The sequence below is a fragment of the Lagenorhynchus albirostris genome, chromosome 13 (genome assembly GCF_949774975.1).
Source record: "Lagenorhynchus albirostris chromosome 13, mLagAlb1.1, whole genome shotgun sequence".
NCBI classification, from domain to species: domain Eukaryota; kingdom Metazoa; phylum Chordata; class Mammalia; order Artiodactyla; family Delphinidae; genus Lagenorhynchus; species Lagenorhynchus albirostris.
Genome location: NC_083107.1, coordinates 12,898,943 through 13,043,121, shown reverse-complemented (window position 1 = coordinate 13,043,121; position 144,179 = coordinate 12,898,943).

The window sequence follows — 144,179 nt, the reverse complement described above, 5'->3', positions numbered from 1 at the left end:
TGTGTGATCTGTAAAGCACAGATATTAACCAGGGAGGAATACCATTCCCAAAAGAATTGTTCATTGATATTAGAGGCAAAACACATTGATCACTTATTTTTGGAAGAGGCTTTGAGTTGAATTAGATATGCTTTATATTGCAATGGCCTAAAGAATAATAGTGCCTGTAGAAATAGATTTAATATTAAAAACATTTCAGCTTGTCTTTTTTTTTTTTTTAATGTGGGAAACATTTCTTATTTGAGACAATTGTGGATTCACAGGAGGTTGGGAAAAAAATGAATAGGGAGGTCTATGCACCCTTCACCCAGGTTTCCCCAAAGTGAACGTCTTGCAATTCCTCTAGTACAGTATCAAAACCAACAAATTGGGAATTCCCTGGTGGTCCAGTGGTTAGGACTCCACACTTCCACTGCAGGGGGCACAGGTTCAATCCCTAGTCAGGGAGCTAAGATCCCACAAGCTACACGGTACAGCCAAAAAAAAACCCAAAACAAAAAAACACCAGCAAATTGACATTGGTATAATGCACAGAGCTTGTTCAGATTTCACCAGTTTTACAAGCTCTCATTTGTATATTGTGTACATAGTTCTGTGCAATTTTATCCCCCATGTAGCTTTGTGTAACCACCGCCCCAATCAAGATGCAGAACTGTTCCATCACCACAGGGCTTCCCCATGCTGCAAGATTCACTCTCCCCTACCCAGTCCTTAACCCCTGGCAATCGCTAATCTGTTCTCTATCACTATAATTTTGATATTTCAAAAATGTTATATAAATGGAATCATACAGTATGTAACCTTTTGAAATTGGCTTTATTCACCCAGTTTAGTTCCCCTAAGGTCCCATGCAAGTTGTTATATGTATCAACAGTGTGTGCCGGGACTTCCCTGGTGGTCCCGTGACTAAGACTCTGCGCTCCCAATGCAGGAGTCCCGGGTTCGATCTCTGGTCAGGGAGCTAGATCCCACACGCCACAACTAAAAGATCCCGCGTGCTGCAACGAAGATCCCGAGTGCGGCAACTAAGACCTGATGCAGCCAAATAAATAAATATTTTTAAAAGAAAACCCGAAAAACAGTGTGTACCTTTTCTTTGCTGAGTAGTATTGATGGTGTGGATGTACCATGGTTGGTTTAAGCATTCACCCACTGAAGGGCATTTGCGTTGCAATTATTCCTGATGAGAGAAGGAATAAATATTTCCTTTATTGGTTCATTTAGTAAATATCTAGGGAGTTGCCCCACGTGCCAGGTTCTACGGTAAGTACTTGTGATGCAGCAGTAAATTAGAGAAAGATGATAAACCCGTAAATAAAGAGGATGATTGCAGAGGTGATAAAGGATGGGCAAGAAATAAACAGACTAACAGGCAGAGTGCACGTGCCTCCTTTAGAATGGAGGTTGGCGGTCGCCCCTCAGAGGAAACAGCATTTAAATCTAGACCTGAATGGGGGGAATCAATAATTCAAAAGCTCCAGTAAAGAGCCTATGAGGCAGCAGGCAGAGGGAACAGCAAGTGCAAATACCCTGAGGCGGGCAAGTGCGTGGTCGCTGGAGGAACAAAGAAGAAGCCAGGGAGGCTGCAGCAAAGGTGGAGGCCCGGGAAGGAGTGGTGGGAGAAGCAGGTAGAGCCTGTGCGCTGCAGGGACGAGTTTGGATTTTATTCTAAGCCTGTCAGGCAAGGGGAGGCATGATGCCCTTAACGTTTTAAAAGATCACTCTAGAGTCTACAGACAAATTCTCTTTTAAGCCCCCGGGAGGAATTTTGCTGAGTAACTACTCATTTATTATTCACAAACCCCTGAACAAGAATTGAACGCTAACAGCCTCTGCTGCCGCTTGCCACTGTGGGACTCTCCACCCCGCAGTCGAATGGAAAGGTAGACAGGGTAAAACATTCTTCTGCAGCTCCAAAGCCAGCGGCTCAGCAAGAACAGATTTATACAGAAGCAGAATCTGCAAATGCTTTCTTTATAGATACCCCTTTGGCCTTCACGTGACCTCCATGAGAACTTGCTGCACTGCTCCCCCATCCCACTGTGCACCTGGCTCCCACCCCCTACTCCCCAGTTAGTGGTGGAGGTGAGAGAAGGGAGCGTGTGCAGACAGAAGAGAGGGGAGATACTCTAGCAGGTCTCAGGGAGCTCCAGGTCGGCCTGAGGGATGGGTGGCTGGGTTGGGACAGAGAGAGAGAGACAACAAGAAAAGACCAGTGTGGGTTGATGTGAGAGACAGGCAGGAGAAGGACCGGGAGGTAGGGCACGGAGTATCCCATCGCAGCCTCGGTAGTGGGGAGCGGTCACTTTGTCCCTCTGGACCTGGGGTCCTCACCAGAGGCCTGTATGTTCTGGTCAAAGGGTACTTTCCAGCCTGGGGACAAATCAGTTCAGGACAAATAAGCATTTCTCCATGTCTGACTTGCCTGAGTGAAACTGAGGAGGGAATTGTGGTTCAACAAACGCAGGGACTATTTCCTTCCTTCAAAATAGTCTGGGAAAGAGTCTCTAAACTGAACTATCTCTAAAACTCAACAGCAGAAGTTGACCACATGCAGAGAGGCTGCCCGAAAGCCTCTGACTCTGGAGTAACTCACATTAAGAGAAGTTGATACGCTGGGAATTCCCTGGCGGTCCAGTGGTTAGGAGTCAATGCTTTCACTGCCTTGGGCCCGGTTCGATCACAAGTCGCACAACGCGGCCAAAAAAAACAAAAAAAAACTTGATATGCAAAACTTTAATTTTTCTAACTGATAAATGAGGACGAGTTTGGCAAAGTAGAGCTCACAGGCCAAATCTGGCCCACAGCCTGTTTTTATCTTTTTAATTAATTAATTAAATTTATTTATTTCTGGCTGCGTTGGGTCTTCATTGCTGCGCAAGGACTTTCTCTAGTTGCAGCGAGCGGGGGCTACTCTTCCTTGCAGTGCGCGGCCTTCTCTTGTTGTGGAGCACGAGCTCTAGGCGCATGGGCTTCAGTAGTTGTGGCACGCAGGCTCAGTAGTTGTGGCGCACGGGCTTAGTTGCTCTGCAGCTTTGGGACCTTCCCAGACCAGGGCTCGAACACTATTGTAAATAGTGTTGCAGTGAACATTGTGGTACATGTCTCTTTCTGAATTATGGTTTTCTCAGGGTATATGCTCAGTAGTGGGATTACTAGGTCATATGGTAGTTCTATTTTTAGTTTTTTAAGGAACCTCCATACTGTTTTCCATAGTGGTTGTATCAATTTACATTCCCACCAACAGTGCAAGAGGGTTCCCTTTTCACCACAGCCTTTCCAGCATTTATTGTTTCTATATTTTTTGTTAATGGCCATTCTGACTGGTGTGAGGTTATACCTCATTGTAGTTTTGATTTACACCTCTCTAATAATTAGTGATGTTGAGCATCTTTTCATGTGCCTCTTGTCCATCTGTATGTCTTCCTTGATGAAATGTCTATTTAGGCATTTTGGGATTGGGTTGTTTGTTTTTTTGGGATTGCCCATTTTGGGATTGGGTTGTTTGTTTTTTTGATATTGAGCTGCATGAGCTGCTTGTAAATTTGGGAGATTAATCCTTTGTCAGTTGCTTCGTTTGCAAATATTTTCTCCCATTCTGAGGGTTGTCTTTTCATCGTGCTTAGGTTTTCCTTTGCTGTGCAAAAGCTTTCAAGTTTCATTCGGTCCCATTTGTTTATTTTTTTTTATTACTATTATTTTTTTTGGCGGTACGCGGGCCTCTCACTGTTATGGCCTCTCCCGCTGCGGAGCACAGGCTCCGGACGTGCAGGCTCAGCGGCCATGGCTCACGGGCCCAGCCGCTCCGCGGCATGTGGGATCTTCCCGGACCGGGGCACGAACCCGTGTCCCCTGCATCGGCAGGCGGACTCTCAACCACTGTGCCACCAGGGAAGCCCCCATTTGTTTATTTTTGTTTTTATTTCCATTTCTCTAGGAGGTGGGTCAAAAAGAATCTTGCTGTGATTTATGTCATAGAGTGTTCTGCCTATGTTTTCCTCTAAGAGTTTGATAGTGTCTGGCCTTACATTTAGGTCTTTAATCCATTTTGAGTTTATTTTTGTGTATGGTGTTAGAGAGTGTTCTAATTTCATTCTTTTACATGTAGCTGTCCAGCTTTCCCAGCACCACTTATTGAAGAGGCTGTCTTTTCTCCATTATATATTCTTGCCTCCTTTATCAAAGATAAGGTGACCATATGTGCCTGGGTTTATCTCTGAGCATTCTATCCTGTACCATTGGTCTATATTTCTGTTTTTGTGCCAGTACCATACTGTTTTGATTACTGTAGCTTTGTGGTATAGTTTGAAGTCAGGGAGCCTGATTCCTCCAACTCTGTTTTTCTTTCTCAGGATTGCTTTGGCTACTCAGGGTCTTTTGTGTTTCCATACGAATTGTAAAAAAATTTTTTCTAATTCTGTGAAGAATGCGATTGGTAGTTTGATAGGGATTGCATTGAATCTGTAGATTGCTTTGAGTAATATAGTCATTTTCACAATATTGATTCTTCCAATCCAAGAACATGGTATATTTCTCTGTCTGTTTATGTCATCTTTGATTTCTTTCATCAGTGTTTTATAGTTTTCTGAGTACAAGTCTTTCACCTCCTTAGGCAGGTTTATTCCTAGGTATTTTATTCTTTTTGTTGAGATGGTAAATGGGATTGTTTCCTCAATTTCTCTTTCTGACTTTTTGTTGTTGATGTATAGGAATGCTAGAGATTTCTGTGCATTCATTTTGTATCCTGCAACTTTATCAAATTCATTGATTAGTTCTAGTAATTTTCTGGTGGCATCTTTAGGATTTTCTACATATACTATCATGTCATCTGCAAACAGTGACAGTTTTACTTCTTCTTTTCCAATTTGTATTCCTTTTATTTCTTTTTCTTCTCTGATTGCCGTGGCTAGGACTTCCAAAACTATGTTGAATAAGAGTGGCGAGAGTGGACATCCTTGTCTTTTTCCTGATCTTAGAGTAATTGCTTTCAGTTTTTCACCATTGAGAATGATGTTAGCTGTGGGTTTGTCATATATGGGCTTTATTATGTTGAGTAGTTTCCCTCTATGCCCATTTTATGGAGAGTTTTTATCATAAAAGGGTGTTGAGTTTTGTCAAAAGCTTTTTCTGCATCTATTGAGATGATCATATGGTTTTTATTCCTTAATTTGTTAATGTGGTGTATCACATTGATTGATTTGTATATATTGAAGAATCCTTGCATCCTTGGGATAAATCCCACTTGATCATGGTGTATGATCCTTTTAATGTGTTGTTGGATTCTATTTGCTAGTATTTTGTTCAGGATTTTTGCATCTATGTTCATCAGTGATATTGGTCTATAGTTTTCTTTTTTTTTTTTTGCGGTATGCGGGCCTCTCACTGTTGTGACCTCTCCCGTTGCAGAGCACAGGCTCCGGACGCGCAGGCTCAGCGGCCATGGCTCACAGGCCCAGCCACTCCACGGCATGTGGGATCTTCCCGGACCAGGGCACGAACCCGCGTCCCCTGCATCGGCAGGCGGACCCTCAACAACTGCACCACCAGGAAAGCCCTATAGTTTTCTTTTTTTGTGATATCTTTTTCTGGTTTTGGTATCAGGGTAATGGTGGCTTCGTAAGATGAATTTGGGAGTGTTTCTCTCTCTGTAATTTTTCAGAAGAGTTTGAGAAGGATTGGTGTTAGCTCTTCCCTAAATGTTTGATAGAATTCACCTGTGAAGCCATCTGGTCTGGACTTTTGTTTGTTGGAAGATTTTTGATAACGGTTTCAATCTCATTACTTGGGATAGGTCTGTTTATATTTTCTAATTCTTCCTGGTTCAGTCTTGGAAAATTGTACCTTTCCAAGAATTTGTCCATTTCTTCATGGTTGTCCATTTTATTGGCATATAGTTGTTTGTAGTGGTCTCTTATAATCCTTTGTATTTCTGCAGTGTCAGTTATGATTTCTCCATTTTCATTTCTAATTTTATTGATTTGCATCCTCTCCCTTTTTTTATTGATGAGTCTGGCTAAGGGTTTATCAATTTTGTTTATCTTCTCAAAGAACCAGCTTTTAGTTTTATTGATCTTTGCTATTGTGTCCTTCATTTCTATTTCATTTATTTCTGCTCTGATCTTTATGATTTCTTTCCTTCTACTGAGTTTGGGTTTTCTTTGTTCTTCTTTCTCTAGTTGTTTTAAGTATAAGGTTAGATTGTTTATTTGAGATTTTTCTTGTTTCTTGAGGTGAGATTGATATAAACTTCCCTCTTTGAACTGCTTTTGCTGCGTCCCATAGCTTTTGGTTCATCGTGTTTTTGTTGTCATTTGTTTCTATGTATTTTTAAATTTCTTCTTCGATTTCCTCAGTGATCTCTGGGTTATTTAGTAGCACACTGTTTAGCCTCCATGTATTTGTGTGTTTTACAGGTTTTTTTTCCTGTAATTGATTTCCAATCTCAGAGCACTGTGGTCAGAAAAGATTCTTGATGTGATTTCAATTTTCTTAAATTTTCTGAGGCTTGGTTTGTGACCCAAGATGTGATCCATCCTGGAGAATGTTCCATGTGCACTTGAGAAGAAAGTGTATTCTGCCACTCTTGGGTGGGATGTTCTATAAATATCAATTAAATCTATCTGGTCTATTGTGTCATTTAAAGCTTGTGTTTCCTTATTTATTTTCTGTTTGGCTGATCTGTCCATTGGTGTAAGTGGGGTGTTAAAGCCCCCTACTATTATTGTGTTACTGTACATTTCTCCTTTCATGGCTGTTAGCATTTGCCTTATGTATTGAGGTGCTCCTAAGTTGGGTGCATAAACATTTATAATTGTTATATCTTCTTCTTGGATTGATCCTTTGATCATTATGTAGTGTCCCTACTTATCTCTTGTAACAGTCTTTATTTTAAAGTCTATTTTATCTGATATGAGTATTGCTACTCCAGCTTCCTTTTGATTTCCATTTGCATGGAATATTTTTTTCCACCTGCATGAAATATCTTTTTCCATCCCTTCACTTTCAGTCTGTATGTGTCCCTAGGTCTGATGTGGATCTCTTGTAGATAGCATATATATGGGTCTTATTTTTTTATCCATTCAGCCAGTCTGTGTCTTTTGGTTGGGGCATTTAATCCAGTTACATTCATGGCTATTATCAGTATGTATGTTCCTGTTACCATTTTCTTAATTGTTTGGGGTTTGTTTTTGTGGGTCTTTTTCTTCTCTTTGTTTCCCGCCTAGAGAAGTTTATTTAGCATTTGTTGTAAAGCTGGTTTGGTGGTGCTGAATTCTCTTAGCTTTTGCTTGTCTGAAAAGCTTTTTGATTTCTCCATCAAGTCTGAATGAGATACTTGCTGGGGAGAGTAATCTTGGTCGTAGGTTTTTCTCTTTCATCACTTTAAGTATATCCTGCCACTCCCTTTTGGCCTGCAGAGTTTCTGCTGAAAAATCAGCTGATAATCTTATGGGGATTCCTTTGTATTTTTTGTTTGTTTTCTTTTTCTGTTGCTGCTTTTAATTTTTTTTCTTTGAATTTAATTTCTGTTAGTTTGATTAATATGTGTCTTGTTGTGTTTTTCTGAGGGTTTATCCTGTATGGGACCCTCTGTGCTTCCAGGACTTGGGGGACTATTTCCTTTCCTAAGTTAGGGAAGTTTTCGACTATAATCTCTTCAAATATTTTTCAAACCCTTTCTTTTTCTCTTCTGCTTCTGGGACCCCTATAATTCGAATGTTGGTACATTTAATGTTGTCCCAGAGGTCTCTGAGATTGTCTTCAATTCTTTTCATTCTTTTTTCTTTCTTTCTTTCTTTCTTTTGCAGTACGCAGGCCTCTCACTGTTGCAGCCTCTCCCGTTGTGGAGCACAGGCTCTGGACGTGCAGGCTCAGCGGCCATGGCTCACGGGCCTAGCCGCTCCACGGCATGTGGGATCTTCCCGGACCAGGGCACAAACACGTGTCCCCTGCATCGGCAGGCAGACTCTCAAACACTGCGCCACCAGGGAAGCCACATTCTTTTTTCTTTATTCTGTTCCTCAGCAGTTATTTCTGCCATTTTGTCTTCCAGCTCACTTATTCGTTCTTCTGCTTCAGTTATTCTGTTATTAATTCCTTCTAGTGTATTTTTCATTTCATTTATTGTGTTGTTCATCTCTGTTTGTTCTTTAGTCCTTCTAGATGTTTGTTAAACATTTCTTATATTTTCTCAGTTTGTGCCTCCATTCTATTTCCAAGATTCTGGATCATCTTTACTATCATTAGTCTGAAGTCTTTTTAAGGTAGATTGCCTATTTCCTCTTCATTTATTTGGTCTTGTAGGTTTTTACCTTGTTCCTTCATGTGTGACATATTTTTTTGCTGTCTCTCTCTCTCTCTTTTTTTTTTTTTAATGAGTGGGATTGTGTTCCTGTCTTACTGGTTGTTTGGCCTGAGGCTTCCAACACTGGAGTTTGTAGGCTATTGTGTTGAGCTGGGTCTTGCTGCTGAGATGAGGCCCTCCGTGGGACCTCACTCCAATGAATATTCCCTGGGGTCTGAGGTTCTCTGTTAGTCCAGTGGTTTGGATTCAGAGCTCCCACCGCAGAAGCTTCGGCCCAACCCCTGGCTAGTGAACGAAGATTCCGTAAGCCATGTAGCATGGCAAAAAAAAAAAAAAAAGAGAGGGAGAATAATAACAAAGTGAAAAAAAATTAGACTATGAAACTAACAATATGTTAGAAAGAATATAAAAATAAGAATATAGATGAATCAACAACTGGAAGGTACAACAGTACCACACTAGTAAAAAAGAGGAGGGAAAAGAAAGAAAAAAAGGGGGGGGAAAGGGCGTGGCTGTGGAGGGCGGGGCCTATGCAAGGGCAAGGTTTGGATGGTGGGCAGGGCCAATGCTCAGGACCCACAGGGCTGGAAAAGGCCCTGGGGGCTGTGGGGGGTGGGGCTTAGGCGCAACGGAACAGAAGGGGCCCAGGCATGCCCCCCACCCCTGGTCTCAGAGGGCGGGGGACTCACCTGGGAGCCCAGCAGGCTTCCTGGGCTCGAGTGGGTGGGGCAAACACCCTCGTCTCCTCGCCTGCTCTTCCAGTCCCAGAGGACCCTTCCCGCCTGCCTCTCCTGTTCTCCCCTGGCCTCCCTCCTATGCCCCCAGGACCCATGCGGCCTGCAGGGGGCTTTGGAGGGCAAGGTACCAGCCTGGGAACTCAGCAGTCTCCCCGGTCCAAGTGGGCAAGGCAAATGCCCTCCGTTCCTCTCCCGTTCCTCTGGGATGGCCCCTCCTACCTGCTTGTCCTGATCAACCCGGTCTCAGGGATGCCGATCCTGTCTGGCCTCCACTTCTCCCCCCCCCGTCAGCTCCCCCCACATCCCACTGGTTCACTTGGGGGTTCCTCCCATCTCCTTGGGCGTCAGGGTCTCCCACCAGCGGCCGGCAGTCTCCCTAGTTGTGGGGAGATGCTAACTTGGCATCTTCCCACACCACCATCTTGACGCCACCACCCCTCCCCTCAGCATTTTATAGAGGTTTGCTGATCCCTGTGGTGGGCAGACTCTAGGTGCCCCCATGCTGCTTGCTTCCTGGCATTCATGCCTCTGTGGAACACCTCCCTCTGAAGGAGGGTGAACCTGTGACTTACTTCTAACCAACAAATACAGCAAAGGCTGCCACTCCCATGATCACTTTACATAGCCCTGTAACTTCCATGTTGCCTTCAGACTCTCCCTTTTCTCCTTTGGTGTGGGCAGCTGCTGTGTTATGGCTTGTTCTGTGGAGAGACGCAAGTGACAAGAAACTGGGGGTGGGCCCTGGACAACAGCCAGGAAGATACTGAAGCCCTCAGTCCGACAGCCTGCAAGGAACTGAATCCTACCAACAACCACATGAGCTTGGAAGTGGGCCCTTCCCACCTGGAGCCTCAGGGAACCCAGCCCTTGCTGACACTTCGCCGACAGCTTCATGAGAGACCCCAAAGTAGAGGGCCCAGCTAAGCCATGTCCCGACTCCTGACTGAGGGAGACTGTGAAATAATAAATGTGTGTAGTTTTAATTGCTAAGTTTGTGGTACTGTTTTTTTGCAACTATCGATAACTAGGGAACTGGGATTTAGATTTCCTCCAACATGGTTGTCCAGTGGGATTCCCTTCAGACAGACAAGATTTCTACACAGCTCCTTGGGAGCAAAGCAGAGAAGCGAGGCTGTGACAGCATGGGGGTTGTTGGAGGACCAGGTAGATGAAGATTCTTCACCAAAGCCCCTAGGACAGACATCCCAAAGATGCCCCCATTTAAATGGATCACCGAAAAGCCTGTTACTTGGTAGACAAGACTGGAACAATGGGAATCCCCTAAATGTGCTTAGGGTCTGTGGCCCAGAGGCACACCGGCTGCTTGGCTTGGAATGGTGAGCTGGGCTGAGACTTGAGGACTCCCTGTGGCCCATTACTTTAGGTCTTAGGCTGGAGTCAGAACTGTGCAATCTACACCATGGCTGCTCACACCTGTTCCCCAGTGGTCACCCCCACCCCAGTCAAGAAGAATGCCCTCCCCACCCTACCCTTGATCAGACAATCCTACCACCTCAGAATCATCAAGGGCAACAGACCAGAGCCCAGAGAAACTGAGGGCAAGAAGTGGGGAGCTCTGGCCTCTACTTAGAAGTTAAAGAACGTCACCCAAACATCAGGATACAGAGAAGATTTGGTTATGGAAGTTAGGACAGTAAAATGAAAGCTGCAGTAAATGTTTTTAAAGGAAAAGTTCCAAACCTTCGTCAATCCCCAGCTTAGTAAACATCACCATGGGATTTCAGGAGAGAGCTGTGCAGGATGTTGGATGGGTGGCTAGGCTGCCAATGGGCTTCCCCTTCCAGATCACCCTCAAGGCCCTGCCATCTACCTGCTGTCCTCAGGAGAAATGAAAGCTCTGCCCGCTGGAAGCAGAATCAGAAGGACCAATCGGCAGGGTTTCTGACAACTAGAGGAAATCACGAATGGTCATTTTTGGCACACAAAGTGTCCTTTTGCTTAAAACTCCTGAGCCAGTGTCACCAGGGCAAACCATGTTTATGATGAATGTGACTTAGAACCTAAATAGAGTTTTCATTCATTTCTTCAACTGATACTTGCCAAAAATGTTCACTGAGCCTCTCTGCTGAGCTCCAGGCACCCTTAAATGCTGGAGCTACAGAAGCAGATAGTACGGGCTTGCTTGCAGCACCAGCTGGGGCAGCCTCAGGGAGTTTCAAGCCACACAACGGCAATAATAATAGCTTCTGTTATTAGGACTGTTACCAGCATTATATTATAGTGATGGTCTTCAATAACTGTCTTTTCTGTTCTCTCCTTAAAATTCAGCCACCTGTTAGAAAGAGTCCACCATGAGCACCATTAACCATCAGGCCTCGTGGGCTCCCACCAGCCACGTGGTAAGATTACTCATGGGTATAAGAGAGTCTTCTCTGTAAAGTGCAGTTGCTGAGGATGAGATAGATACTTCAGTGAAGACCAAGTTAGTATACACTTGACTGGAACTCTGAAGTTTTCCTATTTGAAATCAAATGAAACCATTTTCTGGTAATGCTTTGGGACGTGTGTGTGTATATATACATATATATATCAAACAAAAATGTGTCTTTATTACAAAACAAAAATCTGTAATGAAAAGAGTGATACTATGATACTTCTAACTTTCTGCATTCATTGTTAATAAAAATGAGAAGTCAGGAAAGTAGAGAGAGTAAACCTCCCTTTTACTCTTAACCCCCGACTTTCCCCCTCCCCACACACAAATAAAAGATCATCCCTGTTGGTAGCTGGTGTGTATCCTTTCAAGCTTTTATGTACATCTAAACATATATATATATATATATATATATATATATATATATCTGAAATAAAAATGGAATATTATACCCACTTTTAAAAAAATGTATTTCCTCCCAACTCAACACTGCTACATGGCTCAGCTAAACAGCATACACATTACTCAGATGAATATACATGAGTCACCTACTCTGTTTTAAAAGCTGTGTAGACAGACGTAGAGAACAGACTTGTGGTTGCCAAGGGGGAGGGGTTGTGGCAGAGGGATGGATTGGGAGTTTGGGATTAGCAGATGCAAACTATTATATATAGGATGGATAAACAACAAGGTCCCACTGTAGAGCACAGGGAACAATATTCGATATCCTGTGATAAACCATAATGGAAAAGAATTTTTAGAAGAATGTATGTATGTATAACCGAATCACTTTGCTGTACAGCAGAAACTAACACAACATTGTAAATCAACTATACTTCAATAAAGAATAAAACAAAATAAAAGCTGTGTAGAATTCCATTAATGGTTGTTCCACAGTTTTTAATTCTCCATCGCTGAACAATCAGATTGCAAAGAATCATTTGCCAACACTGTTGCAGTCATCACATTTGTACAGACGTGCGCATTCTTTTATGAATATTCCTGTAGGGTAAATACTTAGAAGTGGCTTGTTTTTGAACCTGGCAGTCATTGTGATAATGAGCTGTAGCAGAAAGAATGCTACCCGTGGGTCAGAAGTCCCCACGATAACAATTCCTACGACTCACTCATGGATAAGTCACTCAACATCTCTGAGCCTCAGTTTCCTCACCAGGAAATGAAGATAGTAATCCCCATTGGCCTACGTCATGGGATGCTGCAGAGATCAATTGAAATGAAAAGCGCAGGGATGTTTTGAAGGAAATGCGTTAAACAGATGCGGGCATGGGTGGGGGACGAGGTGTTATTATTCTTCCCCCTTAGGTGTGCAAGCATAGGAGAGGTTATGAAATTCCCTACTTGAATTTAATTAACTTTAATTTTTAAACTATGCCAGAGCATTTGGGGAGTAAGATACTTATAGGTGCCAGGGCTGTGGACTCAAAACAAACATGAGACTTTGCTGGCGGAGACTCCAGAGCTTGTCTGCAAAAGCCCAGAGGGCTCCTGGCCTAGACTTATGCTGGGGCCTTGGAGGCCGAGTGAGACCAAAGACTCCCGGTCCCTCGTGGCTGGATCTGATGTGCCCTATGGAAGAGTTTCGTAATAATCGGAGCCATCCGACTTGCAAGCGTTTATCCTAAGAGGGGAGCTCCCGTCACTGGAAGTATCCAAGGAAAGGCAGATGAACCCCTGTAGGGATCACGCAGAGAGGTTTTCCATGGGAAAATCGCCACCAGGAGTCCGTGAGGGATCCTCTTCTCTGAGAAGCCAACTGTCTTAGTCCAAAGGTGGCTGAGGGCTCTGCTACCAACCTGGGAGTCCTTTGCGATTTATCCCCTACTCTGTGGCTCTGTTCCTCAAAGACTTTGCCTACCACAAAATAAACCACTTGTACTATGAAACAGTGAGGGTCCATTCATTTTAATTTATCAAATCAGAGACAATCCGAGCTCCCTTTCTCTATAAAATAACCAGGGGTAGCCTCTCCCAGCTTACGTGGTTACAGCCTTGAACAACGACGTTTAATTCAGAGGAGTTGGTTGGTTTGTCGAAGGACACACAGCAGGAAAGTTGCCGAGTGGAGCCGAGCCAGGGCCACCTGAACCTGCAGGATCCCTAGTTCTAGGATAAAGCACACTACACGTGTCGTTAGAAGATGGGGGTTCAAATCCCAACCCCGCTGCTTTCTAGCTGTACAAGCATCTGGAAAACGGGAGCAATGACACTGCGCTCTCAGAGCTGCTTTGAGGAGCAAACGAGACAGAAAACTCTCTACAGTTACATAAACGGATGAGCGTGAAAGGAAGCAGAATGTGAGGGGGTAGAAAACTTCACGCACATTCGGGGTTAGCATAACTGCCTTTTCCTGGAGCAGGGGAACTGCTGTACGTGAGGGGTGGTCTCCGCTGTCGGAGGACCAGCTTCCCCACCCTGGAGCCGGATCTGTCCAGGAGGAAGTGATGCGGAGCCTGACACTTCCAGCTGCCTCACGAAAAACACTGGCTGCACAGGGAGAGCAAGTAAACCACCCAGCGCCAAGGAAGCTGCACTTCCTCACTTTGGAAATTCACATTTTAATGTCTCTGAAATGTTACAATCAACAAGGGCATTTGGTGTAGTCTTTCTTCTACGTTGTACTGTCTGTGGAATAATCTATCTCCATCAGTGCTCCCAACAGCTCTCGCAGCCCCTCTCCACATAGAGCCCAGGGAGTCCTCGAATCAAGTGGATAAACTCTGAGCACATCTCACCCCTTCTCTTTACAGGAAACCGAGGTCCAGAGAAGGTGAGTGATGAGTCCAGCATCGTGGATGCAGGAATGTGACTTGGCCAAGGTCACACCGCCAGGAAGTGGTGGCGTTGGGATTTGAACCCAGTGCTTGTCAGAAACAAGAGGGCATCAGAAACAAGAGGGCGATGATATGTGGTTGGTCTGAGGGTGAAGTAGTTGAGGTCAGGAGAGGTGCCTTGTGAATGAGGGCTGCATTGGGTCTTCGCTGCAGCGCGCGGGCTTCTCATCGCGGTGGCTTCTCTCGTTGCGGAGCACAGGCTCTAGGTACGCGGGATTCAGTCGTTGTGGCGCATGGGCTCAGTAGCTGTGGCTGGCGGGCTCTAGAGCGCAGGCACAGTAGTTGTGACGTACGGGCTTAGTTGCTCCGCGGCATGTGGGGTCTTCCCGGACCAGGGCTCGAACCTGTATCCCCTGCGTTGGCAGGTGGATTCTCAACCACGGAGCCACCAGGGAAGTCCCTGACTGTGTTCTTTAAAAATGAATCCTAAAGGCAGCATCAGCCTGATGAAGAGGGCTGCACTCCAGCAGCTGCTGCAATCCCAGGACCACACAGCCAGGGAAAGCAGGGAGGCAGCAGACAAAAAGGCAGAGGAGATGGGCTCAGGTGACAGAGGAGGGAAACTGCCTGGAGTGTAACCAATTAGTGACCCAGGGCAGTGCACCCTAATCCCTGACAGATGTAGGCTCCGGGCTCTGTCACGTGGGAGGAAGCATCTGGCTTCTGGGTCCCTACCTGTCACAGCAAGGCCGGGCTGCCTGGAGCACAGGTGTTAGGGCTGGAGGTTTTGATCTTACATGGAGTCTGGCAGCTTGCAGGTGGGGCTGCTGGCATCTGCTCAACGGACTGGGTGCATGCCTGGCCCCATCTGCTCTCCTCACCTCTGCCTATGTTCCTTCCTTCCTGGGGGCTGCTGCAGCGTCCCCAGTGGCAGACTAGCTCCCTCCCACCCAAGCTCAGAGAGAGATGCACGGGCGTGTCCCAAGGTGCCCTCATCCTTGGCCAGTGCTTGTCCTTGAATGCAACTGAGGTTTTTGGTCCTCCAGGGGCCACCCCATAGGCCTGTTCAAGAACCTCCCCTCCTATATGGGTCAGGCTTCAGTCAGAGAATCAGAACCCTGGGGTTCGTGACAGGAGGTGACAGTACGGAATTACAGGAGCTGGTTCAGCAGTCTCTGGGAGTCTTGTCTTCCCTGATGCTGGAGCTTGGGGCTGGCAGAGCAGACAGTTGGGAAAGAAAGATAGACACAAGGTAGGGAATGTCAAGGGCAGGCTGGATGCCACATATACGAGCTGGAACCCACATCGGGCCCTATATAGTTTACTACAGCTGCCCTCACAAAATACCACAGACTGGGTGACCTAAACAACAGAAATTAATTTTCTCACAGCTCTGGAGGCTGGAAGTCCAAGATCAAGATGTTGGAAGGTTTGGTTGCTCCTGAGGCCTCTCTCCATGGCTTGCAGACGGCCACCCCCGGCTGTGTCCTCACATGACCTTTCCTCCATGCACATGGATCCCTGGTGTTTCTTCCTCCTCTTATAAGGACACCAGTCATATGGGATTAGGGCTCCACTTTTAGGACCTCACACAGATTAGGATATTAATTACCTCTTTAAAGGCCCTGTGTCTAACCACAGTAACATTGGAAGTTAGGGCTTCAGCACATGAACTTGGGTGGGGACACAGTTCAGTCCATAACAAGCCCTCACTGTCCCCCATGGCCATGATGGTGGGTGTCCTGCAGGAGAAGCTGGTGCCCTTTATCATGAAGGTGAACACCACCCACTCTGGAGCTGGAGCATCTGCGGACCTGGCAGCTGGCCATGCCAACAAAGTCAGCCAGCAGGCACGTGACATGTGTGGGTCGCAGCTCACACACACCTCATGGCTGTTGCTTCACTTTCACCCTCCAAAAACCGTGCATAATCTTTCTTGGGGTCCACCCTAACTGAAAACACAGGAAAGGGAATTTGAGGAAACACAGTTCATCCCAGCCAAGCTGACGTACAGTAAGTCCCCTGCATATGAACCTTCAAGTTGCGAACCTTCAAAACTGCGAACGTGCGCACCAGCCCCTGGATGCCAGCTGTTGTACTGCACTACTGTACTTTTCAAGGTACGTACCGTAAGCTTAAAAATATTCTCCTTACGTTTTGTGTTTGATTTTTATGTACGTATTATTTGTGTGAAAAATATTATAAACCTCTTACAGTGTGGTACTATATAGCCAATTGTGTTAGTTGGGTACCTAGGCTAACTTTGTTGGATTTACGAACGAATTGGACTTACGAACGTGCCTCGGAACGGAACTCTTTTGTATGTAGGGGACTTATTGTATTACAAAGCCACCGTGGTCCACCCGTTGTCAACTTAGCACTCATCTATACCACTTTAAACCACACTTAGCAAATAATGGCGATAGCCAGGTCACTTTCACGGAGCACGATACCGCTATGCCACATAACTGATGACATGCTAAACTCTTTCCCCAAAGGAGGATACAGAGTCCCCTTCCTGTCTTTGGATGCTGTTCATTCTTCTAGCTCAATCACACGTCCCCTTTGATAGCCTGTAACAAATACTGAGCTATAAGGTTGACTGTTGTTAACACATCTCATGTTAGATGGTGGGGGATGGGAGAGGAGTAAAAAAAATTAGTTAATATATACACAGACATAGTTATATCCAAAAGGAGGAAGAAATACAAATATTAAAGTCCTTGTTTCTGCAACTGGTCTTGTGTCAGCTGGTATTTATAATTCTTTCCTTCCTCCGCCCTTTCCACACTCTCTGCCCTGGGCAAACACCTTGGCTGGACCAGGTTCCTTGCCTAGGGGGCTGACCCAAATCTTTCTTCTTGAAGGGCCTGGGCCAATAGCAGACCTGCCTGCATTGGGCTGTTGTAGTTTTCCACTGAATTTTATCACAGCCTTCGGGAGTCCTAAGAGGACCCCAGGGAAGCCCCTGCATTCCAGACATATTCCTCGTCATCTCTGTTATATGGCTGCAGCCCGGTTTTCTCTGGAGAGTCAGGATCAATCACCCCAAACAGTAGAGTGACCTCTTTGCCTGTTGATTCACTGGAGTGAAGAGGCAACGTGGCCAGATGGCCGTCCCAGCTTCCTCTTCAGTGGACCCCGTGCTGTGTCCCCTGTGGGAGATCCCCACCCCCTTGGGGACTGAGACCTCTTCACCAGCAGAGCTCGGAGTTGTGGAAGCGGGAAGCCAAATGCTGCCTGTGGATCAGCAAGGCTAACGGTGAGAGGGGCCACTCCCATCCCTGCCCTGTGGTCCCCTGCCTGCAGGTCCTGAGGACAGCAGCGTGTGTGGGTCACTGATTCACTGCACACAGCGCGCCCCGAGGACATCGCCACAGCTACAGGATTTGACAACCAGCCCATCCTCTGCCTTTCCTCTCCAGGCTATCTGGAAGGGGGAGCTCTCTCCTGTCTGCCTGTCTGTCCCTCTCTCTGGATGGGTATCTTCGTTACTCAAATACTGGGTGAGGCTCCAGGGGCACAGCGGCATCTCCTCACACCTGAGAATCACTTTCCAACCTCAGTTTACCATAATAGTCCCCCATGGTTAGGGGAAGGGAAGGAAACTCAGTCCTGTTTTCCCTTTTATTTTGTTTTTTTATTACTTTGTTTTATAAACAAAAGAGTAATCAAACAACAGGTTCACTGATGTGCCTCAGGTCACCTAGCCAGCTGGGGGAGGGGGTGGAATCTTGCCTGCAGGGCTTCTGACCCCTAACTTGGCAGTACCTTTCTGGACAGCAAAGAATTTCACTGCTTCTGGAACTTTCACCACCAATAATGATAATGACATTTGCTGACAATATGTGGTTCCGGACCCCATAAATTCTTGTCATGTGACTTTGCACTACCAGGCGTCTCCTCTTCCGGATGCCTCCCTCAGCTGATGAGTCATGAACTGGATTTCCTTTTTTAATATATTTATTTATTTAGTTTTGGCTGCGTTGGGTCTTCGTTGCGGTGTGCAGGCTTCTCTTTTGTGGAGCATGGGCTCTAGGAGCAAGAGCCTCAGTAGCTGTGGCGCTCGGGCTTCAGTAGTTGTGGCTCGCAGGCTCTAGAGTGCAGGCTCAGTCGTTGTGGCACACAGGCTTAGTTGCTCCGCGACATGTGGGATCTTCCCAGACCAGGGCTCGAACCCATGTCCCCTGCACTGGCAGGCGGATTCTTCACCACTGTGCCACCAGGGAAGCCCCATGAACTGGAGTTTGTTCCCAGCCTGGCCTGTGGTGTAGTTGGAGGAGCGAGGGATTTGGAACCAGGTCCCCCTCAACTTACCATGGGGAAACTTTGGGGGAACGCTTTGCTTCTCTGAGACTGGATTTTTGCCTATAGATAGGGCAGAGGTGATACCTTCTACATGAAAGGGATCTGGAAAAAATGAAGGGCTATGGTATATACGAGACGGTTTTGTAAAATTCTAAGTCTTTTGTTATCAGAATGACTGCTTATCATCAGCGTGAAATGCTTGTGTTGTGAGGAACAAGAATGTCTGTCCTGGGCTGGGTGGGGAGCGGGGTGGGGCGGGATTGCAGAACGGAGTGTTGGCTGGCAGCCTCCTGGAAAGGGGCCTCCTTGGTGACGTGATGGTCCAGTTGTTTGGGATCAATGGGCTACAAGTTCATATGTGCTGCTAACAATGGGAGGAAAGGGCAGAAGGAATATTTATGGAACACCCAAGGTGTACCAGGCCCTTTCTGTAGTTTCTAATATTTTTCTCATGACATCCCTCATTCAGCTGTTCCTTCAGCAAGATGTGGTTTTGTTGGGTACCTGTTCCAGGTGGGGGTCAGAGCCAGTTCAAATACATCACAGATGCTGGGAACAAAGTGACAAGCTCCACAGACACCATCCCAAGTCCCAAGGAATGTAGACCTTAATGAGGAAGATGGGCATTCCACAGAGCATGGCTGGCTTCGTTCAGGCCTCTCATGCTGCTTTCCATGGCCACCTATTGTAAAGGCACCTCAAGCCTTCCCCCTCACCTCCCCCTTCTCCAGGACCCGTCCTTCTCTTGCCCGTTACCTTCCTCCATGAACTTGTCATTATCCGAAATGATTTTATTTCTTTGATTAATGTGTTTAGAAGCTCTTGTTTGTCTCCCCTGACCCACTGGAACCCAAGCTCCCTGAAGGTAGGGGTATTGTTTGCCTTGTTCAGTGATGTATCCTGTGGGCCTAGAACAATGCTTGGCCAGAAACAGGTGATCAAAATTTAGTTTTGGAAAGAATGAATGGAAGAAGAAAGGAAGGTGTGTTCCCTGCCCTCACAAAGCCTCTTCTCTGTCTCCTGCGGAAGTGTCCCGCCTTGACTAGTGGAGGAGACAGATAGGTGAGTGCTGGGAGGAGGCATGCCCAGGTGGTATGTGGTTATGCTGGGCAAGGTGGTGCAGGGGAAGGCTTCCTGGGGGGAGTTGTGTGCTTAGCTCTGAAGGAAGAGGCGTATTAGTTTCCTGTGGTTGCTGTAACCAAGTACCACAAACTGGGTGGCTCAAAACAAGAGAACTACATTCTCTTACAGTTCCGGAGGCTAGAAGTTTGAAATCAAGGTTTCAGCAGGGCCCTGCTTTTGATTAAGGTTTGCATGGTATTTGGGGGGGTATCTTTTTTTTTTTTTTTTTTGGCCACGCTGTGTAGCTTATGGGATCTTTGTCCCCCGACCAGGGATTGAACCCGCACCCTTCACAGTGAAAGCACGGAGTCCTAACCCTGGACCACCAGGGAATTCCCAGGGTATCGTTTTATATTCAACCCATCTATATCATTATATTTTTGAACTGAGTTTCTTGTAGACAGCATACAGTTGGGTCATATATATTTTTTAATCCACTGGGCCAAATATCTCTTTTAACTGGTGTATTTAGACCACTTACATTTAATGTAATTATTGATATATTAGGGCTTACTAATCATTTTTATTTGTTTTTTGTTTATTCCCTCTGTTTTCCATTCTTCTGTTTCCTTTTTCCTGTCTCTCTGTGGATTATGTGAACATTTTTTAGAATTTTATTTTCATATATCAGTAGTGTTTTTGGATGTTTTTTTTTTTTTTTTTTGCAGTATGCGGGCCTCTCACTGTCGTGGCCTCTCCCGTTGAGGAGCACAGGCTCTGGACATGCAGGCTCAGCGGCCATGGCTCACCGGCCCAGCCGCTCCGTGGCATGTGGGATCTTCCCAGACCGGGACACGAACCTGTGTCCCCTGCATCGGCAGGCGGACTCTCAACCACTGCGCCACCAGGGAAGCCCCTAATTCCCTTTCTTTTTAAAGAACATCTTTTAGCTATTCTCATAGGGCAGGTCTGCTGGTGACAAATTCTCTTAGTTTTCCTTCATCTGAGAATGTCTTGATTTCCCTTTTATTTATTTATTTATTTAAAATATTTCTCTAGATTTCAATTTTTGTTATTTTTAAATTAAATTTTTTTTTTTCCCCTGGCTGCAAGGCTTGTGGGATCTTAGTTCCCCGACCAGGGTTTGAACCTGGATACCTGCAGTTAAAGCACTGAGTCCTAACCACTGGACTGCCAGGGAATTTCCCTCCCTTTTATTATTGAGTGACATTTTTGTGGACATAGAATTCTGAGTTGACAGTTCTTTTCTTTCAGCATTTGAAAAATGCTGTGTCACTTCCTTCTGGATTCCATGGTTTTGGATGAGAACTCTGCTGTCATTCACTTTTTCCCCTTGTAAGTAAGGTGTCATTTCTCACTTGATACTTTCAATATTTTTCTTTGATTTTAGTTTTCCAAAGTTTAATTATGATGGGTCTTGGCATAAACTTCTTTGGGTTTATACTGTTTGGGGTTTAATCAGTTTCTTGAATCTGTTTATGTCTTTTGCCAAACATGGGACAATTTCAGCCATTATTTTGTAGAATGTTTTTCAGCTCCAGATTCTTTCTCTTCTCTTTGTGGTACTCCAACGACATCAATGTTAAATATTTTGTTATTGGCTTAGAGATCCCTGAAACTCTGTTCTTTTTTGGTCTATTTTCTCTGTGTTGTTCACATTGGATCATTTATTTTGACTCACCTTCAAGTTTACTGATTCTTTCTTCTGTCACAGCATTATGCTATTGAGTCCACCTAGTGATTTTTTCTTTTAGTAATTATATTTTCAGTTTTTAAATTTCCATTTGGTTCTTCTTTATGTCTTCTATTTCTTTGCTGAGCTTTTTTCATTTGCTTCAAGTGTGCTTATTATTGCTTGTTAGAACATTTTTATGATAGCTGCTTTAAAATCTTCATCAGATTATTCCAACATCTGTGTTGTCTGTATTGGTGACTTTTGAGTTTTGTTTTTCAAATTGAGATATTCCTGATTCTTGGTATAAGATGTGTTCTTGTAGTGTATCCTAGATATGTAGGGTATTGTGTTATGAGACTCTGGATTTTTTTTTTTTTTTTATTCTTTGCAGGACGCGGGCCTCTCACTGCTGTGGCCTCTCCCGTTGTGGCCTCTCCCGTTGCGGAGCACAGGCTCCGGACGCGCAGGCTCAGTGGCCGTGGTTCACGGGCCCAGCTGCTCTGCAGCATGTGGGATCTTCCCGGATCGGGGCACGAACCCGTGTCCCCTGCATCGGCAGGCGGAGTCTCAACCACTGCGCCACCAGGGAAGCCCTGGATATTATTTAAATATTCTATTCTAGCAGGCCTCTACTGCAGGGGGAACGGGGTTGCCATATCCTTACTACCATGTAATGCAGAAATACAGAATTCCCATTTAGTCGCTGCTGACACTGCAGGTGGTGGGAAGAGGAAGAAGAGGAACCTGATTACGACTGGGCATAGATGAAAGCCTTGCCTACCACTTGATCTCAGCTGTAGACAGGTGTCTTGTTTTTTCCCATGATGTTTGGCTAGAATATTTCCAAAATGTGTTCGGTTTTCTAAGCTGCCCCTTTGCTAATTCTTTGGCTAGAGATTTTCTTGGAGATTATTTTTTCTATACTTTTTGGTGTTTCCAGATGAAGGGAAACCATAATAGATATAAGAGTAAATGAGAAAATCTCGGAACTCATTACTTTGTCCTCAAATCCTGAGATTCCTACTCATTTCTCCTTTTTTCCACATTTCAGAGTCTTGTTATATTTGTCTTATGTATTAAATCCAGGTTTTTTACCTGTTCTTAGAGAAAGAGGAAGAAATGTGTCTATTCCACCTTTTCTGGAACCAGAAATCTCTACCCCAGAATATTAAAGAATTATTGTTAGTTTTTTCCCAGTTTTATTGAGATACAGTTTACATATGCTAGTTTTTATTAAATGTAATAATGAGATTTTTTTTAAAAAATAGTCCTTTTACTGAAATATTTACATATGAAGTAATATGTTATTTGGAATTTATTGCTAAACAATTCAGTGGGAGTGGAGGTTGGTAGGGGTATAGAGGAAACAACAGTGTCCAGAAATTGGTAATTGTTGAAGCTGAGCGACTTATTCTACATCATCTTGATTCAACAGAAATTTAATGTGACCCATATACATAATTTAAAATATTTTAGCCACATTCAAAAAGGAATGAAACGTGTATTATTAGTTATAATAATGCTAGTTTATTTGCTCCACCACACCAAAACTAGTTAATATAAAAATTACTAATAAGATATTTTACATTTTTTTAATACTAAGCCTTTGAAGTTCGCGGGTATTTTACACTTTTAGCGCATCTCATTTCAGACTAGTCTTTTTTCAAGTGCTCAATAGTCGTGGAATTAAACAACACAGTTTTATATTCTTTTCTTTTGTTAATATTTGGAATTTTCATAATAAAACATACTTTAAAAAAATCTAGATCTGGACTTCCGTGGTGGCGCAGTGGTTAAGAATCTACCTGCCAATGCAGGGGACACGGGTTTGATCCCTGGTCTGGGAAGATCCCACATGCCATGGAGCAGCTAAGCCCGTGCACCACAACTACTGAGCCTGTGCTCTAGAGTCCATGAGCCACAACCACTGAAGCCTGCATGCCTAGAGCCCATGCTCTGCACCAAGAGAAGCCACCGCAATGAGAAGCCCACGCACCGCAACGAAGAGTAGCCCCCGCTCGCCACAACTAGAGAGAAAAACCTGCGCACAGCAGCAAAGACACAATGCAGCCAATAAATAAATAAATTTTTTAAAAAAAAAATCTAGGTCTGAATTCAAACCTCACGTTCTTAATACCTACTCTCTCCCATTCCTGACAGCCTAGTCCTATGATTTAGGGGTCTCAGGCACTACCTGGTAAAGGATGACACACATAGATCTTGGGGGAGGCATCTCCGTCCTCTAGTTTCTCTGTTGCTGCCCCTTGCATGATCCATCATCCAGCTCTATCCCCTGCTGTGTTTCTGAAGTTCAGATAAGGCAGATCCGGGTGCTGGCTCTCCCTCAGCACCTAACACAATACTCAGCACATAGTCCATGTTCCATATATATTTGCTAAGTAAATAAGTGTCAGGAGGTGATAAGAGATCCTACATATTGTAAAGTAAGTGACAGTAGAAGGATATTGAACACTTGGAATGTTTCAGGCACTGTCATATGTGTTGTCTTTCTGAACTCTTGCTAAAAATATGTGCCTCAAGTATTATCACCGCCCTGAAGATGAGGAGATAACTGAGCGTCTGAGTTACTAATCCTTAAGTGTTAAAGCCAGGCTTCTAATCCAGATCTGCCTGACACCAAAGCCACGTTAAACCAGCTCCCAGAAATTTGCCCAACAGCTAGAATGAAATGTAGAAACTGACCAATTTTCCATAATGATGGGCCCTCTTATGCCACACTTTTACTGGCTTGTGGTGGACAGAATAATGGTTCCCAAAGATATCTGTGTGTTAAGCCCCAGAACCTGTGAATATGTTAGGGTAGATGACAAAGCAGAATTAAGATTCCAGAATGAATTAAGGTTGCTAATCAGCTGACCTTGAAATAGGGAGATTATCCTGGATTATCCAAGTGTACCCAATGTAACCAAAAGGGTCCTTAGAAATGGAAGAAGGAATTGGAAGAGAGAACCAGAGCTATGGCAGCATAAGAAGGACCCAGCCTGGTACTGAAGGAGGCTGACGAGTGTGGGCGGCCTCTAGAAGCAGGAAAAGACAAGGAAATGGCTTCTCCCCTAGAGCCTCCGAAAGGAACAGGGCCTTGCTGTTGCCTGGATTTTAGCCTACTGAGACTCTGGAGGACCTCTGACCTCCAGAAGTGTAAGATAATATATGTTCATTGTTCAGACACTAAATTGGTTGCAACTGGTTGTAGCAACAATAGGGAACTAATACATAGCTCTTGCCCTGGACTTGCCCTGTCTCAGTGTTCAGAATGGGCTGCTGTTTCTGTTTCCTGCCCTGCTTCTCTTGAACCCTGATAGGATAGCTGGGCACTGAGTCAGGAACCATGGATGTCTTGGTATTTCTGATACCTGTTCGCTGTTTCCTGGCCCCTCCTGCCCAAACCCTTGGCAGTGTTCGGTTGGAATTCCTGGAATGATCTGACACGTATACCACAATTGTATATACACAATTGTATTGGCACAGCACAGAGCTCTCTGTCTCCTGGGACAGAACACATTCTTTCCCCTGCAGAGCTGTGTAGGGTGGGAGAAAGGATTTGGTGTCAGAAGGCTTGGGGCCATGTCCTAGAGTCACATGGGCCAGCCACCAATGTGCTATGCTTCCTCATGGGTAACATGGGGATGATAATAATGATATTCATCTCACAGGATTCCAAATTCAATTTAACTCACAGAGTTAATATAATAATGATTAATCGTTACTGAGTGCTTTATACTCCAGATATTGTGCTAAGCATTGATATATTGTTTAACTTAGTCCTCAGAACAAGTATGTTTTATAGTTAAGGAAACCAGATGAGTAGGAATTTTTTACCCTACCATCTTGAAGATAGGAATGCTAGGAGCTGGCTGTGCACATACGGCCTCTGCCTTTTTTGTCTGCTATACTTTGCTTCAATTAAAGGACCATGCAAAGAATCAATCTTTGTATAATTAACTTATGTTGATGATTACTGGTAGAATTTACCTGTAGAAATAATAATCAAGAAAGAAATCTGACATCAACTGAAATAGTACACGGTGAACTCTAAAAACTGAAGGATCACATCGAAACAAAAAGCTCCTCTGTTTTCCTTTACTGCAACACTCTTCACAGAATTTTTCATTCCTGTGGAAAAGTTTTCACTTCTGTGGAAAACCCACACACCAGATGTGTGGGGTTTCCACACCAAGCAATTCTGCAACTCCTACAGGATTGGGACCTGCAACACCTAGAGCTGGGTGTCCTACAATTCAATTCCATTTTGATACTGACCAGAATTTGTACATACCCCTCAGGTTAAGGGCTCAGTCCCACAAGCCTGGCCCCCTCCAACTTCAGACACCAATCACAAGTGGTGTGTCTCATGTTACCCATGACTCGTCAAAGTGGGCTATAAGTCAGAAGTTCCTATGACTCCCTCCCTGGGTTCAAGCATTTGCTAGAACAGCTTACAGAACTCAGGCAAACAGTTAATTTACTAGATTACTAGTTTATTACAAAGGATATTAAAGTATAAGAATGAACAGCCAGATGAAAAGATACGGCAAGGTCTGGAAGGGTCCTGAGCACGGAGCATCTTTCCACATGGAGTCAAGGTGCACCACCTTCCTGGCACATGGCTGTTCCTTATTCACCAACCCAGAAGCTCTCCAACTCTATTATTTGGATTTTTTTTGGAGGCTTCACTATGTAGGCATGGCTCCTTAAATCACTGGCCACTGATGATTAATTCAACCACCAGCCTCTTTTCTCTCCCAGAATGGGGGAGAGACTGAAATTCCAACCCTGTAACCACTTCGTTGGCTCCTCTGGCAACCAGCCCCCATCCTGTGCTTATCTAAGGGCTTTCTAAAAAATCACCTAAAAAATCATCATTAACATAAACTCAGGGGGAGACCTTCAAGATGGTAGAAGAGTAAGACGTGGAGATCACCCTCCTCCCCACAAATACATCAGAAATACATCTACACGTGGAACAACTCCTACAGAACACCTACTGAACGCTGGCAGAAGACCTCAGAGCTCCCAAAAGGCAAGAAACTCCCCACGTACCTGGGTAGGGCAAAAGAAGAAAGAATAAACAGAGACAAAAGAATAGGGATGGGACCTGCACCAGTGGGAGGGAGCTGTGAAGGAGGAAAGGTTTCCACACCCTAGGAAGCCCCTTCGCGGGTGGAGACTGTGGGTGGCGGAGGGGGAAAGCTTCGGAGCCGCGGAGAGCACAGCCACAGGGGTGCGGAGGGCAAAGCAGAGAGATTCCCGCACAGAGGATCGGTGCCGACCGGCACTCACCAGCCCGAGAGGCTTGTCTGCTCACCCGCCGGGACAGGTCAGGGCTGGGAGCTGAGGCTCGGGCTTCAGAGCTTAGATCGCAGGGAGAGGACTGGGGTTGGCTGTGTGGACACAGCCTAAAGGGGCTAGTGCGCCAGAGCTAGCCAGGAGGGAGTCTGGGAAAGAGTCTGGAACTGCCTAAAAGGCAAGAGACCATTGCTTCGGGGTACGTGAGGAGAGGGGATTCAGAGCACAGCCTAAACGAGCTCCAGAGATGGGTGCGAGCTGTGGCTATCAGCGTGGACTCCAGAGACGGGCATGAGACGCTAAGGCTGCTGCTGCCGCCACCAAGAAGCCTGTGTGCGAGCACAGGTCACTGTCCACAGCTCCCCTCCCAGGAGCCTGTGCAGCCCGCCACTGCCAGGGTCCCGTGATCCAGGGACAACTTCCCCGGGAGAACACACAGCATGCCTCAGGCTGATGCAACCTCACGCCGGCCTCTGCCACCGCAGGCTCACCCTGCATCCGTAGCCCTCCCACCCGCCCTCGGCCTGAGTTGAGCCACAGTCCCTTAATCAGCTGCTAGTTTAACCTCCTCCCATCTGAGCCAAGAACAGATGCCCTCAGGCAACCTACACGCAGAGGCGGGGGGTGGGGGTGGGGGTGGGGGGCTATCCAAAGCTGAACCCCAGGAGCTGTGCAAACAAAGAAGAGAAAGGGAAATCTCTCCCAGCAGCCTCAGGAGCAGCAGATTAAATCTCCACAATCAACTTTATGTACCCTGCATTTGTAGAACACCTGAATAGACAACAAATCATCCCAAAATTGAGGTGGTGGACTTTGGGAGCAACTGTAGACTTGGGGTTTGCTTCCTGCATCTAATTTGTTTCTGGTTTTATGTTTATCTTAGTTTAGTATTTAGAGTTTATGATCATTGGAAGATTTGTTTATTGATTTGGTTGCTCTCTTCCTTTTTTTATCTATAGATATATATATGTTTTCCTTCTCCTGTTTCTGTGAGTGTGTATGTGTTTGCTGCTTTGTGTGATTTTTGTCTGTACAGCTCTGCTTTTACCAATTGTCCTAGGGTTCTGTCTGTACTTTTTTTGTTTTTTGGGTTTTTTTTTTTTACTATAGTTTGTAGTGCTTTTTTATCATTGATGGATTTGTTTTTTGGTTTGGTTGCTCTCCTCTTTCTTTCTTTTTTTTATTACTTTTTAATTTTAATAACTTTCTTTCCTTCCTTCCTTCCTTCCTTCCTTCCTTCCTTCCTTCCTTCCTTCCTTCCTTCCTTCCTTCCTTTCTTTCTTTCTTTCTTTCTTTCTTTCTTTCTTTCTTTCTTTCTTTCTTTCTTTCTTTCTTTCTTTCTTTCTTTCTTTCTTTCTTTCTTTCTTTCTTTTTCTCCCTTTTCTTCTGAGCCATGTGGCTGACACAGTCTTGGTCCTCCAGCCAGGTGTCAGGCCTGTGCCTCTGAGGTGGGAGAGCCGAGTTCAGGACACTGGTCCACCAGAAACCTCCCGGCTCCACATAATATCAAACAGCAAAAGCTCTCCCAGAGATCTCCATCTCAACGCTAAGACCCAGCTCCACTCAATCACCAGAAAGCTACAGTGCTGGACACCCTATACCAAACAACTAGCAAGACGGGAACACAAACCCACCCATTAGCAGAGATGCTGCCTAAGATCATAAAAAGGTCACAAGCACCCCAAAACACACCACCGGATGCGGTCCTGCCCAACAGAAAGACGAGATCCAGCCTCATCCACTAGAACACAGGCACCAGTCCCCTCACCAGGAAGCCTACACAACCCATTGAACCAACCTTAACCACCGGTGGCAGACACCAAAAACAACGGGAACTACAAACCTGCAGTTTATCCCAGGAATGCAAGGATTCTTCAATATACACAAATCAATCAATGTGATAAACCATATTAACAAATTGAAGGAGAAAAACCATATGATCATCTCAGTAGATGCCAAAAAAGCTTTCGACAAAATTCAACACCCATTTATGATAAAAACCCTCCAGAAGGTAGGCATAGAGGGAACTTACCTCAACATAATAAAGGCCATATATGACAAACTCACAGCCAACATCATTCTCAATGGTGAAAAACTGAAACCATTATCTCTTCAATAAGTGGTGCTGGGAAAACTGGACAGCTACATGTAAAAGAATGTAATTAGAACACTCCCTAACACCATACACAAAAATAAACTCAAAATGGATGAAAGACCTAAATGTAAGGCCAGACACTATAAAACTCTTAGAGGAGAACATAGGCAGAACACTCTATGACATAAATCACAGCAAGATCCCTTTTGACCTATCTCCTAGAGAAATGGAAATAAAAACAAAAATAAACAAATGGGACCTAATGAAACTTAAAAGCTTTTGCACAGCAAAGGAAAACCTAAGCAAGATGAAAAGACAACCCTCAGAATGGGAGAAAATATTTGCAAATGAAGCAACTGACAAAGGATTAATCTCCCAAATTTACAAGCAGCTCATGCAGCTCAATATCAAAAACAAACAAACAACCCAATCCCAAAATGGGTAGAAGACCTAAATAGACATTTCTCCAAAGAAGATATACAGATTGCCAACACACACATGAAAGGTTGCTCAACATCACTAATCATTAGAGAAATGCAAATCAAAACTACAATGAGGTATCACCTCACACCAGTCAGAATGGCCATCATAAAAAATCTACAAACAATAAATGCTGGAGAGGGTGTGGAGAAAAGGGAACCCTCTTGCACTGTTGGTGGGAATGTAAATTGATACAGCCACTATGGAGAACAGTATGGAGGTTCCTTAAAAAACTAAAGATAGAACTACCCTATGACCCAGCAATCCCAGTACTGGGCATATACCCTGAGAAAACCATAATTCAAAAAGAGTCATGTACCACAATGTTCATTGCAGCTCTATTTACCATAGCCAGGACATGGAAGCAAGCTAAGTGTCCATCGACAGATGAACGTATAAAGAAGATGTGGCACATATATACAATGGAATATTACTCAGCCATAAAAAGAAACAAAATTGAGTTATTTGTTGTGAGGTGGATGGACCTAGAGTCTGTCACACAGAGTGGAGTAAGTCAGAAAGGGAAAAACAAATACCGCATGCTAACACATATATATGGAATCTAAAAAAAAAAAAAAAGTTTCTGAAGAACCTAGGGACAGGACAGGAATAAAGATACAGACGTAGAGAATGGACTTGAGGACACAGGAAGTGGGAAGGGTAAGCTGGGATGAAGTGAGAGAGTGGCATACACTACCAAATGTAAAATAGATAACTGGTGGGAAGCAGCCGCATAGCACAGGGAGATCAGCTCGGTGCTTTGTGACTACCTAGAGGGGTGGGATAGGGAGCGTGGGAGGGAGATGTAAGAGGGGGGAGATATGGGGATATATGTATGTGTATAGCTGATTCACTTTGTTATAAAGCAGAAACTAACACACCATTGTAAAGCAATTATACTCCAATAAAGATGTTAAAAAAAAATGTAGGACTTCCCTGGTGGCGCCGTGGTTGGGAGTCTGCCTGCCAATGCAGGGGACATGGGTTCAGTCCCTGGTCCGGGAGAATCCCACATGCCGCAGAGCGGCTAGGCCTGTGCGCCACAACTACTGAGCCTGCACTCTAGAGCCCGTGGGCCACAACTACTGAGCCTGTGTGCCACAACTACTGAAGCCCGCGCACCTGGAGCCTGTGCTCTGCAGCAAGGGAAGCCACCGCGATGAGAGGCTCGCGCACCGCGACGGAGAATGGCCCCCGCTAGCCGCAACTGGAGAGGGCCCGCGCGCAGCAAGGAAGACCTAACACAGCCAAAAATAAATAAACAAATTTATAAAAAAAAAATGTAAACACTGTGGGGGAAATACAATGACGTGATTATGCCTATAGTTCAGGGACCAGATAGAATCAGCTACCTCCAGGGCAGAGGCATTGCCTGAGAAAATTATTGACTTAGAAAATTATTCGCCAAAGCCTTAAAGGAATGTGTTAGTTATACTGGAAAGCAATGGCAAAATGTAGAACCCTGTATGCAGATGGTTTTCTATTATTTTGTTATTGTTGTTAAAGGTAAAGCATGTTTGTGTTTTCTTTTGCATTATTTTATGAGACAGGTGGGCTGAAGTAGAAAAGCCTTTAAAAAACAAACAAACAAAGAACACAAACTTAGGTATGGTTGAAAGGGGTTTGTTATGATTAATAAAAGACATCTATTTATCTTTAACTCTCTGAAGCTATTTCAGGAACTGAGGACAAAGCCCAAGTATTATAACAGAAGATGTTCTTAGATTTGGTAGGAATAAAACCACAAAACAAAAATGACAATGTTAGGAGATATGGTTTTATTTACTTTCAGGATTATTTATTTTTTATTATTTATTTACTTGAAGGATTTATTACTTGCAGCAAGTAAGGAGAACACCAGAGATCTTTCCCAAAGCAGTGTCTCCTTGAACAGCAAAATTGGGGAAGTTTTAAGCTAAGAGTACATGCGTATTCATGAGGGGACTGGAGCAGAGGAGAATTCAGCATAGAAATGGGGCAAAGGTTGACAGAGTCCAAGCTTTAGTTGATTGAAGTTCAAGGATCAGAAAATGCCAACATCATCATTCCATCCTCCACGTGGGTGGGGTTTACTGCAGAACTCAAAGATAAGTATCAGATTGTGATGTATATCCCTTGAGGAGGAACTAGGACTCTGTTTTTATTGCTGAACTATTGTTTCTTGACTGTTTTTCCTTTGTTCCTGTGTTCCTTTTTTCCCCTTAGATTGTTAATTACTGAGACCTGTTCAAGGGCAAGCACTGTGGCCAGGCTTAGATCACAGAATGCCTTAGGCCAAAATGGCTTCTCTTCTGTCAAGAAAGCCATGCCTGGCTCTCTTTCTCAGGGACCCCCTTATCCTAGCTGCTTACACTGCAGCTAGCACAGATGACATACAGAGGATGGGAATCTAGCAGTCACTGTAAAACTCACATCTGCAGAAGCTTATTCTCCTGTCCCTGGTGCTGGAGGGAGGATGCTTCTGCCTTGCTTCCAAATCTCTTGCAAGTTGATGGATTGCAGAACCTTAATGGTATCCTTGCTGGCAAAGGAGTCTGGGAAACATAGGTTTCAGGTTCTAGCCTCTGCAGTGCACTGGAGAGCATAGAAGGGCAAGGTAATGAATGTTGATGACATTTAGGCACTATCTAACACAGGGAGGTTGTGATGATTAATTTCATGTGTCAACTTGTCTGGGCCCCTTGGTGCCCATATATTTGGTCTAACATTATTGTGGGTGTTATTGTTATTTGGTCTAACATTATTGAAGGGTGTTTTTGCATAAGAGTAACATTTGAATTGCAAGACTGAGTAAAGCAGATTGCCCTTTCCAATGCGGGTGGGCCTCATCCATCAGTTGAAGGACTGAATAGCACAAAAAGCCAACCCTCTCTGAATAAGAGAAAAATTCCTGCCTGACAGTCTTGCAACTGAGACATCGGAAGACCTGATTGTACAGTAGCTTCCAGCCTTCACACTCAAAATGGGACACGACTCTGTGGATTTTGGACTTTGCCAGCCTCCATAACCATGTGAGCCAATTCCTTATAATAAATCCCTTCACATATATATGTAAAATGAATATCCTATTTGTTCTGTTTCTCTGGAGAACCCTGACTAACACAGAGGTCAAAACACCTCGTGCCCTGATAAGGGTCTTAGAGGGGTTAACCTGACCCCCACTGTGTGAGTCACCGGGGAATCAGAGCTGGCCTGGGACAGAGCTCACAGTGAATGGAGGGAACAGACCCAGAGACAGCCTCTTCTAAATTATGACCACAGGACTTCCCTGGTGGTCCAGTGGTTAAGACTCCATGCTTCCAATGCAGGGGGCATGGGTTCAATCCCTGGTTGGGGAATTGTGATCTCATATGCCTCACTAAGACCCCACATGCCGGTGTGGCCAAAAAAAAAAAAAAAAAGTATGACGACTTTTGCAAAGAGAGTTAAACTTACAGTGAAGTAGTAGGGAAGAAACAATTCACACTGCCTGGAGCAGGTGGAGTCAAGAAAAGTTTTGAGAATCAACGATCTTTATTTTGGTGTTGAAAGGTGGCTGCATTCATGCGGTGAGGAGAAGTAGGGCTTGTTCAGAAGAGGAAACAGCCTGAACAAGGCCTGGCAGTACCTTCTGCATTTGGACATACAATGTGGCCCTGAGTACAAGGGTACCTTGTTTTATTGAGCTTTGCAGATATGGAGTTTTTTTTTTTTTTTACAAATGGAAGGTTTTTGGCAATCGTTGAGTCCAGCAAGTCTATTGGCACCATTTTTCTTTTTCTTTTTTTTTTGTGGTACGCGGGCCTCTCACTGCTGTGGCCTCTCCCGTCGCGGAGCACAGGCTCCAGACGCGCAGGCCCAGCGGCCATGGCTCACGGGCCCAGTCGCTCCGCAGCATGTGGGATCTTCCCGGACCGGGGCACGAACCCGCGTCCCCTGCATCGGCAGGCGGACTCTCAACCACTGCGCCACCAGGGAAGCCCTGGCACCATTTTTCTAACAACATTTGCTCACCTCATGTTTGTGTCACATTTTGGTAATTCTCACAATGTTTCAAAATTTTCATTGTTATTCCATTTATTATGGAAATCTGTGATCAGTGATCTTTGATGTTACTATTGTAATTGTTTTGGCCCATGAACCAAGCCCAGATAAGACGGTGAACTTAATAGATGGATGTTGTGTGTGCTCCGACCGCTCCACCGACTGGTCATTGCCCCTCTCTCTCCCTATCCTTGGGCCTTCCTATTCCCTGAGACACAACAATATTGAAATTAGTCCGATTAATAACCCTACAGTGGTCTCTAAGTGTTCAAGTAAAAGGAAGTCACACATCTCTCACTTCAAATCAAAAGCTAGAAATGATTAAGCTTAGTGAGATAGGCACGTGGAAAGGCAAGATAGGCCAGAAGCTAGGTGTCTTGGGCCAAACAGTTAGCCAAGTTGTGAATGCAAAGGAAAAGTTCTTGAAAATGAAAAGTGCCACTGCAGTGAACACACAAATAATAAGAAAGGAAAACAGCCTTATTGCTGATTTGGAAAAAGGTTTAGTGGTCTGGACAGAAGATCAAACCAGCTACAACATTCCCTTAAGCCAAAGCCTAACCCAGAGAAGGGCTCTAACTCTCTTCAATTCTATAAAAGCTGAGAGGTGAGGAAGCTGCAGAAGAGAAGTGTGAAGCTAGCAGAGATTGGTCCATGAGGTTTAAGGAGATAAGCCGTCTCCATAATGTAAAAGTACAAGGCAAAGCAGCGAGTGCTGATGTAGAAGCTGCAGCAAGTTATCCAGAAGCTCTAGCTCAGATCATTAATGAAGGTGGCTCCACTAAACAACAGATTTTCAATGTAAATAAAACAGCCTTCTATTGGAAGAAGATGCCATCTAGGATTTTCATAGCCAGAGAGGAGAAGTCAATGCCTAGTTTCAATGCCTCAAAGGGGCTGACTCTCTTATTAGGGGCTAATGCAGCTGGTGACTTGAATTTGAAACCAATGCTCATTTATTGATTTCCCAAAATCCTAGGGCCCTTAATAATTATGCTAAATCTACTCTGCCTGTGCTCTATCAATGGAACAACAAAGCCTGATGACAGCACATCTGTTTACAACTTGGTTTACTGAATATTTTAAGCCCACTGTTGAGACCTACTGCTCAGAAAAAAAGATTCCTTTAAAAATATTCCTGCTCAATGACAATGTACCTGGTCACCCAAGAGCTCTGATGGAGATGTATAATACAATTAATTTTGTTTTCCTGCCTACTGTCACAACATCCGTTCTGCAAGGAGTAATTTCTACTCTCAAATCTTATTATTTAGGAAATACATTTCATAAGGCTGTGGCTGCCATATATACTGATTCCTCTGATGGCTCTGCGCAAAATCATTGGAAAACCTACTGGAAAGGTTTCACCATTCTCAATGCTATTAACATGTGTGATCCATGGGAAGAGGTCAAAATATCAACATGGACAGGAGTTTGGAAAAAGCTGCTTCCAATCCTCATGGATGACTTTGAGGGGTTCAAGACTTCAGTGGAGGAAGTAACTGCAGATGTGGTGGAAATAGAAAGAAAATTAGAAGTGGAGCCTGAAGATGTGACTGAATTGCTGCAATCTCATAATAAAACTTGAATCGATGAGGAGTTGCTTCTCATGGATGAGCAAAGGAAGTGGTTTCTTGAGATGGAATCTACTCCCAATGAAGATGCTGTGAAGATTGTTGAAATGACAACAAAAGATTTGGAATGTTACATAAACTTAGTTGATAAAGCGGCAGCAGGTTCTGAGAGGACCGACTCCAAGTCTGAAAGAAGTTCTCCTGTGGGTAAAATGCTGTCAGACAGCATTGCATGATCCAGAGAAATCATCGTGAAACTGTTGCAGCAAACTTTATTGTTGTCTTATTTTAAGAAATTGCCGCGACCACCCCAACCTTCAGCAACCACTACCCTGATCGGTCAGTGGCCACCAACATCAAGGCAAGACCCCCACCAGCAAAAATATTATGACTTGCTGAAGGGTCAGATAAGTAGCATTTTTGAGCAATAAAGCATTTTTCAATTAAGTTATGTACATTGATTTTTAGACGTAATGCCATTGCACTCATAATAGACAACAGTGTATTAACATAAATTTTATATGTACTGGGAAACCAAAAAATTTGTGTGACTTGCTTTATTACAATATTCGTTTTATTGCTGTGGTCTGGAACTAAACCCCAGTGTCTCAGAGGTGTGTCTGTGGTCAAGGCCTTAGGTGCTCAGTTGGTGTGTGGTTGGAAAAGGAGCAGCATGGTTGGCAGGCCAGGCTGTGACTGGTAGGTGTTGCTGTTGGCCACCAGCAGTGGAAGGGAGCAGTAGAGTGGCACCTGGGAGCCCCTTGGAACTCACCAACATAGGACTTGGGGAGCAGTGCTGGGCTCAGTAACCAGGCTGGATAGAACATTCTGGGCCAGGCTCCCCAGTGGAATGACATTGCAGGGCTGAGTCTAATATCTTCCTCTCCAAACAAATTCAGTCCTTTACTGTAGTTAACCCACTCCCAATACCACTTTCTGCTTATTGGCTCTAATATTCTAAAATTCTAACAAGTAAAAGATTTTTATAATCTTCCAGATTTTCCAAATCCATCTACCAAATTAGCAGTTCCTGGTGTGTAACCGCTTCAGCTGGTGGAGCACTGAAAGATGGGTTGGACTTTTTCCAGGCGTAACTTACAGCTCCCTGAGTGGACCCCACAGGTGGCGAGTCCCTGACACTGGCCCAAGGTTCCCACTGATTCCATGTGACCAGATGTTCAACAATCTTGGAGAAAAACTGGCTCAGTTGTAACTGAAAAATGAAGGTAAAATGGTTCATTCAAGGTGATGACTGCAGAGAACAGAGCCCACTAAGGCCATTTACCTTCAACAACCTTGTGAGGTGGGTATAATTATGCCCATTTTACAGATGAGATACCTGAGTCCTACTTAGGTAGAAAGCGGTATGGCTGAGACTTTAAGTTCTCTGCCTCCAAGTCTAATACTCTTCCCAATGGGTTACACGGCAAACCCAGCCTTTGGTGGCCCTTGTTTCCTGCCTTCTTTGATGCTTATCCTTGAAAGAATGTTCTATAGTTAACATCCAAATAGGGATGCTTTTGATGATGACAAATAGTAAACTGGATGGGGTGCCAGGACAGCAGATGCAAACCTGACTGTCCCAGTCACACTGGGCTGTAGGGTCACTCTATTTGTCGTGAGCAGAATTTGATGTGCAGGGGAGAAAAAAGATGCACACATGCCAATTTCCTAGAAAAAGGGTGGGCAGATTTGTCCTAGGAACAAACTGAGGACAGGATATAGACTAGCTCTAGGCACCCCTAGGAAGGGTCCCCTGTGTCCTATCCTGCTTCCAAACAAGTGCATCGAGATCATCTATGAAGGACCCCACCTGGGTGCCAAGTTTCTCTGCCAGGCAGCTCCCTACCTCCCCCGAATCTATTCTTCCCCCTGCTGTAATCTCCATTAATATTCTGGTCTGAACCGTGTCCTGTAAGGAGGCAACAGGAAGCTCTGCCTGGATTAACCAGACGGAGTGAGACTCTCAGAGGACAAAAGACATCCAAATCTTGCAGGTGTGGGCTGAATCCCAAGTCTACTTGGCAGGAGCAGAATGCCAGAGGTTTCCAGGAATATCTACATCCTCTTCCCCTCTCTCTCTCTCTCTCTCTCTCTCTCTCTCTCTCTCACACACACACACACACACACACACACACTCAAATGTAAAATTTCCCCTTTAAATTTGAGAAGTCAGTTGCACAAGAACATAATGGAGAATATCAAACCTCACTGGAACACACTTGGAGGTTCCTACCTCATCCCATGTGTAACCTGAGCCGGCTGGGTGACATGTTTGCTAAAAACATGCCCTCGAAGGAACCGTCCTAAGATTTGGCATCACGAGACCTAGGTTAGGTTCCTGTCTTTGACGCTTCTAGCTGTGCAAGCCTGAGAAAGTCACCTTAGTTCTCTGAGATTCAGTTTCATCATTTGTAAAGTCAGAATATTGAGTTCATTGAATTGTTAAAGGACCCAACAGCCACGCTTATGGGAATACATAATAAATTCTGGTATTAGTTCATGTGTGTGATGTGAAGATGAGGATGATAATGATAAAAGATGATGGTGTTGAGAAAGATGATGGTGAGGAGGCTGTTGGTGACGGTGATGATGAAAGGCGATGATGTTAACGGTTATGATGAAGATAATGAAGGGGAGGAAGGTGCTGAGGATGCTAAGGGCTGGGGGACTACCTGAGAGTTGTTCCCAGTTTTCAGTTGAAGAGCTGACAGAGGTCCAAAGAGTAGGTATAATTTGTTTTGCTCCAGGTTAACACAAGGGAGGAAAAGCCCACGTTTCTTGAGCACCTGCTGTGTTCCAGGGCTGCTAAGAGATTCCACAGCCTTCTCTTGCTTCACCCTCACAGTGACTCTGCAAAGTCTCCACATGAGTCTTAGCAAAGGCAAAGTGATTTGCCCGAAGTTGTATGGGCTAAAAAAAGTGGCAGAACCCCAAATGACCCAAACTGGTTTTGTAAACTTTTTTTTTTAAATAAGTTCACTTGTGGGGCTTCCCTGGTGGTGCAGTGGTTGAGAGTCCGCCTGCCGATGCAGGGGACGCGGGTTCATGCCCCGGTCCCGGAAGATCCCACATGTCACGGAGCGGCTGGGCCCGTGAGCCATGGCCGCTGAGCCTGTGCTTCCAGAGCCTGTGCTCTGCAACGGGAGAGGCCACAGCATTGAAAGGCCCGCCTACCGCAAAAAATAAAATAAAATAAGTTCACTTGTATTTTTACTTTTTAAATTAGATCCTACGTATGAGTTATATCAGATGATATTTGTCTTTCTCTGACTTACTTCACTTAGTACGGTAATCTCTAGGTCCATCCATGTTGCTGCAAATGGCATTATTTCATTCTTTTTTATGGCTGAATAATATTCTATTGCATATATGCACCACATCTTCTTTATTCCTCTGATGATGGACATTTAGGTTACTACCATGTCCTGGCTATTGTAAATAGTGCTGCAATGAACATTGGGGTGCATGTATCCTTTCAGATTATGGTTTTCTCCAGATATATGCCCAGGAGTGGGATTGCTGGATCATATGGTAGTTCTAGTTTTACTTTTTTAAGGAACATCCATACTGTCCCCCATAGTGATTTTACCAGTTTACATTCCCATCAACAGTGGAGGAGGGTTCCCTTTTCTCCACACCCTCTCCAGCATTTATTGTTTGTAGACTCAGAATGATGGCCATTCTGACAGGTATGAGGTGATACCTCGTTGTAGTTTTGATCTGCGTTTCTCTGATAATTAGTGATGTTGAGCATCCTTTCATGTGCTTTTTGGCCACCTGTATGTCTTCTTCGGAGAAACGTCTGGTTTTGTAAACTCTTAATCTTTATATTCATCACTTCCCCATATAAGGAAGGCTGTTTCCATGCCGACAGAATGAGGCATAAGGAAAACTTCACTGGAAGGTCCAGAAGCTATTCAAACATCTGCTTGTGAAGGCTATCATCTGTGATGCAGATGACCTCCTGACCCTGTCAGCTGTATGATTTCAGTCCATATATACATGCATACGTCGTGCCCTACTGACACCTGTACTCCCTGGAACGGCCGGTCACTTTCGTCTCTCTTCGCCGTATAAAACAGTGGTTTAGATCAAAGATTTTGGAGTCACACAGGCCTGGGTGCGGGTCCTGGCTTCCCATCGTATGGACAGGCATGGAAAGGCCCAGAGAGGGTAAGAGAGTTGCCCAAGGATGCACAGTGAGTCAGGCAGCAGCTCCAGACTCAGAACCCAGGTGTCCTGATTTGTCCTTTGCTTCCCTAAGAGACCAATCCCTCCTTCGTGGATGTCAGTAGATGTGTCTGCTCTGCCTCTCAAGGGGCACACTGACTCCCATTTACGCAGTTCCTCCCTATTTACCCAAACAGTGGGCGGGCTGTCAACGGGGGCCCAGAGGCTCTTATGGATTCCATCTGCTTCAGATAGTTCATCATTGGCCTGGCTCCTTCCTCTGAATCAACCAGAATCCTGGGAAACTGACAATGGTGCTCCTCTGAAGGCAGACAGTGGTGTGTGTGTGTGTTGCCGTGATTGTGACGGCAACTGGTCTACCCAGGTGATGTTATTGACATGTCAACCACAGCTGGGTGAAGCAGGTGGGGTGGAATAATTATGTCTTGTTGACAGATGAAGTAACTGAGGTTCGTCTGGGGTTACGTGCCAGTCCCTCCCCTCTGTGGGCCTCAGTTTCTTCCCCTGGGCTTAAGGTCTTTTTCAGTTCTAACAGTCGATGCCTCTATAATTTGTCCAAGTTCACACAACTATTTAGAAGCAAAGTCAAAACTAGGACAATAGTCTTGGGGGTCCTAGACCAGTGATCTTTTTAACGCTAATTGTATTAGTTTTCTAGGGCTGCTGGAACAAAGTCACAAAATGGTTGACTTAAAACAAGAGAAAGTTATTCTCTCATAGCTCTAGAGGCTAGAAGCTTGAAATCGAGGTGTTAGCAGGGCCATGCTCTTTCTGCAACCTCGAGGGGAAGGTCCTTCCTTGCCTCTTCCAGCTTCTGGTACCTCCAGGAGTTCCTTGGCTTGTGGCAGTGTCACTCCAACCTCTGTCTCTGTCTTCATATGGCCACCTTCCCTCTATGTCTGTGTCTTCAGTGTGTTCTCCACCCGGTGTACATCCGTGTCCAAATTGCCCTCTTCTTGTAAGGACACCCGTCATATTGAATTAGGGTCCATCCGAATAACCTCATTTTAGCTTGATTACATCTACAAAGACCCTATTTCCAAATAATGTCACATTCACAGGTACTGGGAGTTAAGACTTCAACATAACTTTTGGGGAGCTCAATTCAACCCAGAACACTAATAATAGCTAACCTTTAAAAAAAGACTTTCCTTTATGCCAGGCTTTTTTACATGGATTCTCTCACTTAACATGAAATAAGCATTATTATCTCCCTTTTCCATGTGAGAAGATTGAGCTGAGAAGCTGAGTGACTTACTCGAGGTCAAACAGATACTGAGGGACAGGGCTGGGGCCCGACCCTGCCTCAGCTGACTGCGGGTCTGCACCCTTCACCAGCGGGCCAGGCTGCCTCTCTGTTCCATGAGGCCCTGTGATCCCCGAGCTTGTGGCTTCACGTGAGGGTAGCTGGGAAGAAGGCTGCGTCTATGAGGTAGAGAGGACCAAACATGGCTGGTCTGGTAATTTTGTTTTCTCAGCAGAAACGCCAACACACAGTGAGTGGATATTGAGTCTGGCGTCTACCACACGGTCCCCTGAGTAGCTGTGGTTTCCCAGAGCAGCCGTGGCCCGGGGTGAAGTCCTACAGAGGGAGTGGGCATGACGTGAGTCCATGGGAGGCTGGAACTCTGGGAACTTCACCTCGACTTCGGGCTTGGGTGCTGGAGGGGATGCAAATGCAAGCCCAGCTGACCAGCCCAGGGAGGCCCAGCATGGGGTTGGGGCAGAGTGGGGGTGAGCAGGGCCTGTGGATTCAGACACCCCTGGGATGAGTTCCACACCTATGAGCTGTGTGACCTCAGGCAACTCACCTGCACTCTCTGAGCCTGACTTTCCTCAGCTGTTAAATGCACATCATAACCGTTTCTACTTCACAGAGTTGTGAAGACACATGAGAATAACCCACGTCCAGAGCTCAGCCCAGAGCCTGACGCAGAGGAAGTGCAGCCAACACCCACACGTGGTGGCTGATATGATAGATTTTGGGTGTGCCGGGAGGTGGGAAAGAAAGTGGAATATTGATCCTTTCAAGGAATTTACAGACAGGAGGTCCCACAAGAAACCGGCCTTAGTGCGTTGAAAACAAACTCAGATTAAATTAAAACTGAGACCTGGAGCTGACAGGGAGTCAACAGAGAGGGTGCCTGGAGAAACAGGATCCTGAGAAGGATTCTGAAGGAAGGCAGGAGGGAAGATTGGAGTAGGTGAGACCTACAGAGCCCAATGCCCTGAGGGTTCTAGAACCTTCTGCCAGCAGCACCAGCCCTGGGTGATGCTCATCTCCTCTGGGGACCTTGTCCCAGACATCTCCTGGGATACACAAGCTCCTCCTTCCCCTTCTTCTTTCCTGCAAATCACACAGTGCATCACCCCCAACACAAGCACACACACACACACACACACACACACACAGACACACAGACACAAACACACACACAGAGACACACAGACACAGACACACACACACAGACACACAGACACACACACACACACACACACACACACACACACACACACACACACCACCTCTCCACACCGCTTTTTGTTTGAAGAACCACCAAGCTTGGGTTTTCCCTGGGAAGGGCCTGTCAGTCAAGAATTGTGTGTCACCCAGAGCTATGAGTAACTCAAGAGAGATCAAATGATAGAAATGATGCCTTTTATTAAGCTCGCAGATTTATTATAAGTGAGTCGGCAGGACCACACAGGTCTCCCGTCCTAGTGCAAGAAAACTGAGTGTGTGTGTGGTCTGCAGCCGTCGAAGGCAGGGAGACGGCGGTGAGAGCCTAATAAAGGCTGTAATTGGCACCTCTTTTCCCTGAAAAAGCAACCGCCTTCTCCCATTGCCAGGCTCTCTCCTTGTGGGGAGGGGTGCACGTGGGGGGCTCAGCCCAGGGTAGGGGTGGGGGATGGGCAGGTGAGACTTTGGCTGGAGGGCCATGGCAACAGAGCAGGGGCAACTTCTTGCTGGGAGACTCTCCAACGGGCCATCAGGAGGTGGGTTTTCAAGGGCCCCCCTCACTCCCCCAAGGCTAATCACAGGCATTCAATTCATGCCCCTTTCTCGGAACAGAGGACAGGGAAGAAGGATCATTTCCACAAATTGGTGTCTGGTTCATTATTAGCATTAATATTTCATTATAATAAATACTGTAAATATTTGTTGCAATAGCAACCAAAATTTTTTAAAAGGCTCTAACAGTTGGCTTCAGCATTCACAAAGCCCGAATTCCAAAAGAAAGACGACAGTGAGTGAGTCTGTGTGTGTGCAGGACCCTCTCTGCCCAGGGGTGATGGACAAGTAGGCGATATTGCCTGGGACATTTACATGATGAGCTGAGCACTTTCTGGACGTCTATGTCTACTTTGGCCAGAACAGGACACTGGACTTCCCTTCTCTGAATGACCCCTAGGAAGCCAGCCACATATCTCTTCCTTCACAGAACATGCATGTCCCTGGGCAAGTCAGGACATGGCTGGGTCTCAGCTTCATCATCTGTACAGTGAGAGGGTAGAGCCCCCTGACGGTGAGCCTTTTCTAGCTTCGGTGTCTAAATCTGGGCCATACAGCAAGGCCGGTCTGTAACTCCAGTGCACAATGCCCGGCCCAGCATCCCTGCTACCCCCATCACGACCCCAGCGCATGTTTGCCACCATCCTTCCAATGCTCCCCTGCAGCAGCCCCACCCCCTCCCCGCCTCCTGCCTTGCTTTCAGGCATCTCCGCATCTGCACGGCGCCCACCACAGGCATCAGAGCCCGGCTAATTCTGCTTTGGCAAACCCACACCCCTGATAATTCCCCCCAGCATTCCTTGGCAGGCTCCTCTTCTCCTCCTCAGCAGAGACTTAAGAGCTAAGAGCAGCCGTGAGCTCACGTTCCGCTCCCGGGTTTATGACTTCTGAAAGCCGGCTTCATTGACTAATGTGCTATTAATTATTGCGACAATTGAAACTAACTTGAATATTCTGAGACAGCTTAAAAAAGAAAAAACGCCTTCGATCCAGGAGATTGACTTTGAATGCTTTTTTATTACTTGCTCTGCCTTCAGATAAAAAAATAGAAAGTTGTTGCTGATACTAAACAACGGTGCTCAGTAGACGGGGAGGGGATTGGGAGAGGCTCCAGAGATGGAGGAGATGAAGAACACTGACATGAAGTAGGACTTCATATGTGTAGCTCATTTAAACATCAGAACAATGGACTTTTATTATTTCCAGCTTCCAGGGGATGGGACTGAAGCTTCAAGAAGGTAAGTCCTACAACCAGTGGCAGAACTAGGTTTGGACCCAAGCCTGTCTCACTCCAGACACTGAGTTCTTCCCTGACGTCCATGACCTGTATTCACAGAGGCTGAAGTTTATGCAAATATAAGGACAAGGACATCAGCCCTCACTAAGTACGCGTAGTAAGACTTTTCCCTGCTTGAGAGCTTCAGTACTGACCATTTGTTTCATCCGAAAGTAAGAACGGCTGAACATTTTTAGACTTTAGAGAAAATCACTTAAAATTCTGAGCAGGTAAGAAAAATTAAAAATAAAATCTAAGCATTATAGTTAGTGAGAAATGATTTCTACTTTGTAATACAGCAATAGAGAAAAAAAGTGGGTGGGCCTATACTTTACAGAGTTGAATTTTGAGTCACTATCACTCCCATGGATTCTACCACCACTTATCTTATTTCTTAAGAATCTTACTCCCTGTGCTAGGCAGTAAGATTCTTAAGAAATAAGCGGTGGTAGAACCCATGGGAGCCTCATAGCACAGGGAGATCAGCTCGGTGGTTTGTGGCCACCTAGAGGGGTGGGATAGGGAGGGTGGGAGGGAGGGAGACGTAAGAGGGAAGAGATATGGGAACATATGTATATGTATAACTGATTCACTTTGTTATAAAGCAGAAACTAACACACCATTGTAAAGCAATTATACTCCAATAAAGATGTTAAAAAAAAAAAAGAATCTTACTCTATAGAAAGCTCTGGATGTTCCTTAATCTTTCAGCTACAGGAAAGTGAACGTGTGGTTGAGGACCAATTTCTTGAATGCTAACACAAGTATAAGTATTTGTTAGAGGACGGGCAAGGTAGAAGCCAAGAGAAACAGTTTGAATGTTTGTTACAGGATAAAATTTGAACGTCATGGAGTAAAAGGAGGGGTGGAGAGAGAAGAGAAGGCAAGAGGGAAGGAAAGCTAGAGACTTGCTTCTTTTTGGTAGTTTTAACTCCTTACTTTAGATCAGGCGTCAGCAAACTTCAGCCCATGAGCCATATCTGGCCCCCTACTCATGTTTGTATAGTGCATGAGCTGAGAATGGTTTTAAAATGTAATAGTTGAAAAAAAAAAATCAACCATTGAATATACAGCTCCAGGAGTGAACTATGTAAACTATGTACTCTGGGTGATAATGATGTGTCAATGTAGGTGCATCAATTGTAACACATGGACCACTCTTGAGGGGGATGTTGATGACGGAGGACACTGTGCCTGTGTGGGGCCATGGGGTATATGGGAACTCGCTAGACTTTCTACTCAGTTTTGCTGTGAACGTAAAACTGCTCTAAACAAAGTCTTTTAAAAAATCAAAAGAAGAAGAAAATTTTGTGACACATGAAAATCATTTGAAATTCAAATGTCAGTATCCATAAATAGTTATTGGAGCACGGCCAAGCTCATGGTTGTGCATTGTCTATGTTTATATATGTCTATGTTTATGCTACAACAGCAGAGGTGAGTAGTTTCAACAGAGACTGAAATAGTTACTATCTGGCCCTTTACAGAAAAAAGTTTGCTGACACCTGCTTTAGACAGTTCCTGCTCTAACCATGCCCCCATTCTCTTTCTCTCTCTGTTTCCTCCTCTTTCTGCTTCCCTACCATCCCCTTTACCATCAGGAAGGAAAAAGAAAGGAGCTACAGGTTGCATTCAAAGTGAGTGAGGTGTGTGTTGAACTTGATAATGCTTTATTTCTTTTTTTTACTTTTTGTTGCTCAAGCAGCAAATTCCAGTCATCTGGAAATTTCACCTTCTAGTAATATATATATATATATATATATATATATATATATATATATATATATATTTTGACCACACCACATGGCATGTGGGATCTTAGTTCCCCGACCAGGGATTGAACCCACATCCCCAGCATTGGAAGCACAGACTCTTAACCACTGGACCACCAGGGAAGTCCCTGGAAATTTAATCTCCTAACTCAAGCACTTCACTTAGATAGACACTGTGTTAATCAGATCCACATTCATCCTTCCCTCAGTTGGCGAGATAGATGATGTTTTAATGAACACATAGATTTCAGGCTGAGCTAGACGTATGAGCCAGGGGCTGAACAAAAGAGTCAAGGTAAAATAATTGTCAGAATAATTTGAGCCCCTCTCTCAGCAATTTTAAAAAAACAAAAAAGAGGAGGTGGGGCCTGAATTATCCACAGAGATGGTGGAGTGCACCATCATGTCATGACTCCTCTAGGGTTGGCCTAGCCTTCCCTAGGGGCACACTGATGGACACCGCAATTAGAATCTGTGCTGGGAGAAAATCCCTTTCCATGTACAAAATGCTGTGGTTGTCACTGCTTTCAAAGCACTATACTTCTACTGTCTGTCTTAGTCCCATGCTGTTGGTCAGGGGTACAGGGAGGGGTGTGAAGAGGGAGTGACCCATTCTGGTCCATTTGCTCCAGGAGAAAGAGTCACTAGTGTGTTCTTCTCAAGGCCTCACACTCTGAGCTGCTTTCCTGCAGCCCAGCTTGGTTTGTACCATGTTGGCACTCTGAGAGTCCCACACTTTGTCACCTCTCAAGGACTTGGAGTTCCTTCTGATGGTTAAATCACCTTGGCATTTTGGGCTTTCTCCCTCACCACCTGTGGAACTCCTCTCCTGAGGCTTCTTTCTTCTTCAGTCTCCATGGCCTGGAGATTCTGAAGTTTCATCTTTGCCCTCACATAGTTTTCCTGGGAGACTGCCTTCTCCCGGGAAATCAAATATCCCTTCTATACCGATGACTTCAAAATCTATCTACTTAGTCCTGGCCCTTCTCTTGGCCAACCAATGTATGTTTCCAATGCATTTGTTTACTCACTTATTAATTATTCATTGAGAACTTGCCCTGCTCCGGCACTGTGTTGAACACCGTGGTCCAATGGTACCAAGCAGCTATGAGCCCTGTCCTCAGGGAGAAAGGAGACAGAGGTACGCAAATAATTACACAAAGCATAATGACCACTGTGTAAAGGCCCGGAAAAAGGTACATAGTGCTATGAAGGTGCATAGCAAGGGGATATGATATAATTTGGAGGGGGGTTGGGGACTTCACCAAGAAATGGGATTACAAGCTAAAGTGTGAAAAACTAAAAAGAGTTAACAAGGTAAAGTGGAGAATGTTCTGGGTAGCAGGAACAAGATAAGTAAAAACCCAGAAAGCGGGAGGGAACATGGTGTGCTCATGGGATTAGAAGAAGGCCATGGTGGCTGGTGGCTGGAGTATTTTAGAGAAATGGGAAAGTGTTTTAAGATGCTGCCAGAGAGACAGGCTACAGAAAGATAATATGCAGTCTTCTTTTGATCAATTTAGTGTGCTTTCGGCTGCATGTAACAGAAACCTAACTTAAATAGGCTTAATAAATAAGAAAATGTATTGTCTCATATAACTGGAAGCCCTATGCACAAGGGCTGACTTCATCTAATGAGTGTGTTAGTTAACAGTTGCTGCAAAACAAATTATCCCCGAAACTAAGCAGCTGAAAACAACATTATCTCACAGTTTATCCAGTTAAGAGTCTAAGAATAGCTTAGTGGGAGGCTCTGGCTCAAGATCTCTCATGGGGTTGCAGCCAAGCTGTCAACCAGGGCTCCAATTATCCCAAGACGTGACTGGGGCCGAAAGATCAGCTTCTAAGATCAGTCGAGTGGCTGTTGGCAGTGGTTATTCAGTTCCTCCAGGCTGGTTAGACCGAGAAACTCAGTTCTTCACCAGGTGGGCCTCTCCCCAGGGATGTGCTCAGCATGGACGTTTGCTTCCCCCAGTGGAAGTGAGCTGAGACACAGAGAGAGACAGACAGACAGACAGAGAAGACCTAAGGTGGAAGCTGCAGTCTTTTTATCATCTAATCTCAGAAATGATACGCCACCACTTCTGCCCTTTTCTATGCATTCGAAGAGAGTCCCTAGATCTTGCCCACACGCAAGCGGAGGAGATTACACAATGGCATGAACCCAGGAGGCACGGACCACGGAGTTGCGGGGGTGGGGGGGGCAGGTGGAGCCCAGAGGCCGCCTACCACAGGCTCCATCTATGCTTTTATGATTTCTCTTGCCTCTGCCCCTCTTCTGTGCATCACTGCTTAACAGGCTAGAAACAACATGGCTATACGATTGAAGAGCTTTATTCCCATGCAAGGCTGCGTCCTAAGGAAGAAAACAAGATCTTTTACAGATGTTGTCCTAGAAAAGTAAAGAAATCACTTTCCCCAAAGTCCCGCCAAACCTCCCTCCATGTCCCAATGGCCCACTTGATGAATCATGATTGATTTAAGTCAGTCACGGTAATACCATTTCCCTTTGCCATATTTTCACTTTCCTAGGTTCTTCCGTCATTAGAAAGGGCCATGTGACACAGTAACGATATGTGAGATGTTAGAGGAAGTCTGCGGGGAGGCTTCTGGGCAATATTTATTTTGCTTATAAAAGGAGACTATCATTTGAGGCAATGCCCCATTTACCACCTTCCCCAGGCTTCCTGCTTTTAAATGCAGTTGTGAAACACGGTGCTACAGCAGCCTTCCTGTGCTCATGTGGTGACAGACGCGAGGGCCAACAGCCAACATGCTGAAGATGAGGGAGCAGAAAGGGTGTGGGTCTTTGACCACATTGTAGAGCAGCTACATTAAACACGGAACATGCACGAGATGATTAAAAGTCTTTATTGCTTAGGCTACCGCGAGTCAGGTACTCTAGTGCTTGCATCTCAACACAGTCTAGCTGACAACATGTCTCCTAGGAGGGAGGGAGAAGGCAATGATTGCTGAGAAACGAAGAATATCCTTTAGAGACCATATTAAGAATTTAGGTCTTTATTCTAAGAACAGTCAGATTCGCGTTTTTAAAAGATTGGAGAGGGGGCAATAGTGCATGTGCCGAGAACGGGTAGGAGGTGATTGCAGTATCAAGGAGAGAGGTTCTTTTCTAGGGTTTCGGGCAGTAGAAGGCAGGACTTGATGCCTTGGAGGCAGAAAAGCATGGGAGGTAAACAACTGGGACTGATTCGAAGCAACCATGTGGGAAACTCTTTGGGAAAGTCCTAACTTTGTTGTAATGATTCCGTGTCTGTTTCTCTTTCCTGCAAATGTTTGAGCTGGGTGGAAACATATATGTCCTATAACCCTTCGCTTTAAAGAAGTTCTGTTTAGAAGCTTTCCAACACCTTGTCTCATTGTTTTTGGCAAGTTCTATGTGTCTTCAAGGGGTTTCCCACACGAAGGTGGGAGTGAATGAATTGGGAGGTGAGATTGAGGATAAATTCTTCTTTATCATTTGATTTGTACCTCTGTTGTCCTGTGCAGGTAATAACTTATCATTTAGAAATAAAACACATCCCATGTTTAAAAAGGTCCTTTTGATTTTAAAAGTACTTGTAGAGCATGAGGTGCTTACTCCTAAATGGGATTATAAATAGCTCAACCTTTGAAGAAGCTCTGTCTTGCAGAATTGCTTAGATTTCTAGGAAAAAGCAATTAAACTGTAGAGGGCTCACATTGCACATTTTGCCTTATATAAAACAGGACAATGTGCTTGCCTGATTCATCCTTAAATTGTACGTAGAAGCAGGATAGCTCGGTGATGGAGGCCCTGGGGTTTGGGGTTAGCCAGTCCTGGTTTCCAATTCTGAATCTAACTGTTACTAGTTCCATGATTTTAAGAAAGTTTCTTAATGTTCCTGAACCTCAGGGAAGTTTCCCAGCTCTAACATTGGTGGTAGTGGAGGATGTGTGTGAGTCTGGGTGGTGGGGTCCTTCTGGGGGTTTCAGGGAGAAGAGTGCATGGCAAGGTGCCTGGAGCCCAGTGGCTGAGATGATACCAGGCACTCAAGAAATGGTAGTTGATTATTAAAATTTTTAATAAAATCCCCATGAGAACATCCTTTTATGAAATCTCCTCTGCTCCAGGCTACACACGTTAAATATTTCATGTGGGTAATTCAAAGAGCCCACCGTGTTTATACTAGGTTTTCTTTGACTTCAGAGCAGAAATGAGTTTGGCAATTTTTCCCTCTCCCCATGGGAGACTCAATGCCTTTGGTGCGTGGGTGGGGCTGGCAGGCCTCCCTGTGGCTGAGACCTGAGCCCACCGACCTGGCTGCCCTGCTCACCCACCAAGCACCACTGAGGGGTCCTGTGGCCCCTGGCAGCACCTCCCCCACACCCCCGCAACCAAGGCTAGAGCTGGAGAGGAGCTGGGGATTCTGACGGCAGAGACCCTCCTGGACGCTGCCCGCACAGCCCTGGCTGTCTTGCTTTCTCCTTCAACTCCCACCCTCACCCACCAGCTCCGGACCTGTCTTGTTCTCTCTTCCACCTGCAGCTTCTGATCGGTTTTCTCTCTTCCTGTTTTACTGCAGAACAGATGGCAGGGAGCTGTAGAGGAGGGTCCATGTATGACGTCCCGAAACAAAACCCTAGTCCTTTGAGAGTTTCCGAGGCTTGTGGTGGCCAGTAACAAAGATGGTAACCCTGTGGGCTGGAAAGGCTCAGCTCTTCCATTTTCTCTCCTCCCTTCTCTCCCCACTCCCTCCTGCTTTTTTTCCTTCTTTCCTCTCTCCCTCCTCTCCCCCTTCCTCTCTTTCATTCTTTCTTTCTCTCTCTCTCTCTTTTTTTTTTTTTGTCTCTCTTCTCCCCTCCTTCCCCCTCTGCCTCTGTGAGGAAAGGCAGATGTGTATCTTGGTGGTGATGATGAAGTTATGGGTGAGAGATTCTCTCGAGGAAAAAACAGATACATGCACCTCCCAAGATCTTTAGCCCAGGATCTGGGAAGGGAACCTGGGAGTGAGAATAAGGATGGGTGTCTCTAAAGGTGGGAAGCAAGAAGGGGCTGTGGATGTTGTCCATGGGGCCCCGTTGGCGGTGATGTGGCCATAAGAGAAGATGGGAGAATGACCCCACCTTCCTTCCTCTCTCTTCCATCCAGTCATTGGAGGCCCTCACAGCCCCCAGCTGCGCCGTGACCGTGTGAGAGAAGAGGGAGGAGGTTGTCCCCATCGTGGTGGGACTGCAGTTATGAGAGGAGGGGAGGGAAATGCCCAAGCTGGCGGGGGAAGGAGGACAGAGAGGGTGGTGTTGTCAGCCAGCTGGGTGGGCGGTTATGGGGTCCAGCGTGCACACACCAGGGGTGTCGGGGACCATGCCTACCGAACATCCTCATATACACATGCATTTACATATATGGGGCTGTGTACGCTGCATGCAAAACTGTATCTACGCACAGAACGAATGGGCCTGTTGAGATGTTGCAGCTGCCAGGTTGCAGTTGGCAACGAGAAAATCAATCCCACAACAAGTTTCTGCTTAAACATCACCTTTTCAAAGAGTTCTTCCCCTACAAACCTCGTTAAAATGGCCCCCCTCTCCCACCTTCTGACTCCCTGCCCACCTTCCCTCCTTAGCTGTTTTCCCACAGCCCTAATCAGTATCTACTTTGCTTCTTTGTCTCTCCCCGAGTTAGAACTTAAGGCCCTTGAGGACGGAGACATTGTTCTATTCACTGCTACATCCTCAGCTCTAAAAATAATGTCTGGTTTATAGTAGATGCTCAGTAAATACTTTTCGAAAGAAAGAAGGAAGAAGGGAGGGACGGGGTGGGGGAAGGAGAGAGAGAAGAGGAAGGGAATGAGGGGGGACAGGAGAGAGGGAGGAAAATAAATGCAGAGTGTGGCCCAAGCCCAGTAGTTGTCTGACTAGCCCCGAGCTATCTTTTATGATTCCCAGCCCAGAATTCTGCATTGAGGACAGCTCAGATTATCCCCCCAGCAGAGGCATGCAAGACCCTGGGGACTGGGCTTGGGCTGACAAGGAGCTCCCTGGAGGCAGACTGTTTTCTGATGCTTCCTGGTGACGCCTCCGCGGCCTGGTGGAAGAGGCTCTCCAGCCCTCCTGGGCGGGCTAGTTGCCAGCACTGAACATTTATTTCCTTTGGGAAAGATGGCATGTACGTTATTGAATTTAAGCTTTACAGCATCATTGTGAGAAGGGTGCTGTTAATACCCCAGTGTTACAAAAAAGGAAGGTCAATAAAGGTCAGGTGACTTATTTGCCCAAAGTCACAGAGGTGGTCAGTGGAGGCTCTGAGCTTTGACCCAGATTTAATGGATCCCAATGTTTCTCCCCTCCTGCCATGCCCGGCCCCGCCCCGTGGGTGCCCTCACTTGGCCTCCTGGGAAGCAGCCCATCTTGTGAAACTTTGCCTCTTCCCTTCCAAAATTTAGAAGGCATTCCGTTCTAAAATGCCCCAGCCTCTGGTTCCTGATAAATCCATACCAAAAACGGACCAGCCTCTGCTAAGGGCTGAGTTGTTACCCTCAGAGCACCGAATGAGACAACCCTGTAGAGTTATCTCTGACCTGCTCCAAGCACGAAATAGATAGAAGCTAATAATCACAGGACAGCGCCTAGTGTGTAGCAGGAGCCCAGGAAGTTTTTGAGGCTCTTGTAGTTGATTCTGAGTTGTGCAGGAAACCAGGATCCTATATTGTTTTTTTAATTTTAACTTCTTTACTGAAGTATAGTTGACTTACAATGCTTTGAGTGTACAGAAAATTGATTCAGTTATATATACATATCTATTGTTTTTCAGCTTCTTTTTCACCATACGTTATTACAAGATATTGATATAGTTCCCTGTGCTATACAGTAGGTCCTTGTTATTTATCTCTCAGGAGCCTATATTCTTCACCTCTTCTCTCTTTTTTCCCGATACATTCACTGCCTCCCAACTTTGAACAGTCTTTCGCAATTGAAGAAGTTCTCTTACGCACACGATCTCGTTTGGGTTTTGCGACAAAGCCCATCAGGTGGCTCAATAGCCCCATTTTTCAGATGAAGAAACTGAGGCTCCCAGGCTGGTGCTGTTCCTACCATTCATCGCAGCCCCACTTCCTTTCTCCTCTCTTCTTTTCTCAGTCCAAAAAGAGTCATCAAACACTCGTTTGGGTACAGAGAAGAGGAACAATGATATCTACCCCTGTCCTTTCTGTTTTCCTCTTTGATTCTGAGGTGCCAGGCGTGGTGTCCGGGTCGAGTATGACAAGAATCCCATTGTTTGCACAAAACGGGAAAATCCCTGCCAGGTAAGTCCGGCAAATTTCTAGCTTTCCCTCTGAAGACCTGTGTTTGAGGGCTTGGTTTGAAGTCCCATTTCTTCCAGGAAACCCTTCCAGGGGAGGGAGTGGGTGTGGGAGCAGAGGGTCAGAGAGCTGTGTTGGCATGACTCGGGGCTTTTTGATGTCTGTATTGTTTGAATTTTGACACACTTGTTTTTTATGATGTGATGGGTCATGGATCGTTATGTGCAACTCTTATTCTGTAGTGATTTGGGGACCCAAGAGCTCGCAGAGAAGTAGAGTAATTGCCTTCTACAATCACTCACAGTTAATGTGCCGTGGTAACTGAGAGGCGCGGGGCAGGGGGAGGCGGTGGGGACTGGTTATTAACTATACTTGGCGACTGAAGTTCACAGGTACGGAACCACGCAAAGCGAGGTCTGCCCACATGCAACTGGCTGCTAGACCACCCAGAAATCCAACAAGCACCTAGAATTGGTCATCTCTCCCTCAAAATCCTCTCTCCTTTCTGATTCCTGCTGCACCCTCCACCTAGGCACTCAGCCTAGGAACCTGGGAATCATTTCATCTCCCGATCATACTCACTACATCCAAGCCATTACCAAGCCCTGTAATTCCACCTCCTAAATCCACCCTAACCTCTCTCTACCACCCAAGTTCAGGCCCCTGCCCTGCTGTGGGTATAAGACGATATTCTCTCTTTTTTTGAATATATTTTTAATTGAAGAATAGCTGATTTACAATATCGTGTTAGTTTCAGATGTATAGCACAGCGATTCAGTTTTATATATATATATATGTATATATATGTATATATATATATATATATATGTACTTCAGATTCTCTTCCCTTATAGGTTATTACAAAATATTAAGTATAGTCCCCTGTGCTATACAGTTAAAGCAATATTCTTTTTTTTTTTTTTTGCGGTACGCGGGCCTCTCACTGTTGTGGCCTCTCCCGTTGCGGAGCACAGGCTCCGGACGCGCAGGCTCAGTGGCCATGGCTCACCGGCCCAGCCGCTCCGCGGCATGTGGGATCTTCCCGGACCGGGGCACGAACCCGTGTCCCCTGCATCGGCAGGCGGACTCTCAACCACTGCACCACCAGGGAAGCCCTACAGCAATATTCTTGTCTCACGACCTCTGCAGGTGCCCCTTCAGCCAATCTGTCACACAACTGCCAGTAACTAAAACCTAGAGCTGATGCTTTGACGTCCTTGCTCAAAGCCTTTTAATGTTTCCCTGCTGTTTAGAGAATATACCCCAACACATCACCATGGTAGACAAGGCCTTCCAGAAGCTCATTCCTGTAGACAGCTGTTCTTCCATCACTTCCTGTCAGTACTCAATGCCTGAGAACCATGGGACTGAGCTGTCATTGGTTTCCATTCTTCTGTTCTCAACACCTTTTTACCAAGCATGTCCCCCTCCCCTCCCACTCTCTTCATCTGGCTACCTCCAATGTGTCATTTAAGATTCAGCTCAAGTGTCCCATCATCCTCGTCACCCGAGGGTGGGGCTAGACCCCCTCCTCTACTCTCCCATGGTTCTCTTGGATGGCTTCATCGCTGCTTTCATCACACAGCTGTATAACCAACTGCTTTGTGTGTGTCTCCTCTACTGGAAGGCAGGGGCCATATCTTCTTCATCCTTGTATTCCAAATGCGGGGTACGTAGTAGGTGCTCAAGAAACGTTCCTTCCATAACCAAATAAAAAGTTTGAGTTGGCACGGTAGATCTGTACTGGACCAGTTGGCATGCAATGTTGCAGCATACAAAATGAGTTCACTTATTTCCCTTCATTTTATCATTGCAAGGACAGGGGATGAGCAGGCCATACAATGCCCATTATAGATGAGAAATTGAGGCTCGGGGAATCTAAGTGGTATATCTGGTGTCAGACGTCTTTTACATGGTAAAGCTCTCTCTCTCTCTCAGACCTGGATCTTCTGACTTGTGGTCCAAGTCTTTCTCTCTGACAGATTTCAGTCCTGACTTTTGCTGGTTGGCTAAGTGTTGGGGGTGAACTTCACGGAGAGCAGGTGTTTTGTTCATTTTGTCCACTGTTCTTCAAATGCCTAGAACCCATGGTAGGTACTGAATACACATTTGTTGAATTAATTAATTCATGAGTTAGTGAATGCCAGCCTGAAGTCAAGTTTTGTTGGTTGCAGTGGGGAAGCCAAGCATTTGAGAATTCAATAACAGTGTATAAAAGAGATATCAAACTATCCCTCAGTTCTAGAGACAGTAGGTAGAAAGAGAGCACTTTCTCTCCTGAACAAGATCATAGGATGTCTGTAGGGTCTCTCAGAGCTGAAGTCCATGACACTCCACTCTCCCTGAGCAGGTGAGAAGAAGCGTTAGCTGGCGGTCAGCTTCTACCACACCAGGAGTGGGGTTCTTGGAAAGGTATTATCCCTCCCAACTGTCAGGACTGGGGCTGGAGCTCATTGCCTTCCAAGAATGTGACTGATGGCAAATTCAAGTTCAAAAGAAGATTGGATTTCAAGGCAACTGGAAGCTATTCTGTCAAAGCCAAGTTTTACAGGGAGAGTTTCTTCCTGTCTCCTCTCTTCTCCTCCCCCCACCCCAGGGCTTGTGGAGACCTGAAAAAGAACACACAGTGCTCAACTGTTTCCCTAATTGAGAAAAGGAGAGACAGAAAACCAGGCTCCGGACTCATTCACGAGCCCAGGGAGGATCGAAGAAATGCATCTCCCTGGGTGCCTTGGTTACTTGCATTGAGTCCAACATGGTGACCAGTGGATGCCTAGGCCGGGCCTGAGCACTGTGTCCAGCACTCAGCATCCTCCCTCAGGAAAAGAGACCTTTACCACACTGTTGACTGTAATGGAAAAAGAAGGGGCCACTAAGAACAAATTGAAATCTTACGTGCGTGTGGAACTTTTCCAGTTTACTATCCCAACAATACCGCGAAGCAATTACACAGGTGCCACCAACATTTTGCAGATGAGACATCTGGGACCAAGAGAGGTGAAAGGTTATGGTCACACTGCCAGCCGATGGTAGTGCAGGCTTGAAGCACGCCCTTGATGGAAGACAGCCACCAATGCCTGAGTACCTCTTCCGTGCCTGGGACACGTCTAAGCACTTTCATGTATTAGGCATCTCATGTTCATAGCAACACTATGAAGTAGATGCTACTTTTATTTCCATTTCATAGAGGAGGAAACAGAAGCTCAGAAACATGAAGCAAATTGCCGTTAATAGTGGAGCCAGAATCCGTTTTTTTTTTTTTTTTTTTTTTTTTTTGCGGCACATGGGCCTCTCACTGTTGTGGCCTCTCCCGTTGCGGAGCACAGGCTCCGGACGCGCAGGCTCAGCGGCCATGGCTCACGGGCCCAGCCGCTCCGCGGCATGTGGGATCTTCCCGGACCGGGGCACGAACCCATGTCCCCTGCATCGGCAGGCGGACTCCCAACCACTGCGCCACCAGGGAAGCCCCAGAATCCGTTTTTTGAGCACAGGCAGTCTGGCTCTGGAGTCAGTTATATAACCACTACTTGATTGTAAATTTCTCAGAAGACAATCTCAGCCCTAGTTGTTGGGGGGATCCCCACGGTTGAATGTTGTCTGAAGACATGGTCACAGCTGCAGCCCTTTTGATCCTCAGCAAATCTGTCATACTTGCTGGGGGAGGACCCAACCAGAAGGCACCAAGCACACAAATGCAAAAGTCAGGGCGTGAAGGTCACAGGGCAAGTTCACAAATAGAAATCAAAGGAACAGAGTGACCGGAGGGCAGAACAAGGAGGGATATACCGAGCTCACACGGCCAGTCAACCACCAAGGAGTCTGGAGGAGGAAAGGACACAAAAAAAGAACAGTCTAAGGGACACACATATTCGATTGTCTCGTTGATTTCAGATGGACTTTATTGAATGTTTATTTTGTGCACCATCCTGTCACCCAACGTTATGTAAACCTCATAACAATGCTATGAAGAAACTGAGCTCTGAGAAGTTGAGTTACTACCCACTGGTTCTACTATAGTGTTAGCAGACTTCCTAGCTGTCAGCACAAAATGATCTAAATTCTAAACCATCATCATAACTTCCCAAGTTTTCCTCCATTCATGGCCCCCATGGGTCCAATCCATGAAGAATCATAGTGATTTAGCATTCAAGACTCTTTGCAAGGAGTCAGAGGAACGTAGCCTATGCAAACCTGTTTACCAGGAGCTGGCAAATTCATTGGGGAAAGACTCCTCTCAAGTTCATCTTTACATCTAGCTGTCAACAGTGGGGGAAATGGTGCTTTGTTTGAATAGCAAAGTAGTGTGTTCTAGGCATGGAAAACTCTAGATATGAAGCACAGAAAACAAAACAAAACATAACAAACAAACAAATGGGAGTCACTTTTCATTCCCTCATTAGCACTAACTTTAAAACATCTATTAATAGTAATAAAACAAGTTTACTTAAAATATATCCTTCATTATGAAATAAGGAAAAACATACACTGTTCAAAAGCCTGGTGCAGAGAAGTGGTGACCTACCTTTGCATAAAAGTGATACAATCCTCTAACCACTGAGTTAATTAAACTTAATTTTATTTATGGATTCCTCCTGGCCTTTCCCTTGTTTGGGTTCTCTTCCTGTCTAAACTCATCCAGTTCTCTCCAATCTCCCTGCTGGTCAGTTTTTCTTCTTTCTTAAAGCTCCTTTGGATCTTCTGGAGAGAACATTTTCTTATTCTTCTCAAGCCTAGCCCCAGAAGAAACTGAATAAACAAGCAAATGAAACACATCTTGATTCCCAAGATGCTACATGACGAGATAAAACAAGAATTCACGCAGTAAAGGCTACCCGTCCAATGAATGTTCTAGACCTGAGGTTCCTGAACTTTCTCTGTTCACGGAACCCTCAGTGTCTCTGTAATTTTTTCAAGGTGCCCCTAGGCCAGAAGAAATACCAACAATTCCATTTATTAAGTAATTAGATCCAAGCAACTTAAGTATTCATGGCTTAATAACTTAGTAGCCACTTGCAAAATTAATACTCAAAAGACAGAAAGAAAAAATATTTGTATTTCATTATAATCCTCTGCACAACCTTTCAGACCTTGGAATCAGGTCGAACACAATACTTTCACACTTATTTCCCATTCCGAATTGATTTTCACGTGGAACATTGTAAAAAAGGACAAAAATCACAGCAACTGTAAAAAATATGCCATCCAAAGGAATGCGGTGCAATTTAACATGGAAACTGCACTACCTTGAGCCAGTACTTTGCATGGTTTCGGACACATGGTTCTCTGAGAAAATCTAAAATATCTGCAGCACACTGTGAGCTTGCTGTGGTGCCCTGGGTCCCTCGGTACACAGTTTGGGGACAACAGTTCTGGACAATAAACGCCATGAGAGTTCAGAGGAGGAACAGAACATGTTCCACAAAAAATGGCTCACAGAAGTTTTCGTGGAGGAGGAGAAACAGGAGCTGGGCTTGCTGGCTTAGCTCGGTGATGGGATGGGATGGATGGGAGCTTGCCAGAAGGAGAGAGGGTCACGCAGAGAGAGTTAGGGAAGCTGGCAGACACCTGGCCTGACTGGAGGGAGACGCGGAGTGAGGATATGGGGGTGAGCAGTGGGGAAAGCAAGCGAACAGTCAAGGGCCCAGTCACAGCCCAAGGCTTGGGGCCTGGCTCACCCTCCCCGGGGACCATCCTTCATCTTCCACTGGCTGAAGTCTTACCAATTTAATCTCAACTAGAATGACAGCTCTGAGGGCAGGGGCTGTCTTTATTTTCATCTTCCATACCAAAGAGCACAGAGCTCTCTGTAGGGTGTTCTGTCCATAAGTATTGGCATGCTGACACGCCCGCTGGCTGGAAGGCTAATCTCTGGGCCTTTGCAGACCAATGGTACCACCAAAGTGGTAAAGGGAGTGACCAGGATTTCAGCACCAGGCCAGTGCTGGGTAAGGGCTTTCATTCCTGCTACACACTCCCAGACGGCTAGTTTGCGGGAAACGATAGGTGAGGGAACGCAGCCCTGTACTGTTTCAAAAACATCCTCCTGGAGAGCACCAAGAAGGTTCGCATCCTGATCTCTTATCGGCTGCATCTCCCAAGTTTAACCAGGAGGGCCGATCTCAGCAAAATGCGCCCACTGCCAGCCAAGCCGCTGGAACATGCCTCTGTTCCCACGAGGCAGCCCAGATGGGACAGTAGCTCCTCAGAGAACTGTTTATGTCTTTCTTATTTACAGTGTCAACAGCATTCAGGCTGCAGCTTTGGAAGGCCTTCATCTATTTGTTCAGGTAAATCCACGGCCCTGGATGTGGTCTCTGTGCAAGGGCTCAACCCATTAAGACACAGGAGGTTTTGCACAGAGGCTTCTGGACTGTTCCTCTTGGCCGGCCATTACAGGAAGCGGAAGAAATCCTCTGGCCTTCGTCGCTTTTGCCTCTACTCTCTTTATTTACGTTGCTCCGAAACATATTCTCCCAGGAAGAAAGACGGGGCTTGCTTTCTGTATCTTCTTGTACACAGCAATACTTCAAACAACAAATCTCTTGAAATATCGCTTTAGAACAAAGTTCATTGGATGAAAAGCAAAGTCGACAATAACAGATGAACTCTTCATAACCAAGGGCTGCAGAGCAGTCTATACGTGCAGCTAGGCAACCAAAACGTCCCTGTTCCTGATAAATAGATGTGTCATTGGAATTTACTGGCTTCAGTATAAATATCAGTAGGTTTGTAATTGGTGCTATCTTTTCCTTTGAGGAAGAGCTGAATTCTAGCAAAACTAACACATAAGGGATTCCGTTTCAAAAGAAGCCTATTGCTTTCCTGTTAATTCCCTTTATAACATTGAAAATGCTTTCTCTGCTTCTCACCATCTCTTAAAGTTCTGGGCTTAAAAAGTAGCAATCCAGAGACATTTCAATTCCTCCTACGTATTTTGTCCTCAATTAGAGCAAATTACCACCAGTGGGGTAGTAATGCTTTATGATTCAACCACCCAAGCTTCTCTCGGGGTCCTTTTCTTTTAAATGTACCTTTGAAAGTAAAAACTATAACACTGATTGTGACGAATAAGCAACAGTCCCAAAGAAGAAGTTAGTAAGAAAAGTGAGTCTAGGTAAAATTGGAAGTTTTCTCCAAATTCTTTTTACTATTAATCAACACAAGAGAATTCTGACTTTTGTTTTCCTCCAGGGTGGAGTAAGGGTCTCTTAACTCACACTGGATGTTAACATCTCCCTCAAGTCAAAGCTTTGTCTGGGACTGTTAGTGGTGATTGACATCTTCATCTGAGCATTAAAAACAAACAAGCAGGGCTTCCCTGGTGGCGCAGTGGTTGAGAGTCTGCCTGCCGATGCAGGGGATACGGGTTCGTGCCCCCGTCCGGGAAGATCCCACGTGCCGCGGAGCGGCTGGGCCCGTGAGCCGTGGCCGCTGAGCCTGCACGTCCGGAGCCTGTGCTCCGCAACGGGAGAGGCCACAACAGTGAGAGGCCCACATACCACACACACACAAAAAAAAACAAGCAAACAAAACTCTGGCTTTGTTGCATATTCCAGTTTTCTGCTTTCAGTGAACTCCTCCCTCCTCCCCACTGGAACATGGTCTCCAGAGGCAGAGATTTCACCTGTGTCCTTCTGGTTTATCCCCAGTGCCTCAGAGGAGGGCCCGGCACCCAGTCAGTGCTCCGGAGAGATTTCCTGACGAAAGAGAAAGGCAGGAAGCAGTAACTGGGAGCTGTGTTGTGAGGCTGACGAGGGGACAGATTGAACCAGCCGGCACTTGGCTCAGAGCGGGGCTCCATCAACATCCTTTTCCTTCCCTCTCCTCTCTGGCAGCGTCTTAAACATTTAAAGACCTCCATCCCGTTTCCCAGACCGGTCACTGTTCTGGTCACCACACCTCTGCTTAAATACCATGGTGCCTGGACTAGTTTCCTGGAGCTGCCACAGCAAATCACCACAACTCAGGGGCTTCAAACAAGAGACATTTACTCTCTCACAGTTCTGGGCGCCGGAAGTCTGAAATCAAGATGGTGGCAGAGCTGTACTCCCTCCAAAGGCTCTATGGACAAATCAGTCGCTGTCTCTTCTGGGTTGTGGTGGCTCCTGGCAATCCTGATTTCGTTGGCTTGTGGTGGCATCACTCCAATCTCTGCCGCCTCCATCTTCACTTTGCCTTCCCTTCTCCCTACAAGGATACCTGGTGTTGGATTCAGGACCCACCCTCAGTCCAGGATGATCTCACTTAATTCCCTTTAACTTAATAATATCTGCAGAGACCCTTTTCCCAAATAAAGTCACACTCACAGGTTCTGAGTGGGTATGTCACAATTCAACCCATTATAGTGAAAGCCAATGAGATTCCTCCAATGAGGTCTTACTGGTGCAAAGTGCAATGAGACCATTACTTAAGATGACCTGATGACTTTAAACATGCTAAGATTTTTAATGTTTCAGTTGCCAAGAACATTACTGGCTAGAATTGACTTTGTTATCAAGTGAACACTGATTTTACAAGATCTAGCTGCTAGGCTAGATCTCCCCAACTACATTAATGTCCCTGTTCGTTAAGAAAAAGAGGTCATCTTACTCCCAACTGGTTTCATGTAGAGAACATTTGGGATCTTGACCTCACCATCCATCATTATCGTCTAAGTCAATAAGGGAGCCAAGAAGAGAGCAGTGAGGGGAAGTTAACTAGAATTCTGTCCCTTGAGAGCAGTCATTTAACGACTATTTACAGTGTTTTCACACCAAGTAGGATGCTACATTGGTGGTTCTGAGGGACTCCAAGATAAGATACAGTTGACAGTGTACAACATTGTAGAAAGCTCACAGAGCCATTGATGAATTTGTTTTTTAGATAGGCTTGGAGAATTGAACTAAAAGTTCACACTTTTATTTTATTCACAACAGTCTCTTTAAAAAAAACTTGCCAAATGCCTTGCTAAATGTCAAGATACATCGCATCTACCAATTTGCCAATTCAATAAGCAATTTTATCAGAAAGAAGCTTCTTCTCAATGAACCTATATCAGTTCTTGGTGATCACAATTGAAAGATAGATTCTAGGGAGCTCCGTGGTGGTCCAGTGGTTACGTCTCGGTGTTTTCACTGCCGCGGCCCCGGGTTCAATCCCTGGTCAGGGAACTAAGATCCCCACAGGCCTCACAGCCAAAAAAAAGAAAGAAAGAAATAAAGAAAGATTGATTCTAAAATTTTGGTGTTGACAGAGAGCAAAGTTGCCAGTCTGTAGTTGCTGGAACAAAACTTAAAAAAAAAAAAAAGACATTTGCTCATATCCTGTCAACTGACACTTTAACTTTCCAGGAATCCTTGGAGATTACTGATAGTGGCTTTTCTATGAGAATTGATTCATCTGTGTGAAATAAAAACTTTTGTGTACAATGAATCCTGACTGGATTTGTGTGTATGTGTGTAACTTGCTTCTGTCTAAATTCTCACAACAACCTTCTAAGACTAGAAACTGCTATTAAGCCCACTTTACAGATGAGGAAAACAGTTGAGGTAAAACTGGGTGACAGAAACAGCCTTTCATGAAAGTTGGACATTTTACAAGAAGCCGTCTTTTTGTGCAGCTAACGTTTCTGGTGCCAGAGAATGTCCCTTCATCTGGGTAAGGCCACCCACACCCATGGGTTCTTTCCTACAGTGTTGCCTCGTGGTGTGTGTAGGTTGTGAGCTCTGAATGGGGAGGAGCCACAGATGAATGAGAACTTGTCACTGAAGGTCGTAAATGTTTAACTCAGGACACCATGCCAGTTACCTTCATCTGAGCTCATGTCTCAGTCTTGGAGCAATTCCTTCTTATTTAATCCTCTGAAATATGAACTGAAAATGCTTTTAAACAGTTAATCCAGGTCAACAGTTCACATTAAAGTCATAAAAGAGAACTTCAAACAACAACAACAACAGAGCGGTATGTAGGCCTTTCTCCAGACCAATTACAAAAGGTTCTGTAGATTTGGGATTAACAGATACACACTACTACATACGACACATAAACAACAGGACCTACTGCATAGCACAGGGAACTAGAGTCAGTACCTTGGAATAACCTACGATGGAAAGGAATCTGAAAAAGAACATATATATATTCATATTCAATGTATATACATATATATGAAACTGAATCACTTTGCTGTCCCTCTGACACATTGTAAATCAACTATACTTCAATTAAAAAGAAAAGGTTCTGTAGGAGTGAGGCAGAGAATCAGCATTTTTTAAAAGCTTCTCAGGTGATTCTGATGTGTAGCCAGGGTTTTGAATCACCAGTCAGAGAATGCCTCATTTAAAGTGGTGGGTCAGGGACTTCCCTGGCGGTCCAGTGGTTAAGACTTCGCCTTCCAGGGCAGGGGGTGCGGGCTCAATACCTGGGCGGGGAGCTAAGATCCCACATGCGTCACGGCCAAAAACCCAAAACATAAAAAATACAGAGGCAATATTGCAACAAATTCAATAAAGACTTTAAAAATGGTCCACATCAAAACAACAAAATAAAATAAAGTGGTGGGATCAGAGCTTCTCAAACTTAACTGTGCATAAAAATTACCTAGGGGGCTTCCCTGGTGGCGCAGCGGTTGAGAGTCCACCTGCCGATGCGGGGGACACAGGTTCGTGCCCCGGTCCGGGAGGATCCCACATGCCGTGGAGCGGCTGGGCCCGTGAGCCATGGCCGCTGAGCCTGCGCGTCCGGAGCCTGTGCTCCGCAACGGGAGAGGCCACAACAGTGAGAGGCCCGTGTACCACAAAAAAAAAAAAAAAAAAAAAAAATTACCTAGGAACTCATTAAAAATACAAACGCCCAGGAGCTGCCACAAGAGATTCTGACCTAGAGTCTAGGTCAGAATCTGGTCTAGAGTAGGGTCCAGGAATCTGCGATTTAACCACCGTCTTAACACATATATGCATTTTAACACACATATCCCTGGATGACATTTTAAGAAACAACAGGCAAGATGCCCCTTTTTGGGCTTATTTTGGACTACAATTATTTCTCTTTGTCTTCTGTGTTTCCATGTTCAATATGAAGATCATCCTTATTTCTAAAATATATTTAAGTAGAGTAGGAGTCATATTAGTCAGGTGAGGCTCTGTTTCAGGAGGAAACTCCCACATTTCAGAGGTTTTATACAAAGTTTATTTCTTTCACACAAAATTTATGACTTTCACGCTGGGGGTTTGGCTCCATAGGGTCACTTGGACCCAAGCCGATGGAGATGCCACCATCTTGTAATGCTGCCATAGCAACAGGGTGAGTGGCAGAGGGTAGGGAAGGGTGTGAAAAACTCTCAGTGACTTGACCTCCTTCAGATAGGAAGTGACACTGGCGCTGCTACTCACCTTCCATTGGCCAGAGCTAGTCACATGACCCCAAGGGGGTCATGAGGGAATGAAGGGGGGCTTGGACCACAACTGGTAAGCACAACTGTCTCTTCTAAAGGATTGCAACGGTTGTGCCTTATCTCTGGCTTCTTTTATCTCTTGACAAAGTATTATCTTTCTCAATCAAGCAAGCATTTATTAAGCCCCAACTCCCAGATCAGCACTCTGCCAGAAAATAATGGAAGGCGGGCTCCAAAAGAAATAAAAATTAGACCTCCCAGTCCTCCAGGTTCTTTAGGGAGATAACACTCACAGATAAGGAGTTAGGGAACAATAGACACTATTGCGGGCCAAATTGCATGGGCAGCTCTGACGCTCAGAAAAGATGTGATCAAGACGCCTGGGGGCTTCCCTTGTGGCACAGTGGTTAAGAATCCGCCTGCCAATGCAGGGAACACGGGTTCGAGCCCTGGTCCAGGAAGATTGTACATGCCGTGGAGCAACTAAGCCCCTGCACCACAACTACTGAGCCCGTGCTCTAGAGCCCGCGAGCCACAACTACTGAGCCTGTGAGCCACAACTACTGAAGCCTGTGCACCTAGAGCCCATGCTCCACAACAAGAGAAGCCACCGCAATGAGAAGCCCGTGCACCACAACGAAGAGTAGCCCCCACTTGCGGCAACTAGAGAAAGCCTGCGTGGTGCAATGGAGACCCAACACAGCCATTAATTAATTAATTAATTAACTAAATTTAAAAAAAAAAAAAAAGAGGCCCAGGATGGTCAGGGAAGATTTGATCTGGGACTTGGAAGATGGACTAGGCCTTGAAGGAGGTCCGGGTAACAGCTTACAGAGAAGGTCCGGGAAGAACTGGGGATAAACCCTCCGAGAGGATCAAGGTGTCAAATGCCCGCGGAGCCCTGAGCTTCTCCCGAGTTTATTTTGGTTTCAATTAAAGCCCATAATTAACTGAACTCAGGGTGAAGTTCAATTGTTGGCAAAGTGCAGACTCTGAAGAGTGGCTTATAAGTGGACTAACTTATACCTGTGCCCTACTGAAGAGGGGAAACGCCTTAACTCGGTCTTCAGACCAGGAGAATCTACAGAACTTGCCTGGGACAGCCTCTCTGACATCCCCCCAGTAGTGACGTCCTCTTTGGGGACCATAGGAGGCCCAAGGGCTTGGGGTTCACACTGTCATACCTGACGGAAAGCCAGCCCTTGAGACTCAAAGCTCTCATGTGTGCCATGAGGCTGCCACCCATACCACCATCTTTCTGGCTTCAAGAAGAGCAGGTATCAACGAGCTCCAAGGCTTTCTCACCAAAGGCAAGGCTCTGCCAGCCCAGTAAATCAGCAGAAAAATAATAAATAGGTGCTTTCACTGGCGCTCCAGAGGAGCCTTGCACAATTCCCCCCGCCCTGTGCTCCTGTCACCACTCCTGCCCGGGGCCAGAGAAACTTGGGGGGTGTCGGACGCCTCCATCACAGGATACAATGAGCCGAGGAGTCTCTAAGAGGGCGAGCAAGGTGCTGAAGCTAGCGTCCGCGGATGGCGCGGGCCAGGAAGATTGGGATCTGCTCGGTTGTGTTGGAACTGAGTCTCGTGCTGGGCCTGGAAGAACAAAGCCGTCTGCAGATAAGTGAGCTGGGCTGCAAGTCTGGGTCAGGATGGGGCTCACCTCTGAGAACAGCCTGCTTGGTGGTGCTGTGAGAACCAAGGTTTGGACATGCCTACTTGCTTGTGGCTTTGCCGCCCCTCCTCCGCAAGGTGGGGGGTGAAGGGCGAGAAAGTGTTGAAATACCAACAGGGAGGCAGAGGCAGTTCTCATGGGTGGCTGTCTCAGGGTGGCAACTAGGGAAGGTAGGGAGAACTTGGACTTGGGGTCTGGGAGATGCTGCTTATCAAGGGCTGCTAAAGGGGAGGTCCCTGTAACACTCCTCGGAGATCCTAAATCCCTGGTGAGAACATCTCCAACTCCTACGCCTTCTAAGTTACCACAGTGAGGCCCAGAGAGGGAAGTGGACCAACCCAAAGTCACACAGCTAATGGGGGCACAACCAGGACGGCTCAGTTCTCCTGGGTCATAGTTCAAGCCACTTTCCACCATGCCGCCTGTCAGGGCCAAATATGTATACACACAGACATCCGTACACACACACACATCCACCCATACACACATCTGGAAAGTCAGATGATGGAGCACAGGTTCAACTTGGGGTGGGAAAGCTTCTGCAAGGTGGGAAGAAAGCCTTAAGGAATCCCCCGCAAGACCTCCTTAGCATCTATTATTTCCCCCTGTGGTTGTGCAACCAGTCACTGGAAAAGTGCCTTCTTCTGGCAATAGATCCTTAATCTTATATCATAGGTGAACTTCTAATTCTTAGTTAAGGTTCCATTTGGTCATTCAAGAGGTAACCCACTGGCATAGCTTCGATGTGACCACAAAGAAATCTCTGACATGTCTGAACTACTTATAGGACCTCTTGGCCCTGGACTGGAGTCTTTGTCAAATTATTTTGGAGGGTGAGGGTGAGGAATTCTGCTCATGGGGTAGGCGTCATCCAAAATGGACACACATTACATACATTACACACATTGTACAGCACAGGAAATATAGCCAATATTTTATAATATCTGTAAACGGAGTATAATCTATAAAAACTTTGAATCAGTATATTGTACACCTGAAACTAATATAATATGGTAACTCAACTACACCTCAATAAAAAAATGGACACACATGGTCCTTTTAGGACTCTCTAGAGAAGTTATATGTGGGGTATCGCTTCCTGGAAGGAGTTGAGAAGTCACCCCAGGGAGAAGCCCCAGGGCAGGTGGGGATGGGGGGGGCACGATGCCCACACCACAGGCTGCCTATGGGGCGCCTCCTCCGTGTGGGCTGCTCCGGGAAAATGCCATGTGCTCCCTGACCCTACATTGATTTCCTTGCCGGTCCCTTCTGTGCCTCACTGCACGGATGTCCAAGACCGCTTCCCGGGCTCTGAACAGAGAAGACGTGTGTCTGGTGGTTGGAAACGTAAACTCTGAACCTGACTGCCTAGCGGGGTCCTCAGCTTCACCACTCAGCTGTGTGAACTTGAGCAAGTTACGTGAACTTTATACCTCAGTCTCCTCATCTGTAAAATGGGCATATTAATAGCACCTCCCTCAGAGGGTAGTTATTGGGGCTTACCTTCATCATGTAAAGCACTTAAAATAATACAGTGTTGCTTTATTATAAGCAGTATCCCCTCTTCTAGACAGAAAACGAATTTTCTGTTTTGTGAAGTGGGGCCAGCATGAGAGACAGAACATGGGTTAAACTGGAGAAAACTTCTCAACCTCATTCATTGATTCGTTCAGCATGTATCATGGCTGTGCTTTTTCTTTCTTCTTCTTTTTTCAAGTAAAAAAGCTACAGGTAAGACCCAACTATTCTAATACGGCTTCAGGCACAGCTCAGCTTCCTCTCGTTTCTCCCAGGTCTCCAGCTGTTTGCCACAAACCTGTAATTGTCCCAGCTGCTTTCTGACAACATCGGCCCTGCGCCTCTCCCAGGTGAATGAATGGCAGCCGCCTGGCATGCCTGGGTCCCACCTGGGCACCCGGCAGGAGCATTTGCATATTTCCTAAGCGCTTCCTTTGAAATTCCACACCAGTAATTAAGGGTTTCTAATTCTCTAGTACCTGAGTACCATTTGGGACTGATTAAGCAGATACTATCTAAATAATTATCTATTTAGGTGTTGCTTTCCTTTGTGTAGGCTCTGAATAGCTTGTCAAAAGTGAACATAAAATGTTCTCCAGCCTGGATCTTTGTTTTGTCTGATACGTTCTCACTCCTCTTTCCCTCTTTCTACCCTGTCTCTGATCTTGTTTCTCTTTCCCTCTCTCCTTCTTTGGCCACGCTTTGCCGCAGTGCCATACAACCCGATCATTTTGGTAGTTTGGTGATAAAAGCGACCTTCATTGCATACTCCGTGGAATTCCAAACCAAATAAGTGGTAGGGCTGATTTTTCTTTTAAATGGTAGGATTGACTGGGTGGGTAGCTGACCGTCTTTGTTTCATGTCCAAGAGTCAGGCGCTTTACCAGGGCAGTTTAAGTTATATCTATTTTAACAAAACCATCACAACAACCTAGCAAAGTAGATCTAGCTAGTATGTGTATTTCACTAATCAAGCAATGGAAGCAGAAAACGGTTAAGTAGCTTGCCCATGTATGATACATATATATCATACGTTAACATGCATGATAACATGTATGATAGTGTTTGTATTGAAAAATAAGCCCCCTTTTCATTCCCTGTCACTCCTGGAGTGATGCGGACCACAGAGACCCCTCCCCACCCCCCAGCCTAAAGGTCTTCTCACTTAACACTCTATCAGCTGCAGTCAAAGTTCCCTGTATCCAAAGGTCCCGAGGTACCTTTCACCTCCAGTAATAGTCTCTAGCTCCCAGAGGGCAGGGGCCATGTCCTATTTATTCCATCTACTTCTTCAGCACTCAGGCTGTGTTCAACACACACTAGGTCCTCAAGGCTTGCTTTGTGAATACATTGACGGGTTCTTAAGGGCCTTCGGCACTTAGAGTCACTCTCACTGGTTTGGACACCGGCAGGGCGCACACGCCTTATCTGCTTCATCTCTTACTGTCTTGTCTCTCTAACGAGATGACACATACACCTTTCCTCAGACACTACGGCACCTAAAAGTGCCGGGGATACAGCAGATACTCAAAAAGTTTTTGCCGAATTAGACTGAATTACTAATAGATGGCAACTTGAGGGCAGGCTTTTAAAGAAAAATAAGGGTGCTTGTCTGCTGAGCTGACAGCTATAAAGGACACCCAGCTTCCCCAGCCCACCGCCCACCTGTCAAACTCCCCTGTCAGTGCAGATCAGTGCTAATGAGTCCTAGTTTCTGCAAAGTACACAGACTTAATTAAATGGTTGACAGACCTACTTATCTCACATTCTAGAGACTCCAAGAATTCTTAGGCTGTAGCCAGTTGATTTGGGCTGACCACTTACCAACAGATTTCCAATTGTCAAAACCATCCCTGGAGCAGGGGTAAAAATGTACCAAATAGCTTTTGTTTGAGATCACATCTAGCTTGGAACTGCAGCCTTTGTCCCTGTAAATACAAGACACCTTATGTGCATATGCCTGGGTCTTGGCATACGCAGATTTTCCAGAGACCAGATTTTCCAGAGAGATTCCTTTCAAGCTCTCTCTGCATCTTGGGAGGGTTACTTCATCTCTTGAAACCTTTTTTTTTTTTCTTTTTCCTCCATCTGTAAAATAAAGATTTTTTTCTCCCCCCCGAGGTCTCATCCACAAATCTAACCTAGAGAGATTCTGTGACGGAGGAGGTGGTACACCAATGGGTCATGAGAATATTGATAGAGTGATTGACCAGAAACTTGACGGCATAGGAACCGGAACAATGCTAGGAGAGAAAGCCTGGGAGGATCCAGCTCTGGGGTAGGGAGGAAAAGGCAAGAGATGAGTGGAGGAAATAGATAAGGGAGGAAAAGACTTGAAAGGATTCAGGATAACGAGGTAGGCAGCAGTACTGGGAGGTGGGGTTGTGGCATGTGATGTAGGGAAAAGTCCTGAGAGGGGGCAGCGGGTCCAGCAGCACCTCTGAACTGGGGTCATCAAACCTGGGAACCGAACAGAACTACTTGAGGAGCTTATTAAAAATACAGATGCCCTTGGTCCACCTCTGGAGATTCAATGCTAGCAGATCTGGAGCTGGCTCACGAAAACTTTAGAATATAAGCCCCAGATATTCTCATGTTGTGGCTTGAATTTTGTGCCTTGTGTTAAAGCAAAAGTGTTGAGGGCGCCTCCATGTTCATGCGGTGGGCGGGTTCCTGGAATTCTGGGAATAATGGAGCCTACTTGTCCAGGTGTGAAGCTGGGTTCACGCTTTAGGCCAGAAAAGCTGGATCCTGTTACGGGGCATCTGTAATTGGTCAGTTTGTATGGAATGTGGACTCCCAGATTCTTCGTGCTCTGGTTGATGTCCATGCATTTGAGTATGAGGACTTGGGATGGCATTGAGGAGAGCTGCAGAGTTCCAAGGAGGTGCTTCCCTGTGTCTTAGAATATAGCATCCCAAATTACCTTCCTCTTTTAAGAGGCAACAAATAGAGGCAGAGTACAGACTCTGGAGGCAAAATGCCTAGACTTGTATCTCAGCTAGGGTTGCCAATTTAGCCAATAAAAATACAGAACATCCAATAAAAATTGAATCTCAGTGCTGTATTTTATCTGGCAGCCCTAATCCCTGCTCCAGCAGTTACTAGTCACTTGACAGTGGGCACTGCTGAACCTCTCTGTACCTCAACTTGCCCTTCTGTAAAATGGGGTAATAGTGGTACCCACTGCATGGCATTGCTATGAGGGTTAAAACATGGGTTATAATGGGTTAAAACATGTTCAGTGCTTAGGACAATGCTTGGCATATGCTAAATGCTAGGTAAATGTTAGCTTTTACTCTTATTTGATGAAATCCCTTCAATGTTTTCATCCCAACATCTAGTTGGCACAATATCATTCTTACTTAAGAAAATTTTTTTTAATTTTGTTGAAGTATAGTTGATTTACAATGTTGTGGTAATTTCTGCTGTACAGCGAAGTGATTCAGTTTTATATATATATACTTTTTCATATTCTTTTCCATGATGGTTTCTTATAGGATATTGAATATATATCCCTGTGCTGTACAGTAGGACCTTGTTGTTTACCCATTCTCTCTATAACAGTTTGCATCTGCTAATTCCAAACTCCCAGTCCATCCTTCCCTCATCCCCCCGACTCCTTGGCAACCACAAGTCTGTTCTCTACGTCTGTGAGTCTGTTTTTGTTTTGTAGATAAGTTCATTTGTGTCATATTTTCAATTCCATATATAAGCGATATCATATGGTATTTGTCTTTCTCCTTCTGACTTACTTCACTTAGTATGATCATCTCTAGGTCCATCCATGTTGCTGCAAATGGCATTATTTCATTCTTTTTTTTTTATGGCTGAGTGGCATTCCATTGTATCCATGTTCCACATCTTTATCCAGTCATCTGTCGATGGACGCTTAGGTTGTTTCCATGTCTGGGCTATTGTGAATAGTGCTGCTAATATCATTCATACTTTTACCCCAAACAATTAGATCCAATGTTCACTTCCTTTATGGGCCAGTAGGATTCAAAGAGCAGCACCCTTCACGGTCTAAAGCTGCATTGCTGATTCTGACCGGATGTCTCTCTAGTAGCTGCTCTTGGCCACAAGGTGAAATTACCAGCTGAAAGCTCACTGCACCCCATTTCACCGGCAGAGATCAGCCATCCCCAGGGAAAGTCTAGCAGATATGAATAGTGACCTCTCATGTATCAGAAACAAACAAAACATAGGATTTAAGTGTTCAAAGGGCTTTAGGATTAGCTAATTCAATCACCAGCAGCACCTCCTAACAGAACTTTCTACAATAACAGAGAAGTCCTACATCTGCACCATCCATTATGACAGTCACCTGCCACACTTGGCTACTGAGCATCGTTAGAGAGTACAGGTGAGAAACTGAATTTTTAATTTAGCTACATGTGGTGAGGGCTACACAGGGGAGGAACCAGCCGGAACCCGGGAAGGTAAAATTAGTTTCCCCGGGTCTCACAGCCAATTATTTATAAGGCGAGGGCTTAGGACCCAGGCCTCCTGACTCCTTTTTCAGTGCTCTTTCCATCTGGAGCCCTTAAGAGCAAGTGCTATGTGGTAGGGAAACAGTTCCTCTGCCTAGACAGCCTAGATTACGGGGCATTCTTACCTCCAAAGCCCTGAGAACACTGTCAGGAACAAGGAGGGCGAGATGCAGAAATGCAGCCTGCAGAGTTACAGACACTTCTCAAGGCTCTAATCCTCAAATAAATAGCTCTGCTCTTTCATCTTCTCTGGATGACACCTCCTTTGTTAAAACTGTCAAACTCCGTGACACCTTAAGCCTGACTGGCTACATTAGCGGCTACGTCGAAGAGGGGCTGACCTGGTTGGGTCAGAGCTCTGCGTGCACTAGGCTTGCTGGGCTCCCTCAGCACAGGCTCTTTATGGCCTTCTGAGCTGCCACATTCCTAGGGACCCCATCCTGGTGGGACAGGAGGAGGCTTATCACTGATAGCAGGGAAGGCAGTAAGGTGTGGTGGGCTCTGGAGCCAGCCGGGCGGCCTGGGTTCAAATCCCAGCTTTGCCACTTACTGCGTACAAGCTGGGCAACCTTGGGTAAGTCACTCAACCTCTCTGGGCCTCCGTTGCCTCACCTGTAAAATGGGAGACAAGAATGGTCCTCATAGGGTTGTTGTAGGATTAAAAGAGTTAATACCTGTGAAGAACTCAGAAACAATATCTGGCACGTAGGCAAAACACTTGATAAATGCTAGGTGTTTTTTAGAGTGGGTCTTGATGAGGAAGTTGTCTGAGGCTGGCAGATAAATTTGGGCAAGTTGCTTAACGTGTCTGCGGGCCAGCATTATTTTAGATCTAAATTATAATGAGAACAATGAAGTTCCCTGATTAAGAGGATGATGGAGAACAGCAAGGAGGGGGTTAAAGGAACAATGATATTTTTGTGATACTATGACATGTTCAAACAACTGTCTCTCCTAATAATATTTTCTTAGAAGTTCAGGAAGCCCTACTCTTCTGTCCCAGGGCAGCGGCCACATTTATGTCAATCTCACAGGTATTTCAGGATAAGATGAGATCCTGGAGTCTGAAGAATAAACTGGGACCCAAGGGCAAATCCAGGTGGCAGATGTGTGTTTTGCTTGGCCTGCAGTGAAGACCCAAACAATGTTTTTAAAATGTCTAATTAGCTGCCAACATTTAAACAAAAACAAGAGGTTTCACATTTTAAAAATCCAGGTTTCCAGCTTCTCTTGCAAAACCACATAATATGGCAACAACCTGTCCCCGGTTCAGGCCAGACAACCCCTGGCTGGCGCAGGGCACAGACACGTTACCTACCCGCTCCACCTCACTCTGTATGACCTGCCTGGCTCCACCCACCAGCGTCCCCTGATCTGGTCCAATCCTTCCTTTTACCCATGGGAAAACCGAGGGGCCCAGTTTCCCAGCCCCGAGGCCAGTACCCTTCCTTTGTACCAGTTATTCTTGAACTTGAGCCGGCGTCAGAATCACCTGCAGGAGGGCCTGCTGAACAGCTGATTGCTGGGTCAATTTGATTCAGAAGGTTTATCTTGTTTGTTTTTTTTTTGCGGTACGCGGGCCTCTCACTGCTGTGGCCTCTCCCGTTGCGGAGCACAGGCTCCGGATGCGCAGGCTCAGCGGCCATGGCTCACGGGCCCAGCCGCTCCGTGGCATGTGGGATCTTCCCGGACCGGGGCACGAACCCGTGTCCCCTGCATCGGCAGGCGGACTCTCAACCACTGCGCCACCAGGGAAGCCCAAGGTTTATTTTCTTAACAAGTTACCAGGCGATGCTTTTCACAGTGGCCTATTTTCGGGAAGTCGGCTCCGGAAGTGTCTTGAGCCTCCTTCCCATAATTTGCCTCAGCATCCCAAGCTCCCCCTTGGAACGCCCAGCCTCTCCCGCCCCCTCTCGAGAGAAGGAAGGAGCCCCCGCGGAGGTCACAGGTCTGCCCGGGGAGTCCAGCTGCGCCCCGCCTGCTGAGGCCGGCAGGCCTCCGACCGTGCCAAGGGCAAACATCAGCCCCTCTGTGCAGCCCCAGAGCCCTGGTCCAGGGCCTGAGAACCTCCACCCTCCTCAGAGCTCCGCGCCTCCTCCGAGAAGCCTTTGCGCCTCCGCCGCCGCGGGGAATCGCTGTCAGCATCTCCGCGGAGATCTGCATCCCTGAATCACAGCTGTCACGAAGCCGTCATTACTGATCTCCTTGCAAGCCCTTCTTGCGTTCGGAGAGTTTTGAGCAATCGGTACCGGATGCCGAGCAGCAACGTGGGGCGGCCGGCCCCTGCCGCCCCCCGGACGCCCCGCAGCCTCCTCCGAAAGCAGAGTGTGTAAGGACCTCGGCACTCCAGGAAGAGGAAGGCGATCGCCATCCTCAACAGAGGGATTTTCTCTTATCCGGAAAGAACCAGAAACGTGCGGGTCGGCGGGGCGTGGGCCCCTCGGCCCCCGACCTGCGCCGCTACCCCCGCGCTCCCGGCGCCGAGCCTTTGATGTCGGTCCCCCACCCCAAAGTTTCTGCGGATCAGGCAGCTCTCGGCCCTGCCTGCAGATCCGCAGCCGCCGCCTGCCCCTAGGTTGGCCCCATTACCGGCTCTGCATCTGGTAGGGGGCCCCAAGCTGGCTTTGGTGAGACTCTCGCCCTAGGTGGTTCAGGAATGGCTGCGGTGTCTGGGTCGGGAGAAGCCCCAGGTGAACTCTAATGAAAAACGCGGCAGGTAGGCGAGAACTTTCTCGAGGGGCGGGAGCAAAGAAGCGGGGAGAAAGATGAGTGTTGTTACTGGGGGCTTGGCATCTTCTCACGTGGCTTCTGGGGCACCACCAAGAGAAGGGGGAAGCAAATCCAGCTTGAGCCCCACCATGTTCCAAGCCCAAGTCAGCGGCAGAGCTGGGCTTTGAACGCTCTCCATTCTCCCTTTGCCCCTAAGGGAGGCTCCCATTGGATCTGGTGGGTTCACTTTGCCCCTGTCCACCAGCCAAGGATGAAAAGGGAGGATTTCCAAGTCAGAAGGCCCTGAGACCCTGGTTGCCACTAGTTTCTTTAGGTTCCATAGCTCTTCCATCTTCTCCGCTGGTCAACACACAAGTTCAAAGGCACTCTTCCCTATAGGGTATCAGATGGTAAATCCTATAAAAAGGGGCTGTGGGGAGAAGAGCAGGTGGCCGGCTGAGGTCTGGGAAGCAGGGTGTTGGTGGGGGGGCTCTGTTGCCATAGAATTTAACTAATGCATGGAGACTCCGTATAACAATGGCCTGTGTCTGTTGAGCACTAGATACTCTGCTAGGGGCATGACTTGCTTTCTATCATTTAAACCTGACAGCCCTATAAGATAGGTACCCATTGTACAGATGGGGAAACTAAGGCACTCTGAGGAAGAGGAGGAGGGGAAGAGAGAAATGTCATCATTTTATTCAAGGCCAATGAAGCTCACCCAGCTTCCTTGTCCCTGGAAACCCTGGCCTCTTCCTGGCCTCTTGATCTTACCTGCCTACAGAGGCTAAGTCACTCTTTAGAGAGCCAGATAATAAAGGGGTTCAAGTGCAGACTCCAGAGTCAGCCAGCTTGAGTCTGAGAGTCCTCCCACCACTTATCTGCATGGCTGTGGGCAAACAACCATTTCTAAGCCTCAGTTTCCTAAGGCAAGTGTACTGCGATCATGGAGGGTTCTCATAAGAATAACCTCTCCATGGGGAATTTCCTGGTGATCCAGTGGTTAGGGCTGCGCGCTTCCACTGCAGGGGACACAGGTTCGATCCCTGGTCAGGGAACTAAGATCTCCAAGTGCTGCGCAGTGTGACCAAAACATTTTAAAAATTAAAAAAAAAAAAAAAGAATAGTCTCTCCTTGTTCAGGTAGCTTGGCTCAGGTATAAAGCACGGAGCAAACCCTTCCAGACACTCCCTGCCATCTGTCCCTTTTAGTCTGAAGACCCTTCCTTTCTCAAAACCCTCACCCTGAGGTTATGTCCTTCTGACTATCCGTCCTTTCATCCTCCTGTTTCAGTGACAGGGCTGCCTGCAGCCTCCCCTTTGGACTCTGGATGAGAGAACTACATTTCTATTGGAGCCCCAGACAGAACCCTTCTGGCTTCTACCCTCAAGTTTTTCCTGTCTGTAGTGATGCTGTAGGTCCTATAGAGCCACGATCCTTCACAGGGGCTGGAGGTAATTAACAGAATCTGGGAGGAAGGATGTCATTGATTACAAAGCAGAGAATAAACTGATGTTGAAAGTAATTCACTGTGTGCTGTTCTCCATCTGAAAGGAGAGTTACTGTTCACCCTGATAAAGTCAAAACAGATCAAAACCAAACAAGTTCAAATCAAAACGTGCCTCTTTTAAGATAAAAACAAAACTTTCTTCAGAAATTACTATAGTTTCAATTTGTTAGAAACTTAGTAAAGAACCAATGATTTACATTGTAAACATTGTGAATGATGTGTTTTTAAAAATAGGCAGAAGACCTGAATAGACATTTTTCCAAAGAAGACATACAGATGGCTAACAGGCACGTGAAAAGATGCTCAACATCGCTAATTATTAGAGAAATGCAAATCAAAACCGCAATGAGATGTCACCTCACACCTGTCAGAATGACTGTCATCAAAAAATCTACAACTAACCAGTGTTGGAGAGGGTGTGGAGAAAAGGAAACCCTCTTGCACTGTTGGTGGGAATGTAATTTGTGCAGCCACTATGGAGAACAGTATGGAGGTTGCTTAAATAGCTAAAAGTAAAACTACCATATGATCCAGCAATTCCCCTCATGGGTATACATCCAGAAAAAATGAGAATACTAATTCAAAAAGATACATGCACCACAATGTTCAGAACAGCACTATTTACATGACATGGAGACAATGGAGGCATGGAGACAATCCAAGTGCCCATCAACAGATGAATGGATTAAGAAGTGACATGTATATACAATGGAATATTACTCAGCCGTAAAAAGGAATGAAATAATGCCATCTGCAGCAATGTGGATGGACCTAGGGAATATTATGCTTAGTTAAATGTCAGACAGACAAAGACAAATACTATATGATATCACTTATATGTGGAATCTAAAAAACAATACAAATGACTGTATATACAAAACAGAATCGCACTCACAGACATAGAAAATAAACTTGTGGTTGCCAAAGAGGGGAGGGATAAATTAAGGGTATGGGATTAATAGATACAAACTACTATTTATAAAATAAACAAGCAACAAGGACCTACTGTATAGCACAAGGAATTATACCCATTATCTTGTAATAAGCTATAAGGGAAGATAATCTGCAAAAATACTGAATCACTAGGCTGCACACCTGAAACTAACACAATCTTGTAAATCAACTATACTTCAATCTAAAAAGAAGAATAATGTGTTTTAAAATATATGAAAAAGGAAATGATGAGTTTTAAAAGGTTAAGACGAGCAGATTTAGCTACTCTAGTCTTCTAGGGTCACTGTATCTGGCTTTGCTGTGGCCTTCTTCTCTCTCCATCCTGTTTCTGATACTCATTTGGATATTTAGAATGTGTATCAGTTAGGATTGCCTGGATTATGCTGCAGTGACAACCAGTCCAAAATTGCAGCAGCTTAAAAGAAGAATCAGCAAACTTTTCTTAAAAGACCAGATACTAAATATTTTAGGCTGTGGGCCATAAGGTCTCTGTAACAACTACTCAACTCTGTCTTCATAGCATGAATACAGCCATTACATGAATGAATGGCTGTGGCTGTGTCCCAATAAAACTTTATTTACAAACACAGCCAGCCCTCAGGCATATTTTACCAACCCCTTGGTGCAAAATAGAAAGCTTTACTTCATGCTGTGTTCCTTATCCATTGAGGGTAAGTGGGGGCTGTGCTCTCTATTACCATCATACTTGACCCAGAACCCAGCTTGATGGAGGAGACTTTAAATGGAACATTGCTAATCACCCCAGCATAGGGAAAGAAACTGGCAAAGTGTGCATTGGTCCTGAAAGGTTCTGCCACACGTCTGTTCACATTTTATTGCCCGAAGCAAGTCATGTGGTCCCATCTGAATTCAACGAGAAGTACAATCCTACCATGTGCTAAAAAGAGAGAACCAAATATTTTTGAATAGCCATAGTTGTTACCACAGAATTCATAGTTGTAGGTTAAAGAAAATCTCTACCTTTCCTAGGAAAGTTTGGTCATTCTGCACCCATTCATTGAATGCTTATAGTTTTCTAAGGACTAAAGACACTGAAATACTTTACAGTACCTGTAAACATCAATCCTAATAAGATACAGACAGTGTCATAAGAATGGATAGAGAAAAAGAAAACCACGAAGAAAAAATGGCTAGAGAAAAGAGAAAGAAAATCAAGAAACACTGTTGCCGCAAGATAAGGGAGATGGATGTGATAGACAGATAGATAGATAGATAGAGAGATAGATAGATAGATAGCAAAAAGACTGGAAGGATGTTCAACGAAATGTTTCCAATGGCTAGCTCCAGATAGTTAGGATTACTTCATTTTGTTCTTTATGTTTTGCAGGATCCTCCAACTTTTCTTCAATGATTAAGCATTAATTTTATAATCATATTTTCTTTTATAAAAAGAAGGCAAGGAGTGGCTCTAATTCCCATTAAGGTGGAATACCTTGTGTCAGCCTAATCCTCCAAGAGGGACAAATGACATATATAATTTGAAGACATGGGAAAATGGCCAAAGGAAAGCAGAAACTGGAAGGAATTTGACTCATGGAAAAAAGAAAAGCATATTGTGTGAGATTCACATTATATGATTTTCCCTAAGAGCACCCCACCCCCTGAGCTTGTGTGGCTCAGGTTAACTATAATTCAATAGAAATGCTTGATCTTATTGGCCTGGGGTATCAGAGGATGATGTTCAGAGCTGCCAGAGTATCTGGAAACTGAGAGAGTAGATCACATAAAGAAAGGAGCCACAACAGCAAGGACCCCCCAAATCTGCATATAAATCCCTTCAAATCCTTGCCTGACCCCTGAGCTTCACATATGTAGGGGAGAATCCAAGGAACCTAGTAGAAAGCAAAAGTTAAAAGTCTGAAAGAACTGAACAGAGGTTTGAACTACTACACACCAAAAAGGAGAAAGAGTTTGGTGTCTGAATTCTGTCAAAATAGAGAGGCTTGGTAAACCATCTTGGGCTTCTCACAGACCTAAATAAATGTAAAACCAAGCCTCCACAATTCACTGCCTGCTAGAACAAATGTCAACACACTTCAGAGAAAGATAGCAGAATCCAGTCTCTACAATGTCTCATCCACAGTGTCCGGTATATAATAAAACAACTACTAGATATGTGAAGTAACAGGAATGTGTGAAAAAAATAGTCAAAAAAATACAGCCAGTAGAAACAGACCATGAGATGACATAGGTTTTAGAATTAGCAGACAAGGACTTTAAAGCATATGTTTTAAAATGTGTTCAAGGACTTAAAGGAAAAGATAATCATTGTGACTGAATAGATAGAGAAGCTCAGAAGAGATCTGGAAACTATAAACAAGAACCAAATGGACATTCTAGAACTGAAAATTGGCAATATCTGAAATTTATAAAATTGACTGTTTGGTTAGGCTTAGTAGCAGATTGGTGATGATAGAAGAAAGGGTAGTGAAAGATGAATCAATAGAAATTATCCAATCTGAAGAACACGGAAAAATTTTTTTAAATTGACCTTGGGACAATATCAAGTGGTCAACACATGTATGATTAGAGTCCCAGAAGGATAAGAGAGAATGGGGCAGAAAAAAGATTTGAATAAATAATGGCTGAAAACCCTCCAAATTTGGTTAAGAGAAAGAATCAACTTACAGACACAAGAAGATCAAACTCCGAGCAGGATTTAAAAAACAAACAAACATCAAATACATATTAAAATTTCTGAAAGCCAAAAATATATCCAGATGGCTTCAGAGTAATCCAGTGTGTGTTGGGGGTGGAGAGGAGAGGGGAAGGGGCATTTAAGTGAAACAAGATTGCTCATGTTCTGAGAATTGCTGAGGCAGGATGATGGGTACAGGGAGGTTCGTTATGTTGTATTATTATCTCTATTTTGTGTATGTCTGAAATTTTAAATTTTCTTAACCAAAGTTTTACAAGTTTTAAGAAGTAAAAATTATGGAATATGTACCAAATGAATATAGAACCTAGGAAAAAAGTAAAATACTTGGAAATTAATTAAATAGAAGTAGCTGATGCGAATAATCAATAAGAAAATAGATTTTGCAACTTGTGAGTGCTGCATTGTGAAATAATAGAGCAAGTAGATGGTCATATTTATTCAATATTTAACTACTACTATTAGTTACTAATTATATTATTGACAATTTCAGTAAAGGTACATTGTTTTTGATGCTACAAAAATAATGAGTGGCCAGTGAGTACTATACTCTTCTCAACTATGTGAACATGAGAATCTTAATGTTTAATGAAGAATTTCCATCTCATGGACTTAACTCCATAACGGTGTTACCTTTCTGCCTTAAACAACTAGGAAACTGGGCAAATTTTAAGAAACAACTGTTTTCAGACACTGGACAACAGATAGTGAAGGACTGTGATCCCTGAGAGAAGATAATAAACGATTTAAGTCCTACAATCACTTCTGATTTCTGCCAGGAGAAATATTCTGGACCACAGAGCACAGGCAATTCTCAAGGAGAGCACTGCAGTATTGTTGAATTGAGGGATAGAGATCAGAATATAAGGAGGCTGACATGGCTATAAAGTATGAGGTAGAGTTCCAGAATAGAGGGGTCTAGGCATAAAAAGACCTGAAATCTGCTAAGGGATCCCTTTGAGAGATTAAGAACTAAAAAGCACTGAGTCTGTAAGGCTGTGAATATCTTCAGTGAATTCTAAGACATGGAATTGTAAGGTGAAACACCATTAGTCTGGACAAAGAATGACAGGGTAGCTGTGAGCTGAAGAGTTCCCAGAGCTCACACTGGGCTGAGAGTGGCTTGAATTCCAATCAGTCATACTGAAGAGTCATCATTGATCACCCAGGGCATTCAGTAGAGACCCCAGAAGGGCAACACTTTATTAGTGAAGCCAAACTTCAAGGTCACTAAGGAGTAAGGGTAGTCACAACAGTGTGGTATGAGCATGAGGATAACCATGTACATCAGGGAGTAGAAATAGACCCACACATTCAATTGATTTTTCATGAAGGAGCTAAGGTAATTAAATGAGGAAAGTGTAGTCTTCAATAAATATTATTAGAACTGGATATCCATACAGTGAAAAATAACATTTTACACCATACAAAAAATTAACTCAGAATGGACCACAGACTTAAACATAAAAACTAAAACTGTAAAAGTCTAGAAGAAAACATAGAGAAATATCTTTGTAAACTTGGGGTAGATAAAGGTTTCTTTGGTAGTACATAAAAAGCACAAACCCTGATAGGAAAAATTGATTAAACAAATCATCAAAATTCAACCTTCTGCAATTCAAACAATGTTGTTCGAAAATGCAAAGGCAAGACACATATAGAAGATAATATTTGATACCTATATATCTGGCAAAGAATTTTTATCAAGAATTTTAAATTCAATAATAAAACAAATGACCCACTTTAAAATTGGCAAAAGATTTAAATAGGCACTTTGTAGAAGATGCTGTGTATGGCCAATTAACACATAATAAGGTGTTCAGTATCATTAATCATCAGGGAAATGAAAATAAAAATCATGGGATTCCACTACCATCTACCAGAAAGGCTAAAATAAAATTCACAATATCAAATGTTGGTAAGATATAGAATAACTGAAACTCTTATAGTTTGCCAGCAGGAATGTAAAATGGTACACCCACTTTGGAAAACTGTGTCAATTCTCTATAAAGTTAAATATATACTTTTTTTTTTTTTTTGCTGTATGCGGGCCTCTCACTGTTGTGGCCTCTCCCGTTGTGGAGCACAGGCTCCGGACGCACAGGCTCAGCGGCCATGGCTCACGGGCCCAGCCGCTCCGCGGCATGTGGGATCTTCCCGGACCGGGGCACGAACCCGTGTCCCCTGCATCGGCAGGCGGACTCTCAACCACTGCGCCACCAGGGAAGCCCCAATATATACATATTTTTTAGTCCAACAATTCTACTGCTAAGGTATCGTCCCAAGAGAAAAGGAAGAATATGTTCCCTCAAAGACTAGCACATGCATGTTCATGACAGTTTTATTCATAATACTCCTAAACTGGAAATAACTCAAATGTTCCTCAGTAGGTTTTTGGATAACAATTTTTATTATCTATAAAATGAAATCCTTCTCAATAATAAAAGTATGTGTTGACACACTCACTGATGTGGATGAATCAGAAACAGGCTGAGGAAAGATATCAGACACACAAAAAAGTGCATACTGTATGGTTCTATTTATATGAAGCCCTAGAAAAGAGAAATCTCATCTGTAGTGATGGGAAACAGACCAGTGGTGAGTGGGGACTGACTAGGACAGAGTGAGGAAAATTCGGGGTGTGGCTGAATTATGTATCCCATATATATAAGTGAACAGAAAATGTTCTTTTCAATGAACCATGTCTCATGGAAGCTGCTCTAATGCCTCCCGACCCTGTCTCTTAAGTCTTTACATGTTTTATACACTTTGAATCAGCAATTTCACTTTTAGGAATTTGTCCTAATAACCACGAGTATGAGCACAGATTTCTGCAAAGATACTCACTGCCCACTGGTTATACTTGCAAAAAATAAAACTGGACACATTAACAGGAGATTAAATAATAATTCATGGTCCATCCATAGGCTGGAATACCACACCTGAAAAAGTGTGGTGTCGATAGATACATAATGGTACTGGGAAATGGTTATCCTCTTTTTTTAAGTGTAAATCAATGGATTAAAGAAAAATACGTGTTGTATTATCTCAATCTTGGAAAGGGACAAGTATGCATTTTTAAAAGATTGGGAGGACATAGACTGTTATTAACAATGATAATTTTCGCATGGTGAGTTTATGTGATTTTTAATTTAGGGAGGTTATACGTATATTCTAGATATCTACAATTAACCTGTACTATTTTATACTTTTAAAAATAAACAGTAAATGTGTTAAGTGATGTTTTGATATTGTATGTTCAGATCGATGTTATGTTAGTGTACCATGCATAGTATAATGTATATTTGCCAAAATTTGTGTATATTTTTTTGTTAGGTCAAGTCCTATTTTCATTGCCCCTCACTATACTACTGTCCAAAGGTGTACTCTAAGGCAGTGGTCCCCAACCTTTTTGGCACCAGGGGCCTGTTTCATGGAAGACAATTTCTCCACGGACGGGGGATGGGGGGGGATTGTTCAGGTGGTAACACGAGCGATGGGGAGCAGCAGATGAAGCTTCGCTCACTCGCCAGCTGCTCACCTCCTGCTGTGCGGCCCGGTTCCTAACAGGCCACGGACTGGTACCGGTCCACGACCCAGGGGTTGGGGACCCCTGCTCTAAGGCACTTTTGTTGTGTGAACAGTGTTTTGTAACCTATCTACTGTTTATCTGATTTGAAATTTAAGATTTTCATGATTTTCTAAAACTGAGCCCTTCTATAGTCTATGGGTTTTTCCTAATTCTGTGCCTTCCATCAAACATCTGAGCCAGGGTTCTGGTGTCTGTCAGTGAATGGTCTTCTGGTCAAAGAAGGATCAAAGAAACTGGAATCCTGTGGACAGAACCTCAGTCAAACCAGTGGGGGAATCAGGTATGCCAATTCTTTAGCCATGTGACTTGCATTGCATCCTTCTATTACCATGGCTTCAAAATCCTGGAATCCCAGCCTTCTCCTGGACACCCTTACTCTGAAGTATTACAGTTCCATTGCAGGCGCGGGGCTACCAGGGGGGAAAATGTGTAAAAAAGGCTCCTTAGCAGGGTGTAATGAAAAAGGGGGGGGGGCAGTGAGGTACATTGCTTTAAGAATTTATGAAGAAGTTTAAGAAAACTTCTAGCTGAAGAAACCGAAGATAATAGAGGAAGTAAAATTTGAAGTGAGGCTTGATGCCTGAAAAAAATTTTGAACGTTGGAGATTAGGGTAGGAGGGCTTTCTGGCAGAGGGAATGGGTGAATGGGATTACAGAGGTAGCAAAGGAGCTTTCCTCCAGATAAAACAGCAAATAGCCGACACTCCATGGAGCAGAGGCCCAAAGCAGGGAATTCTGGAAGCTTCCATGGAAAGTGCAGACTTTCCATATGCATCTAAAAATATCTTCCCAGTTTGACAGGGACCTGTTCTAGGTCTTTCCCTTCTTGATAGCCTCACCTCCCCAGTCCTATAGATAGCCAAAGTGTGACCAAATTGGATTAGAAAAGGTTCGTCTTTGACCTCACTTTTTAAATCAGCACTGCCTCCCCCATCCCCTCTTTGGTTGTGCTCCCTTTTTCCCTGACTGCTCAAGGTCTGTGAAAGAAGCACCCGTGGTGATCACTGTATCATTTCTACAGGAGGTGTATCACTGTTACTCAGATGTGAGACTTTTGTAGGTACACTTTTCCATAGAAAAAGGAAAAGAAAAAGGAAGCTGCTACCTGGCAGAGGAGACTGGACCCAGGCTGAGGCTGGGAACCTGGGCTGAGACGGGTTTGTGCTCTCGCTGGGATCTGCCTGATGTCAATAATCTCTGCTATGCAAATGAGCAAAAAAAAAAAAAAAAACGAAGGGTCTTGTCTAGACCAGAAGCTAGAACTCAGTGGGAGGTCGCCAAAGGGTGTGGTGCAGCTGGAAACAGAAAAACTTGTTTCATCTGACCTTGAACAGGATATTCATCAGACTAGCCCCAGGGAGGCAGCTAATAACAGAGCCTAGAGGCCCCACAATGAGAGGCCAAAAAGTTGCTAAGAGAGAATTTAAGACCGAGAGCCCATGGCCTCTATCAGGTGAATGTGGGCTGGGAATTAGATATCCAGCTTCAGGGGAAACCTGCACTTTGCAAATCTATTTTTAGTTATACTTTCCATTTCATTTATTTCCCTTTGAAAGTAATTGAACCTGAAGTGGGTCTTGAATGCTGCCTGGCAATTATACTGTGCTTCTCTCATCCATGCAGTTTCCCATTCTCCTAGGGGATTATTCTATGTCTTCTCTTTCCACCCGCCCCCATCTTCTACCTCACTGAGGAGACTGAGGCAAACAGGAGGTCATAGACTCCCACCACCATTGCCACGCAGCTGCCCCCAACAACATCCAAGACTGCTTTCCCACCTGTTGACCTTCTCTTTCCAGAAAAGCTGATTCTGCTTGTGCACTAGACCTTGTCCTGCTACGCAAGGACAGCCCTCCGTCTAGTCTCCCCTCTCTATTTCTCACTTTCTCTGTCTCACGCCTACCAGCTTACAAACATACTGCTACTTCTTCCATTTTAAGCAACAACAGTGACAACAAACATCTCTTAAATTTCATCCCATGTCTTCATTCCCCTTTGCAGAAACCTCTTCAAAGAATTATCCACCACATTCTTAAGTCCAATGGTGGCATCTCTGTCCTCATCCTTATCTGACTGATCAGTATCATGTGGTCCAAGCTCCTGCTGCCTCCTTGGTTTCCGGGGTACCACCTTTCCTAGTTTCCTCTTATCCTACTGGCTGCTTCTCAGACCCCTCAGCTGCTTCCTCTTCTCCTGCACCCCTTCATGTAGGAGGGTGTGGCCATTTTCCACGGCTACTATAACAAGTCGCTGCCAACATGGTGGCTTGAACAATGCAAATTTCTTATCTTACGGTTCTGGAGGTCAAAAATCCAAAATGGGTCTAAAATCAAGGTGTCAGTGGGGCTGACAGGCTCTGACAGTTCTGGAGGCTCCAGGGAGAATCCATTTTCTTGCCTTTTCCAGCTCCTGAAGACGGTCCTCATTCCTTGACTCTTGCCCCCCAACTCCCCAAAGCCAACAACGATGCATCTCTCTGCCCCGTGTTGCATCAATACAGATCCCTCTGACCACAGTTGGGAAGGGTTCTCCATGTTTAAAGATCCATGTGTCTTGGGCTGCACCATGAGCCCTGAGTCAGCAGCAGAGACATCAGTGCTTTAATGGACAGGGGCATCTTACACGTCTGAAGCAAGGTCCTGGAGGGACACCCCACCGTGTGCTGCAGACAGTGGGCAGGACATGGCGGCAGTCTTCACTCTCAGGGGGAAGGGGAGACATGGCCAGTTATAGGGGGAATTGACGTCCGGTTGGTTCATCAGTTACCCAGGAAACGGTCAGAGGGGCATGCCCCTCACCACCCCCTTGATAAACTATCATAGTGGAGATATTCTGATCCATAAGTTAGAACAGTAACTAGCTGGGGCGGGGGCAATCAAAATAACAATAAACAATCAAATAGCTGTAGGCAGGTCAGTCATGTGAGTAGGGTGTAGGTGAAGCAGGCACTGGTCAAGCAGGGGATGTACAGAGAGCAAGAGAACAGCCATCTTGAACGTCCTGACCGTACAACATGATTAGATTACACCCATCAGGATAAGTTAGGATAGTCTCTCCATGTGAAGGTCCTTAACTTCAATCACATCTACAAAATCCCTTTTGCCATGTAAGGTAACATATTCACAGCCTCTGGGGTTTGGACATCTTTGGGGGCTATTATTCTGCCTACCACGGAGGGCCACAGGGATCGGTCTTCTTTTTTCTATCTACACTCATTTCCTGATGATATCATTCAGGCCTATGGATGGGACATGTCAGTGGCTCCCAAATTTATATCTCCAGACACTTGCTTTCTCCGAAACTCCAGATCCATTTATTTTACTGACCCCCTAGACATCTCCGTGTAGCTGCCGAATCATTCCCAAACTCAGCCTGTCCAAAACCAAATGCTTCCTCCCCAAACCTCCCCCACCCCACGCCCAGTCCAACCATCTTGGAACAATCTTGGACTCCTCTTTTTCTCTTACATGCCTCATCCTGTGGGTCAGGAAATCTTGTCTCTACCTTAAAAGTACAGCCTGATGCTTCAAATTAATCCAGTGTGTGTTGGGGGTGGAGAGAAGGAGAGCGGGGAGGGCATTTAAATGAAACAAGATTGTTCATGTTCTGATAATGGCTGAGGCAGGATGATGGGTACATAGAGGTTCATTATGTTATATTATTATCTCTATTTTGTGTATGTCTGAAATTTTCCATAATATAATATTGTAATTGCATGTACCATTGAAACCAGCACTACCATTCCTTTGAAATCAATCCCATATAAGTGAAAGCAATTGTAAATAATAATATGTATATATGGATATTTAATCTAGCATTGTTTTCAGAGGCAAAAATAGTAGAAATGAAGTAAATACCTATTAATACAGATTACATTTAACATTCATAGTTGATTTACATTCAACTATTGATAGTTGAATACATTCCAGTACATACATCATGGGGTATCACACTGCCACTAAAATAATTAATTTTATACTAGGTGATTTGGTGGAGTTTCCACAATTTATTGATTAGTGGGAAAAGCCAGAGGCCTATATTATCCAAATTTTGCAAAACAAAAATGACAGTAAATCAATATATGCATGAGGAAAAACATTTCAATACAAAATAAACAATCAAATAAAAGTACCCAAGATCTAACAGCTTCCCACCATCTCCATTCCCTGCACAGTGGTGCAAACCTCCACCATGTCATGCCTGGGTTCCTACGATGGCCTCCTGACTAGTCTCACTGATTCAACACCTTCTTCCTCTCCACATCCCCCACTGCCCGCCCCACCCCAAGTCTGATCTTAACAGTGGCCAGAATGCTTCCTTTTATTTCTCTTTCTTATTAGATTGCTGTGGCTATAGGACTTCCAACACTATGTTGAGTCAAAGTGGTGAGAGTGGGCATCCTTGTCTTGTTCCTGATTTTAGAGGGAATGCTTTCAGCTTTTCACTGTTGAGTATGATGCTAGCTGTGGGCTTATCATATTTGGGCTTTATTATGTTAAGTATGTTCCCTCTATACCCACTTTCTGGGGAGTTTTTATCATAAATGGTTGTTGAATTTTGTCAAAAGATTTTTTGCATCTATTGAGATGATCATACATTTTTTATTCTTCAGTTTGTTAATGTGGTGTATCACATTGATTGACTTTCAGATATTGAACCATCCTTGCATCCCTTGATTAAATCTCACTTGATCATGGTGTATGATCCTTTTAATGTGTTGTTGGGTTTGGTTTGAATATTTTGTTGAGATTTTTGCATCTATGTTCATCAGTGATATTGGCCTATAATTTTCTCTTTTTTTGTGATACCTTTGCCTGGCTGTGGTATCAAGGTGATGCTGGCCTCAGAATGAGTTCAGATGCATTTCTTCCTCTGCAATTTTTTGGAATAGTTTGAGAAAATAGGTGTTAACTCTTCTCTAAATGTTTGGTAGAATTCTGCTGTGAAGCCATCTGGTCCTGGACTTTTGTTTGTTGGGAGTTTTAAAATTATTGATTCAATTTCATTACTGGTAATTGGTCTGTTCATATTTTCTATTTCTTCCTGGTTCAGTCTGGGGAGATAGTACACTTCTAGGAATTTGCCCATTTCTAATAGGTTTTCCATGTTATTGGCATATACTGTTCATAGTAATCTCTTATAATCCTTTGTATTTCTGTGGTGTTGATTGTAACTTCTCCTTTTTCATTTCTGATTTAGTGTTTTGGGCCCTCTCTCTTTTTTTCTTGATGAGTTTGGCTAAAGGTTTACTTTGTTTACCTTTTCAAAGAACAAGCTCATAATTTCATTGATCTTTTCTATTGTTTTTTTAGTCTCTATTTCATTTATTTCTGCTCTGATCTTTATTTTTCTTGTTTCCTAAGGTAAGCTTGTATCACTATAAACTTCCCTCTTATAACTTCAGTTTAATATTTTTAAGGTTTATGCATGTTGTGTCACGTACCAAGACTTCATTCCTTTTTATGACCAAATACATTCCATTGTGCGGAATACCACTTTTTGTTTATCCATTCATGAACTGAGAAACATTTTGGTTGCTTCCACTTTTTTTTTTTAATAATGCTGCTATGAACATTTGTGTACAAGATTTTGTGTGGACATGCATTTTCCATATTTTCAATTTTCTAGGAATGAAATTGCTGGGTCATAAAGTTTGACATTTTGAGGAATTGCCAAATGTTTTCTAGAGTGGCTATACCATCTCACAATCTCACCAGCAAGGTATGAGGATTCCATTTCTCCATATCTTTGTCAATATTTACTACTGTCCATCTGTTGGATTATAGTCATCCTAGGGGATGTGAAGTGTTATCTTACTGTAATTTATGTTTCCCTAATGATTGATAACTTGAGCATCTTTTCATGTGAGTATATTGGCCTCTCAGTTATCTTTTTTGGAGAAATATATATTCAAATCCTTTGCCCATTTAAAAAATTAGGTTGTTTGTCTTTCTTCACTTCATTTTGAAGGTCCATTTGAGCCTCCATCTCCACATCACTAACTTTTGACTGACACTCAACTCTTGACTCTGAAAGCTCTCCCAATACTGATGTCACGAGAAGCTTCAGGATTAGACTGATACTCCCTCTGCCAGCTTTAGCACCAAAAATCCCTATTGGCAGGATCATTCCTTGCCCCTCCCATCACCTCTTCTTCTGCCATTAAGGAGACAATTGGAATATTTATGCAACTTTCTGGAAACACCACCAGGAAGGGCCCTGATTATCGTAAAAGTTAGAGGTCCTCTAACTGTGCTCCCACAGAATGCTGGCATCCTCAAACTGGAACAATGTTTTCTGAAGCTCAAACCATATAAGGGCAGTCATTTTCTAGTCTTCAGGGAGATAAAAATTAATGAATAAACTCTTTAATTTTAACTTTTACTCCTGGAATCTTTACTTCAATTCAAAGTGCCTGTTATAATTTGCTTATGCTAGAAATGAATATAAAATGGTGCTCGACTTATCACAAAATTATATATTTCACTTTCAAAGTACAAATATTAATATTTCATTGTGTTCCGTAGAAAACACAAGGACCTCTAAATGCTAAACAATTTTGAGGAGGAGATTTTGAGGAGGAGATTTTGAGGATGCAGGAGATAGAAAGGACACAGAAGACAATATTAAACTTCACAGAGGGCGGCACCACTGATCCCCCAGGCACTCTGGCTAAAGACGTCAGTGATGATTTGACCTCCCTTCTCCTGACTCATCCAACCAGTCATCAACTCCCAATCATCCTTAATGTCATCCTTTCTTCTTCATCTTGCCTACCAGCTCCGGGCCCTCTAAATATCCCCCAGCCCAAACTCTTGCAGGAAGCCCTAACTGGTGCGCTTGCCTCCAGCATCTACACTCTACTGGAGTAATGCATCGTGATTGGTTAACTTGATAATTCATAGCTTCAGTGTCTGCTTTCCCAGGACTTACTCCATCATGAAAAGGACTGAGCTCATCTTTTTCAACACTGCACCTGTAGTGCCCAGGACAATGACTGACATGACATTTGGAAGTTAATTGGTCAATGAAGAATGAATAAGAAAAAATAAATGATTTTCAAATGCAAAATCACATATCACCACTCTCTCCCATGCCCACTATAGACAAGATAAAGTCGTACTGCCCAGCCTGGCAAACAAGGCCCTCCTTGACCTGACTCTGTCTGGACTGCTTGCTTATCTCAGCCACTCCCTTCTTGAACTTGATGTAGCCACAGTACCTCAGAAAACACCATACTGCTTATCACCTTTATGTCTCTACTGACTTCCTTGTGCCTGGAACATCCTTATCAAATACCTCCACCCTCAATCTCCTTTTCATCAAACTCTTCTCTCCCTTTTAAAAGTATAGAGAATAATGTCTATCATATTCTGCCATGTAGATTATCAAAGCTAAATATTTTGACATGTTTACTTCAGATTTTCTTTAAGAAATAAAGCACTGGGGCTTCCCTGGTAACACAGTGGTTGAGAGTCCGCCTGCCGATACCAGGGACACGGGTTTGTGCCCCAGTCCAGGAAGATCCCACATGCCACGGAGCAGCTAGGCCCGTGAGCCATGGCCACTGAGCCTGCGCGTCCGGAGCCTGTGCTCCACAGTGAGAGGCCCGCGTACCGCAAAAAAAAAAAAAAGAAAGAAAGAAAGAAAGAAAGCAAGCACTATAAATACAATTGAAACAATTTATGGGTCCTTCTTCAACCTCATTTCCTTTCTTCTTGAGTAGCATCTGCTATCTTGATTTTGTTGTCTACCCCATATATATTTCATAATTTTTATTGGTATTTTAAAAGAACCCCCCCCACCCCCGCTCCCATCAGTGATTCTAATGCTTTAATGTAGATGCAGACTCCAAAGTCCTGAGAGGTCAAGACTTGCCCAAGGTCACTCAGCAAGATAAGACAAGAGCCTGGGACTCCTGACTTTTTATTCATTGTCTTCCAAATATACCATATGGTATCTTTTAAAAAGATATATAAATGAAATATATACCATTTACTATATCTCAAAGACAGTGGTAGATTCTTTTTAAAATACATTGGTTCATCTGACCCTCACTCTGCAGATGAGGAAACTGCGGCTCAGAGAGATTAACACACCTTTCCAGTGTCACGCAGCTAGCAGGCAGCAGAGGTAAAATTGGCGCCCAGGGCTGCTGGGCTTCTAATGCTGCCCTCTGGTGGGGACAGTTGGGAAAGGCACAGGTTTTGAAAGGTCTCTAGATTTGCTTTTTGGTTCCTCTACTTGCTAACCTGGTAATCCTGGGTAAGGAAAATTTATTTAAACTACCATTTATTGTACATTTCATAAGCACCAGTAATTTTTACAGCTCAACTTATTTAGTCCCTACCATCATCCTCAAAGATGGATGGAGAAACTGAGACCCCAGGAGGTTACATTGCTGAAAAGAAGCAAAGTCAGAAGCAGAATCAGTATTACCAGCTTCAGAGACCATGCCGCCCCTTCCCTTCTTCTCATTGCTTTTAATGTTTTTTTAATTTTTATTTTAAAAATTATCATATGGTGGTTTGTACATCAGCTACCTGATAAAAGACATATAAAAATTACACAAAAACTCTTAAAATTTAACAATAAAAAACAAACACCCCAGGTAAAAATGAGCAAGTGGTCTGAACAGACACTTCATTAAAGAAGATATACAGATGGAAAATAAGCATATGAAAAGATACTGAAGATCATTTGTCACTAGGGACATTCAAATTAAATCAACAATGAGAGTGAGATACTACAACACACCAATTAGAATGTCTAAAATCCATAAATAGGAAAATATCAATTGCTAGTAAGGATGCAAAGAAATAGCTACTCTTATTCCTTCCTGATTGAAATTCAAAATGGTGCAACCACTTTGGAAAACATTTTGATAATTCCACTCTTAGGTATACATACAAGTGGATTGAAGATATATGTCCACAAAAACAATATGGAGGTTTCTCAAAAAACTAAAAATAGGGAATTCCCTGGTGGTCCAGTGGTTAGGACTCACTGCTTTCACTGTTGGGGCCTGTGTTCAATCCCTGGTTGGGGAACTAAGATCCTACAAGCCGTGTGGCATGGCCAACAAAACAAAACAAAACAAAACAACCTAAAAATAGAACTGTATATAGCCCAGCAATTTCACTACTGGGTATATATCAAAAAAAAAAAAGCACTAATTTGAAAAGATAAATACACTTTAATGTCCATAGCAGCATTATTTGACAATTGCCAACTTATGGAAGCAGCCTAAGTGTCCATCAGCAGATGAATGGATAAAGAAGATTTGGTATATATTTACAATGGAATACTACTCAGCCATAAAAAAGAACAAAATTTTGTCATTTGCAACAACATGGAGGGACCTGGGGGGCATTATGCTAAGTGAAATAAGTCAGACAGGGAAAGACAAATACTGTATGATATCACTTATATGTGGAATCTAAAAAATACAACAAACTAGTGAATATAACAAAAAAGAAACAGACTCACAGATATAGAGAACAAACTAGTGATTATCATTGGGAAGAGGGGGGTGGGGCGATAAAGGGGTGGGGAGTGGGAGGTACAAACTATTGGGTGTAAGATAGGCTCAAGGATGTATTGTACAACATGGGAATATAGCCAATATTTTGTAATAACTGTAAATGGAAAGTAACCTTTAAAAATTGTATACAAACTTTTTTTTTTTTTTTTTTTTTTGTGGTATGCGGGCCTCCCAATGCTGTGGCCTCTCCGGTTGTGGAGCACAGGCTCCGGACGCGCAGGTTCAGTGGCCACGGCTCACGGGCCCAGCCGCTCCACGGCATGTGGGATCTTCCCGGACCGGGGCACGAACCCGTGTCCCCTGCATCGGCAGGCAGACTCTCAACCACTGCGCCACCAGGGAAGCCCTATACAAACTTTTTAAAAAATAAATTAATAAAAAAAACCCAAAACCCCAAACCAAAACAAAATAAATTTCATGACTTATTTAAAAACAATGTAATTTCATATATTCCTTTTATATAAAAGTATATTATATAATATATGAGTTAAACTCCATATTAATTGTACAAGTCAATAAAATAAATGTTAAAATTTTTAAAAACCTGAAAAATTTTAATTCAGGATGATACTTTACAAGATCCAGCAATTGAGCTCTAGATATTTACCAAATTGATGTGAAACTTAAGTCCACACAAAATCCTGCACATGAATGTTTCATCCAAAGTGGAAGCCACCAGAAGATCCTCCAATAGGTGAATGATAAACAAATGATCTTATAGCCATACTGGATAAATGACATTATTCATTTATCAGAGTCTATAGAACTTTACAGCACGAAGAGTGAACTTTAATGTATGCAAATGAAATAAAAATCATTTAGGCAGTCAGGGAATCCCAAGATGGAATGCAGACTATGACAAAAGAATGAAAGTATGAAATGTTTGTATAAAATGTGTTAAATAACCACACTGATTGGAGTGGGTGGGGGGGAAGTGCTCATCTAAGTGACTTTGAAAATGAAGGGAGACTGTAAGAGTAGAGGCAAAAGGAACTGTACAGAAGCATTGTACTTTAGTTGGTAAAATTATTTCTCAATAGGATATGAACAATTCTGAAACCATTATATAGATATAGGGGAATTGAACAATTAAGTAAATGGAAAGCAGATGTTGGGAGCCAGGTTTCTCACTGGTAGGGGGTTATAGACAAGTGAGGGAGGAAGGCTAGAATGATCCATGTGCTTCTGAATTAGAATTGGAGACATTAGTATAAACTCATGTTTAGTGTAATATAGATACATATGGACACATATAGAGATATTTATAGATATGTGTACCTATATGAGTTAGTATAGATACATGTATTTCCTGTTCTATCAGCTGAGAGAGCCTAGAAGTCATGACACACCAGTAGTAGTAAGCACACCCAATGCCCAGATCTTGTTTTCTAAAACCATTACCCAATAAAAGGAACCAGGGCTCCTAGAGAACTGGCTGATTCTAGGGCAGGGGCAGGAAATATACAAGATGAGCCTGGAGCATCTTATAGTGCCAGAAAGTAAGGAAGTGCCAAACACCATCACATGCAACCGTGAGGGGTATGTCAAAGGGACATGGGTACCAACTGAAAGAGTTCCCAACGGCAAAAGCTGGAACAATTAGAGAGAAAAAAAATAATGTAGTATGTAATGAATTATAACCGCAGTATAAATCGCCATTGATCCATACTGATATAAATAAATGATTAAATAAATAAATGGGAGGGGAGGAGAGAGAAATCTCCTGCACCGAAGAATTCCAGATAATTTATATAGATGTTCATCCCTCAAGACAGTGGAGCACGGCTGCACACTCTTTCAGCCATGAATATTTTCCTTCCTTCCAAGTGTGCAGTACGCGAAGGAGAGAAAAAGGGTGACTTCACAGTGGAGAAACCTGACAAACACGACCTTAGCCAGGTGATCAAAGTTAACATCAATAGTGATGAAGGATGTTGACAGTGTGTACCCTTAATACGATGCAATGAGAAAGGCACTTTCTCTGTGGTCTCCCTCCTCCAAACCCTAAATCCCAGCCTAATTATGAGAAACACACTAAACCCCTACAGAGGGACATTCTAGAAAATAGCTGACCGGTACTTCTCAATCTTGTCAAGGTCACTGAAAACAAGGAAAGTTTGAGAAACTGTCACAGGTGAGAGGAGCCTAAGGCGACATAACAACAAAATTCAATGTGGTGTCCTGGATAGGATACTGGAATAGTAAAGGACATAGGTAAGAAGTAAGGAAATCTGAATAACGTATGGACGTCACTTAATAATAATACATAGGGACTTCTCCGGTGGTACAGTGGTTAAGAATCCACCTGCCAACGCAGGGGCCACGGGTTCAATCCCTGATCCGGGAAGATCCCACATGCCGCGGAGCAACTAAGCGCATGCGCCACAGCTACTGAGCCTGCATTCTAGAACCCGTGCTCCACAACAAGAGAAGCCGCTGCAGTGAGAAGCCCGCGACCGCAAAGAAGAGTAGCCCCCGCTCGCCGCAACTAGAGAAAGCCCGCGCACAGCAGAGAAGACCCAACACAGCCAAGAATAAAAATACATAGATTTAAAAATAATAATAATATATAAATATTGGTTCATTAATTGTGACAAAGGTACCACACTAATGTAATATGTTAACAGGGAATACTGGGTATGGGATATATGCAAACTTCTGTACTATCATTACAATTTTCTGTAAATTTACAACTAAAACTAAAAGTTTATTTAAAAATAAAATTTTAATGTAAAAAGATAGTATTAAAATTAACTTCTTTTTGTGTAGAGTTCCATTAATTTTAGCACACATACAGATTCATCAGAATATAAAATATAGAATAGTTTCATCATTTCCCAAAGCTCTCTCTTGCTATCCCTCTGTAGCTACACTGCTCTGACACCCTACCCCTGGCAACCATGATCTTTTATGACTATAATATTGTCTTTTCAAAAATATCATACAAATGGAATCAAATAGTATGTGACGTTTTGAGACTGACTTCCTTCACTTAGTACTATTATGCTTTCGAGGTTCATCTAAGTTGTTGCCTGTGTTAGTAATTTATTCCCTTTTATTGCTGTGTAGTATACCATTGCATGAATATACTACAGTTAGCTTATTGATTCACCTGCTAAAGGAGTTTTGGGTTGTTTCCGATTTGTGGCCATTATGAATAGTGCTGCTGTAAACATTTGTGTACAGGTCTTTGTGTGACCATCAGCACATTCACTTCTCTTGGATAAATACCAAGGAGTGGAATGGCTAGATCACATGATAGGTGTATGTTTAAGTTTAGAAGAGACTGCAGAGCAGTGTTCCAGAGCAGCTAGACCATTTGGCCACCCCTCTAGCAGTGTATAAGAGTTCTGGTTGCTCCACAGTCTTAGAAACACTTGGCATTGTCAGTATTATTCCATGTTAGCCATTTATATTTTATAATTTAATTATACCTGTATGTATCCAAAACAATAAATAGAATGGCTTTGTGTTCCTGCATTCAATCTGTTGGGATATCACATATCATTTATTATTTTTGATATGTGATATCACATATAATTTGGCCACTGTATTCTCATGAGATGAGAGTGAAAGAGTAAAATAACATTTTAATGTTATTATGAAATGAGCTTTGACCTCATGGGTCCCTGAAAGGGTGTTGGGGAGAAAACTTTGAGAACTGCTGTCCTAGGGCACATACATAGATGAAGGATTGATGGGCTGTGAGTTTGATATTTTCAATATAATATTCCCACCAGCAGCATGTGTGAGTTCCTTTGTTCTTACATCCTCAGCCATACTTAATATTGTCAGGCCTTTTCATACTTGCCCAATCTGATGCATGTGAAATAGTTCCCCATTCTTATTTTAATTTTAATTTCTTTGATGACTGGCAGACTAATTCTTGTACCATCTTTGTACACTTAGCCACCACCTTGGGAGCAAAGCCTTTACTCATCTTCTACACTAATTGGCTGCCTTTTATGGCCTTGACTGTACTGTCTTTGAGAGAAGGTAGGAGGTTCCTGCCGACCTACTTCACAAAAGCATCCCCAAACTCATCACAGGCTTGGCACACAGCAGGTGCTGAATAAATGTAAAAACAAAAATTATTCATTGTTTATAGAATCATACGGGCACATTAACCTTCACCCTGTGTACCTGTGTAGATTATTATGCCAATCCCCTTGGCTGTCATTTCCTGTTATGTGTCTACCTGTCTTACAAGGCTATATTTCAAGGTAAGGATTATTTCTTACTCGATTTTTTTTTTTATTCTTGCCAATTTGCCTCTCAGAAATTTTTCTAGAAAAATTATATTTTTATGTAAATGGACACAATCTTTTCCCTCAAGGCCTGGATAGCCCAAGGAGGAGTGATGCTCAGGTCCATTCCAGGCAGATGTTCCTTCTGTCCTTGGCCCATCCTTGTTGCCAGCATGCTGCAGGGTCAGCAATGTCATGCTGGGTTACCACCCTGTCCCCACATGTGGCAGTAGCCGTCAAGGGCAGAGAGGCAGCATCGCATCCCCTACCAAGAGAGGGGCAGCCACTTCAGCCTTTGTCCCGGATGCATTCCTCATTGTGATGGGCAGTGATGGCTCCCACAATGTCCACATCAAAGGCAGAGAAGATGTGACAGTGGAGGCAGAGGTCAAGGTGAAGAGAGCCATGAATCAAGGAACACAGCAACCTCTAAAAGCCGGAAAAGTCCAGGAAACGGATTCTCTCCTCGAGCCTACAGAAAGCAATGCAGCCCCGGTAACTCACTTGGACTTCTGACATCCAGAACTACAAAATAATAAATTTGTATTGTTTTAAGCCACTAAGTTTCATGGTAATTTGTTACAGCAGCAACAGTAAACGAATACATGCATATCGCCAAAGACAGCATTTGTCTTCTTGTAATGCATGCTTACGTATTGTGATGCAATAGGCACTATAGAAATAGTATGTTCGTGGGAATTCCCTGGCAGACCAGTGGTTAGGACTCCATGCTCTCACTGACAAGGCCCTGGGTTCGATCCCTGGTCGGGGAACTAAGATCCCGGAAGCCGCATGCACGGCCCCAAAATAATAGAATAAAAAGGAAAAAAAAAAAAGAAATAGTATGTTCATGTGGGATTGGGTTCATATTGTTTCCATAACATCTTACCAGAAAACTCGAACTAACTTTTTGGCCAACCCAATATAAATCAATAAACTGAAATGAAGTATTTCCATTTTTAAACCATGTCTTTCTATTAATACATGTATACTGAATGTCCCCCAAATACTGATATCAATCAGCACTTTTTCCTCTTTTCCTCTGGAGCTCAGGGGAGGAGGTCGGAAGGACCGTAATGATCCCGGGGATGCTGATCTGTGGTCCCTACAAATCTGAACATGACGTGCATGCTACCCCCACACGTCTGACAGCACGTTGGAGATCAGGAGCTACAGCACTTGGCCTGCATACACTAGGCCAGCTGCCCTCTCAAAGTCTCAGTTCCAGCTTCTCCCTGCTGCAGAGGACAACGTCCACAGATGTGGTCTCCAGGGTGGGCTGCAACTGCTGTTCATTACCCAGGACCTAGCTTCATCCTAGGATCTGCCCCAGAGGGCAGACGTGGGCAGCGTCCCCTGAACATTCTGCATGGATTCTCCCCAGAGAAGAACAAGGGAAAGCCGTGTCCCCTCCTCCCCACACAAATCTGCCTGATGACTGGGCCCAGTGGGGAGGGGATTTGCCCAGCAGGCTGGGTGGAAGTTGCCTTGCCAGATAACCCCGGCTCCAATTAAAGCCATTAATGAAGAATGAGGTCCAGGACCATTATCCCTTATTAGGCCCCTTCCACTAAAAGTCTGGGCTTTAAGACACAGTGGGTCAGTCTAGGAGCAAACATTCCATGAGGTACTTTACTTGTAATCATTCCCCAAACAAATTCCATTCGGCCTCTAGGGTGACCAACCATCCGGCTTTGTCAGGACCCAGGGAGTTTCCCAGGACATGAGACTTGTATTAAAACTGGGACAATGCAAGGCAAATTGGGACAAGGTGGTTACCCTACTTTCTGCCTCAGTGCTGTTGTTTTGTGTAGCCCTTCAGCTGAGAAGCCAAAGCACAGATCAGCTGGACTAGTGTCCCGAGCTGTTATTACTCTTTATGAATCACTAATTTATACCTAATTATCGTTGGTGTAAGGCTTTTCCCCCAATAACAACAATTTCCCTGTAATAACAACAGCTATTGTTTTTTGAGTGCTCACTACCAGGAACTGTAGAAAGTGCTCTCCGTTCATCATTTCTGTTAATCCTCTTACTCATCCTAAGAGACAAGCAATTTTTTTTCTTATTTTATAGATGACGAACCTCTGGCGATGAGAGCTTTAGTAATTGCTCAAGGTCACACCAAAAGTATGTGGCACAACCAGGAAGTTCTCCTGTCACTCTGACTGCAGAAATGGCCTCTGTAACCATGATGACATTCTGTCTTCAAAGGGACTGATCTACAGGGCAGCCAGTACCTGTCTTTAGGGGCAGGAGCTGTGCTCCTGCAGCAATCACAGTAATATGTCCATGGGGCAGATGCTCTTTTGTGTCATTTGTAACCCTCTGCTGCTGTAGCCTGTTTTCTGTAGAGGGTCTTCCCCAGCCAGAGGCAAAGCTTCTGAGAATTGGGAAACCAGAGCCGCCAGCACATGGGGCCAGGGTGGCCCATTTCAGTCCGAGAGGGGCTGGGAAGCTGTGTTGTGATGCACAGCAGTCTGCGGGCTTCCCTTCTGCGATCCGACCCCTTGTGGTTTGAGGTTTGAGTTCTGAGTCTCTCCGCATCGGGCGACTGCGGGTTCACGGCTGCGGCGGCCTCCTCCTCGGGATCCCCCGCCGGCAGCCCCCGTGGCAGCTCCGGGCACCTCTGCTTGCAGTAAACATGACCTCTGCCTTCCGCCACCAACATGACATTGGCATGTCGCTGCTGATCTGTAAACACAATTGTGTTTTCAGTCTTCTGACTGAATTTTGTTACTGGGATCCTAACAGGCAGCAGGTCTCTGTTTATCTGTAAACAGCAGCCCAATTCCCCGGCAGAGAGGTCGGGACGCTGTTTGTTTTCATTACTTTACAGTAAGAGGAAAAGGTGGTTAGTGACAGACGTCCACACTGCCCCTCCCTCTCCCGATTGCCTGAGAAGATGATAGCTCTCTCTCTCTCTCTCTCTCTCTCTCTCTCTCTCTCTCTCTCTCTCTCCTCTCTCTCTCTCTCTCTCCTCTCTCTCTCTCTCTCTCCCTCTCTCCACATAGAACCATAACCCAGACCAAGAGAAGGAGTGAAACAGGGTCCCTATCTTTTCGTGTCTCTTGCAGAGACACTGAAGAATGTGGTGGAAATAACTGTCCAGTGCCAAGTGGAACAGTCAACAAGTTCTTTGCATGGGGGAAGGAACTGACATGACCAGCTGCCCTGGAAACTCAGCCTAAGAGACCAGAATCACAGGCTCTGCTTTTGAAGGGCACTCCTGGTGGGCATGACTATGCCTTGAGAAACTTGTATATTTCTGCCTGTGTGTCTTGGAACCACGTGAAGTCTCTTTCTGCAAAACTCAAATTTTCTGTTAAAATGGATGGATTTCTTTCTCCCCAAAATGTATGTTCTAGCTAAAAGAATATGAACTTTTAACGGAATGCAGAAACAAGCTGGTGAGTTGAAGTTTTCTAAGAATATTTCCAAAGGATTGGTTAGCCTATAAAACGTATAGACTAATCAAATTATATATATAATTTTTATATATTATAATTACTATTTTATATATTATATTAATATATAATTACTATATATTAATAGATCATATGTTTATATATTATAATAATAATAAAATAATAGAATATTATATAAATATACAATATACATTATATAAATACAATATATTATATATGATACATACAAAGTTATATATATTAAAATATATAAAATTTATATCTTTCAGCTTTCATTAACTCTAGCAATGGAAGAGGAAAGCCACGTTGGTATCTCTTCTTCTACAAAGCCAAGTTATCAAGAACATTGTGATTTAGGAAAATTTATAAGGTTTCACAGAATTATACATAGAGAAAGTGATGGTGATTTCTCTCATTTCCTCTACCTTTAGGAAAATGGGAAAGGAAATTAAAGTACCAATATTTTCTGATTGATGAAAAGAGAAAAAGAACTTACAATTCAAAAAGTAAAATGCTGGAAGATGTGGAAGGATATACGACTAATTAAACTGCAATGAAATATTCAAATTCAAGTCTGTTCTTCCACTTTGTTCTAAAGAAAACATCTTTTTAATATAGGGTTACTAAAATAATTTGATAAGGTTTTCAAAATAGTTCTTTAAATAAAGAGTTATATTTTGTTGGGGTGGAGAAATGGAGTGGACAATTTACTGTGAGATTAAATTTGGTTGGAATCTACAAATCTAAGCTTAGAAAGTGATAAAATATTTCGTTCAACATGATGGATTGAGCATGTGTTCAGCTGAAAAAATAGAATGCCTAATTTTAAGATAATAAATATATACTAGTTCTGGAAAATAAGACATGGTGCAGTCAACAGCACAAAAAATATTTTAGGAGCTGGTGGAAATTAGAAAACAGATGTGATTAGGTTCATGGAGAAAACACGTCTGAAACAGATACAGTAAAGAATGCTCCTTTTAAGGAGTCCCTAAGGAAACCAACTCTCAGTCTCAAAGTATGGAGACCAGGGGGGCTGTCTACTGGTGATCGCTGGGAGGACTAGTTAAATCACCTGTGCAGCCCCCTCTTGCTCAGACCAGCCAATGGGGGGTGGGGGGATCATCTATATGTAAAACCCTTGGAACAACAATCGAATTAGCTGGAGGGTCTGCTGAGGGAGGTTCTGAGACCCGGTGTTAGTGCCAGAAGAAGCGAAGCAATGTCAGTTAACTCTGCACGTCCCTGATGGATGTGCATAAGCTGAGAGATAAGCTCTTCCCAGGAATAAAATACACCACAGTGTTTCTCCTGTGAAGTAGAGCCTTCCTTTCTTTGACAATCGTGAGGGCTCCTACTTGCCTGCCAGCCCGCTGCTCTCCACACACATGCTCTATAGGCACTTCCTGTTCAGCCTCCCCGTTCAAGGGCAAGGTCTGTTGGGGAAACAGATTTGAACAATGGCAGAGGAATTTGTCATAGCCACAAATATTTATCAAGAGTCCCTCATTTAGAAATACGAACAGACAGCCAAGGATACTTGATAGCAGTCAACAATATAAACAGAGGATCAAGATGAACAAACAGAACAACCAGTCTTGAAAGGAATGGATGTAATACTGCAAACAAAAGAAATGAGAAGCATTCTTGGAAATTATAAGCACAATGACAAACTTCAAAAATGGCAGAAGATTAGAATCATTTCCAGATCAATGATATGATGCTTATGCTTCAAACCTCAAGCCTAAAAACAAAAGCTGAAAGTGAAAGGAATTAAAAAGATATACCAGATAAATATTAACCCAAAGAAAGCAAGTGTAGCTACACTAACATCACAATATGATTTAAGAAAAGAAGCATCACTGAGACTAGAGATCACCATGTAATCACTGTGTACAGCAAGAGAATAAATCAATACACTTATAAACACTTAAAGCTCCAAAATATATATAGTAAAAATTGATAGGACTATAGGGAGAAGTTGACAAATCCACTATTATATTGGGAGGTTTTTGGTTTTTTTTGTGTGTTTTTTTTTTTTTGCGGTACGCGGGCCTCTCCCGTTGCGGAGCACAGGCTCCGGACGCGCGGGCTCAGCGACCATGGCTCACGGGCCCAGCCACTCCGCGGCATGTAGGATCCTCCCGGATCAAGGCATGAACCCGTGTCCCCTGCAACGGCAGGCGGACTCTCAACCACTGCGCCACCAGGGAAGCCCATATTGGGAGGTTTTAATACACATCTTTCAGTAAATGGTAGGTCAGGCAGACAAAAAAAAAAAAAAAAAAGTCAGCAAAAGTATAGAAGTTTTGAACAACACAATTAACAAGCTTGGATGGAAGGACATATATGAAAATCTATACCCAGCTATCAGAGAGTACACATCATTTTCAAGCACAAATAGAATATTTATAAAAATATATTATGTAGTCATAAAGCAAGTCTCAGCAAATTTGAAAGAGTAAGTATCCTATAGACCACTGCTTTTCAAATTCATGGGTACATAAAACACCCAAAGATCTTTAAACGGGGGTTATAATTCAGGAGGGTTTTGATGGTGCCTGGGATTCTGCTTTTTCATTATGCCCCCAGGTGATGCCTGATGTTGCTGGTCTGCAGACTACACTTTCTATAGCAAGGATTATAGACGGTGTTCTTCAACTGTAACTTCTCTCTTAGTTTGAGTTCCCCTAGAAGTGGACACTAAGACAAAGATTTAGGAGCCACTCATTTACTTTGTCGGTGAAGGAAACACCAGTTGGGGAGTGAGGGCCAGCAGATAGCCAATAAAGATGTATTATCAGGCTAACTACCACTGTGGGCAACTGTAACTTAATGACCCTGGAGGAACTTTGAGAGCCAGGGTCAAACATATGTTGTCTCACAGCCTTCTGGAAAAAGATGCCGTCTAGGACTTTCATAGCTAAGAGGAGAAGTCAATGCCTGGCTTCAAATCTTCAAAAGACAGTCTGACTCTCTTATAAGGGGCTAATGCAGCTGGTGACTTAAAGTTGAAGCCAATGCTCATTTATTGATTTCCAAAAATCATAGGGCCCTTAAAAATTATACTGTCTACTCTTCCTGTGCTCTATAAATGGAAGAACAAAGCCTGGATGACAGCACATTTGTTTACAGCATGGTTTATTGAATATTTTAAGCTCACTGCTCAGAAAAAAAGATTCCTTTCAAAATATTCCTCCTCATTGACAATGCACCTGGTCACCCAAGAGCTCTGATGGAGATGTACAAGGAGGTTAATGCTGTTTTCATGCCTGCTAACACAACATCCATTTTGCAGCCCATGGATCAAGGAGTCATTTTCACTTTCCAGACATTATTTATGAAATACATTTTGTAAGGCTATAGCTTCCATAGATGTTGATTCCTCTGGTGGATCCAAGCAAAGTAAATTGAAAACCATTTGGAAAGGATTCACCATTCTAGACGCCATTAAGAACATGTGTAATTCATGGGAAGAGGTCAAAATATCAACATGAATAAGAGTTTGGAAGAAGTTGATTCCAACCCTTGTGGATGACTTTGAGGGGTTCAAGACTTCAGTGGAGGAAGTAACTGGAGATGACAAAGACAAGAGAAATAGCAGAACTAAGATTAGAAATGGAGCCTGAAGCTGTGACTAAACTGCTGCAATCTCATGATAAAATTTGAATGCATGAGGAGTTGCTTCTTAACGATGAGCAGAGAAAGTGGTTTCTTGAGATGGAATTGATTCCTGATGAAGAGGACTGACTCCAACTTTGAAAGAAGTTCTCCTGTGGGTAAAATGCTATCAAACAACATTGCGTGCTACAGAGAAGTCAGAAGAGCCAATCAATGTGGCAAATTTTATTGTTGTCTTATTTTAAGAAATTGCCACAATCACCCCAACCTTCAGCTACCACCACCTTGATCAGTCAGCAGCCATGAACGTCGAGGCAAGACCCTCTACCAGCAAAAACATTATGACTCACTGAAGGCTCAGATGACGGTTAGCATTTATTAGCAATAAAGCATCTTTTAATTACGGTATATGTATAATTTTTAGACATAATGTTATTGCACACTTAATAGACTACAGTATAGTGTAAACATAACTTTTATATGCACTGGGAAACCAAAAGATTTGTGTGACTCACTTTATTTCATTATTTGCTTTATTGTGGTTGTCTGGAATTGAATCCTCAATATGTTTGAGTTATGCCTGTGTGCTGAAACCTTAACCCCTGCATATGATGTGGCCGAATTTGAAATAAGGATACCCTTGTTATTAAGGTTAAAAGAGATCATAAGAGGGGACTTCCCTGGTGGTACAGTGGTTAAGACTCCACGATTCCACTGCAGGGGCGTGTGTTCGATCCCTGGTTGGGGAACTAAGATCCTGCATGCCGCACGGCATGGCCAAAAAAAATAGGTCATAAGAGTGGAACCCTGATCTGATGAGATTAGTGTCCTTATAAGAGGAGACACTGGAGAATTCACACTCTCTCTTCACCATGTGAGGACGCAGCAAGAAGGTGGCCATCTGCAAGCCAGGAAGAGAGTCCTCACCAGGAACTGAACTGGCCAGGACCTTGATCTTGACTTCTCAGCCTCCAGAACTGTGAGAAGATAAATTTCTGTTGTTTAAGCCACTGAGTCTACTATATTTTTCATGGTTGCCTGAGCTGACGAAGATACCAACTGTATGCTTTCTTTTTTTAATTAAAATTAATTTTAAATGTATTTATTTATTTATTTGAATTATAATTGTACTACAATATTATATTAGTTTCAGGTGTACAGCATAGTGATTCAATGTTTTTATACATTACAAAGTGATCACCTCAATAAGTCTAGTTACCATCTGTCAACATACAAAGTTATAACAATATTATTGACTATATTCCCTATGTGGTACATTACATCTTCATGACATTGATTTTATTACTGTAAGTTTGTATTTCCTAATCCCCTTTACCTATTTTGCCTGTCCTCCCACCCCTGCCCCTCTGGCAACCACCAGATTGTTCTCAGTATCTATGAGTCTGTTTCTGTTTTGTTTCATTTGTTCATTTGTTTTGTTTTTTAGATCCCATAAATGAGATCACATGGTATTTTCTTTGTATGTTTGATATATTTCACATAGCATAATGCCCTCTAGGTCATCCATGTTGTCACAGAAAGCAAGATTTCATTCTTTTTTCCATCGTATATGTATACCACATCTTCTTTATCCATTCATCTATGAATAGACACTCAGGTTGTTTACATATCTTGACTATTGTAAATATTGCTGCGATGAACACAGGGATACATATATCTTTTCAAATTAGTGTCTTTTTCTTTAGGTAAATCCCCAGAAATGGAAAATCTGGATTGTATAGTAGCTTTATTTTTAATTTTTTGATAAACCTCCATATTATTTTCCACAGTGGCTGCACCAATATACTGTCCCACCAACAATGCACAATGGTTCCATTTCCTACACATCCTCACCAACATTTCTTGTCTTGTTCTTTCTTGTCTTGTTGGTGATAGACATTCTGACAGGTGTGCGGTTGTATTTCACTTTGGTTTTGATTTGCATTTCCCTGATGGTTGGTGATGTTGAGCATGTTTTCATGTGCCTGTTGGTGCTCTGTATGTCTTCTTTGGAAAAATGTTTATTCAGGTCTTCTGCCCATTTCTTAATCAGAATTTTTTGATATTGAGTTGTGTGAATTCTTTGTATATTCTGGATATCAACCCTTATCATATATATCATTTGCAAATATCTTCTCCCATTCATTAGGTTGCCTTTTTGTTTTGTTGATGGTTTCCTTCACTGTGTAAAAGTGTTTTAGTTTGATGCAGTCCCACTTGTTTATTTTTGTTTTTGTTGCCCTTGCTTGAGGAGACATATCCAAAAAAAATTTCTAAGTCTTATGTCAAAGAATATATTGCCTATGTTTTCTCATAGGAGTTTTATGGTTTCAGGTCTTAGATTTACATCTTTAATGCATTTTGAATTTATTTTTGTGCAGGTAGTTTAATCTGATTCTTTTGCATGTAGCTATCCAGTTTTCCTGACACCATTTATTGAAGAGACTGTCTTTTTCCCATCATATATTCTTGCCTCCTTTGTCATAGGTTAATTGACTTTATTAAGTGTGGGTTTAGTTCTGGGCTCTCTACTCTGTTCCATTGATCTATGTGTCTGTTTTGGTGTCAGTACTATATTGTTTTGATTACTGTAGCTTTGTAGTATTGTTTGAAATCAGGGCGTGTGATACCTCCAGCTTTCTTCTTCTTTCTCAAGATTGTTTTGGCTATTCAGGGTTGTTTTGACTTTCCATATAAATTTTAGGATTATTTGTTCTAGTTCTATGAAAAATGCCATTGGTATTTTTATAGGGATTGCATTGGGTTTATTGTAGATTCCCTTGGGTTGTAGTATGGACATTTTAACAATGTTAATTATTCCAATCCATGAGCATGAAATATCTTTCCATTTATTTGTGTCTTCTTCAGTTTCTTTCATCAATGTCTTATGGTTTTCAGGGTACAGGTCTTTCACCTCCCTCATTAAATTTATTCTGAGGTATTTTATTATTTTTGATGCAATTGTAAATGAGATTGTTTTCTTAGATTTTCTTTCTGATAGTTCATTGCTAGTGCATAGAAATACAACAGACTTCTGTATATTAAATTTGTATCCTACAATTTTACTGAATTTATTTTTCAGTTCTCATAGTTTTTTGGTAGTGTCCTTAGGATTTTTTATGTATAGTATCATGTCATCTGCAAACAGTGACAGTTTTACATCTTCCTTTCCAATTTAGGTTATTTTAATTTTTTTATGTTTATATTTATTTATTTGGCTGTGCAGGGTCTTCGTGGCAGCACGCAGGGTCTTCGCTGCTGCATATGGGATCTTCACTGAGGCATGTGGAATTTTTAGTTGCAGCATGTGAGCTTTTAGTTGCAGCATGAAGGATCTAGTTCGCTGACTGGGAATTGAACCCAGGCCTCCTGCATTGGGAGCACAGACTCTTAACCACTGGACCACCAGGGAAGTCCCTAGGTTTTTTAAATTTCCTTTTCTTAACTGGTTGCTGTGGCTAGGACTTCCAATACTTTTTGTCACAAATTGATGTTGAGTTTTGTCAAAAGCTTATTCTGTATCTATTGAGATGATTATATGATTTTTATTTTTCAATTAATGTGGTGTATCATGTTGACTGATTTGCAGATATTGAACTATCCTTGAATCCAAGTTAAATCCCACTTGATTATGGTGTACAGTCCTTTTAATGTATTGGGGTTTTTTTTATAATGTATTGTTGAATTCAGTTGGCTAATAATTTGTTGAGGTTTGCTCCATCTATTTCATCAGTGATATTGGTGTCTAATTTTCTTTCTATTTTTGTGTGGTGTCTGGCTGTGGTATCAGGGTGATACTGGCCTTGTAGGATGAATTTCCAAAGCATTCTTTCCTTCTCATTTTTTTTTTTTTTTTTTTTGGGCAATAGTTTGAGAAGTATAGTTATTGACTCTTCTTTAAATGTTTAGTAGAATTCACCTGTGATGCCATCTATCCTGGACTTCTATTTGTTGGGAGATTTTTTTTTTAATTATTGAATTTCACTACTGGCAACTGTTCTGTTCAGATTTTCTATTTATTCCTTATTCAGTCTTGGGAGATTCTATGTTTCTAGGAATTTATCCATTTATTCTAAGTTGTCCAATTCATTGACATGTAATTATTTGTGGTAATCTCTTATGATCCTTGTATTTCTTTAGTGTCAGTTGTAACTTCCCTTTCATTCTGATTTTATTTATTTGGACCCTCTCTTTTTCTTGACGAGTCTGGCTAAAGTTTGATCTTTTTTTTTTATCTTTTCAAAGAAGCTGCTCTTGGTTTCAGTGATCTTTTCTATTGTCTTTTAGTCTCTATTTCATTTATTTCCACTTTGATCTTTATAATTTCTTTCCTTATACTAATTTTGGGTTTAGTTTGTTCTTCTTTTTCTAGCTCCTTTAGGTGTAACATTAGATTGCTTATTCGAGGTTTTTCTTGTTTCCTGAGGTAGGCTCTTTATCCTCTCTTTATCTTTAATTTTGACCATTTTAATTATAATGTGACATGGTGTGGACCTCTTTGGGTTCATTTTGTTTAGACTCTCTGTTTTTCCTGGGCCAGAAAGTCTGTTTCCTTCCCTGGGTTAAGAAAGTTTTCACCTATTATTTCTTCAAATATGTTATTGCCACTTTCTCTTTTCTCTTTCCATGACCACTATAGTGCAAATATTAGTGTGCTTGATGTTGTCTCAGAGATCTCTTAAACTATCCGTTTTAAAAAAAACCTCTTTTTTCTTATGTTCAGCTTCGGCGATTTCTGATCCATTCCTCTGTATCATATAATCTACTGTTGATTCCTATTAGTGTATTTTTTATTTCAGTTATTGTATTCTTCAGCTCTATTTGGTTCTTCTTTATATTTTCTACCTCTTTGCTGAAATACTTACTGTGTTCATTCATTCTTCTCCCAAGTTCATTGAGCATATTTATGATGATTACCTTGAACTCTTTATTAGGTGGATTGCTTATCTCCACTTCATTTATTATTTTTTTTTCTGGTGTTATGTCTTGTTCCTTCATTTGGAACATATTCCTCTAGCTCCTCATTTTGTGCAGTTCTGTGTTTATTTTTTTTGTATTATGTAGGTCAGTTATGTTTCTCAGCCTTGGAGAAGTAGTTTTACATAGGAGTTGTCCTATGGGACCCAGAAGAACACTCCCCCCTTGTCACCATAGCTATATGCTCTAAGGTACCCCTTATGCAGGCTGCATGTGTCTTTCTGTTGTGGCAGGGCCAGCTACTGTGGGTGCACTCGTAGGCGGGGCTGGCCCCCAGCCTGGTTGGCTGCAAGGCTGTGCCTGTGCGGTGGCTGTGGGACCAATGGAAGGTGGGGTTGGCTTCCCACACAGTTGGCTGTGCAGCCCAGGGGGTCATGGGGCCGCTGCCATCTCGCTGAGCATGTGGCCAGGTTCCTAAGCTGCTGTTTGCACAGCCCAGAGGAGACGCGGGCCTGTTGGTGGGTGGGGCCAAGTCCCCAGTGCTAATAGGCTAGAAAGAGGATTCCAAAATGGCACCTGCCAGCACTAGTGTTATCATGGTAGAACGAGCTTCCCAAAATGGCTGTAATCAATGTCTCCATCTCTAGGAGGAGTACCAGTTGCCTCCTGTCCTCCTGGGATGCTATTCTAGATCAGCAAGTGAGAATGACCCAGACTCCTTTCAAACTACTGCCTCTGCTCTGGGACTCAGAGCGCATGAGATTTTGCATGTACCCTTTAAGAGCAGAGTCTCTGTTTCCTATAGCCCTGTGGCCCTCTTGAACATAAGCCCTGCTGGTTTTCAAAGCCAGACATTCTGGGGGCTCATCTTCCTGCTGCAGGACCACTGGGCTGGGGAGCCCGATGTGGGGCTTGGACCCCTTGCTCCTTGGGGAGGACCTCTATTATTGTGATATTCCTCCTTTTTGTGGGTCACTAACCCAGGGGCATGGGTCCTGACTATACCATGTCTCTGTTCCTCCTACTCATTACACTGTAGATCCTTCTACATATCTAGTTGTGGAAAATCTTCTCTAGGTCATTCTTGTAGATAGTTGCTCTGCAAGTAATTGTAATTTTGGTGTGTCTATGGGAGGAGGTGAGCTCAGGAGTTCCTACTCTGCCATCTCAGCCACCTCTTTCTAAATGCTTATTTTAGAACAGAAGAAAGACCTAAATGTGAATGATTTAAGGTCCCATTCTAAGAAATTAGAATAAGAAGAGTATCTTATCATGATATCCAAGATCATTTACCAATATCATATAAAATTTTTGATTTCATAATTGAGAACATTTCTGCAATAAAAACGCCAGGCCCAGATGGTTTTACATATGTATTCTATCAACCATTAGAAAATAATCCTACACAAACTCTATCAGATAATAGAGAAGAAGAGAGAACTTACTAATTAATTTTTTGTGGTTACCATTATACTGATAGTAAAACCAAATAATGATGTCATAAGAAGAGAAAACTATAGACAAATAAACCTCATGAATATAGATGCAAAAACTCTTTTAAAAACATTAGTAAATCAAATGTACAGTATACAAAAAGTGATATGTATGATAAAGTGTGGTTTTTCCTGAGAATGAATGATTGGTTTAATATTTGAAATTCCAAAATCTGTAATTCACTGTATTTGTAGAATAAAAGAGAAAAACCATATAATCTTTTCAATAGTTGCAGAACAAGCATTTGAAAACCTTCAACATGCATTCATCATAAAAACCCTTACCAAACTAAGAATAAAAGGGAATTTCCTCAGTCAGGTTAACGGCATTAGTGAAAACCTACATCCAACAACATAATCATACTCAATGATGAAATCTCAATGCTTTCTGCCTAATATTAATAACTAGGAAAGTATGTCCACTCTTACTACTTCTATTTAACATTACATTGGAAGTCCTAGCCTCTGCAACCAGACAAGAAATAAAATTATAAAGGCTTGAAAGGAAGAAGTAAATTTGTTGAAAACATGATTACATATCTAAAAATTCCTAAGGAACATACACATAGGCTAGGAAAACTAATAGCTTAGCTTAGCAAGATTTTACAATACAACATGAATATATGAAAATCTCTTGCATTTTTATTTTATTTTATTTTTTAATTTATTTATTTTTGGCTGCATTTCGTCTTCGTTGCTCTGCACGGGCTTTCTCTAGTTGCGGCGAGTGGGGGCTACTCTTTGTTGCGGTGCATGGGCTTCTCATTGCAGTGACTTCTCTTGTTGCATGCAGAGCACGGGCTCTAGGTGTGCGGGCTTCAGTAGTTGTGGCATGTGGGCTCAGTAGTTGTGGCTCACGGGCTCAGTAGTTGTGGCGCACTGGCTTAGTTGCTCCGCAGCATGTGGGATCTTCCTGGACCAGGGCTCAAACCCGTGTCCCCTGCATTGGCAGGCGGATTCTTAACCACTGCACCACCAGGGAAACCCCTCTTGCATTTTTATATTGTAGCAATGAACGCTTCGAAAATGAATTAAGAAGTGATACCATGTAAGCTATAACCAAAAAAATAAAATATTTAGGAATACATTTAATGAAAGATGTGCAAGATCTTTATAGTGAAAAATTGAAACTTGCAAAAGTAAATTAAAGGCGACAAGTAAATGGAGAGTAAATATGTTATGTTCATGGATGGGGAGATCAATGCTGTTCAGGTTGATGCTATCTGAGACCCAGGTTAATCCACAGAGCCTCATCTTATTTTGGAGATTATTTTCAAGTCCACATCTTTTCATGCATCACCTTCACTCAATCTCTTCATCCATCATTCATTCATCCCATATGTATATATATGTATATGTGTGTGTATATATATATATATATGCAGGCACATGTATATGAACACATGTATGTGCCTGTATATGTGTATGTATATGTGTGTGTTATATTATGTTATATATTAACCACCTTTATTACCTTTCATTGCTAATTTGGCTAGAATTTTGCTCTTCCCCCTCACTACCACCTCACTCCTGCTTCCCTCCCTGTCCCCATAGCTGCTTATCTCTGCTGAATGATTAATTTAATTTTGCACACTCATGCATGCACACACAAAACATCCAGGCAGTAACTCCCTTCATATTTGTTTCATTATCTGGTCTACCCATTACTTTTTAATAGTCAACATGTTGATTCACTCCATTTATTGTTGTTTGTGTCTGTCTACAAATATTACTTAACCTAACAACATTCTATTTTCCTCATTTTACAGATGAGGTTCCTAGGTTCAAAAAGTCAGTGGAGGGCTTCCCTGGTGGCGCAGTGGTTGAGAGTCCGCCTGCCGATGCAGGGGACACGGGTTAGTGCCCTGGTCCGGGAAGATCCCACATGCCGCAGAGCGGCTGGGCCCGTGGGCCATGGCCGCTGAGCCTGTGCGTCCGGAGCCTGTGCTCCGCAACGGGAGTAGGCCACAACGGTGAGAGGCCCGCGTACCGCAAGAAACAAAAACAAAAACAAACAAACAAAAAAGTCAGTGTAATTTGTCCAAATCCACCACTCACTAGCAGGTGCTCTACCCCAGGCTCCCATAGACTGCATGCTGGATTTTCTTTCCTCCTTTCTTTCTCTCTTTCTTTCTTTCTTTCTTTCTTTCCTTCTTCCTTTCTTTCTTTCCTTCTTTCTTTCTTTCTTTCTTTCTTTCTTTCTTTCTTTCTTTCTTTCTTTCTTTCTTTCTTTCTTTCTTTCCTTCCTTCCTTCTTTCTTTCTTTATTTCCTTCTTTCCTTCTTTCTTTCTCTCCTTTCTATTTCTCTCATCACTGTTACTATCTTTTTTAAAAAATTCATTGAAGTATAGTTGATTTACAATGTTGTGTTAATTTCTGCTGTACAGCAAAGTGATTCAGTTATACATATATATATTCTTTTTCATATTCTTTTCCATTGTGGTTTATCACAGGCTATTGATTATAGTTCCCTGTGCTATACAGTAGGACTTTGTTGTTTATCCATCCTGTATATAATAATTTGCATCTGCTAATCCCAAACTCCCAATACTTCCCTCCCCTACTTCCTCTTCCCCTAGGCAACCACAAATCTGTTCTTTATGTCTGTAAGCCTGTTTCTGTTTAGTAGATATGTTCATTTGTGTCGTAGTTTAGATTCCACATATAAGTGATATCATATGGTATTTGTCTTTCCCTTTCTGACTTACTTCACTTAGTATGATAAATCTCTAGGTCCATCCATGTTGCTGCAAATGGCATTATTTCGTCCTTTTTATGGCTGAGTAATATTCCATTATATAAATATACCACATCTTCTTTATCCATTCATCTGCTGATGGACATTTAGGTTGTTTCCATGTCTTGACTATTGTAAATAGTGCTGCTATGAACATAGGGATGCATGTATCTTCTTGTATTACAGTTTTGTCAGGGCATATAACCAGGAGTGGGATTGCAGGACCATATGGTAACTCTATTTTTAGTTTTTTGAGGAATCTCCATTCTGTTTTCCATAGTGGCTGCACCAATTTACATTCCCACCAACAGTGTAAGAGAGTTCCCTTTTCTCCACACCCTCTTCACATGCTGGATGTCTATTCCTTCACCTGACCAAGGCTTGTCTTCCTCATCTATTATAAAGCCTTATTTATTTTCTTCATTAAAATCTATCTTTCCTAGCTAATGTCTATCAAACATCATTGTGATAAGAAATCCAATTAAAGTTAATAGTTTACTGAGTATTTTCACATGAGGATGTAACACAAACCCCAGGAAGTGAGATGGAAGGCAGATTGCTGACCTCATTACAGGTGTAGGTGTTTGGGGACTGCAGGGTGGACAGAAAAGTTCCTGTCACCTGCGGATAAGCAGTCCTGCAGTATCCAAAGATCACACATTTAGGCCCTTGGGAATAATAGATGTTGCAAAGTCCCAGGCCCAGGAGGTCCCCCTCCCTTTCTTCTCCTCCAGGAAGCTCAGCTCCATAGCCAGACAGCTCTGTTATCCAACACCCAGCCCAGGAGCAGCCAGCCACCCAGTTTACGCTGTCAGTGATCTCATTAGAATGAACGAGATGAGTCAACATTCACACAAAGACCTTCTGGCCTGCAATCTGAGAACAGGTTTAGGAAGAACAAAGCAAAAGGGAGAAATGTAACCAAGAACTATCTCTTTATTGCTTTTGAGTTGTTTAAGGGGGTTTTAAGGGATTAAGGCTAAAGAAATGTTGACTGTAGGGAGAGGAGCAGGATATCAGTTGAACAGAAGAGAGGACTTTGTGCTGACTAAGGGGGGAAGCACATTAAAGGAAAATCTCATCAGCCTGCCTGCTTGCAGGGGGATGGGGCTGGACATCCAAAGTGAATGAGAATCCAGGTTTCCAGCTTGGGGGTAAAAGCCAAGGATCTTCGGGGTCCCCACTGGTTATGAGTAGACAACCAAGGACTACCAGAGGTCCTCTGATCCCTCCTGCCAATCCCTTCCCAAATTCTCAGCTGAAACCTGGGAGGCATCTCATCATAAGCACTGGACACAGAGAGGAGCCAAGCCGCAGGACTTATGAAAACAACATGCCAGTGGGGTTAGAAAATCGAAGGGTCACAAAAAGCCTCAGGGAGGCATGTAAGATGGACTTAGACTATGATAGGTCCCAACCCATTCTTTTCTTCTTCTTTTCCTTTGTTTCTATTACTGTATCGGCCAGCGTCTGTCTTTCTCCTCTTCCTGTGTCTCATTCAGGTCTGTTTCTCTGTTATTCTCTGGAGATGTCCCCCCATACAAATACTCTGGATACTACCCCCATCTCCCTCCCGTGGATGCATGACCACCAGGGGATTTCCACTGAGGAGAAATTTCCTCACCACCCCCTTCTCTATCCCCACCTGCTACACGCCCACAGTCAAAGGCATAAAGAACAGATAAGGGCTCTGGGCAAAGGAATGATTTATGCTCTTCTTTCAAGTAAGCAGCCTTAAAAGCCCAATAATACTTTCTATTTTTACCCTCACCAGATGTTACCTTCCCATTTTTCCAGCAAGCCTTCCAGGTAGAGCTTACTTTCTTTGGGAAAATCCATCATAGCGGTAGACTTGGATGGTGGGGGGTGGTAAGAGGTGGGAATGGAGGTTGCCCTTGTTCCTTCCTTCCATCCTGACCTTCCCGAGGTCTGTCTTGCCTTCCAAGTATCCACATGAATTTCATCCTTTAAAGACCTCTTCAGAATTTTCCTTATTGCTGGAAGTTTAATCTCTCTCTGATTGGGAATAACTTGCCATGATAAATTCTGTCTTCCCTCTGTACCACTCACTCAGAGACCTGGGTTGAGGTCCTGGCTCTGCCTCTACGAAGCTGGGTGAGTTGTAGATGATGGTTGCTTACCTCTCTTGGCTTCTTCTCCTTGACCTTCAAATGAAAAGATGTGATAGGCGTTGTTAGGTGGAGTTTCATGTGTTGTCTTTGAAGGCAGAGACAATTAAAAATTTTTATTTTATTTTATATTGGAGTATAGTTGATTTACAATGTTGTGTTAGTTTCAGGTGTACAGCAAAGTGATTCAGTTATACGTATACATATATCTATTGTTTTTACATTCTTTTCCCATACAGGTTATTACAGCGTATTGAGTAGCGTTCCCTGTGCTATACAGCAGGTCCTTGTTATCTATTTTATAAATAGTAGTGTGCATATGTTAATCCCAACCTCCTAATTTATCCCTCCCCCTCACCTATCCCCTTTGGTAACCATAAGTTTGTTTTCTAAGTCTCACAGATCCTTTGGGAAGCGTTACTGACTGTCTCAGATCAGGTTGACCCCAACTCGTCCTTCCCTTGCCCCATATGCCTATTGTGCCAGTTGGGCGGGACCAGGTTTGGCAAAACGGAGCAGAAACTTTGTTCATTGATCAAGGAATGGAGAAAGGAGAGTTCATGCTCTAAAGACACCTTCTCCCAGAAGGGAGGAACGTGGGGGACCTTTATGGGGTAAGAGACAGAGGTAAGAAACTGGGGAAAAGGGTGGAGATTTCCAGGAGTAGCTGGGGCATGTGCAGATTCTCAGGCTCCCTTGCACATGACACTAATGGTGCCTAGCAAGGTGCAAGTACCCCAAAGGCAGGGACGTTTAAGTCACTCCCAGGAAGCCTTGTAGAGCATCTGATCTCATCCAAGATGTGCATTCGAATCATGCGTGCAGTTTTACAACTTAATTTCACGTAACAATCTCTTCACACCAGGAAATGCTGATGCCATGGTTTTGAAGCAGAGCTTGGAGAGTTTTCTTTTTCTTTCTTTTTTTTTTTTCCTAACTTCCTGATTGATTGACAGACCAGCTGACATAAATCGCCTCGCTGGTATCGCCAATACAAAGCAAAACGGATGTATCTAGTGATTATCTCATTATTAAGTTCACCTGAAGAACTACAATTACCAAAGGGGATCATTCTTGACAGAAAAAAGAAACCCACAGGCTTTCTTCTGCACCCTCACCTTTTGCTGGAAAGTTAAGTAAGGTTTCAAATTGCAACAGTCGGAAACAAAACAACCTATACTGGAACTCAGAGAGTTTAGTTTATCCCCTCCGACACAGCTTTAATGGCAGAAGTCAGGGGAGCTGGAGGCACAGGACATGGACCAGCATTTTCTGTTTCCTCTGTGTCATAATTCCCTGGGAATTGGTAGAAGGAGACTTGTCGGGTATTGACAGTCCGTCATGAGGTGCAATGGGGTGAATGGACATGGCTTGGAGGGGGCCGATCTCTAGGAGCTGGAAAGTTGAAAGACAACTCCAGGTCGGGGTGGGAATGGGTAGCACATATTCAGTTCATTGTAGCTGAGACTATCAGTGGCCTGTGGGAAAAGCAAACTGCTGTTTACGTTTTTGCAAATTGGAATGGAGAAAAAAGTGTTTGCCAGGTCAGTAGCTACATACTAGCTCTCAGGAGCTATGTTGACTTTTTTTTGTAGTAAAGTTCCTACAATTAGAATCACTATGCGTTAAAATTTTTTGTTAATCCAGGCATTCTGCAACATCCACCTGCCGTCTGCATGGGCAAACGGGAAAGTAAAATGGTGCTTTACCAACCCTGCATCTTTCAAGTCCACAGTTCCCTCAGGGATAAGGCATTGTTTTTATATTTACCATCCTGGTAGGAAAAAGAAGTTCCAGTGGCTTCCATGTTATCCTTCCAATCATCATACTCCTTACTCCATGGGCCAGACAGCCAAGCCTGGTATTCTTCCAGTGACTAAGTATGTATATCCAATTAACATTCATGAAATGGGGAAATAACTATACAACTGATTCTCTACAATGGATCTATTGGGCCCACTGGGATTTGAAATTCACCTAAGACTCCATATATCACCAGGCCACCAGTAGCTCCCATTTCATTGGTGACATAGTAACATTTTGAGTATTCAGGAATTAACATAAATTCAGATCCAGTACCTAGTATTCTTTGAAAGTTCTAGATGATTCCTTTTTCTCAGGGTTATAATCACTCTAATAAATGGCAGCAAGGCCCTTTGTGGGGCATCTTAGTAGGTGCTTCATCATAATCAAACACAAGTGTTAATTTGATTAATCATGATGCCACTGTACGCTCAAATGCTAGTATCTCATTCCTCCCATTGGCAAGAAGCCCAAGGATATGACCAAACCAGTCCCCAAATAGCATCTCTGTGAGACTACTTTTGGTACTAATTTCTGTATTACTCAGGGACAATCCTGATGACAGAAACTGCACCATTATTTAGAGGAAATGACATATTAAACAATATTACCTAGGTATTCATGTGTTAACTAGGTAACTGAAAGCATAAATCCTAACCCTTAAGACATCAAGAAGGTATGAATTACAGGAAGCGTCTATCATTCCCAGGGCTGGGGGAACACAGGAAAGGGTTGGAAATATTAATGCTTAGAAACTTAGAAGAGGGGCACCAAAGAACTGAAGCTCAAAGGTCTAAGAAGGAGGCATGGCTCAACTGGGGCTGATGTCTTTGAACTTGGGAGCGTCCCTGTGAGCCCGGGAACTAAACTTTTAGGAGGGGGCACCAGCCAGCTGATGCTGGTGTTTCTGAATTGGGCACTTTATACTGTTGATTCTGCAAGTATTGGAAAACTACAAACTGGATTCAACTGCTGCTATGATATAATAATTCCAACCTCTTCCGTTTGTTATTACAGACCTGGAGTTTTCCCAGTTATATAGATTAAGTAATATTTTAGCAGATGGTTCATCTATTTCATTCCTAGGGATACTGTGATGATTAATTTTATCTGTCAACCTGCCTGCACCACAATATGCCCAGATATTAGGTTGTACACTCTGCTGAGTCTGTAAGGCTGTTTCTGATGGGATTGACATTAGCACTGGTAGACTGAGTAAAGCAGATTGCCCTCCCCCAAGCGGATGGTCCTAATCCAATCCATTCGCGGCCTGCATAGAACAAAAAGACTGAGTAAGAGAGAATTTGCTCTCTCTCCTTGACTGTCTTTGAGCTGGGACAGCTATCTTCCGTCTTCAGACTCAGACTTGGACTAGAATTTACATGATCATCCGCTTTCCTGGTTCTCAGACCTTTGGACACAGCCACCGGCTACACCATTGGCTCTCCTGAGTTTCCATCTTGCCAACTGCAGATCTTGGGACTTTTCAGCCTCCATAGTCACATGAGTCAATTCCTTATAATAAATAAATATTTACTTATCTATCTGTCTATCCATCCATCTATCTATCATGTTCTGTCTCTCTGGAGGAACAAGACTAATACACATACGGTGATCAATGAGCCACTACCAGAGAATATCAGGGGTCAAAGTACTAGGATCATCACCCCACCCCTGATTCCCATTATTATAAATGTGCCAATCTTATCTCTGATAGTTAAAGGCTGCCACTTGGCATCTGTTACACCCACACATCCCATCACGTTATTGAAATTTCAGTGGTGGTAAGTTCCATTGTCATACCTACCACAGAGTATGAAAGAATACTGGTATTCCTCTCATGAATCTATTTCTCAATTTCATTGTGAAGGTAGTGTCCTACGGGCCTTCTAAGAGAATGAAGTGGGAGATGGGGGGTGACATGTAGATCATGATAAAACCACTCTGACATTCTCATCCTCTTTGTATTCCTTCCTGTGCCTTATGCCATGGAAGTTCTGGCATCTCAAACTCATTGGAAAAGCTCTTGTTGAATCCAATATTCAATGACTTAACTAAGTAAACTGTCAGAGCCACTTCCGGCTACAACAAGCTAACGCATTAAATACAAAATCTCTGGTAAGTACCCTCGTATCAGTTTTGGCCTGATCTAAATTTGGAATCCATTCCCACTCTGTGTTTCTGCTGATCTTAATTCACAAACTCTTGCAAGTTTCTGGAGTTATAAACTCATGAGTCAAACTTTGTATTTGTTGCCCAGGAGCAGGGAGAGATCTGACCCTAATCATGGGTGGAGGAAACAAAAGATAATTGGGAGAGATCTTGAGATTGTTGTAAGATCTTCAAACAAGAAGAAGCACTTCTTTTAGCCGTAAGAGGGCAGATTGTTTCAACTGCCAGGGAAGGTTCAGAATGATTCAGAAGTTCAAGATTCTCAGCTCCATCTGACGTTACCCAGATATCCCCCTTCCAAATCTCAGGGTTCTACTCCTTCCTAACCAACACCCTCACATTCACACAAGAGATTTTGTAAGGCTGTGACTTACACTTGCAAAATGATCCTGCAAACCACATAATTCAAATTTGCACCAGTTTTCAGGGAAGTCAATCCGGTGACTATAAGAAACTGTCTAGTTCTCTGACTATAACTTGAACTGAGAGTTTATAGACCTAAACCTATTATTTTCTTTCTATAAGTATTCCAGTTTACTCAGAAGCCACAGAACTTGTGGCCATAATTACTACCATAAATGTGTGTGTGATATCGTGATATATGTGATAAGTGTCAGTGGGCACTTTATAGTAACACCCTTCAGGTGATAGTTGGATCATTTGTATTACTACTACATGTCATCAATTACTATCATCTCATTTCCCATTGGCAAGGACCATGGCCCTGCATTCAAGTTCAAGGATAAAACAAAAACAATATACCTTTGAAAATATGTTTCCTGGAACCATTCCTGGTATCTATTTATGTGTCATGGGAATTCCCTGGCAGTCCAATGGTTAAGACTCCAAGCTTCCACTCCAGGGGGCACAGGTTCGATTCTTGGTGAGGGAACTAAGATCTCACATGCTGCACAGTGCTGCCAAAAATAAATAAATAAACATTTATTTATTTATTTATGTTTCAATCTAGGTCCAGTGAGAAATCAGAAACCATACCAGTTATCTCAGCAGGGAGAATTTAATATAAAGAATTGCTGCGACTTCCCGAGTGGTCCAGTGGGTAAGACTCCACGCTCCCAATTCAGGGGGCCTGGGTTCAATCCCTGGTCGGGGAACTAGATCCCGCATACACGCCGCAACTAAGAGCCCACATGCTGCAACTAAGACCCGGTGCAGTCGAAATAAATAAATAAATATTTAAAACAAACCAAAAAAAAGGACTTCCCTGGTGGCGCAGTGGTTGAGAGTCCGTTTGCCGATGCAGGGGACACGGGTTCGTGCCCCGCTCCGGGAAGATCCCACGTGCCACGGAGCGGCTGGGCCCGTGAGCCACGGCCGCTGAGCCTGCGCGTCCGGAGCCTGTGCTCCGCAACGGAGACGCCACAACAGTGAGAGGCCCGCGTACCGCAAAAAAAAAAAAAAAAAAAAAAAATATTGCTAACCAAATATTGGAGAACCGAAAAGGCAAAAAGAACATACTGAAGAATCATGAAAATAGTAGCTCCACAAAGCAGTTGCCACCTAAGGCTGCAATAACAAAAGGAAGAGGTTGAGGTGATTAAAACTTGCAATTTGAGAAAGGGGCACTGCTGGCCTGGTGCTGGTGCCTCAAGATCTTGGATGAGAGACCCCAAGGGGCTGGGATTCAGGTTTTGAGGAGGACACATCATCTGGCAGTTGCTGGTGTCTCTGAATGGACACAATGATTCTGAGAATGTAGGAGAAAAAGGCAAACTGAAACCAACCTTCGCTACTAGAACCAACTGTGGCCACCAGTGAGAAAATGCTGCTGTGATGATGCGGACAGAAATAGGGAGCAGAGAGGAAAGGTCCCTTCCCGCCTTCCAAACTCCCTCTGGCACCCCTGTGGGCAAAACCTCCTAGACAGCCAGCTGGCAATGCAGAAATGTGGTTTGCAGAGTCGCCTGCTCAGCTCACAGAGTGGAATTTAAAAGGGTGCTCTGGAAATTGAGCGACAGTAGCTTAATAAACTGGCGTGCGAGAAATGCAACCTGGGAGGAATGTGAAGGGCATTTCTGAAATGAAGGAAAGCTCCTAGGCAACAGAGCAGTCTCGCTTAGCCCGTTCTTCCAATTTTGAACCATAAAAACTTGAAAATGTGGTTTGCAAAGGCCAAATACCCCGTTCATGGCAGGGAAGGGGGAAAGATAAGCGGGCAAAGGTTTACTCAGCTGATGGAGGGAGAGAAAAAGAGTAGGAATACTAACATATAAGTACTTTTCATTTTCACCACGCATGTAAAGCGCTTCTCACAATGCTTGGCGTGTAGCAAGTGCTCAATAAATACAAATTATCATTTGTAAGTAGTAGTAGTTATGGGAGAGCCCCTGGCTCATGACCTGCTCCCAATAAATGATGATTGTTTTTATCATTCATATCTGTATCCCTGAATAAGCACAAAACTTCAGACAAAAGAGCCCATCAAGAGGATTTATTAAATAATCTCTGGATGTGCCCACCTGAAGAACCCCAAACCCATCTACTTTTATCCTTATTTTAGCCCTTAAGTAACATTGTGATAGGCAGAATAGTGATCTCCAAAGATATCCATCTTTTTTTTAATAAATTTATTTAATTAATTTATTTATTTTTGGCTGTGTTGGGTCTTCGTTACTGCGTGCGGGCTTTCTCTAGTTGTGGTGAGCGGGGGCTACACTTCGTTGCGGTGTGCGGGCTTCTTATTGCGGTGGCTTCTCTTTGTTGTGGAACACAGACTTTAGGTGTGCGGGCTTCAGTAGTTGTGGCACGCGGGCTCAGTAATTGTGGCTCACTGGCTCTAGAGTGCAGGCTCAGTAGTTGTGGCACATGGGCTTAGTTGCTCCGCAGCATGTGGGATCTTCCCTGACCAGGGCTCGAACCCGTGTCCTCTGCATTGGCAGGTGGATTCTTAACCACTGGGCCACCAAGGAAGTCCAAGATATCCATATCTTAATCTATGGATCCTATGCGTATGTTACTTTACATGGCAAAAGGAACTTTGCACATGTGATACGTTAAGGGTATTGAGATGGGGAGATTATCCTGGATTTTCCAGGTGGGCTGCTATGGTCTGAATGTTTGTGTCCCCCCCCAAATTCACATGTTGAAATCTACCCCCCAACGTGATAGTATTGGGAGGTAAGGCTTTTGGCTCCGTCCTCCTGAATGGAATGAGTCCCCTTATAAAAGAGAGCCCAAAGAGCTCCCTAAAGCCTTCTACCACGTGAGAACCCCCGGGGGGAGGGTCCTCACCAGAACCTGACCATGATGGTACCCTGTCCTCGAACTTCCAGCCTCCAGAACTGTGAGAAATAGATTTCCGTTCTTTATAAACCACCCAGTCTGTGGTATTTTGTTATAGCAGCCTGAACGGAATCAGACATGGGCCCAAGCTAATCACATGGGTCCTTCAAGGCAGAGAGCCTTTCCTGGCTGTGGTAGAGGGAGATACGATAATAGAAGAACCAGAGAGATGGCAGCATGAGAGGGACTCAATCTGCCATTCCTGGCTTTGAAGATGAGGAAGGGGGCCATGAGCCAGGGAATGGCGGCCTCTAGAAGCTAGAAAAGTCAAGGAGATGAATTCTCCCAAAGAGCCTTTAGAAAGGAGCTCAGCTCTGCCAACACCTTTATCTTACCCAACAAGACCCATATCTAACTTCTGCCCTCCAGAACTCTAAAATAATCAATTTGTATTTTTTAAGCTACTAAGCTTATTGTAATTTCAGCAATAAGAAGTGCATATATTTCCTTTACTCTCTTCCTGGGCTATCCGTCCCTACTCTTAGAGGTGGGCACTCAGTGCTCTGGTGTCCCTGTGCCCTGGGAATAGATTTCGGAACAAAGCAAGTGGTCATTTCTTTCCCATATCCCCAGCAGTGGGAAAGAAGAAACAGATACAAATGGCTCGTCATCAGGCCCTGTCCATACCCTCACAGGGATAGTGAGCATGATTTCCTCAACAATAGTGTCTCCTCACTTCCTGGTAACCTCTCTGTATTTATTCCCCATGTTCAGCACCACAGTTAGGAAAATTCTACCTTTCATTTATTTAAGTCTGACTTCTTGCTGTGGCCGACAAGGCCCATACATTCTGTCCTGCCTCATCAACTTTCTTTTACCACTTTCCTCGCCTCATTGCAATACTCTGATCTTAGCAACTCCCTCTCCATGTATTTCTTTCTTTCTTTCGTTTTTTCCTTAATTGAAGTATCGTTGATTTACAATGTTGTGTCCATGCATTTCTTGAATGGGCCTGGCTACTTCCCACCTCAGGGCCTTTGCACCTGCATTTCCTTCTGCCTAGAACACTTACCTGCCACTCTTTGTGTGGTGGCTGCTTCTCTTTCTTTACATTCCAGCTCAAATGCCGCCTCTACCGATCCCCCTCCCCGAAGCATTCTCTGTCAGTTCAGCTGTCAATTTCCTTCATAACACTTACCACATTAGAAGCTAATTTGTCTGTGTTTGTGTTTACTCATTTCCTTTCTGTTCCCCAGAGAATATAAGTTCCATGCAATCGGTGGCTTATTTGCCACTCTATTCTCAACGCCCGGAATAGTGCCTGGTAGATCACTATATATCTCCATTTCCTGATCTAGTTCATGAGTCCCTGAAAAGATTCAGGGTTTATCCCAGGCCTGTGGTAGCTTAGGTCGGAACAGAGTGCCTCCTTTGGCTTCTGGAACCGGCCCGTTGGAGCTGTTTCTGGTCCTTGACCCAGGCTTGGCCCGGTATTTGAGCTCTACCAGTAGATCAGGCAAATCCTGGATTAAAAAGCACCCGGTTCCTGTTCTACTTGGCTCTTTAGAAAATGACCCTGACTTGCGAGTCTAGACCAGGGAGGACTGTCACTTGTGAACAGAGTCTTGTTTTCACATTCAGGCAGTGTAATGAGTGGGCCGCAGATTTTGAGTCAGAGAATTTCAGTATGAATCATGGCCATGCCACTTGTCTTGTGAATTAGTCTGCTCGGGCTGTCACAGACTGAGTGGCTTAAACAATAGAAACATTTCCTCACAGTCCTGGAGAACAGAAGTCGAAGATCAAGGTGCCACCAGGGTTGGTTTCTGGTGCAGCTTCTCCTCCTGGTTTGTAGATGGTCACCTCCTGCTGCACCCTCCCATGGTCTCTTCTCTGTGTACTCGCTGCGTGGGGTGGACGTGGAGAGTCCTCTCCTGTCTCTTTCTTGTCTTAAAAGGACACCTGTCCTATCAGAGCCCCACCCTTATGACTTCATTTAACATAATTATCTCCCCAAAGCCCTTTCTCCAAGTACTGTCACATTGAGGGTTAGGGCTTCAAAATATCAATTTGGAGAGGACACAATTCAGTCCGTAACATCCTGTGACTAACGTACTCTGAGCCTTGCTTTTCTTCCCTGTAAATTAGGGATGGTGATACATGCCTGGCGTGGTTATTGAAAACACGAAATGAAGTGAAGGAACAAGTGTGTGTCCCAATTATCTGTACTACAAGCCACTCTAAAACTTAATGGCTTCGGGCTTCCCTGGTGGCGCAGTGGTTGAGAATCTGCCTGCTAATGCAGGGGACACGGGTTCGAGCCCTGGTCTGGGAAGATCCCACATGCCGTGGAGCAACTAGGCCCATGAGCCACAACTACTGAGCCTGCGCGTCTGGAGCCTGTGCTCCGCAACAAGAGAGGCCGCGATAGTGAGAGGCCTGCGCACTGCGATGAAGAGTGGCTCCCGCTTGCAACAACTAGAGAAAGCCCTCGCACAGAAACGAAGACCCAACACAGCAAAAAAATAAATAAATAAACAAATGTGGGATTTAAAAAAAAAAAAAGAAAGAAAAGATTTAAAAAAAAAAAAGACTTAATGGCTTAAAATAACATGTTTGTTCATAAGTTTTCAACTTGGGCAATTTCTGGATAGCACCCACTGGCCCTCCGTGAGCCCTCCGCTCTTTATGAGAGCTGTGGAAACTCAGAGCTGCCCCCTGACCAAGTACCCAACTGGACCCAGAAGACACAGGGAGAGGCTCTGGTTCTGGAACCAAAGTGATCACTTTGCTCACGTCTCTCTGCATCCTTGGAGCTCTGGTGGTTTGTCACATTGCTGTTTGTTCAGAAGACTTCTGCAGATGAGAAAGGTCTAGCATCACTTTCTAGCTGAAAGCTCTCATCCATCCTATCTTTCCCTGGTCTCACGGTGGAGCGTGCACATCCCAGCTGGATACAGCTGGACACTGGGCTGGCCTGGGAGCTGCAACTGCAGCCCAGACTCTTCTGCACCCCCCAGAGGGAGGCTCACGGTCAGCCACAAGCAAGTCCCTCCCTCCCCTGCTTTAGTGGGGGACCCCTCATGGTACCCCCCGATGATCAACACCATCGTCCCCGACCTGCTCACCACATCAGCACAGGGTTCTCTGGCTCAAAGAAATGCTCCTCTAACGAGAGGTCTGGTGAGAGTCCATGGCCATGGCGTCTCCTCCCCCCCTCCTTCCCTCTCTTTCTTTGCTGCTTCTCCTCATTTACTCTCTTATTCTGCACCAGCCCTTTTTCAAGAATACAACCTTGACTCTTTCGGTTCTAGCTTCAGAGAGACCCAGTGGAGGTAAGATACACCCTCCCCACTTCTAAGAATGGTGACCCAGGCCCAGAGGGGCCTGCAGACCTCCTTGGTTCTCTCCATCCTTGGGGTCTTCCTGAACCGTGACAGGCTCTGCCCAGGACTCTTGGCCAACTTTCTCCTTTTCTTGCCCTGACCCAGGAGAATAAATCTCCCTTTGTCCTCACTTCACAGAGAAAAGATGAACTTTCTAGAAGGATCTTCTGTGTAGACCTAAGAGAAAGCAACTGGTGGAACTACACAGACTCTTCAACTTTACATAATGTCTATCTCTCGCTCCTACTTTGGTTGCCTCCTGGCTGAAGGCTGGCCTGTCTTGGGGTCGACGAGCCTACGATCCAGCCCTCAATTCCTGCCTCCCTGGAGTGGCAGCTAATCCAAGCGAGAGGCAGGGAAATCCACCACTTCCTCCAGATGGAGCTGGGGCCACCATGTGGCGGACCAGGCCCGCTTCAGAGAGCATCACACTGTTTCCCTCTGGTCACTTAGAGGGCCCGTCATGAGAAGTTTCCAAAATAGTGATTCCTGAGCAGTGCTCATCTGATTAGGTCCAGCGGGGCTCTGTGATGAAATCATCCTGACAGAACAGGTTATAGAAAGGAAACAAGTGTGGTCCACCACGGATCGGCTGGAGAACCAGGAACGTCTTTGAAGTTCTCTGAGTTTTAGCCTCATGTGTCAGATGGAAAGCTTGGGACCCAGGCTGACAGGATCCCAGGGCCTTGCCTCATGCCCCTCGTATTCCATTCCATTCTAGAAGCTCCTGAGGAAGTCTGTCTCCAAACTCTTCCTTTCTTTCTGGAAAGCTCTCTTTTTTCCCCCATGGGTCTGGGGTGGGGGAGGGGTGGGAACTGCAGGTGGGGAGACAGGAAGTCGTTTGGGGGGGAACTCTTGGCGCACCACCTCTCCGCCGGTGGCCGCAGACTCGGAGGTCTGGGTGGAGTCCCCTCCCGAGGGCACAACTGCCAAACTCCCACCCACCGCCAGAGGGAAGCCCCCAGGAGACTGCAAAGCAGAAGGAATTCAAGGGAACCTTCCCAGGACCAGGTGTGTGCATTCCTGGCCTGACGGCCGCCTCCCCCCCCCCCCCCCCCCCGCCGCCTTTCAGGGGCCGTTTGACCCCAGGCATTTTGCAAAATAAAGCCGCCTTGTTTTCCCCGCCTGGCAGTCCCGGGCTTCTGGGAGGCCCTCTTGGTGAGGGGGGACGATCAGAGAGCAGCAGCTGGCAGAGCTGGGAATTCGCCGTGGGAAGCAAAGGAAGGAGGCTCTTACCCAGCTTTTTCCTCTGCACGCGTGACCCCATAACTCTCAGGGCAGCTCCAAAGGCAAAGACTCCACCCCAAACACTGGCACCGCCTGGGAGGGTCTCACTAGAGGCTGAAGGAATTGGAATTCAAGCCTTGGACAATTTTGTAGGAAGAGGACTTCCTCCATCAGCCCTCTAGGTGGCATGACTCTTCGCAAGGACCCATCGAAACCCTTGCTGGGTGTGGGCTACACAATAGGAACTGAGGTCTAGGAAGGGTACAGGACACAGAGTGGCATCCCACTTCTTTTCCAAGTTGATCAAGTCCCCACGTGAGCTGCCAGCAGAGAGTCCTAGAGACAACAGGTCCCTGAATTGGAGTTCAGCATCTGGGGAGGCACCATGTCGGGTAGAAAAGCCATGGTCCTCTGTCTAAGTTCTGATTCCAGCTCATCCCCTACTAGTGGACTCCCTTGTCTCTTCATTCATGTCTTAGTGAGCTCGCTTATATCAGGTACTGAACTGCAGAGGAGGGAATACATAGATGAATGAGAGCATCATTCTCTATCATCCAAATAGAAGCTTCCCAACTTGACTCTAACCTAGAGAAGAAACGTGTGATTTTTCTAGCGTCCTGGGGGAAAGCAGCTTTAGAAGCAGATAATTATAATGCAGGATGCTATGGTTATAAACAAAGTTTTACGGAAGTTTGGAGAGAGGGAAATTAACTCTTCCAGGGAAGTTGAAAGAGGTTTCACAGAGATATTGAGTCTTGATGAAGAGTAGGTTCTGGGAGATAGGAACGATGAAAATTCAGACAGTAATAGCGAAACCTTGAGGCCGGGAAGTACAGACCATATTTGGAAAATAGTAGCACCACTTTCAGATGATGTGAAAGCACAAAAGAATCATCTGAAAAAGTACGAGAGCTCATTAAACTTCAGCAAAGTGGCTCGTTACAAAATATATGTGAGAAAAATCAATATATATTTTTTAATTCTAGAAGTAAACAATATAGTAAATATAATGGAGGGAAAGTCTCCTTTCAGGAGCAACAAGGACAATAATGAGCAAAAGACCAAAAAATGAACAAAACGATAAACATGCAGGATGTAGATGAACAAAACTTCAGCACTTTCTGGAGGATACTTGAAGAAATAGAGAAGCCCATTCTAATTCTGGATGGAAAGACACACTATACCTGAAGCTTTAGTGTGTAACAAGAGGAGGCCCTTCCAATCAACATATTACATGTGTAGGGCTTCCCTGGTGGTGCAGTGGTTGAGAGTCCGCCTGCCGATGCAGGGGACACGGGTTCGTGCCCCGGTCCGGGAGGATCCCACATGCCGCGGAGCGGCTGGGCCCGTGAGCCATGGCCGCTGAGCCTGCGCGTCCGGAGCCTGTGCTCCGCAACTGGGGAGGCCACGACAGTGAGAGGCCCATGAACCGCAAAAAAAAAAAAAAAAAAAAAAAAAAACAGAAAAAACCATATTACATGTGTAGTCTCAATGAAGAGCAGAGGATAACTATTTGGAATCAGTATAAAATAAGATCTCCATCTCACATCATGCTCCAGGATAAATTCCAGAATGACTGCACGTTCCTTCCTCCCTCCGACGTAACTTCAAATCTCCTTTTGCCACAGTCCTGGGTGAGCCAGTCCTAGCTCTCAGCAAGGGCAGAACCCCCATATACTCTGATGCTGGCAGCCCCAGACTCTGCGTAAATCCTTTAGTGAGGAAAACTTGGATGTCTTTTGCCTTTTTGCAAAATAAGACTGTTACATCCTCAGACACAGAGGCCTAGAACATTACCGAGGTTCAAAACCTGGCTGTTCAAAACAGCCAGATTGCCGAGGAGGAAATTTTCAGCACAGACGTTCTATATCTTTTATTTGCATTTTCTCCCTCTGTCATGGTTTGAATTGCGTCCTTCCCCAAAAATATGTTGAAGTCTTACCCCCCGCCCTCCAGTACTTCAGAAAGTGACTTTATCTGGAACTAAAATCATTGAAGAGGTTATTAGTTATGCTAAAAAGAAGTCACATTGGATTAAGGTGTGCCCTTAATCCAATACAATTGGGGTCCTTAGAAGAAGATGGCCATGTGAAGACAAGGAGATGCCTAGTGAAGACAGAGGCAGAGGTGGGAGTGAGACATCTACAAGCCAAAAGATGCCAAGGATTGCCGACAATATTAGAAGCTAAGAGAAGGATATGGGACAGAGACTCCCTCAGACCCTCCGAAAGAACCCTGCCAACAACTTAATTCTGAACTTGTAACTGTGTGGGAAGACATTTCCATTGTTTGAAGTCACCCAGTGTGTGGTACTTCATTTAGACAACGCTAGGAAACTAACACACTTTCTAAAAAGGGAGAAATGTCATTCAGGCGTTGAGTGAGTTCTCCCAAAGTCTACTAACCAACAAGTATGTGATTTTTCTTGGAGTTGTTCAGCTTGTATTTTTAATTCTAAAGACGGGACTAATGGCAGAGATGTACAAGGCTTATTTGCAGGAATGTGAAGAGGGCCGAGCCCCCACTCTCCTCAGCCCCTCGCCCCAACCTGTACCCTGGATTCCCCTCAGAAGACCAAAAGGCAACTTGGCTGGCTTCCCAGGCAGCTGCCCCCCAAGGGGAAGCCACCCAAGCTCCCTCAGCTACTTTGGGGCTGGAGTTACCTGATTAAGAAAATGGCTCCCACACAGCACAAGAAAAGGAAAGCAAGGCATTTGAGCAAAGGAATGCCAGGGTGTGGTATTTGCCTCTTAGACCAGCCCCCTTGCTCTATCTAAATGGACAGGAGAAGCCCACCCTTTAAGCATGAATCCAAGCTTGTCTAGAAGCTTGTGGACAGTTTAGGTTCTCCAGCCACAGTTTTGACTGGTACAGTGAGAATAACCATCAGCTGCTGGGGGTGGGGGCAGGTGGGGATGTTCTTTGTACATCTTATAACCTTGGTAAAGGGAGCCTAGGTGGTGAAATGACACCAAAGATTTAAGTTGGAGGGGGAATCTCATTGCGGCTACCCAGCCTCTCTGATGAGGTCAGATGGAGTAGGTCTTTCCCTCTGGTGCACCCCGGGTCCCCTACTATTGCTCCACCTCTGTGCCTTTCCTTTCAGCCACAAAGACTCCCCTCTCCTCACCTGAGCCCCTCTTACTCATCCATCAGGTCTCAGGTTTAACATCATTTCTTTGGAAGAAATCCCCAATCAAACATCCCATTCTTTCTGCTCAAAATTCTAGATAAGGGATAATTAAAAGATAACTCTGGAGCTGCATGATTGGGAATTTCCCGGTGGTCCATTGGTTAAGACTCCACGCTTCTACTGCCGGGGGCGCAGGTTCGATCCCTGCTTGGGAAACTAAGATCCCCCACATGCCGCATGGGCTGCCAAAGCAAAAACAAAAAAAACAAAACAAAAAAACAACTACATGATTACTTCCGAATTCAGGGTTTCCAGAAATAAAGTAACTGAAAAATATTGAAATTCTCCAGTACCACACACAGCTCCACTCTTTACAATGTATGGGTAAGTTTGCAAAAAGGAAACAAACAAACAACAAAAAAGGGAAATCCTTGGGAGAAGAAGCAGTGCAGGGTCATCACCAGCTAAAGCTATCAGCTACCCAGATGGCATCCACTTACCCCAGGTACCAAGAGTTCAGATCATATGCCGGAAACTAAACAAAGATTCTGCAATTCAGAGCAAGAAGTAAGATCAGAGACCTCTTTTTATTTATTTATTTTTTAATTTTTTGGCCATATAGCACGGCTTGCGGGATCTTTGTTCCCCCACCAGGAACTGAACCCATGCCACTTGCACTGGAAGCACGGAGTCCTAACCACTGGACTGCCAGGGAATTCTCCAGAGACCTCTTTTTTTATTTTTAAAAATATTTTATTAGGTCATGAAACCCTGGTGAGGGAAGGGTCAAGATCTTATGTTTAGAGGTTTAGAGGCACCCAAATGATGCTCTTTGTATCACTTTTTTTTTTTTTTTTTTTTTTGGCCACACTGCGCAGCATGCAGGATCTTAGCTCCCCCCAGAGACCTCTTTTTAAAGCTGGACCCCTACAAAGGGTACACTAGGGAAATAGGAGTTAGAAAAAAATCTGGCACTGGGAGAATAAAGCATGGAAAATAGCTTGTCTTGGCCTTAGGTCTTGGTCAGGGCAAGGAAGGGATCCTCAGAAAATCATAGTCAAAGGCCTTAGCTCCTATAGATATGGGCCTGTCTTCACATTATTTATAAGGTTAAAAAAAATGAAGGTAAGCATTTTAATTTAAAATGAGATAACAAAAACAAAAAAATGAACTTGAATCTAATCAAGTTTCTAAATCTCATGTCAAATACACCAGAGGGATGTATTCAGCAAACCCTTGACTGTGGGAAACTCTTCAGAACAATTTCTTTCTTTTTTTTTTTCTTTTCCAGAACAATTTCAATGAAATTGAAATTCAATGAAATGAATTACAAGGGGGAAAAAAGAGATGGAGATGAAGGGAAAACTTGTGAGTTAGGGGACTTAATATGCATATCAACCAACTGCAATGTATAAACCTTATTTGGATCATAGTAAAAATAAATGTAAAGTAAAGAAAATTCATGAGATAATTGGAAATTGAAAACTGCCTGAATATTGGATGATATTAAGGAATTATTGTACATTTTTTTAGGTGTGATAATGGTACTGTGGTTTTGATTAAGAACTTATACATTAGAGATACATAGTAAATTATTTGTGGCTATAATTATATGATGTCAGAATTTACTCAAAGTGATAGGTGAGGGGGATGTGGACAGAAGTGTATCAATGAAACTGGATTGACCATGAGTTGGGTGATGGATACATGAGGTGATATACTAATCTTTCTACCTTTGTACGCTTAAAATTTTCTATCATGAGTTTAAAAAGATAAAATAAAGCGGAAGAAACCTGGCAGTGCCTCAAGGTGTCTTCTCAAGGAAAAATATTACAAATCCTTTCTGAAGACATGTACCCTTTTCAGAGACCTCAGAAGATTCCAGATAGAGACAAAATAAATATATTAAAGATGTTTAAAGAAATGAAAGAGACCATTATCAGCATGAAAAATGATTGAGAAACCGTTTAAAAGAAGAGGATAATACGATTCCAAAAGCTATTAGAAAATCTGTTTGAAGGCTCTAGAGAGTTACCAAGTCGGCGTGGACTTACAGGACAAAGATCTGGACAAAAGAGGGGTCCAGAGAAGTGAGCCCAGCATTTGAGGCTGCTTTTCCCTCTCAAGGCAATAGCCAAACCCAAAAGCAGTGGATGAGGTGTGCATTACTTTTTTGACAGTTTGACAGTGTCCAGGAATCAAGCCTGCTAATGAAGAAGTTTTTAATCCCGGTCTTTTATTTGGGATCCAGATAGGGCTATACTCTAGGACAATCAGTTCTCAGACCGTTTAATCTCCGGATCCCTTTACAATCTTAAAAATTATTTAAGACCTCAAAGATTATACGGATTATATCTGTCAATATTTACCATATCAAAAATTAAAACTCAGAATTAAAATATCTATAAAATATTGTTTTTGGTATTCAATATGTTGCGGTAAGTTGTTTTGCTTGAAATATATGAAAAAAATCTGGCCTTACGGAAGTATGTAGGTTAAGGGTGGAGTATTTTATTTTATTTTATTTTTATTTATTTATTTATTTTTGGCCGCATTGGCTCTTCCTTGCTGCGTGCGTGCTTTCTCTAGTTGCAGTGAGCGGGGACTGCTCTTCGTTGTGGTGTGTGGGCTTCTCACTGCGGTGGTTTCTCTTGTTGCGGAGCACGGGCTCTAGGCACGCGGCTCTAGTCCGTAGTTGTGGCTCACAGGCTTTAGAGCGCAAGCTCAGTAGTTGTGGCGCACGGGCTTCGTTGCTCCGCGACGTGTGGGAACTTCCCAGATCAGGGCTTGAACCCTTGTCCCCTGCATTGGCAGGCGGATTCTTAACAACTGTGCCACCAGGGAAGCCCAGGATGGAGTATTTTAATAGGCTTTACCAATAATTGAGAATATTTTTCTTTGATACTACACCTAAACTCAGTAAGTGGTAGTTTCTTCAAGGTTTGTTGCAATGCAGAACCTGCAATCATATCAATGAACTTTTCATACTTCCATACTTTATATTGGCCTATTTTGTACTGTGAATGATCTCATACCTATGCGTAATTTTTAACATACATTGGTCATTGGGAAAATATTGGTTCACTGAGTTATGCAGATCTTCCAAATGTTGAAATACTTCACTATAGAATATCCAAAAACAACATTCATTAATATCACCACCAATCTTTTCAGAAAAGTCTTGAACTATAGTTTATCTTCCAGACATTCTTTTATGTAAATTGATGCCCATTAAAAATCAATTAGTCAGAATTCCCTGACGGTCCAGTGGTTAGGACTCCATGCTTTCACTGTCAAAGGCCCGAGTTCAATCCCTGGTTGGGGAACTAAAATCCCACAAGCTGTGCAGCGCGAAAACAAAACAAAACAAAACAAAACAAAAAAGCAATCAGTGCGGCACACAACTCAAACAATCTCACACATTTTTTTCCTCCAGACTTGATACTTCTGCAAACAACGGAAGTATATTATGTATATTTTCAATTTTGTCACACAGAATATTAAGGGTTGAGACTTAATACAGTTAATCATTTCTGCTGCTCATCAAGGGCGTTTTTAAGTGACTCAAGTGGATTCTTTTTACTGCCAGTGGATGGTTTGGTATCATATCCTTCATTTGTGGTAGAGCATTAATGGTGAAGCACCGATGACATTACTGTCAGTGTACGTTTCCACTCAGCAAGGAAAACAAACAAACAAAACAACAGAAAACCACAAATGCCTTCGTATTACTATCAAAATAGTTTTAACCTTGTAGATCCCCTGAGCACATCTCAGGGACTCCTAGGGGTCCACAGACTACACTTTGAAAACAGGTGCCCTAGGAGTAAGAGTAAACCAGAAATAAACCAGCCCTCTTAAATAACAAAGCCCAGCGTTAAATCATCTTAATCCCTGCTGACCAGAAATAAAAGTAAATCCTTTCTATACGAAGGTGACGTCTTGAACGTATCCCTACGATAGTTTATGTACAATATCTGGCACTCGGTCAAACATAACTGCTACATGAAAAGACAAGGCATAGCTGAAAACCAACAGAAAATGACAGCCAATGAATAGACTCATGGAGGTTCTAAATAATGGACTTAACAGACAAGGGTTGAAGATGACTACACTTAATATATTCAGTGAAATAAAAGACAAGAGGTAGATATTCAGCAGACAACTGGAAGCTATTTTTAAGAAAGCAAATGGGAATTCTAGAACTGAAACTAGTGGAACTGAAATTAAGAATCAAAAGGATGGCCATAACAGCAAACAGGAGAAGCTGAAGAAAGAATTAATAAACTAGAAGATAAGTTAAAAAAATCCAGAGTAAAGCAAAGAGTTATACAAAGATAGGAAACTACAGGAAAAAGACAGGAGACACATCTAACATACATATAGATGGAGTTCCAAAAGACAAGGAGAGCAAGTATGGGGTAAAATCATATTGGAAGACTTAATGACTGAGAATTTTTTTTAACAAATGAAAAACATCAATTTATAGATACAAGAAGCACTTCAAACTCCAGAAACAGCAGGAAATATATAAAGACAACCACACCTAGTGTATCATATTGAAATTGCTAAACACCTCAAAAGTAGCCAGAGGAGGAAAAAAAAAAAAGACACATTATCTTCAAAAGAACAGCTATGCATCAGAAAACTGATTCTCACTAGAAATAATTGGCGCACACAATTGTGGTGACTGACAAGTTCAAAATCTGTAGGACAGGCTAGCAAACTGGAGACTCAGGAAAGAATTGATTTTGCAGGGTTAAGTCCAAATTCTGTGGGGCGGCAGGCAAGAAACTCCAAGAAACCTGTCCTTGCTCTTAAGGCCAACTGATTAGATGAGCCCTACTCACCTTGTAGAGGGTCCTCTGCTTTACTCAAAGCCACTGCTTTAAATGTTAATCACGCCTAAAACTACCATCACAGCCACATTCAGACTGGTGTTTGATCAAACTAGCACCATAGCCTAGCCACGTTGACACATAAAATTAACACTCACATCCATAGAAATATGAACTTATTGGCAGAGAAAGAAAAACTGTTTTAAATAAATGTTGGTTATATTTAATGGTTATCAAATTTTGGACTATTTCATGATGCTTTGATCAATTGGGTTTTAATAATGATTGGAAACAACCGTATATCTTAACATAAAGTTCTATTGTTATGGAACATTTGAAAAAGTAATTTATAAATACATGTATTGCAGAGAAGTATGAGAGTGAAGGATCAATAAAAGTGTTTCAAGCACACATTAAGTTAAGGTCCTGAGAGGAAAAGTTGGATGTAAATTTCCAACGCTACAAAAGTTGTTTTCTGAATGTTTTTAAGCTGATAAATGTTAAAGTCGTTGTGAAATTTAGGTTACATTGGATACATTTAAAGACTGATGAAATAATTGTATTTTTAAATTACATGCGTGTGTATATGTATATATATTCAGAAATCACATTTTTCCAACTAAATAAATAAGAAAAGTTTAATGTCAATTTAAAAAGTATATAAAATAGTACATTGTTTTTCAAAATTCTTTCATAGGGGACATGAGCAAATAGAAGTTTGAAAGCCTCTCCTCTAGACAACCTGGCTTGAGGACAGCCTAGAATCTCAGGAACTCTCCTCCCATAACGTCTGCCTTTAAAAATTTACTCGATTTTTAAGTTCTTTTTTCCAGGATTTCTTACCACAATGAACCACACCATCTACTCAACTTTAGGTTCTCTTCCCTTTCTTGGTGCAAGAATTTCCCACTTTCCCAAGCTCCCTTCAAACCATCTTAAAGCCCATGACCCTTTCAGCCTGGTTAGAGCTCTGAGCTGCCATGAAACTTCGACGGATTAGTGACCCCATGACTTTTGCAATTCAGAATGAACTTTTACTGCCATCATCTGAGTCATTTAATTGAAAAGTATTGAGACCTTGAATCATTCATGTTATGTCCAGAATACTCCGTGTAGTCCTTGTATTATTTTGTCTTTGTGTCAATGAACGACCTAAACCTGAAGACTGGTTTTGACTTCAAGGTGATTGCCTGGAGGCACCATGTAATCGGAGAACTCCATCGATAGAGCCACTCTTGTTTAATACTCTTCAGTGGCTCCAAAGAGCGCTTGCAATAAAACGCAATCTCCCCATGCCCCTATTTGACTTTGCCAAGCCTACCTCACTCCTTCCTCACTAAAACCAATCACCACATCTTCCTTCAGTTCCTGGAACATGTAGCTCTCTTCTGCCCCAGGGCCTTTGCCTTCAAGGTATCTTAGCCTGAACCGTTCTTCTCCATACCCTTTCAAGTGCATGCCTGCCTCTTTCTCTTCAAATTTGTAACAATTTGACAATTCCTATCAAAAGGTAAGATATCTGCCTATGGACTCACCAAAAAATATTCTAGAAATCCATTCTGAAGGAACAATCATTACCACCCAACAATATATATATATAATAATGTTTATTGCAGCATTTATAGGAGTAAAAATTGTTAATTTAAATGTTCTTCAAGAGAGGAACAGCGGGACTTCCCTGGTGGTGCAGTGGTTAAGAATCTGCCTGCAAATGCAGGGGATATGGGTTCGAGCTCTGGTCCGGGAAGATCCTACATGCCGCGGAGCAACTAAGCCCATGCACCATAACTACTGAGCCTGCGCTCTAGAGGCCTCGAGCCACAACTACTGAAGCCCGTGTGCCTAGAGCACGTGCTCCACAACAAGAGAAGCCACCACAATGAGAAGCCTGTGTACTGCAATGAAGAGTAGCCCCTGCTCGTCGCAACTAGAGAAAGCCCGTGGGCAGAAAGGAAGACCCAATGCAGCCAAAAATAAATAAATAAATAAATTTATTTTTAAAAAAAGAATAAGGTAGGGAATTCCCTGGCGGTCCAGTGGTTAGGACTCCACGCTTTCACTGTTGAAGGCACGAGTTCAATCCCTGATCAGGGAGCTGCACAGTGCAGCCAAAAAAAAAAAAAAAAAAACAGGTACATTGGTAAGTCCTGGCGTGGATAGTGGTCCATGGTATGTTGAATGTGATAAAAGAAAGTCACAGCACAGGGACTTCCCTGGTGGTCCAGTGGTTAAGAGTCTGCCTTCCAATGCAGGGGACGTAGGTTTGATCCCTGTTTGGGGAACAAAGATCCCACATGCCACAGGGCAACTAAGCCCGCATGCCGCAATTACTGAGCCCGCATGCCACAATGAAGAGCCTGTGCACAGCAACGAAGACCCTATGCAGCCAAAAATAAATAAATAAAATAAAATAAAATAAGAAGGGCTTCCCTGGTGGCGCAGTGGTTAACAATCTGCCTGCCAGTGCAGGAGACATGGGTTCGAGCCCTGGTCCGGGAAGATCCCACATGCTGCGGAGCAACTAAGCCCATATGCACCATAACTACTGAGCCTGCGGTCTACAGCCCACATGCCACAACTACTAAGCCCACATGCCATAACTACTGAAGCCCTCGCGCCTGGAGCCTGTGCTCCGCAACAAGAGAAGCCATCGCAATGAGAAGCCCGGCACCACAACAAAGAGTAGCCCCCCACTTGCCATAACTAGAGAAAGCCCGCCTGCAGCAATGAAGACCCAACGCAGCCAAAAATAAATAAATAAGTAAATTTATTTAAAAGAAAAAAGTCCCAGCACAGTCTGGAGCATGTAATCCTATTTATGTAAATAAAACAAAGTCACAACACCCATGCAAATAAAGAAAAGTTCCCAGAGGTCTCATACCAACCAAGAATGGGAGGATAGGGCAAGGAGGACATTATTCTTTTCCACCACTCATTCTTATTTTGTATGAAAATTTTATAGAAACTCTGCTTATGTAATAACATTTATCAAATCCTTACACGTTAAAGTAAATTTGAGGAGTAGGAACTGTCAATAAATCAGTGTCATGCTAGGGAAATGTAATCTTTCAAAGAGATACCGAAAATTGGAGGCAACTTCCCCTGTTTGAGCAGGGAAAGGGCAGAGTGATTGTCCTGATGCTGGACTTGGCAGTCAGACGCTTATGGTCCAGGACGGGATCGTATCTTTTGACAAGAAGCTGTTTGATGATGCAGGCTGGTTCACCACACCCATGGATGCCATCACGGTTAAAAATGCTTCATTTCTTCTTGTGGGGGAGATCCAGCCAAGGGGAAGCTTGTTTTGCCAGGGCCTTGGGAGAAGGGCTAGGAAAGGAGATGAGATGACAGAGGGGAAAAGAGATGAGAAAACATAAGTTGAAGAGTAAATAAATTAGCAGAAGAAACGAGAATAAAGAAGGCAAATGGGAGAAGAGAGAAGGGGAGATGGGAGGGGGAAGAAGTGAGGAAGGAGGGGAGAAGAGGAAAGAATAGCTAACATTTATTGGCTGTTTACTATGTGTCAATCATTATTCTAAGTACTGAATGTGGTTTTATTTCGTTCTCTCTAATGAGGGTGGCTGTATTATTATCTCTGTTTACTGCTGAGGAAAATGGGGCAGCAAGGCACAGAGATTTGTATAAACTTTCCCAAGGTCCCTAAGCTTGTAAGTTCTGACACAAGAATTCAAACCCAGGTTGTCTGATACCAGAGCACCTGTCTGGTTTTTGTTGGTGGTGGTGGTTTTTTTTTTTTAAATAAATTTATTTATTTATTTATTTTTGGCTGCATTGGGTCTTCATTGCTGACGAGCGGGGGCTACTCTTCATTGTAGTGTGCAGGCTTCTCATTGCAGTGGCTTCCCTTGTTGCAGAGCACAGGTTCTAGGAGCGTGGGCTCAGTAGTTGTAGCTCGCAGGGTCTAGAGTGCAGGCTCAGTAGTTGTGGCACATGGACTTAGTTGCTCCGCGGCACGTGGGATCTTCCCGGACCGGGGCTTGAACCCGTGTCCCCTGCATTGGCAGGTGGATTCTTAACGGCTGTGTCACCACGGAAGCTCTGCTGTTGTTGTTGTTTGTTTGTTTGTTTTTCCCATGAAGTGGAAGATTTAATATTGTTAGATGTCAGTATTCCCAAAGCAATTTACAGATTCAAAACCATCCCTATCAAAATCCCAATGGAATTTTTAAATATATATTTTCCTACCAAATCTCGTTTTTGTTTGTTTTTTAATTTTTATTTTATATTGGAGTATAGTTGATTTACAATGTTGTGATAGTTTCAGGTGTACAAAAAAGTGATTCAGTTATACATATATATGTATCTATTCTTTTTCAAATTATTTTCCCATATAGGTTATTACAGTGTTGAGTAGAATTCCCTAGAGTGCCTGTTCTAATCTCTAGAATTTTAAGGAAAAGAAGAGCGCTGGTGACAGGGAGGAAGGAAGCAAAGAAGGAAAGGGAAACAGAAAGGAAAATGGAAAAAGAATAAAAACTCAGTTTGACGGTGACTACTACTTTAATTTCTGAACCATGTAGGCAGGGAGGATAAACATACACAAAAGCTTCTGAATAGTTGATATTTGGGATTTTTTTTTTTATACATAAAGCTCAAAAACAGGTAAACCAAACTATAGTGTTTAGGGATGTCTACTCAGGTAGTGAAACTATAAAGAAAGCAAGGAAATAATTAGCATAATAGTCATGGGTGTGGTTACCTTTAGGGATAAAGGAAAAAGTTGCCATCAGGATGGGGCAGGATGGGTCTTCTGGAAAAGTTCTATTTTTTTGCCTGAGTGCTAATTACAAGTATTCCCTTTTTCATAATACCTTAAGCTGTATATTTATGTTTTATGCATTTTTCTGTATATTTGTATTTGTTTCACAATACAAAAAAGGTTTTAAAAAATATCTTGTGAGGCTGGTGGTGGGATGAATTGGGAGATTGGGATTGACATATATACACTAATATGTATAAAACGGATAACTAATAAGAGCCTGCTGTATAAAAAAATAAATAAAATAAAATTCAAAAATTCAAAAAAATAAAATAAAATATACTTAAAAATATATATCTTGGGAATGGTTTTAGTCATAGATGCCGGGTTGAGCACTCTAAGATCCTGTCTCAGAAAAAAAAAATCAGGAATTCCCTGATGGTCCAGTGGTTAGGACTCGGTGCTTTCACAGCTGTGGGCCTGGGTTCGATCCCTGGTTGGGGAACTAAGATCCCGCAGCCACGCAAAAACAAAAACAACAACAAATAATCAACAGTGATTATACTAATAATCCGTCTAGATAAGCACAATGGGTCCTGTTCCTGTACCAATGTGAGAGATGGGGATTGACAGTGAGCGTGAGGGGTGTGGGGAAGCTTCTTCCCTCAGACCAGTGACAGACAGTGGTGCCCAAGGCTGAGGAGTTTCACATTTGGACACTGGAGAGTCAACCCCTATTGTTGTAGCCCCTGAACTTCTCCTTCTAGAAACCTGGGTCCTGGAGGAATTTCAGTCTGGTTCTCCCATCATGGGTTTCCCCAATCCCATCCTTCCTTGCCTGCTCCGTCCCAGTCCCTTCTTAGTCTAGCTTTTCTGCATTTCTTTTATTAAGCTGACAGAAGCCATAATGGGACCCACTGACAAGAGCTGGACTGTGCTTTTCTCTCTCACTTTTCTTTTTCTGCAATCTACAATGAACCTTCCAAGTTCATTACTGCAGATGGTCCTGGGCAGGACACAGAAGCCAGTGGCAGAAGCTTATTATCCAGCCTCAGGGACAGTGAGAGCTGGCCAGCAGCCGCAATCATTCTGAAGCAGTCATGTCCAATTAGAAGAAACATTAGGCACTTTCCTTCTTGAGCCCCATTAACAAATTAGTCCTACCACAAACTGAGAGGGACTGGATGGGACCAAATACCTTTTGACCACGGGATAATTTGATAATTTGGAGAAGAAACAGCACAGAACACTGCTGTGTGTATGTGTGTGTGTGTGTGTGTGTGTGTGTTTGGAGGTGGGGGACCGGTTAGGGAGAAAGATTTGATCCTATGTGACTGTCCTACCCAAAAATGAAACTTTTCTAATACTGAGCAACAACTATTACTGGGTTAAAATGGTCAGGAAATTGGGAAGAATGGCAGTCTTTTGAGGGGTCAGTATTTCACCCCTGGTTGACTTGCTGGGTTGGAGCAACTGTTTCACATGCCTTCAACCAGGGCATTGCATCCTCATGCATTTTTGCAAGTTTTAGTCCCAGGAAGTTCATGGGAAAAGGGCTGGGGAAACCTGTGACTCATGTATCTGCTGTGGTAAAATAACCCGAACTCACTCTTTTAAGGCTATGTTAAGTTTTCAAAATATTGGTTATAAATGGCTTGCTCAGAGAAGAGTACTAATTAGACCTCTGAGATTTTTAAGAGTGTGAATCACAAATGTCTGTTGCTAAGGAAACAATTACATCCAAATTACCATTGCAAATTCAAATAGCCATTTTAGATTCATTTACAAGAGAGCACAAGATTGGAACAAGATCTCTCAAAAGGAGAGCAGGAAAGGAAAATGAGGTAAGATGAAAATTGCCACGGGTGAGAAAGCTACTCCTGCTTTTGATCTAGAGCTGAAGAACTAAGAAATCTAGGAGCAGAGGACCACAGAGAAGACTCAGACTCTCTTTCCATGATAGTTTATTAACCCTGGAATTTTCCATCAGAAAGAGTCTTAGAGATTTTCTGCCAGCTCCCATTCAATGGAGGAGTGTTCTTTTAATTCATGGTAGATCCTATAGTTATAAAGAAAAATGTGAGGATCTTATGAACAACTTTGTGCCAATACAATAAAAAAAAAAAAAAACCTGGATGAAATGGAAAAATTCCTTCAAAAACATAAACTTACCAAAACTGACTCAAGGAGAAATTTTTTAAAAGTAAAATAGCTCCATATCTCTTACATATGCTAAATTTATCATTAAAACCCACAAAGAAATCTCCAGACCCAGATGACTTCAACTGGTGAATTCTATCACACTTTTAAGAGAGAATGAATACCAACTGCACACAAACTCTTTCCAAAAAATAAAAAAGGAAGAAACACTTCTCAGTTTGTTTTATGAGCCCAATGTTATTATGGTACTAAAACCTGAATAGATGAACAAAAAGCATTTGACAAAATTCAACACATTTTCACAATCAAAGCAAGCTAAGAGAAGAGAACTTCCTCAACCTAATTAAAGGAACTACAAAAACTTACAGCTAATGTCATAGTTAATAGTGAAATATTAAAGAATTTCTCACTAAGTCTGAGAACAGGCAAAGATGTCGGCTCTTACAAGTTTTGCTCAAAATTGAGGCACCAAAAAAAGAAAAAGAAAGAAAATCCAGAGGGGTTGGACAAGAAAATTGAAACTGCCAATATTTGCAGACAACTTGATTGTATATATAGAAAACCTTATGGGCTTCTATAGAATAACTACCACATCTTATAAGTGAATTCAGCAAGATTGTAAAATACAAGGTCCATATACAAAAATTAATTGAATTTCTAGATATTAGCAACAAATAAATGAAAAACAATTTTTAAAAAATGTACCACTTACAATAACACCAAACAAATCACCTATCTAGGATGAAATTTAGCAAAGTATGTATAAGACTTCTACACTGAAAACAACAAAACATTGCTAAATTAAAGACCTGAAAAGTGGAGAGGTATGTTATGTTTTTGGATTGGATGCCTCTAATGTTAATATTTCCATTCTTCCAATAAAACTGAACAGAGTCCAGAAATGAACCCACTTGTATATGATCAATTAATTTTCAACCAAAATGCCAAGTCAATTCAATGGAGAAAGGAAAGCCATTTTAACAAACGGTGCTGAAACAACAATAGATTTTAAGCAAAAAAATGAACCTCAACCCCATACATAAAAGTAATTTGAGATAGATCACAGACCAACATAAAAGCCAAAACTGCAAAACTTTCAGGGGAAAAAGAAAAAAAAAAAGCAATGTTAGCTTTTGCAAAGAATTCTTGGAAAGAAAGCAAAAAATGTTAATCACTAAGGGAGAAAGAAAGAAATTTGATTTTATCAATACCTCTACTCTTCAACAATAATGAAAAAGCAAGCGACAGACTGGGAGAAAGTATTCACAATGCATGTATGTGATAAATTTCTTGAATACCAATATAAGAAGGATTCACACAACTCAGTAATAAGAAAATCAACCCCATTTTTTTAAATGGTCAAAATCTAGAGCAGGAATTTCACCAAAGGAAATATTCAAATGGCTAAGGAGTACATGAAATTATATTCAACGTCATGAGTTATCAAGGAAACACATATGAAAAACATGATAGTGAAATTTTAAAAGGCTGATAAATACAAGACTTGACAAGGAGGTGGAACAATCAGAATCTCAAACAGGACTTTCCTGGTGGCGCAGTGGTTAAGAATTTGCCTGCCAATGCAGGGGACATGGGTTCAATCCCTGGTCCGGGAAGATCCCACCTGTCATGGAGCAACTAAGCCTGTGCGCCACAACTACTGAACCTGTGCTCTAGAACCCACGAGCCACAACTACTGAGCCTGCGTGCTACAACTACTGAAGCCCGTGCGCCTAGAGCCCGTGCTCTGCAACAAGAGAAGCCACTGCAATGAGAAGCCCACGCACCACAACAAAGAGTAGCCCCGCTCACCACAACTAGAGAAAGCCCGTGCACAGCAACGAAGACCCAACACAGCCATAAATAAATAAATAAATAAATGTATTTTTTAAAAAAAAGAATCTCATGCAAAGATGATAGGAGGGTAAAGTGTACAACACCCTTTGAAAACCAGATTGTGACTTTCTTACAAAAAGCATAATTTCATCTCTCTTAGATCCGGCAATTTCTACTTCTAGGTAGAAACGTATCCACAAAAGGACGGTCACAGAAATGTTCATAGTTGCTTTATTCATAAGAGTCCCAAACTAGAAACAATCAAATGTCCATCAGCAGGTGAACAGATAAACAAACTGAGATATATCTACACGATGAAATATGACTACAGTGGAAAACAATGAACCGTTGATAACAGGCAATGACATGGATGAATCTCTCACAATCATGCTGAGTGAAAAAAGTCAGACAAAAGGAGTCCATACTATATATACATCCCTTTCATAGGAAGTTCTAAACTAGGCAAATCTGCTACGTGGTGCTGGAAAGCAGGTCAAGTTTAGCAGGGGTGACAGTGACTGCAAAGGGGCTTGGGCCTTCACGGGGGATTCTTGGCTACATACGAACTCAGTCTTGATGGGAGCCTTTCAGCTGGTGTGACGGGCCAAGGGAAAGATACCTGTGGGGAGGCAACAGGAAAACAAAGTCTGTTTAGCAGCCTCCACATTGGTTATTTCCATTTTTAAGAACTTCAAGTTTTCTTTCCTTCCTCCCTCCCTTTTCTCCTTTCTTCCCTCTCC